The 144,179-nt window shown below is 35.5% G+C and overlaps 7 protein-coding genes and 1 long non-coding RNA gene across 13 annotated transcripts; 4 read left to right on the top strand and 4 right to left on the bottom strand.

The window, feature by feature from the left end:
• Nucleotides 1-5,675: 5,675 nt before the first annotated feature.
• LOC140787112 (23 kDa jasmonate-induced protein-like) lies at nt 5,676-7,920 on the bottom strand. Its single transcript, XM_073135882.1, has 3 exons — nt 7,905-7,920; nt 6,747-7,221; nt 5,676-5,983 (listed from the first exon to the last, which is right to left on the bottom strand). The coding sequence occupies exons 2-3, from the start codon at nt 7,200-7,202 to the stop codon at nt 5,786-5,788; spliced, it is 654 nt and encodes a 217-aa protein (XP_072991983.1). The 5' UTR covers nt 7,203-7,221; nt 7,905-7,920; the 3' UTR covers nt 5,676-5,785.
• A 7,912-nt stretch (nt 7,921-15,832) lies between these two features.
• On the bottom strand, nt 15,833-21,957 carry LOC140787621 (uncharacterized). Its single transcript, XM_073136634.1, has 4 exons — nt 21,048-21,957; nt 20,904-20,972; nt 17,206-17,398; nt 15,833-16,521 (listed from the first exon to the last, which is right to left on the bottom strand). The coding sequence occupies exons 1-4, from the start codon at nt 21,636-21,638 to the stop codon at nt 16,118-16,120; spliced, it is 1,257 nt and encodes a 418-aa protein (XP_072992735.1). The 5' UTR covers nt 21,639-21,957; the 3' UTR covers nt 15,833-16,117.
• Nucleotides 21,958-38,949: 16,992 nt separating this feature from the next.
• Nucleotides 38,950-43,562, top strand: LOC140786494 (guanine nucleotide-binding protein subunit gamma 2-like). 3 transcript variants are annotated; one of them, XM_073134973.1, is made up of 5 exons: nt 38,950-39,106; nt 39,206-39,372; nt 42,748-42,800; nt 42,894-42,938; nt 43,062-43,562. In XM_073134973.1, exons 2-5 carry the CDS (start codon nt 39,223-39,225, stop codon nt 43,162-43,164), a joined length of 351 nt encoding a protein of 116 aa, XP_072991074.1. In that variant the 5' UTR covers nt 38,950-39,106; nt 39,206-39,222; the 3' UTR covers nt 43,165-43,562. The 3 variants fall into 3 exon arrangements, with proteins under 3 accessions (XP_072991074.1, XP_072991073.1, XP_072991072.1); XM_073134972.1 differs by having other exon boundaries at nt 38,959-39,372; XM_073134971.1 differs by having other exon boundaries at nt 38,992-39,372; nt 43,068-43,562.
• Nucleotides 43,563-43,916: 354 nt separating this feature from the next.
• LOC140786493 (zinc finger CCCH domain-containing protein 46) lies at nt 43,917-55,150 on the bottom strand. Of its 2 annotated transcripts, none has more exons than XM_073134970.1 (10): nt 54,833-55,150; nt 53,445-53,652; nt 50,309-50,406; nt 50,096-50,191; nt 49,790-49,883; nt 49,149-49,366; nt 48,884-48,987; nt 47,496-47,682; nt 46,034-46,097; nt 43,917-44,775 (listed from the first exon to the last, which is right to left on the bottom strand). In XM_073134970.1, exons 1-10 carry the CDS (start codon nt 54,874-54,876, stop codon nt 44,740-44,742), a joined length of 1,149 nt encoding a protein of 382 aa, XP_072991071.1. In that variant the 5' UTR covers nt 54,877-55,150; the 3' UTR covers nt 43,917-44,739. The 2 variants fall into 2 exon arrangements, 1 of the variants encoding a protein (XP_072991071.1); XR_012108645.1 differs by having other exon boundaries at nt 44,122-44,775; nt 47,496-47,689.
• A 2,292-nt stretch (nt 55,151-57,442) lies between these two features.
• LOC140785982 (vacuolar cation/proton exchanger 5-like) lies at nt 57,443-63,074 on the top strand (the record flags this gene model as incomplete). The annotated part of the gene is made up of 11 exons (XM_073134143.1): nt 57,443-57,576; nt 58,019-58,114; nt 58,392-58,649; nt 58,772-58,839; nt 58,949-58,977; nt 59,399-59,595; nt 59,706-59,918; nt 60,699-60,833; nt 62,322-62,438; nt 62,522-62,575; nt 62,958-63,074. Coding segments are annotated over exons 2-11 (1,242 nt in total), but the record flags the coding sequence as incomplete, so codon positions are not given.
• Nucleotides 63,075-63,133: 59 nt separating this feature from the next.
• On the top strand, nt 63,134-64,501 carry LOC140786923 (uncharacterized). Of its 2 annotated transcripts, XR_012108717.1 has the most exons (3): nt 63,141-63,389; nt 63,869-64,075; nt 64,168-64,501. It is a non-coding gene; the product is annotated as an uncharacterized lncRNA (long non-coding RNA). The 2 variants fall into 2 exon arrangements; XR_012108716.1 differs by having other exon boundaries at nt 63,134-63,389; nt 63,869-64,184.
• Nucleotides 64,502-71,256: 6,755 nt separating this feature from the next.
• Nucleotides 71,257-75,544, top strand: LOC140785635 (organic cation/carnitine transporter 7-like). The gene is made up of 6 exons (XM_073133579.1): nt 71,257-71,399; nt 71,487-71,755; nt 72,164-72,401; nt 72,995-73,526; nt 73,637-73,839; nt 75,215-75,544. The coding sequence occupies exons 2-6, from the start codon at nt 71,487-71,489 to the stop codon at nt 75,443-75,445; spliced, it is 1,473 nt and encodes a 490-aa protein (XP_072989680.1). The 5' UTR covers nt 71,257-71,399; the 3' UTR covers nt 75,446-75,544.
• Nucleotides 75,545-78,048: 2,504 nt separating this feature from the next.
• LOC140786575 (uncharacterized) lies at nt 78,049-135,508 on the bottom strand. Of its 2 annotated transcripts, XM_073135093.1 has the most exons (25): nt 135,371-135,508; nt 135,143-135,275; nt 134,964-135,035; nt 132,757-132,858; nt 132,501-132,669; nt 132,307-132,405; nt 124,651-124,800; nt 123,403-123,442; nt 120,578-120,635; nt 116,320-116,408; nt 115,252-115,350; nt 115,047-115,162; nt 114,837-114,955; nt 108,881-108,951; nt 107,297-107,399; nt 106,825-106,964; nt 106,469-106,627; nt 106,294-106,397; nt 96,278-96,450; nt 95,862-96,051; nt 95,006-95,105; nt 83,154-83,322; nt 79,994-80,076; nt 79,841-79,917; nt 78,049-78,658 (listed from the first exon to the last, which is right to left on the bottom strand). In XM_073135093.1, exons 1-25 carry the CDS (start codon nt 135,437-135,439, stop codon nt 78,487-78,489), a joined length of 2,856 nt encoding a protein of 951 aa, XP_072991194.1. In that variant the 5' UTR covers nt 135,440-135,508; the 3' UTR covers nt 78,049-78,486. The 2 variants fall into 2 exon arrangements, with proteins under 2 accessions (XP_072991194.1, XP_072991196.1); XM_073135095.1 differs by lacking the exons at nt 135,143-135,275; nt 135,371-135,508 and having other exon boundaries at nt 134,968-135,017.
• Between the last annotated feature and the right edge of the window lie 8,671 nt (nt 135,509-144,179).

Here is a 144,179-nt window from a genome sequence, read left to right as displayed (position 1 = left end):
CTCCTTCCCTCTCCCCCACCTCTCGTAGTTAGTTGCGAGAGGTGCGAGAGAAGGGCGCCGGAGTGGAGTTAACGCCACTCCATTGCCCTCTCCACCTCTTCTCTATTTAATCTCCACCCATTTTCCCCCTCGAGTTCCTTCTTTTCGGAATCTTCTCTTCTTCGCTTTTCCCTACTCTCTTTTCTCTCCCGAGCCGCCGAAGTTTTCGTCACGGGCAGCGAGTCACCAGAGCGTCGGCAGCCAACCAAAACCCCTCACCTCGATCGTCAGGTTAGCCTTCATCCCCTCTTTATTTCAATTTGAAAATAGCCTAGTTAAGCATGCGTAATTAGGATTTTATTTTCGTCTGCTTTCACCGGAGAAATACGCCGACCGGCAACCTCGGGTCTACCACCCACCGGTTCGAGAAGTTTCCCTATTTTTTCCCCTTGCTGTAGGTACCCAAATTGGGTACCCACGGGACGCGAGGGAGGCGATGCCATGTCGCCTCCCACCGTCGGGTTTCTTTAGAACCAGCGGCCACCACCAGTGGTGGTGGCCTCACTCGTCAACCTCGGCCGACCCACCTCTTCACTTGAAAGAGGTGGGTACCCGAGAAGAGGGCTTCGAGCCCACCTAGCTCTAAGTTGAAAACTCCATGGCCGCCGGCCATAGAGTTCCTCAACTCTTACCCTCCAGCCGCACTAGCCAGAGGTTCTATCCACTCCTGCGCCCAAGTCGAACTAGTCAACTTGGGGAGAAGTTGCTGGAGCCGGGGGGGGCTGCCGGTGACGAGGATCACCGGCAGCAACACCCCTCTCCTCTGTTTCTCCTTCTTTGTCAAGGAGACGAGGAGAGGGTGGAGATTGGGTCCCCACCGCTCTCTCTCTGTGGGTTGTGGCGTGGGCTGCGTTGCAGCCCAAGTCCACAGTCCCCTTTTTATTCTCTAAGGTCTCGGTGGACTGGGCTCTAGAGCCCAGTCCACCCCTTGGTTTCTGGTGGGCTGCGGGAGGCCCCACAGCCCACCTCCTTATTTGTTGTCAGACTGGGCTCTGGAGCCCAGTCCACCATCTCATCCTGCTAGACTGGGCTCTTGAGCCCAGTCCATCATCTCACCCTGCTAGACTGGGCTCTTGAGCCCAATCCATTACCTATGGTCCAGTGGGCTGCAGGTAGGTCTGCAGCCCACTCTCTCTCTCTCACTCTCACTTAATTTGCTGGGCCTTAAACTCAGCCCAATCTTTAACATTTTTTTAACCCTAGTCTAATTAATTTTAAGTCTGTTATTTTTCTTAAATTCTGTTAGCTACCTAAATTGTAATTATTATAATTTTTCTCAACCATGTTATTAATAAAATTAGGGACTATACAAAATCAAAATAGTATTTGAATTTATTAGTCTTCTCAATTATCTTCACATTTACAATGTGAACGGCTCTAATGACCATTATTATTTTAATTAGGACAAATAATATCTCGGACCTAGAGAATCAAACTTAAATATACACAACAAGATGGTTAGTTTATAAGTCCATTAATTTTATATCTATTTTATTTATAAATTATTAGATTCAGCATTATGCGGGAAGGATCTTGAAATTCAAGAAGAGCCGACTGATTAGGAGAGTAAGACGGATTCCAGAAATACCCCAGGCGAGTAGAATTTTATAATAGTCTTTAAAAATGCATGCTTATGTCATATCTTACCTGTGATAGTTAAATGTCGTTTTCTTACGAAACTTATATGACATCTCATATTTGCATTTAATTACATGTCAGTTCTTACTTGCATTATTTATCACTTAATGCACATGTATGATAGACTCTATGTTTGTTTATAATATCTGTTATTGTGATAATTATGTTAAATAAATAATATAAGTCATGGCACCACGTGCACGTATCACTATTAGTCAAGTCCCAGTTAGGCAGTGCCCTTTTACCTACTCAACCCGGGGTTAGGGGTAGAGTGTATATTATATAGCATCATATTAGCGGCCTACACCTGAGGTCGGTAGCAGGTGGAGCATTCAGGTGATTACACTGCCCTAGTTGGAGACTTGACTAGTATGATATTATAAAAGATGATTGAGAGGAAGGGATTGTAGTTCTAGCGGTACCCGAGGACGCAGGGTCAGGGCGTCTATTGAGCTGTGTGCTCTTACCAGCCGTATGTGATGATTTCGCTCTGTGCGGTGTTGATGGGCCTACGACTGGGGTCCTTAGTCTGATGGCCACAGACAACCAGTCATATGCAGCGTCGCCAGGCATGTATGGGTGATAATACCGCTAGTCGACTAGTCCCCCTCGATTTTTATGATGCTATGTGAGATATATTATTGTGACTCTACTCCTGTATGGATTTCTATGTAAAATAAGCTATAATGATGAAAACTATTAAAAGTCATAATGTACATTTTTCCTTGACATGTTATGAGTTGCATTTTTACTTATCATGTAATATTCCTAGATTATTATTAGATTTTACTTGCTGGGCCCCGTGCTCACCGTCATTTTTGGTGGAAATATTTCAGAGATGATTACAGAGGATGCGGACATCGAGGAGTAGCAAATTCATTCCTTATTTTTAGCATTTGTTTATTCTATCATTTCAGTTGGACTTAGCCCTGCGAGGGTATTTATGTTTTAGCAAATTTGTGATGGACTTGTATTCCTAGAGGCTTGTTGAGGCCTGTGATATTATAATTCAGGATTATTTGTTGGATTATTATGGTATTTCTTGACTTATTCAGATACTTGGTGAGATTATTTCACTGACTGATTACGTGGAAATCACGTGGACATGCTCCACGTGAAGAATACGTGAATTTTTTGGAAGTGGGTGTTTCATATAGAAAAGAGATATGCCCCTTACCAAAATAATCTTTAAGCACAAAAATAAATTTCTATTTATTATTATATAAGTATATTTTATGATAATAAATTTGATAATATTTTTGTGTTTTACCCAATATTATTTTTAAATACCAATATTACCTTTGCAAATCTTTTGAGAATATCTCTATACATTAAATGCTTGGAGATCTCAAAACCTTCTTGAAATATGAGGTAAAAATAAATAATATTTTGTAGTGCTCTTATTGAAAATATTACAAAAATTTTGAAAAAAATATTTCTTTTCAACCCAGAATTGATGAAAAAATATATCAACAATTGGAAAAACAAAAGATATCATCTGAAAGCATATCAACAAAATTTTATCTTAGACTATCTCCATGCTTATATATTTAATTGTAAATAAATAGATAATTTTTTAATATATGTTGATTTCAAACATTAACAAAATATTCTCATCCTTAATAATGCTAACTTCAAGTCTAGCATGGTGAAATTCTTTCAAATGCTTATCTAATATTATAGCATCCTCCATATGGAAAATAATTGTGGCATACCAGTGTAGAGTTCTGAAAGTAATACCTAGTGAGATTTCCATTTGAGTGGTGAGGGAAAAAATTTATTAGAGAATAATGCAAAAGAAGAAGAAATATTAGAGTTTTTCTTGCTAGAATGAAAAAGAAGAAAAAAAATGTAGAAGTTGTTATATTGCTGAAGGAAAAAAGAATGTATTTTGTCAATTTATATACTTGCACTATCATTTCCCAAAAGGACATATCTTATTTACTAGAAAAAGGTACATAAAAAAATGACAAAAATCAAAGCTGCAGTTAGGCGATCATTGTAAAGAAGACTAGGGATGTAGGGCTGATCTTGTGGTGTGAGGAAGGGAAGGCTAGTGAATGAGGTGGAGAACGGCCAAGGGTTTGGATGGAAGTGGATGGATGGATGGATGGATTAGGGTATAGGGAAGGTTGCTAGGTTGCAAGAGAAGGATAGAGAGGAAGGTGCACTGCTCCTTCGGGTCAAGAGGTACAACCAGTCGAGGAGATGGTCAGCAATGGTGGATCATAGGAAGATCTAGGTCAACCAAGCTTGGAGGAAGGAGAAGAGAAAGAAGAAGAAGAGTCCAAGTTCCTTTGATTAATTAATAATGAAAAGAAGCTACCTTTCCACATATTTAGAGGCTAGCCAATCATTCAAAATCCTAGAAAAATCTTATTACGACGGTGGTCCGAAAGAGGAGGCTCACCAGCGTTAGTAGCACGGTGGTGGTCCGAAGTGGCCGGCGTCAGCATACCGAGAGAGAGAGAGAGAGAGAGAGAGAGAGAGAGAGAGAGAGAGGAGAGGGAGAGAGAGAGAGGAGAGGGAGAGATAGATAGAGAGAGAGGCGGTGGCGGAAAAGGGCAGCGACGGTGGGGGGCCTCACCTATACAAAGCCACTAAAGAAGAAGAAGAGTCCAAGTTCCTTTGATTAATTAATAATGAAAAGAAGCTACCTTTCCACATATTTAGAGGCTAGACAATCATTCAAAATCCTAGAAAAATCTTATTATGACGGTGGTCCGAAGGAGGAGGCTCACTAGCGTTAGTAGCACGGTGGTGGTCCGAAGTGGCCGGCGTCAGCATACCAAGAGAGAGAGAGAGAGAGAGAGAGAGAGAGAAAGAGAGAGAGAGAGAGACAGAGAGAGACAGAGAGACAGAGAGACAGAGACAGAGACAGAGAGACAGAGACAGAGACAGAGACAGAGAGAGAGAGAGAGAGACAGAGACAGAGAGAGAGGCGGTGGCAGAAAAGGGCATCGACGGTGGGGGGCCTCGCCTATACAAAGCCACTAACTCAGACTCCATAATAGAATGAGTTATACAAGTATGTTTATTAGATCCCCAACAAATAAAAGCACCACCAAAAGTAAAAATCCACCCACTTGTAGATTTAAAATCATTATCAACATAGTTTCACTTTGCGTCACTATACCCTTCAATAACGCATGTATTTCCTCTATAGTATAGTGCAAACGATTTAGTTTCTTCCAAATATCCTAATACAATGGATATTGATTTCCAATGTTTAAAATTAGGAATAACTAGTGCATCTACTTAATTTGCTTACGACATAAGCAATGTCGAGACGTGCAATACATTTCATACATTAGACTCCCAACAACCCTTGAGTAAAGTTATGATACATATCGATTTTTATCAAGCTTCAAGATTGAATTATAAGGAACTCTTGAAATCTTATTATATAATTGAGACTTTTTTAAAGTATTTTTTTTTATATAATGACTTTGTGACAATACAGGAGAGTTTCTATCTTTGTATATTTACATACGAAGAATAGTCGTTGCAATATCTAAATCTTTCGTATCAAAATGGGATGATAAAAAAATTTGTAGTTATTTTACTGCATAAATCACTCTTGCTACAAATAAATATATCATCCATGTATAAGCATATTGTCACAATATCATTATCAATCATCTTATAATAGATGCATTTGTCTGTCTCATTTGATCGAAATTCATTAGAAATGATAGCATTGTCAAACCTCTCATGTCATATAATGATTTAATTAATTTACATACTTTATTTTTCTTGACCTTGCAAAATGAAACCTTCTCGTTGATTTATATAATCTTCTTCATCCAAATAACTATGCAAAAATATCATTTTCACGTTCATTTGATAGATTTTGAAGTTATATATTGATGCCAATAAAAATTAAGATTCTAATCAAAAATATCCTAGCCACATAGGCATAGGTATCAAAATAATCAATGTGCTTAGATTGTTTAAACTATTTCTTTACCAATCTAGCCCTATACTTGTCAATGACTTAATTAGACTTGTCTTAATAGCTTACATCATGATTTAAATAAAAGATAAATAAACTCGATCCATTGAGTCCAATATCATGATGATGTGACTCGACCCAACCCGGTTCGTATTAGGGAGCAAATTTGGCAACATCTTGTAGCGTCATTATTCCCTCGTATACGGTGGTGATGTCATCACCGATCGACACACCTGACCAACACCCGTTCCAGACATCTTCGCAATGGATGCCAGATCTCTCCATCTTATCACTGATTACACCCCAAACGGTGTTGTCGAAGTGGTTAGGTTCACGGATCTCGGTGTACGCCTGCAACATGCATGAACAATTAATAGATCATTTGTTTTGTAAATGGTTTTGCTCACTCGGCCCTTGATTGTATTGTATTGCATGCCTTAATAGTTATAAAATATTAGAGTAGACATGATCAAATGGCCCAGCCCGCCCGTGCCCGGCCCGACCCGGCCCGGTTTGGACCGGGCTAAGCCCGGCCCGGACCCGGTTTAGGCCCAGCCCGGCCCGAGCCTGAACTACCCATGGGCGGCACGGGCTAGCTCTTTGCCCGCCCGACCCGGCCCGAAAGCCCGCCCGTTTGGCCCGCAACTAAGCCCGCCCGTCTACTACAGTACTTTGCCCTTCTGCTACAATAATTTACCACTGCTACAGTAAAAATATTTTGGTATTATACCATTTTGCATTATTTTAAGCACACATTTAAAAAAAATTAATTTTTTTTAAATGGAGGAATAATAAATATATATTTTTTAAAATAAGCTAATAGTTAAAAAATTCTAAAAATAGCTAAAATATGGGTTGGGCCAAGTGATTGGTGGGTCAGGCCGGCCCGGCCCGACCGATTAGCCCGATCTCTCACGGGCCAACGGGCGGTAACGGGCTAGACTATTCTAGCCCGGCCCGAACCCGGCCCGGCCCGAGTGATTGGTGGGTTAGGCCATGGACAAATACTTAAGCCCAGTTGGCCCGAAGAGCTCGGCCCGAACTCGGCCCGGCCCGCCCGATGATCATGTCTATATTAGAGTTTGGCCTCTTCATGAGTACCAATAGTACTTACCTTGCATGAATAAATGATTCTATTCCACGGGTTGTCCCAAGCGAGCATCCAGTCACAATAATCCCCTGCTTGGTTCATGCCGCGGTACACTACAGCTGCATTTGAGCCAGATGTTGCTCCGGCAACTTTACCGTGTAGAAACGCACCCCACTGGCCATTCTCTATCTTGTATGGGTATGGGGAGTACCAAATGTGGCCAAAATAATCATGGCTCGTGATATACGTTAGAGGGTCCCCAGTGGCATTGTAAATAACACATAGCGTAGCGACCCCATTGCCATACCTCTCTTTTAGCTGCTCCACAAATTGACGAGCATTCACATCCTTACTCTCTGCATTTTTCATATCGAGAGCAATTTTAGCCCTGTCTTTGCGTGTTATTGTCTTTCCAATGTACTCGCTCATTCTTTCCAATGTTTTAGTGGTGACAGGGGTTCCAAATACGTTGTATGCCATCGATTCTATAGATCAATTCCTACAAACGCAAATAAATATGAGTGTTGATTATAAGTTATTATTGTTACGTAACATCGCTAAAGCTGACCAACTATATAACTTTACATAATTGTTTGAAACCGAATAATTTAGCCCCGAATGTATTGCCGATCTTCTTTCCTTCTTCTATTTCCAGATTTCATCGTACAACATAATACAAATAACTATCAAATTTGTCATTACTTTCTTTTGTCCTGCGCTACTATTTTCTTTTAGTAAGAGAATATATATATATATATATATATGCCTATATTACACAACAATATATGTTTCTAATTATTAGATGAAAGAAGCACTCATATATAATAATCTAAAGGCCATACAAAAGCTAATAGATATTGCACCTCATCATAAACAGTGCGCGTTTATAAAAGTTATATGGATTACTTCGTTGCAAGAAATGACATTCCCTCGTAGGGGGCATTGCAGAGAGAAGGAGAAGCAAATAATAATATCTATATAACTTTTATATACGATGAAAATTAATAATAAACGGTAGGATAATTAAACATAACATGGCAGAAGAAAAGGTGGAAGACTATATATAACAGGAAGAGATCAAATGGAAAAAGAAAGAAGTGAAAAATAAAATCAAAGAGATATGATAGGAGAAAATAGAAAGAGATATGTAGCAAATATTGCTCTAAGGAGATAGAACAATACCTCACAAGAGTTCTCAATTTTTCACACAAGCAGGCTTTGCTAACACATCTATATATAGAACATTTCCAGACTCAAAGAGCGGACAATAGCTATTAGGAAAATTTGTATTTTATACTTTTTTTTAACGAATTTATAGTTCACACTCTATAATTTAATTATTTATAATTTGAGATATATATTTTAGCCAATAGGTATAAAAGTAAGTTGATAGAATATTAGAAAGACTATGACAATATCCTTGGTAATCACGTTTTTGCCCTAAGAGAGGAGAGTGCAAGAGAGAAGAAAAGTGGAAAACTAAGTGTATTTTAGTTTTTTTTTTCAAAAAATATTTAATATTGACGGAAAGACGAGATGGAGAGTGGAAGAGAGAAGAAAGGTGGGAAACTAAGTTTATTTTAGTTATTTTTTTAAAAAATATTTAACATTGAGGAAAAGACTGGATGGAAAGGACTTTATAACTACTATATAAAAAGATTATCCACACAGTTTGTAGACTTCATTCGCATGCTGCAATTACTAGATGGAAAGGACCACCCACCTCTAGAATTAATAAATAGTATTATATGTTGAAAATATTGTAACACCAGATATACTGATTTACATCCCCTCTCTCTCTCTATATATATATTATTTATTTATTTATTTATTTATTTATGAACATGCTGAACCTTAGCGATCTTATCAATCGAGATAAAATAAAAAATATTAGCATTTATATAGATATTCATTTTTGAACGCATTAAACGCATGTGACCTTATAAATAAAGACAAAATAATAATAGTGGTGTTTATATATATATATATATATTTATTTATTTATTTATTTATTTGTGAACACACTATACCCGAGCAATTTTATTGATCGAGAAAAAAAAACACTAGTGTTTATGTAGACATTCATTTGTGAACGCACACTAAACTCGAGTGACTTATCAGTCAAGATAAAATAAAAATATTGATTTTGATGCAGACAATCTTTGGTGAACACACTAAACCCGAATGACCTTATTAGTCAAGATAAAATAAAAAAATTGGTTTTTATGCAGATATTCATTTGTAAACACACTAAACCCGAGCGACTTTATCAATCAAAATAAAATAAAAACACTAGTGTTGATGCATACATCCATTTGTGAACACACTAAACTTGAATGACTTTATCAAAAGTCAAAAAAAAATATAGAATTTATGATTGAAGATATGATTTGTTGAAAGTTCATGACATCACATACCCAACCTAAGTGACCTTATCAATTAAGATAAAATAAAACACCACCATAGATAGGTGAAGGCATTGATAAAGTCCATCGACTCGTTGAGAGAATTGATAATTTTTTTCTATGCATGGCTTGATGCACCACCATATATTATCTCTGCTTATAAATAGCCATGAGTTGTTATTCTCAACGATGGCCAACTTCGCAAGCTTGCTCTTATTATTTACCGCACAGAAGAAGATGCCATATACTCCATCAAATTTGGGTCCAAAAACAAGCTCACTAAGTACCTCGCGAGCAGTAGATCTTACTATGAAGGATGCTGGCTCTGAAGTGAAACGCAAGTATCAGGATGACAAAGTTAAGGCCTGTAATTAATTTGTTTCCTATTTTTTTAACTCTTTACCATTTTTTCAACTCTTTACCCTTTTAAGTGGGGTCTAAATATTAAATATTAAAATTTATTTCTTAAATGGGTCCATGGGAAAGTTACGTAGTTGGTTTGGTCAATCTATCAAGTGGGATCATCAACGCAATCATTTAACTATTTAATCACAGGTTGGAAATTTTTATGTGGATTGAAGTCTTTATTTAAATTATTGCAATCAGTTTTTATTTAATCTTATGACTATTAATTTTTGTATGATCATATATTTATCTTGAGAAAATTACATAAAAATTAGTTTAAAATTTTACCCCTATTATTGTTAATATTTTGTTTCCTTAATTGAATGGTAGGGTACGTAGAAATTTATGGTAATAAAACACATATTTTCAAAAACGTAACGACAAGGCAAGGCAATAATACAGCGCTTTATGAAAAAAAGAAGAAAAAAAACGTTGGGACAACTTTAAGTTTTAGTGGAATTTTATGGCGATGAGAATTATTTTTATCATTCTAACAAGAGCATTGAGTAGATCATGGAGCTTAGATATGATCATTAGGTGGGACGGGCTGGATTCAAGTTGGGCTTTTCGGGCCAATCGGGCTTAAATATTTTTCACAGTCAGACCCATCAATCACTTGGGCTAAGTCGGGCTAGAATATTCTAGCTCGTTATCGTCTACTAGCCTATTAGATATTAAGTTTGGGTTAGATATATTAGGTCTAACATAATGGGTTAAATATAAAAAATATTATATCTTATTGGACCGAGTTTGATGGGCTTATATGAAGACATTTTAGTTATCTTTCATGAAAACATACTTATATATTAAAATATAGTTTACTAAATATTCAATATGAGATTAAAAAAATTATAGAAATATACATGAGTCAGGCCATTAACTAAATATAAGAGGTAAAATATATTTTCTGCAAATATAGTACAGTGATTCACACGTATCAAACGAATTATTTAATGTTTAAGAGGCTAGAATTACGTTCTATACTCATCATGATTTCAAATATTAAATTATGAATATGATGTTTGAATGGTGCACGAATTGTCCAGTTACCAGGTAGAGATGGGATTGAAAGGAGCGTTTGAGGAGCTGGAAGATGTACAAAAGCTAAAGGTAATGAGTGATATGATTGAGGATTAATGTCTTGCATAATTTTGTTGATCACCTCATTTTCATCTCTATGCATTAAAAAAATGAGGTAGATAATTTGAGTTTACCGGTTGTTAGTTGTTATCTCAACAATGTTACTTTAAAAGCTTAAGCTTACATGTCTAGAATGGTGATTTTGGATTATTTACGCTCTTAATACTTCTGGCTCATATTTGAGGTAAATGAGCGACCTCGAGTGAGCTGGGCCTAGCTGATCAACTCTCCTCAACTCCATTAGGATTTTTTCTGAGCTCAATTTTAGCTTGAGCTGAAAATGAGCTAGGTAAGATTGGCTCGAGTCTGCTCCTCTCAAGCTCAAGAAAGGTCTATTTATTGAACTTGGTTCAATAGCTCAATATAGAAAGATCATACGGTCTTCTGAGGGAAGTCGTGGATGAGGTCCTTGTGGACATTGGAAGAGACGCAATGGAAAGTAACGGAGTGGATATAGAAGCGATTGGGCTGGGTAAAGATAGGAACAGAGGTGAAGTTGTTATTTTAAGAATATTAAGGTAGGTCGAATTCTTATTAGATTAGGACGCTCCTAAATGATTATCTCTTATAGATCATTTTCACAGACTCTCTTAGAGATAAGATAAATATTTCTTTCAAAGATTCTTTATAGATTTTCTTAGAGATAATGTACGTATCTCTTAAAGATAAGGCCAAAAGATCTCCAAATGGATTTCACAAAATATTTTTTGAAGACCTATCATCCCGTTCGAACCTCGTTTAGCATGGATCAACCTATGAGCCTAATTGACCTTAGATTTACTATTCCGGTGTATACCTAGTCCAACCAGTGCTTGCCCAGTCATCATATTTGGGAGCTAGCGCCTCAAAAGGGCCTAGCCAGTTCCACCTAGTGCAACCAATTCGCTAGGGTCAAAGTGATTCATCTCCCGACTATTTCTAATTATCACAACCCCATCCTCTTTAGCACCAATGCTGCTGGTAGGGTAGGTGAAGGCATTTTCACATGGAGAATTGGGGGGTTATCCTTCACATGGAGAATTGGGGGGTTATCCTTCATCCCATTCTATAAGGACTCCTAGGAGAGCTCATATAATCCTCAAGCCTTCTCTCACAGAACTCACTACCCACCCATGGCATTAAGGATTGGTCTTACCAGCAGGCAAGAATCCCCGTGTCAAGCACAAGGCAGTTGTGGATGAGATTTTAGATCTCCAGTCCCATTCTTAGCTGAATAGATTCAAGAGTTCTTGATTTTACTTCAAACACATCTTCACTAGTTCTAACTTCTAAGGCACTTCAGTCCTTAGGATCTGTTGTCAAGATCACAACTCTCTTGTCGCTACTCCTATTGAGGAGGAGATCTGCATAGTCTTCAACAGCATGGGTTCGGACTGATCCTTAGGTCCGGATGGCATAAACGCATGTTTCTTGCAAAAACTCTGACCTATACTGAGGACTTCTATATGCATTGCGGTGCAAGCCTTCACAACGAGCATCATGGATGCTACCTTAACTATTCAACAATCATGCTCATCCCAGAAAAGGAAGTTCTCGCAGACATCACTGACTATATGTCAATCAACCTATGTATCACTATCTATAAGATCATAGCCAAAGGCTTTTGCTTTTGATATCTTCTATGTTTTAAATCTGTTGCACTATATCCATATGCCTTGATAGATAACTTGGCGCCCATGCTTGATGGGGTTTCTCTTGCACGTCAAATTGCATATGAAGACAATCCTCCAAAACCTTATATAGTAAGGTTTTTGATGCGAACTCGATCAGGTCGGATCACATCATAAGGATATTGAGTCTATTTATCTTTTAATTAATTGATTATGATGTAAGCCTATAAGATAAATCCAATTAAGTTAAATAAGCCCTTAAGACAAGTCTAGTTAAATCAAGTAAATCTTTAAGGCAATCCTAATTTGAATCGTTTAAGCTTTTAGAACTATTCTTAGTATGACTCATTGTAGGCAACCTTTATCTATAGAGGAGTTGGGCTCTTTTGTTTAATCAGCCAAATATCCAATGAAGAATAAATAATTATGTTTTAGCCTTAGACCATTATAGGAGTAAGAGTAATATAATCTAAGAGCAGAAGTAAATTATTTATAGCCATTTATTTTTCAAAGAGTAGATCTAACTTAGAACCCTAATTCTATTTCTAAATTCTAGCCACCATCTTTCTCACCACCCTCCAACAATCATCGTCAAATAATTACCAATTTGTCCTGTCTGAATAAATGCTATTAAAGTTAATGATGGTAAATATATGAGCTACCGTGATTTGGTAATGTGCTCATCATATATGTAAATGATAAGAGATAAACATCCTACATTGTGATTATATTACAAGTGAAATCGGCTCTTTTTATGGTTTACTAATGGGAAAATTATATTTTATCCTTTTAAAGTTTGGCTAAAATCTGACATAAATCTTTGAATTATATTTGTCACTTAATCTGTATGTCGTTATAATTTTTTTTGAAATATTTGTAATTTTAAAAGATAAATTAAGAAAAATGAGACGAGAGAAGCATAAGAGAAAAGGATTTTTTAAAAAAAAAAAAGGAATAATTTTCTAAGCAGTTGTTATAAAACAAAACTTGCTTAAACCTGCCCAAGTGAATAGTTTATGTAAAAAATTTGATTGCAACTTCCACCAGTGATAAGGGAATATGAGTAAGAACAAGAAGTATAGTTACAAATTTACCCCTCTACACTTTTCAAAGCAACGAATATCTTTACAAAATAATAAGTATAATATCTCACTATAAACAAATAAATAATATTATAAAATATGACTAAAAAAACTAGGTATAGTAAAGTGATATGCCCCTTACCAAAATAATCTTTAAGCACAAAAATAATTTTCTATTTATTATTATATAAGTATACATTATGATAATAAATTTGTTAATATTTTTGTGTTTTACCCAATATTATTTTTAAATACCATTATTACTCTTGCACCACTTTTGAGAATATCTCTATACATTAAATGCTTGGAGATTGGATAAAACCTTCTTGCCATATGAGATAAAAATAAATAATATTTTATAGTGCTCTTACTGAAAATGTTACAAAATTTTTGAAAAAAATGTTTCTTTTCATCTGAGAATTAATGAAAAAAATATATCAACGACATAAAAAAAAATATTATCTCAAAGCATATCAACAAAATATTATCTTAGTCTATCTCCATGCTTGTATATTTAATTCCAAATAAATAGATAAATTTTTAATATAGGTAGATTTTAAATATTAACAAAATATTTTCATCCTTAATAATGCTAACTTTAAATCTAGCATGGTGAAATTCTTTCTAATGCTAATCTAATATTATAGCATCCTCTGTATGGAAAATAATTGTGGCATACTAGTGTAGAGGTCTGAAAGTATTACCTATTGAGGTTTTCATTTAAAAGGTGAGGGAGAAAATTTATTAGAGAATAATGCAAGAGAAGAGGAAATATTAGAGTTGTTGCTAGAATGAAGAAGAAGAAGAAAAAATTTAGAATTTGTTATATTGCTTAAAGAAAAAGAATGTATTTTGTCAATTTATATACTTCACTATCATTTTCCAAAAGGAGATATCTTATTTACTTGAAAAAGGTACATAAAAAATTGACAAAAATCAAAGCTGCAGTTAGGTAATCATGCCTTTGTGTCCTTATAAATAAATATAAAGATCTTTTGGTCATTTTATATCTAGAATAGTTGAAACCGTAAGGAATAATCAAAACATATAGAGGTTCCAAAAGGAAAATGATATTGGTTCTTATTGCTAATCGCCCTATAGAATATTCACCATCTAATATATGGTGCTACTCACATGGAAAGTACCCACGTGATTCTCATGTGACATATTATCAACATTCCCACATAGTACCTAACTAATAAGCTAATTTTACTTAGAAAAACTTTAACACCTAGGCATTTTCCAAAATATTGCTTAATGTAAACAATAATTTATAATAATAAATAAAATTAAGTAAAGACGAACACCAAGATTTTTACGTAGAAAGCCCCCAAATCAAATAAAAAATTATGAATCCAAATTCGAACCACTAGTAGTTACAAGATTGATTTATAGACTATTGTCAATACTCACAACTCTATCTGAATAATCTTGCTCTTGCTCGATCCCATGATTTGCTGCTTCTTTTAAAAAGTTTCTAATCTCAATGACCTTTGAGATCGATATATTATATGTCTATATTTGTAACTCTTAAAACGAAAAATCTTTAATTAACGATGAAGTTGAGAACCTCCATCGAAGGAAGTCATTCTTTCTTCAATAAAGTCTCTTCAAATTAATCATCAATGGCACTTAGGGTTAGGGCACACTAACCCTTATATACTTCTTCAAGATAAGTCTAAATAGATATACAAAAAGATCTCATAGAGTAGCATATTTTGTGAAGATTCTTGATACCGTTTGAATGCAAAGATGTCTGTTCGAACGATTTGACTACTACAGAACTATCTCTGTAACTTTGAATGATTGCAAGACCATGTTCGAATGCTTGAAAATCTCCTTTGTAAATTCAAACAGTTGTTAAGGTGTATTCGAACAACCTTTTTTATGTCGTTATAAATTTGAACGCTTGCTATGATGTGGCACCCATGCCCTGACGGAGTCACTCTTGCACGTCAAATTGCTCGTAAAGACAATCCTCCGATCGAGTTAGCTAGATAAATTAGCTTTCGTCTACATGCCCTGAAAATTAATGATGGTATATGAGTGTGATTCGATGACAAATGTAATGTACGTGTGGTGTGTTTATGTATCCAATAAGGTAAATGTTCTCCTAATTAAACCTGGTTAGCTACTGTCTATACTTAAACTTAATGAAGTAGTTTAAATCAGTTTAAGAAAATATAATATTTAGTTGTAAACTGATTTAGTGAAAGGACGAAGAAAGGAGAGAGAGAATGAGAATGATTAAAATAATATAATATTTTTTAAACATAAAAAATAATAATTAAATTGTGTTAATAAATGTAAAGTTATAGACGGAAGAGAAAAGAATGAATTTAAGTACCTTATCCCAAACCATTTTATCTTAAATTTGTGTTTGCAAACTAAAACTAAACCACATTCAAACACCAATATGCATGCAGCTATTATCATGAGAAGAAAAAGACACTATAGCCAAAAACAAGTGTGGGTCACTGATAAATAAATATCCTTATCCATGTGGAATAGATATAGTTTCATATTATAATATCAATTGAAGGCCCGAATATGGAGATTGACAATTTCCAGTCAAAACCTACATAAAAGATGCCTCATGCAAGAAAGCATATAATGAATCAGCAATGGGGGCGTGCACACCTCCGATGTCTTCCTTTGCAGATACGTCCCTCTAAACCATCTAGCAATGGTGGTTTGCACACCTCGGATGCCCTTTAGGCCTTTATAAATAAAGAAAGGTCCTCTTATGGCCTTTAGGCCTTCTGGAGAACTCTAAGCTTTGCGCTTCTACACCTGCGATTCAGCTTCTCTTCCTCCTCTGAAGGAGTAATCGGTCTTTTTGTGAGAATAGTACCACTGCTTCCTCGCACTCTATTCTTAGCCCACGTTTCTCCTTCACCGTCAGTCTCATTCTGCTGCTTACTTTCACACCTCTCACCATCGACATCTATTTCACCCCTCTTAATGATGTTAAGGTATGTTTGCTTCACAATTCTGTCCTCTAGACTGTGGAAAGAGATAACGGCAAGACGACCACCGGAGGATAGACAATCAAAGCAAGCATAGAGAGCATCTTCAAGAATCTGGAGTTCATCATTAACTGCTATTCTAAGTGCTTGAAACACCCTTGTTGCAGTCTTGATCCAACCTTGTCTTCCTGCAAGTAAAGTGAACCATCAGATACTTAATCAAGGCACAGGCATGATAACCTGAATTCCTCAGGTTGAGATAGCCATTTATATTGCATTTCATGTCAACTGAATGCATAAAGTACCTCTATACTTAAAGAATTTCATAAGTGAAATAAGTTGCACTAAATCAAGTCCAGACTGTTCTTTGGCACTTAATATTTTCATGGATAAAGAAGACTGGAATCAAATGTTTATCATGAACATTACCTAACTATTCTCTCATCAAATATTGGCAACTGCAGAATAAAATTAAATTAAGATATATCCAGGAAGAGAAACGAGCAAATCTTACAACTGGCTATTGATATGGTATCAAAAGTGAATCCCATATATACCGGTGCAAACTTTCTGGCTAAAGGAAAGTTGTGCAACAAGGGACCTGGCTGAAATCTTCAAGCTCATCAGCATCCATGAAGCACTACCTGACTGAAAATTAGGCTAATGCAAGTATGCAACCACAAACAACTCTCTAATCCCAATGTTATGATAAGGGTCTCCATGAAAGTAAAATGATGAATTTTGACATATGGATTTATATTCATCTCTGTGGCACATGTACATCAAAGATCTAAAGCAAGTGCAATGTAAAAGTCCCCGAGTGGGAAAATTGATACCAATTAATTGTAACAAACCAAGTGCTCACTGCTCACCTCCTGACTTGCTAGATGTTCTTCGAACAAGCTCTACTAATTCACGAGTAGAATGCAACCCACCACTTGCACGAGCATTTACTATTTTTTTCTGAAGGAATTGCCAGTTGCTTTCCTCTCCATATTCACGTAAGATACGACCTACTTCAAGTTCAGGCCATGAATTCAAGATATCTTCTGCTTTCAGACTTGCCTGTCATAACCCTGTTAAATCAGTCAAGTATCACAAAATTTTGTACTGTAACCGGAAACTTAAGAAAAAGATACCAATGAATTGAAAAACTTGAGATTACTACAGAATTTGAATTAACTAAGATGATTACAGCATTTGAATATAAATGACAATAGAGATGCAAAATGTATTTAACCAACTAATTGATTAATATCTTGATATTGCAGCTAACTGGTGGAATAAAACATTATAAATGAAAATTAAACTAGTTTGCAAGAAAGGGTAAGGACTAGAATTATGATACGCCTAGTGCTACTTTTGATTCTGCAAGATTGGTTTCATTAAGCACTCCAGATTCTTTCATTTCCATGTAAAGATCATTTCCTTCATAAGGACATTTCCCTACTCTGCCAAATACGATGCGCCTCCATGAGCTTTGGCAATGTTATTGATCAATTAGATGATAAGTACTATTTACCAACTCCAGCTCCTCCAAGTAGTCTGATTTTTCCTCCACTGCAATAAGGAGCTAATACCTGTTTCAAGCATATCTAACTGCATAAAGGCGGGAGCAGATTTATGAATTGGAGATGTTCTGCGATTATCTATAGGGCCTAAATTATCAAAAAGGCTCCCCAAGAACATTAACAAGTCGTCCGAGAGGAGCTCCTGTGTCAATCACTTCCATTCCTCTCATCAGACCATCTGTGTACTCATAACTACAGCTCTAACTTGATTATTTCCTAATAACTTTTGTACCTCACATGGAAAAGAAGTTGGCAAAACAAATGAGGAATATTTACAGATTTGCAGCAAGTGTTTCTTGAAAACAAATAGAAAATATTTCATTATTAAATATCTACCAAACAAGCAAGACAAGATGAAAAAAAAAATGAAGTAGATCACACAAGGAAGAAGAGGCTTAATCGATTCACACTCTCCACTAGAGTTCACAACTCCACTAGCTTGTTTGCCACTATCAGAGTTAAGCACGGGTAGCTCAACCAGACCCTCGTATTAACTGCTCTAGTGCAAGCCCTTCCATCCTCTTCCCATTACATGACTGTAAGCTGGCTATCTCCTCTGTTTTGGTAGTGTTGCTCTATTAATAGAGCTCCTTCTCTCCTTGGCATCTACTCAGTACAAATAATGGGTCCAAGAAAGCTAATGAAAGAAAGGAAGATGACGGATGTTGGGTTTGATAGGGGTGTTAGGTATTATTTTGTAATTGGCCATTCGTGAACGAAAACTATTCTTATGTATCTAGATCTATTTTATAGGAGCATGATACAAGTAAATCTAAGAAGTCGTCATTGGCACAATAGTTAATGCTGGCACAGTAAGTGCGTCCGAACAGCCCCCAAAGGCATTTATATGGATTTTTTGAAGAAACAGTATAAATTAGATTAAAATGGATTTTCCAGTATGTATGCATCCTACAAAGGTTTGAACGAGACTAGAATGAAATTACTGGTATGTGAGCATCCTAAAGGTGTTCCAACACATCAACATTCATGTCGAGCATTCGAATGGCTTATCGGGCATTCCACCCAAGCAGATTTTTCTTTTCTAAACTTGATCTGGAAAGGAGTTTTTAGTTCGAGCAGTTTTGGCAAACCCAAATCAGATGTGGAAAGGGTTTTGTAGAGTGATTATCTCATATCTGAAAGACCTATTCCTATTGAAAGAATGGTTTTTAATTCTTATTCCTATTGGAAGGAGATTCTGGAAGACCAAGTTCTATTGAGAGAAGGTTCTTCACCTATATAAGGAGGACAAAGTAATTGTGTACCTCACCTCTTGTCCAATATCTACTTCATTATTGGAGCTACAACGTGAAGATCTTAGAGGTTTTACACTTGTTCATCTATATATCAGCATCTCGATAGAGCTGAGCATTTCAACTTCTAGCGGAGTTGGCCAATTATTGCATCGGCAATAATTTATTGCAGAGTCTAGCAAGCAACAAGGACTTTATCCACTAGCCATGGGCGTCGAGTAGTAAGTTATTTTGTATCATTCTATTTATAGTGCAACAGTTTTGATCCATAAAGATGATCCAACCCAACCCCAATTCATCTCTCTCCTCTCCTCTCATTTCCATCATCAAACCCTAACCCATATTTCCTCTCCTCTACTCTATTCTCCTCTAATTATAAACACTTATTTACTAAATACGTCATTATGAAATTTAACTAACCAAACATGTGTTTAACAAATATAGCGTTATGAAATAAAATCAACCAAATAAGTCATTTGTTTCTCTAGATACATCTAGAAAAATATGTATCTCAATACACATGTATTTTAAATATAAGAAACCAAACAATCCATTATTGTATTGGGCAAAGCAATGAACAACAATGCAGCATAATCATGATAAACAATTAAATTGACCTATATTCAATGGATTTAATAATGAACAAATGACAATTAATCCACCCAAATGAAATGGCAAGTTTCAAACTCCTATCAATGGGCTCGGATTTGCAGCAAATAGTGAAATCCATTATCTTACTTGAAGTTCTTCATCTCAGCTTCTCTTTTGAAGTCTGCAGGAATTTGGATGTTTTCTAATTGATTGCATATAACTAAACACAAACAATTATACTCTCTTTCTCACATACCAAAAGCATTTGAGATAGATAACTCTACTCACAACAAGAATAATACTTCTGCGCAGATTTCACCATGTAAATAGTAAAGAGATAGCGCTCAAATGTTGACAACTTTTTAAATAAGAAAGTAATATGTTATTTTTCAGTATAATCTGACTAGATATTTCAGCCTTACTGCCTGTTCCCTTATTCCAGGGTAAGTGTGTTTGTCAACCTAACTTATCAGATTTTGTTGCCAACATGCCATAACTGAAAAGGTCCAACATTAACACAGCTGAAAAAGTGAAAACGAACTTTTTTTTCAATTGAGATATTTCCAAACGTAGGAAGAAAGGATTAAAGAACATATAAGAGTTCAAAAATGTTGGTACTTAACAAAAGATTTATTAAATATAACAACTACCTTGGACTTAATCCCTAAATTTCTGATATAGGACCTAGAATATTTCCTAACAGAAATAGGACAAAAGAACAAAGGAAGGAAAAAAAATCCCCGTAGCATGAAAGCTGTATAGAGAACGAAAATAAGGATTATTGTAGCAATATCAGAATAATCCTCTATCAGTCCGAAGATCCTCAAATACATGATTATAACTTGCAAATAAACCATAAAGCACAATATAGTAGCAACTACATAATAAGGAACTATTTTCTAAATTTCCAGCTTTCCTCTTCCCCTCCTTTCTTCTCTTCCTCCACTTACTCATCTTTTTGTAATATGTAATAATACTTCTACAGACGTGTACTTAACACCATTATATCTCTTATATCTCTTCAGGAGTATCCAATAAGGTAAAAGGTAGACTAGATGCAAACCAGCACCATTGCCATCCGTGTGGTTATCACGATAAACGTACTAGCTGCAGAACTAGTCCTAGAAAGATAAGGAAGTACGAACCTAAACATACCTGCGGGCTCATTCGCATATCAAGAGGCCCGTCGCACAAAACACTGAACCCTCTTTCCGACTGATCCACCTGTGACAATTCATCAAATAAGTGATGAGCAAAACCACCAACCTGCACAACTAGTTTAACAAGAAAATATCCAACCTGCATAGAAGACAATCCAAGGTCCATCAAGATCCCATCAACTCCAGAATTGAGAATATTCTCATCAACACCAGTAAGCACAGATTTTATATACTTAAAATTCCTAACATGGGTGTAAGCTCTCAACCGTCCACCGCAAGAATTCGCGTCCATAGCGGCCTCGATACGAACACGAGCCATGTCATGTGCTTTAGGATCCACATCCATTCCGACGAATAGCTCCATCTCTCCATGGGCTTCTATTAAGGCGGAGGAGTGGCCACCGGCGCCGAGGGTGCAGTCGACGAAGGAGTTAAGCTCGCAGCCGTAGAACGCCTGGAGGACCTCGTTGAGCATGACCGGCACGTGGCAGTCAACGTGGCGGCGGTAGAGGTCAAAGTCGAACTCCGTCGCAGAGCGAGTACGCCGCTTGAGGCGATCCAACGCCGTTGCCGGTGTTGGTGGTGGTGGTGGCGGTGGTAATGGTTCCTTCTTCTTCTTGTTCTTAAATCTTGTGACGGTGGCGAGAGTTCGGAGTTGGGGTTGTCGTCGAGGGAAGGGGGCAGCGTGGAGATGAGGAAGACGGGGGAGGAAGAGACGATGGGTAAGCATGCTGGAAGACGAGGTGTTTGCGTTATTGCATCAAAGAAGAAGGAGCACGAGGCAAAGGCATCACTTTGCCGCAGCGGGAGGAACAAAGTGGAGATTGGAGTTGGTTTGCTTTGTTTGGATGAGTCATTCGGACATAGAGCTCTAGCGGAGGTTTTACATTATCCGACTTTGTTGCTCATACGGAGTAACAAAGTTTGCCAGATATTCTCATAATAAGCTTCTGCCTGACGAATAGAGAAACCTCAGTTACGAAGATAGAATGCCACTTCAAAATTAATTAATTGGGAATGCTTTACATCATGCTATGATGTCTAGTATCATCGATTTCTTTATGATCGGCTAAATTATAATTTTACACCCTCTACAGCAGATACCAACAGGGATTAGGCCAGATTTGATACAGGCCAACCTCATGTCGCTTGGTCCGGATGATGGTTGAATATATCTCAATCGCCCTTATCTAATGGCTCTAGTTGTGCACGTTCCAATCCTACTGGCTTTCCTTCGGATGTGATCGATACATTAGCTCGCATTAAATAATGTGCTCCAATAGACATCCACAAATTTATTTTATTAAATTAGTTTGTAAGTAGTTTTCTTTTTTGACAAATAATTCAATAAGAACTATTAATTTTTCTCCTAATCAAATTATTGAGATTAAATAATACTAAATAAAATTAACTAGAAGTACTGGTCACTTTTTTGAATCGTAACGGTAAATTAGTCGTATTCTATTTCTCTCTTTTAGCTATCAATTTTCTTATAAAAGATAAAAATAATAATAAATTAGTAAAAGTTGTCGCTCCTATTATTAAGGAAACGGTTATAAGGATAAGCAATAAAAAAATACTTAAATTATAATTTACTTATTAGTTAATCTAGTCATATATGTAAAATGTCTTATATACCTTTTAATTTATCTACAGATGAAAATTATTTTTAATTACTAATTAGTTAGTATCGAGTCATTGCTCTTTTTTGGGTTAAAATCAACTGCATTACTCAAAAACCTCAAGTGCAAAAAGAGTCACTAACATCAACGATAACAAAGGAGATAATAGGGTCAAGGATAACTCTTTCCCACATACAACCAAAACCTAAAGACAAACCTGTATTTGTTAGCCAATTCATTGAAAGATTGGCTTCACGGTATACATGACTAATCGAGAAAGAGCAAAAAGAGGCTAGAAGAGCAACACAGTCCTCAACGATCGGAGCAATAGTTCAAGGAGCAAGAATACCGCGGCATTAGAGAGTGAGCTTCGGCAACAAAAATGGAGGCAAAGTGGCCGCCGGCCAAGATTAGGGAACTAAACAGAGTGCGCAAGATAAAGCCCCACCCCCCTCCATTTGTTAGGGCCCAAAAATAAACTATTCGTGTTGAGCTTGAGTAAACCAAGCGAAGGAGGTTCCTAGCAAATGAGGTGGTTTCCATGGGATAGGGTGCGGATTTGGTGCTCTGAAACTCTACATACTCACACGTAATGACAACAATCCGCTCCCAGGTGTTGGGGACGGGTTCCCTAGTGTTGTTTAAGGCAGTCATTACAGTGAAGCTAGATATGCCAGAGGAGCAAAACAATCATAGAATGAAGAATGGCTCTTTAGGAGAAAGAAGGCCCCCATCCCTCTAAGAGTTAGTATCCATTCTCCCAAGTTGGTAGCTCTGGAACAAGATTCCAACATGCCAAAACACAAGCCTAGATGGCCATGGCAAAACTACACTGGGAGAATAAATGTTCAGTGGACTCGTTGAATAGCCCACATATTGGAGCTCAACCCAACCCGATATGATATAGAGTGAGCCGAGTCGAGAGCTTATTCCAATAGAGCTTCCAAAGGAAGATCTTGATTTTGGTAGGCACTAGAATTCCCTAGATAGTTTTCTATCTTGCCCAACACTGGGGAGCAGAATAATCAAGATGGAGCAAGAATTGATAGAAACTCTTGGCAATAGCTTAACCTTAGACGTGGGGCCTCCAAAGCCATCTTTCCCCCTCTTAGGGGGAGGATGATATCAGAGACTCTCTCCGCAAGGCAGAGGGCAAACATATTCGCAATATTTGCTTCAACCCAAGCGTGCCGACGGATCAACTCAAACGTCTTATGAACCCTATCAACAGGGTCCATATTCAAAAAGGTAGGCCACCGAGAAAGCGATAGAAAGGAGATCCATGAATCGTCTAGAAAAGAGATAGAAGTTCAATCCCGAATTAGTTTGAATAACGCTTAAGAACTCAAGGATCAGCTGCCAATTATATGCCACCTTACTATTGGAGTTCTTATGCCAAAGGTGTGGGAGCTTATACTTAGCTTGAACCAGCCTAGCCTAAGCCTTCTAGTCCTTGTTAAGAACATTGAGAATGTTTTAGAGACAAGGGTCATCCTTGCTAGTCGCAACTCCCTAATGGACATAGTCCACCCTCAATTTTTGGTCGAGTTGTCTCCCACCCAATGAGGTGCAAACTAGGATGGGCTTGCCTAGGGATCCATAGAAATTGGCGGGCGAGCTTAAAGATCCAATTGACAAATAGCAGTCATTACCAAGACCAAGGAGCACTAGAAGTTCACAAAAGCAGCTTTAATCAAAACTGAGTCCTCAATAGAGGGTGAATCAACAAAATCCAAACTCTTAATACAACTACTATTAGCCAAATTTTAACAGTCAAATGGAAGAATGTAGAATTATCATCCCCATCACGAAGCTATTAAGAGTAATCTGCTTAAGTAAGGCCACATAGCAACAATTCAAACTGCCCAAAGCATGGCTCTCCAACACCCCAAGGGATGCAAGCAACTCTTTAGCCTCTAAATCTAAAATGGTGGCCTTAACATTAGCAAGATTAACTTCAAGTCTATCGAAGTAAGACTGGTTCTAATGGAATACCGTGCAAGCGACCAGCGACAAATTTGAATAATAGTCTATAAGGGCCGAATAACGAGTAGGCGAGAATTACCTATTCGAAACAAAATTCACCAAAGCCTTAACCTCCTTGTGTACTATCCAAAAGCACTCAAACCTGAACAAGGGTCTACCCGACCGTTGCACTTTACCTAGGTAAATCAAGAGCAGAGTATGACCAAAAGCAATTCATGTGAGATCGTCAACAAAAACATCAGCACAAGAATCCAAGAAAGCCGCATTAATAAAAATCCGATCAAGCCTAACTAGAACCCTCAAATTATCATGCATGTTATTACACAAAGTAAAAGGACAGTCCTTAAACCATGAGTCAATAAGCGTAGTGGAGGACAAAAATAAATGAAAAGCTTGAGTAGAATAACTAAGCTAAAAAGCTTTCCCCCAAAATTTGTCCTTGGGATTTCAATACAATTGAAATCACCTAAGTCTATCCAAAGAGTTCACTAATATTGAACAAACTTAATTTATGCCATACCAGAGTTACATTGAAGAGCAATAGCACTAGCATAGATTGCATAAATGAGCTAAAGTATTTTACTTGACTCAAAGATCACCATATGAATGACCTGGGGGGAGGTATGAATAATTGAGGATTGAAAGGACGCCACACGCCATTCAACCATGATGCCACTGGTGGCACCCGTTCTAGCCACGAAGTGCCCTATCCAAATCGAGGCTAGTCTACACAAAGAAGTCACAGAATTAAGGTGATTAAGATGGGATTTGAGGAGAATAAAAATATTTGGAACATGAGTAAAAATGTGATGAAAGGAGGACCGCCCCTCTCTTTTGGTAATGCCCCTATAATTCCAACATATCAACTTCATACGCAAATAGTGGAGGAGGTTTTGTCTGACTCGATAGAGTCCTATATCGCCATATTAGTAGCTCGCAGCTCGGACATATTAGGCTCGGCCAACTATTCAGCCCCAAGCATGTGCTTTAATCTTGTTGAGTAGGCTCTCGGGCAAAGAGTAACAAGGCCACTTTATCAAGGATGAAGGCTTGTCTAACTTCCTCTACCTCTAACATGTCAACATCCTCTTGCAATGTTTGAGCATTGGCTCGCTCCAAGGTCATGGTGGCCTGAGTAACAACGTCCAAATGCTCAAGTGAGGGAGAAGAAATTTGAGACTAGCTAGGAGAGAATATAAAGACATTGGGAAGAATATGTTGCTAGTGAGCAGACCTAGGTGAGCCTGAAAAGGGTGGCTTATGAGGCATAATCAGGGCAATAAGAAGTGAGAGTGATTCGATCTAGTTGAGACCAGATGGCGCACTAAGGGCTTGATCAAGGTGCATAGGCATGGTAGCATAGCTGGCCTTACTAGGCTTAATTGAATTATAGTGGGATCAACAACAAGAGGCGTCGTACGGGATTGGGATGGTCTGACACTAGAATTTGCTAAAGCGAGCCTAGTTAGACTATATTCCTGCTGCTTGGCTCATTGGCCCTCCCTTAGGCCCCCACCGCTTAGCTTTAGCGGTATGCACCTTGGCATGTGTGGCCCGTAATTTGCTGCTGTGAGGTACATAGGCAACATGGACATGTTTGGCCCACTATGAGTCATCCAAAGATGCAGGCAGCCTACATATTGGCTTCTATTGGATCAAAGGGTGGGGGTCGGGCTAGAGTGGCGCACAAGGTGGCCAGGAGATGTGTTGCTCCTAGCTACTGGTTGCTAGCATCGTGGCGGATACCGATAGGATGGCGCACTCTATGCTTTGCTTACATTCCATTAGAACCATCGGTCACCGGAGAAGGCTGAGACATCTGAGGAACATTTTTATTCCCCTTTGTAAGGATGTTCTCATAGGCTATCAAGTGAAAGAATTTAGTGATCCGGAGGGCCTTGTTTAAGGGAATCAATAGATTCAATTCAGCGAAGATACGTGCAGACCCTACCGCAGATTCTCACTTAGGTGTGGGCATCAACCTTGAGCAGGCGGTTGAAGTCGGAGTTGACCTCCATTAGGATGTCAATCAGTCAATAATCAAAAGAAAGTCCAAGAAATTGATCCCATATTAACATCATTTTTATCTCTCCCAATAGGGGTTGGAAGTCCGACCACTAAGGTATCACAATGACGAGAACACCGCAAAATGTCCACGGGCCTTCATGAGCACCTTAGCATATCCTCCTCGTCCGAGAATTTGAAGGTGAAAAATCCGACATGTCGATGACTCGAACACCGCACAACATCTCTTGGCCTCTTTGGACAGATTAAGTAGTGATGGTTGCTAGCCAAGGAAATGCTCGATCAAGCTATGCCTCCTTTCAGCCTAGTTGGCTTGGAGTCTCTCAAAGGGGATGGTGACAAAACTAGATAAGGCGCTTTTGGCATGGGCGAGTAGGGAGCCTGTGGACAGATAGGCATCTTTTAGGGTTGTCGTGGCTCTATTAGTTCAAAATAGTTGAGCCTAAGAGACAGGATGCATTGGGACTGCAGGAGGCTGGACAAGGGCAATCATAGGCTAGGTCCCATCAACCTCGATAATGAGGTTGGTCCCAAGAGCCTCAAGAGTAGTAACAACAGGGCAAGCATATGAGAGGTAATCAAGGGGAGGTGTAGTCACAATTACGACACCACCCATTGTAGGCTCAAAGGAGACTACAGAGTGGAGAATATTAGAATCCAATGGAAGCTCCGGTGGGAGAAGAATAGGCTGCATTGCCGGAATTGCCATAGAGTTGCTCATTTACTTAGAACTCATAGGGTCCACCGTACTATGTATGCAAGTAATTATATAGTTGCATACTAGGAAGAGGAATAAAGCATATGCCACAAGTACTATACAAATATTATATACAATATGGCATCATTACATACCGATGGAGTTGTGAAGTGGAAAGAAAAACTATTAAGGTTAATAAGTTGACACGTCATTTTGTATGTAGAATATTTGTATAGTATTTGTAAACATAAAGCATTATTAATCCCAAACTTTTAGCCATAATATCATACATGCAACCCCTAAAAATTGAGATACTGTTAGCTGACGAGCCATGAAAGAATTTTATATGATAAAAACCAACAAAGAGCTAATAACTAATATTTCCTATTAGGCTTAGTCAACCTCACATGGAAGTTGAATTCATTTTCTTGTGATGATAGATTATAAATGTACTGTGATTGAAGTTAGCCAATTACAGTCTATGAGGTTTTATAATTGATAATGTGATCAAAATACGCCAAGTTTAAAAGAATCTAGGTTTCATGTATAACAATATAATTATTATTACAAGTGTGGAGAGAAATCGGTAAGATAATAAAAGATAATGATAGATTCAAGATGTGGAGTGATTAGAACTCATGTGGCAAATATTTTCATAATTGCCAGGCATTCTTATAAGGTTCCAATGGATTAAGATCAAATCTCAGATTTTTTTTTTATCATTAGGGTGCATTTCCAATACACCTATTTTATATAATTTAAGAATAAAATAACTATCTAACAGTAATTCATAGCTATTTTATATAATTTAAGTATGAAATATGTAATTTAAGTACAAAATACATAATAATAGTTCATATATATCCTTCTATTTATTTGTCCCAAATAATTGTATAGCTTAGCAGAATAATAGTAAAAAATTATACATCACTAAAACATTATAATCATCGATGATATCAACAAATATATTATAATTGTTCGAACGGAATAACTACTTTAAATCAATTCAATAGTCACTTGGAGAGATTTGCATTAGTTGTAAAAACTTGGACTTCATCTCTAACAAAGTATATTATCTGCTTATATGTCTGTAAATGATACTAACGTTCTCGTAGTGCAAAACTATCTTTTCTTGTATAAAACAAGGGTATCAAGAAGATAAAAGAGAATTTTCACATTACAATCAGATGATTGTTTTATTCTTAAAACTATAATGAAAAATAGCAGAAGAATATGAAGAAAAAGAATGGAGATAATAAAAGACCTAAAAGGGAGGGAGATACGGGAGAAGAAGAAGAAGAAGAAGAGAAGAGAGAGAGATGGAAGAATAAGCAAATGAAGATATTATAGTAACCAACCGTAGTTAATGTATGTAATACATAATTATGTAGTCACCTAGAGAATTCTCTTTCACCTTAATGATGCAACATTGTTCTGGCTGACAACAATGGTATTCTTCACATATGTACTTTATTAGAGCTAACATCTTAGTTCTCTCTACTAATGCAAATCTCTCCATATGACTATGAAACTGATTTAAAGTAATCATTCAGTTTGGAAAACCATGATATATTTTTCTCGGTATCATTGATGACAACGATGTCTTGGCAATGTATGATCTTTCACCATTATTTTGCCAAGCTATATAATTATTTGAGATGAAAAACCAAATATTATTATGTATTCTATTCTTAAATTACATAAAATTTTCTCTTGGAGCCATATTAGATCCTCTTCAATTCAGAGGAATTTTATTTTATAAATTAGGATTTGAAATCTTGTACAATAAAAGTAAAATCGAAGAAAGTATATGATTAGATTATAAAACTTTATTTAATGTCTCATGTACGTAACTTTGTGGAGATATGTATTGAACAAAATGCAAATTAGGCATGTGCAAATACCTAACTTATACGCGGTTGGATTTTTATTTCTCACTTGTACTCATAGGGGACATGAGTGCATGAATATAAGAAAAAAAAAACATACACACAAAAAGGCCTCATTTACTTTAGAAATAAAGTCAATTATAGAATAGATTTTTATTTTTGTTATTCCCAAAATTAGATATTTTCATATTAGCACATATGGGCTCCTCTATTTTTGAATTGCATTTTTGGGCCCCTTTTACTCATAATACTTAATTTAACCATTTTCTAACCCAACATAACCATTTAATTAAAACTCTACCTACTCAAAACCCCTTCTCCTTCTTTTAGTTTTTTTCTCTCATCATTATCAATCCCAACTTTCTCTCTCATGCATCAAGCTATTCTTCCTCTCTTTCTCTTCTTTTTTAATATTGTCCTTCCATTCTCACACATCAAACCCTAACATATACATTTAATTTTTTTTTCTTGTTCAATCCTTATTATCTTATTTTCTTCTCCTCTTCTTCACCATTTTCCACCACTTTTGTTTGACCTTATGGCTCCTCGGTAATGGCACAAGACAAATCCTTCAGTGATTTAGCATGATGATTAGTACTATTTATTTGTCTCTACAACTTTAGAGTCATCATTATTATACATTTATACTGATCTAAAAATATGAGTAAAAACATGGCTAGTAATCATATTGCTTTTGTAATTGACGCTAAAAAATGATAATTAGAGTTGACTAATTTAGAGCCGAATATATAATAGAGTTTTCTAAATGTACAAGATAAATGTAATAGAGTTTTATTTGCCATAAAAAAAATTAGCATAATACTTCTCTAAAATATTTGGTGGTTATATATACTTTTTTAGAGGCATATAATATCAAATAACTCAATGTCTCTATTAGAGTACTGATGGAATTTAGTGTACATGTGTCAAATGAAGTCAATTCAACAATTGGAGTGCAAGCAAGTCCAAAATGTGTATAAAAAATAATAAATATTTTTTTACTTAGTGATAAATACATAAAAGATGTCAAACTATATGGTAACTTACTAAGTAACCTTATTTATGGCTGTTAAAATTTAGTAAGTATATTTATTTGTGCACACACATATTATAAATGATCATCTTAATAATTAGTACAAAGAGATATACAACCGAAGTAGAGTTGCTAAAAAAGACAACTTAAATATAATTTCTTCTGTAAATATCCCACAATAATAAGGAGTGTATGTATTTTATTTGTTTTAATTCATGTTATTCTAAGTTCTTATTATTTATTATTATAAACTTATTAGTTATATCACCTTACATGGGAAGACAATATTGTAGCTTATTTGTCTTACAATATGTGGTTTTATTTTTGAAATCTCAATGCGTACCTTGATTAAAATTAGAGCATCAGTTTGCATAAATGATGCATACATATTACATATGTGATGTGTGATATTTTTTTTAAAATTTCGATGCCTACCTTGATTAAAATTATAACATATAATTTGCATAGCTGATGCGTACATATTACATATACGATGTGTGACGTTTTTCTAGAAATGTCGATGTGTATTTTGGTTAAAATTGGAATGTATATTTTGGATAGATGATGTGAACATATTAAATTAGAGATGCGTGATATATTTTTAGAAATTTCGATGTGTACTTTAGTTAAAATTAAAGTATACAATTTGCATTGGCGATATGTATATATTACATAAGCGATACGTATCATTTTTTTAAAAAATCTTGATACGTACCTTGGTTGATGCTTATATTTTGCATAAGCAATGCGTACATAAGCGATGTGTGATATTTTTTAAGAAATCTCAATGCATACCTTAATTAAAATTGGAGTGTATATTTTGCATAGGTTATTCATATATATTACATAAACGATGTGTGTCATTTTTTTAAAAACCTCGATGCATATCTTATTTAAAATTGGACTGTACATTTTTCATATGCGATGTGTACATATTATATAGGCGATGCATAACATTTTTAATTTCTTGGTAAAAAAACTAACAAATTAGATTTTAATGCTTACCTTGGCTAAAAAATTTGCCCATATTTTCTATACTTTTTAATTATACCTTACATAGATGATGTGCATGATTTTTTTACTATGTTTACTAATGTGATAATGTAAGATCCTAAAATATATGTAATCTCCTACTATTGTCTTATCTCCTTAGTATTTTTGCAAAGAAGGGATGATATTTTTATTTTAAATTTTATTTTCTTAACATTTGGTATTTATATACAACTATATATTTTAATACCTGAAAGATTTTTACTAGTTTACATAGGTGATGAATAATTTTTTATTATTATTATAAATACGTACATTGTTTAATTTTGAAGCACATATTTTGTATAAATAGTATGCATAATTTACATAGGTAATGATGGGTAAAACTTTTTCACAATTACGATGCATACCTTGCCTAATATTGAAGCGCATTTTTTGTTGAAGCCATGCACAAAATTTACATAAGTAATATATAAGATTTCTACACGAATTTTAATTAAAGACACCTTTGCAAAATTAGAATAGTGAAAAATATTGTCAAAATGATATACAAACATTGACAATATTTATATGGTCACCAAAATATTAACTTCATATTTTGAGCAAGATAGTCACCAAAATATTAACTTAATTAATAATACTTCAATCACCGAACAAAATGAGGAAAATGAATAGTGAACAAGATAAGATGTTGACTGGAGGAACTATCTCTAGAATTGCTAAATGAGACTATTTTAGAAGAGAAAGAGTATTTGAATTGTTATTGATGAAAATAAAAGATGGCAGAAAAATAAGAGAAAAAGAATGAGAGGAAGATCAAAGGAAGTATGTATTTAGGAATCACGCTAATACATTTAGTTAGGATCTTTTTATTGCATTAGTTATTTATTTTTATTAAAATAAAATTTATGTAAGTCGCGTTCGAACATAGGAGGGGCCACGTTCGAACGCCCTTGCGAACGCTTGCATTAGGTTCGCAAATACAAAGAACGTAAAATACACGTTCGAACACGGTCGGGCACATTCGAATGCCGCGTTGAACACTTGCATCGCATTCACACATACAGAGAACGCCTTTTGTGCGTTCGAACGCAATCGGGCGTGTTCGAACGCAATCGGCGGGAATCCTCTAGAATTAGGGTTACTTATTGTTATTAGGACTTATTGGCTAGCATCTGTAAATATGTGGATGGCAGCCAAATTCGCTATTGGATTATTGGTTTTTTGCCTCTCTATCTTCTCTCTACCCAAATCTCCCTCCTCCCTCTTCACCAACCTACCACCTCTACCGTTGGCAAGGTCTCTCCTAACTTCTAATCTCCCTCTTCTTTCAAGTCCTCTCCCTTCTTTGGGATCTCGACCACTTTTTCATTTTTATCCTTTAAACAACACCACCCATCCACCCTCATCTCCATTATCATCAATAACCCTAACTTTCACTCCACCCATCTCTACCACCATCATCTGTAATATATCATATTTTCGTCCCAATTTTAGTTCGAATATGTGAAGGGCGTAAATACAAAAACTATAGATCAGAGAGTTACGGATTGATGCCATTTTGTTTCGTAATTTTATGACTATGAGAGAATATTTGGTGAATATTTTCTCTTGGTTGTGCGTATTGCTTCTTAGAATAAATTCAGATCTTGAAGAAATTATTTCGTAGCCTATCATTGATATCAGAGCCAGGCGAACCTCAGACCTCCATTAATGGTGGAAACAAGGAAGATGACATCAACAAGAAAACCAATGGAGAGCACACCGACAATGAAAGACTCAATCCACGATAACCTTAACCGTGAGGCCGATTCTTTTAGAGTGCCTACGATAGGACTGAGTCAATCAACGTCCATGGGTGTAAATAGGGGCTTGGCGGATGAACTTAGGGGCATGTTCCAAATATTGCTCCATAGAGTTGACGCAATGCAGAATGATCATAATGCTTTAAAAGAATATGTCATGAACCGATCAACTTCATCATCTCCTCGACGAAAATCGGTGCCTCAAGAAGGACCAGAGGTGGGACCATACCGAACCGATACCCTGCAGGTCCAGGTGCGACATTTTAGTGTCAATGATCCCCTCTTATCTATGCCTACACATCATCCCCTACCTTCGATACAAAACTCAAGACCAGCAGTGGTGGAACCCAAGAGGCGTGTGGCACCGGTGCGCTTCGTCGATAAGGAGGATTGGCACTTTGAGGATGTGGTTGGTCCCTTCGGAGATGGTGATAGATGTGATCGAGGATTTTGAGAAGAAGATCAACATGCACAAAGGTTCAGACTTGAACCAAGGATCTTTCGCGAACCCGACAATGCTATTCGGGGAGGAACCGCACGCTTGGACTTTTCAAAATTCCAAGGCGGTGATTCAACGGATTGGGTATTTTAAGTTGAATAATACTTTGATTGTCAAGGGACAGCGGAGGATGCAAAGATCCAAATGGCAAGCTTTCACCTCCAAGGAACAGCATTGCATTAGTACAGATCAGTTATTCGTGGTGTAGGATTTATCGGTTGGGCTAATTTTTGTATGAGGATTACACGCAGATTTGGGATAGCGGCATATGAAGATTTTACTACCACATTAAGTAAGATGGTCCACAGGAAGACCGTATTAGAGTACTAAGCAGAATTTGAAAGAGTTAGTAGTCGTTGCGAGCCACCTTGGCCCAAACTGGCACTGATGAGCACATTCATTTCAGGGCTGTGAGATGAGATACAGGCGAATGTTCGTGCTCTATGTCCTACCACTCTTAAGGAGGCCTTTGAGAAGGCCGTGAGGATAGAGCAAAAGCATAAAGCTCTCAAGATGGCAGCGAAAATAAGTTGGCGCAACCAAGATGGGCGGTTAACTCCTAGAATGCCGGTTGGAAATTCTGCGGATTCAAAGACAACGGCTGCTAGTACTAAACCACGACTACCTTTGAGACCTTCTTTCGATATTAGAGGAGGCACAAGACCTCCCATTCAAACTCTCAAACCTGCCCAAGTGGTGGAGCGAAGAGCAAAGGGTCTTTGCTTTTGATGCGATGAATATTTCACCCCCGGTCATCGGTGTTCCAAACCGATCGGGAGTGTGATGCTCATCGACGGTCTCGAGGAGAATGATGAGATTGTTGGTGATGGAGAGTGTTTAGAGGAGGTCCATTAAGAGGTCGTTGAGAAGGGCGCGAAGGAAGATATCTAAGCTAAAATATCGATGCATGCATATTCGGGTACTTCCACGCCGAGGACATTGTGGGTAGATGGACTCGTTAGAAAGCATTATGTGCATATCCTAATCAATTCGGGAAGTACACACAACTTTTTAGACAAGAGGTTAGTGAGGAGATTGGGCTTAGATGCTGAATCGACCACGGGGTTTGACGTTTCTATTGGAGACGGCACGAAGATTCGAGCAGAGAGCTTGTGTCGTCGGGTCGGTATACGGGTGCAAGGACACGACATCATTATGGACTTGTATCCATTGGCGCTGCGAAGACCGGACATTATACTTGGCACTGAGTGGTTACAAAGCTTGGGACCCGTCACTTTTAATTTCATAGCATATGGATGAAATTTAAGCAAGGAACCAAAGATGTGCGACTTGATGGCATTCGGTCTTCGCCAATTCCAGTGATGCAGCTGATGGTGGGGCTGTCTTGTGCGTATGATTTGGCCTATCTTCTTCAGTTAAGACTAGTAGGAGATAAGCCTCAAATGAGTTCAGGTACTATAATTGAATTATTTAATTTATTATATTACTTTTTTGGACTATTTGAGGAGCCACAAGAGTTGCCACCGAGGCGAATGGCAGACCATCGCATAGAGATTGTACCCGGGGCTGCACCAGCAAACGTGAGGCCATATCGGTATCCACATGTGCAAAAAGAAATTACTTCCAAGATGGTAGCCGAGATGTTGGAGCAAGGCTTCATACAACCAAGTCATAGCTCTTACTCATCGCCCGTGCTATTGGTGTGAAAGAAGGACAGGACATGACATTTTTGTGTCGACTATTAGGCACTAAACGCTATTACCATCAAGGAACGGTCTCCCATTCCGGTTATAAAAGAGTTGCTGGACGAGCTTACAGGGTGAACTATATTCAGCAAGCTTGACTTAAGGGTCAGGTATCATCAAATTAGAGTTCACCCGGTGGATGTGCACAAAACTATATTTCGGACTCCGGACGGGCATTACGAGTTTCGATTGACCCTTTTGGTCTCACCAATGCTCTAGCTACCTTTCAAGGCCTCATGAATGATATATTTTGACCTCTATTGCAAAGATATATCTTGATATTTTCTTATGACATTTTGGTGTATAGCAAGACTGAATTTGAGTATTGGTGGCATTTGGAGGATGTGCCTGAATTTGTTGAAGCAAAACCAATTGAAGATCAAAAAGTCCAAGTGCCTGTGGGGAGTGCCACAAGTGGAGTATTTAGGCTACATCATCTAAGCGAAAGGTGTACCGGTGGATCCTCAAAAGGTAGCATGCATGACCGCTTGGCCTATTCCTACTACCATCACAGGATTGCGAGGATTTTTGGGGCTGATCGGATATTATCGCCGCTTCATCGCGGGGTATGGCAAGATCGCTGCTCCTCTCACTTCTTTATTGAAGAAAGACTTTTTAAGATGGACAGATGAAGCCACTACAACCTTTGAAACACTAAAAATAGCAATGACAACGGCGCCCGTTCTGGCGCTACCGAACTTCACCAAAGAGTTCATTGTGGAATGTGATGCATCGGGTGTTGGCATAGGAGTTGTACTAATGTAGAGAGAACGTCTCATTGTCTATCTTAGCAAGGCTTTATTACAAAAATCTCAGCATTTATCTACTTATGAGAGAGAGATTTCTGCATGCGGTGACTAAGTGGATGCCTTAGGCGATTCATTATCCAAACCAATTAAAGGAGCCTTCCATACTTTATGAGACAGCGTATACACACTTCGGCACAGCAAAGATGGGTCACAAAATTGCTAGGATATGATTATGAAATATAATACAAGAAGGGAACGGAAAATAGAGCGGCGAATGCACTACCGCGCCAACCCAATACCGTCGAGCTTGCAGCCTATTATTCTCCTACCATTCCCTTCCTTGACGAGCTGAGGTATGCATGTACATCTAACCCAGATGTTTTTAGATTATTGTAGGAGGTGTTGGATGATCCGGAGCACTATCTAGAGTTGGAGAATTGAGGCGGTTTGCTCCTGGACTGCGGATGCATTCGGGTGCCCGCAAATGAAGGATTGCGGCAGAAATTATTAGAGCACTTCCACCAAACTCTAAAGGCTGGTCATGAGGGTGTCTTGAGGACTTATATGAGGATATCTTAGAGTTGCACGTGGCCAGGATTGAGACGGGATGTGAGGAGCTTTATCCGTGCTTGCGAAGTCTATCAAAGGGCTAAGGCAACCACATTGAAACTGACCGGATTACTTTAGCCTTTACTTATATCGGACCGTGTTTGGGAAGATATTTCTATCAATTTCATATAGGGTCTTCCGCTGGTACATGGTTATTCCGTTATTTTTGTAGTGGTTGACAGATTGAGCAAGAATGCATACTTTTCAGTATTGTCACATCCATTTTGAGCCAAGTTCATGGTTGAAATTTTTGTGAGAGATGTTGCTCGGTTATATGGCATGCCACGTGCAATTGTCTCATATCGTGATTGTGTATTTATAAGCAAGTTTTGGACGGAGTTTTTCATATTGCAAGGGACTCGATTGAACTTTAGTTCGGCCTACCATCCACGAATGGACAGTCAAACCGAGGTGGTCTCAGATCGTGATTGTGTATTTATAAGCGAATTTTGGATAGAGTTTTTCAGATTACAAGGGACTCGATTGATTTTCAGTTCGGCCTACCATCCAAAGATGGACAGCCAAACCGAGGTGGTCAATCGAGACATTGAGCAGTACTTGAGGTGCTTTGTTGGAGAGATGCCGAGACGATGGTTGGAGTTTTTACCGTGGGTGAAGTGGTCTTACAACACCACCTACCACAGCAGTACTGACATGACTCCATTTGAGGCAATGTATAGATGCACAGCTCCAACATTACACGCTTATGATCCAGTGGCATCTGTAGATTAGACGAAGGTGGACTTAGCCTTGATGGATAGGGACGCCACATTGAGAAGGTTGCGTGCCCATCTTAAACTTGCTCAAAATCATATGAAGCAAGTTTATGATCGTAGCCATCGGGAGCAGGAGTTCGACATCAGCAGTTGGGTGTTTGTGAGGGTACAACCGTATCGACAGGTGACCTTGCATCCGATGCATAACCAAAAGTTAGCACATCGCTACTTTGGTCCATTTCGGGTGTTAGAGCATATCGGTCCGGTTGCATATCGTTTGGAGCTCCCTCCGGGGTCGAGAGTGCATCCTGTCTTCCATGTTTCATTACTGAGGGAGCGCATTAGAGATCATGAGGTCATTGGATCAACTCTACTGGAGCCATTGGAGAAGACAGAGATCATAGAGCTAGTTCGAATACTTGCTAGGCGCTAACGACGTCATGGTACCAAATTAGAGATGGAGATTCTAGTCGAATGGCTTGGCAAATCATCCGATGAGGTGACATGGGAGCTAGAGACTGACATTTTGGAGCGTTTCTCCGACTTTTCACCTTGAGGGGAAGATGGGGGAAGCGTGGTGGTCTGATACATTTAGTTAGGATCTTTTCTTATTGCATTAGTTAATTATTTTTATTAAAATAAAATTCATGTAGGTCGCGTTCGAATACAGGAGGGGTCGTGTTCGAACACCCTTGCGAACGCTTGCATCAGGTTCGCAAATACAAAGAACGCGAAATACACATTCAAATGCGGTCGAGCGCGTTCAAACGCCGTGTTTGAACGCCTGCATTGCATTCACACATATAGAGAACACTTTTTGTACGTTCGAACGCGATCGGTGGGAATCCTCTAGAATTAAGGTTACTTATTGTTATTATGATTTATTGGCTAGCATCTATAAATATGTGGATGGCAGCTAAATTCATTATGCTATTGGATTATTGGTTTCTTGTCTCTTTATCTTCTCTCTATCCTAATCTCCCTCCTCCCTCTTCACCAACCTACCACATCTACCGTTGGCAAGGTTTCTCCTAACTTCTAATCTCCTTTATCTATCGAGTCCTCCCCCTTCTTTGGGATCTCGACCACTTCTTCTCCTTCGTCTTTATCCCTTAAAAAACACCACCCATCCACCCTCATCTCCATTATCATTCATAACCCTAACTTCCACTCCGCCTGTCTCCACCACTATCATCCGCAATATATCATATTTTCGTCCCAGTTTCAGTTCGAATTTGCGAATGGCGTAAATACGAAAAACATAGATCAAGGAGTTATTTATCGATTCCACTTAGTTTCGTAATTTTTTAACTACTGAAAAATATTTTATGAATATTTTTACTCAGTTGCGCGGACTGTTTCTTATAATAAATTTAGATCTTGAAGGAATTGTTTGGTAGCCTATCACACGCTAAAGAGAAAAACGCATCTTTATTTTAGTTTGTTAGGTCGAAATTAATAAAGGAGGTAATGATGTAAGCAGTTTGAGGACACGACAGTCTTTTTAAATTTTATTAGAGTTAAATTAGTAAAAATATTCAAAATTATAATCGGATAATTGAGAGGCCTATTATTGCCTATTCAATAATTGAGGAGCTTGCTGCAAATTGCCTTTGCAGAGATCACCCAAAAGAAATTAATTAATTGTAGTTAAAAACAAAAAAGGAGTAGTTCTTTGTCCTCCTCTAATAAGTAATAACTGATGAGAATGCTCTAACTACGGTAAATCTTGTACGAACAAGCCATAGCCTTTGACCGGTCTATCGCTCGAAAATCCCTTCTTCTCCTTCTTCGATGCTCCTGCTGCTGCTGTCCTTTCTTTCCATCCTTTCTCCACTTGACCCTTAGTCACAAAAGGAAAAGAGAAAAAAGGTTAGAATGATCACTCTACTATGATCAACAAAATAAAATATATATATATCTATATATATAAAAAGAATCACCAACTAAATAGAAAAAAGATCCGAGTAGGGAAGAGGGCGTTTGAGATGACGACGAGGGCTGAAGAGCCGAGAGAAGGAGGGGGAGGAGGTGATGGTGGTGGTGGTGGAGTGCTACCGAGGTCGGTGGGTTTTCTTGGGAAGCATCGGTTGACCGCCGCCATTTCCCGCCTTGAGCAAGAGATCCAAGCCCTTCAGGTCTCTCTCTCTCTCCCTTTCTGTCTTGGCAAGTTTCCCATAAATTTTGTTGATTGCAAGATAAAAAGGAGTAAAAAAATCCGACTTGCCCTGTTTGTTCGAAGTTTTATTTTATTTTATTGTCTTTTCTAATAAGGCGGATTTGGATACTGGGACGTGATTGCGATCTGCGACATTTGAAATTCTGAAAAAGAATATCATATTTATTGAATTTCTCCTACTGATGATTCTATTCATCAAGGAAATGCCGAATTGGTTGATTTTTTCCCTCAATCTTTTATATGATCAATGACTTGGAAGCATTTATTGGCCTCGAGGCCAAATACGTTTTTTATAGATCTGCTGCTCTGCAGGTTGCTTGTTAAGCTTCTTGCAGCTCTCTAGATGGCTGTTTGAAGCCACATAAGTGATGCCTTCTTGGCCATGTATGCCTAAGCATTTTAAGCAGGTTGAAGTTAGATTATTTGTGAAGTGGGTTACGGTGTTTGAATTCTTCGGTGGGAAGAATATGGGTCTTTGATTTCTTATCATCTTTGATGTTTTTTGACTAAGGGAAATGCTTCACGTACCCAAAAGCATTATCTCAAGCTATGCTAATGCACTATCATCTGATGTAACCGAATTGAAAAAGGTAAATGTGCCCCCATTGTATTAATTGTTTACACAAATTCTGTAGTAGTGCTCTTGAAGTAATTAAATGAAACACTGAAGTGCTTTCATCTACTTGGAATTAAGATGTTATACAAATTTAATTAGAACTCATGAATAATGTAATACGATTTGTTTATGTAATCTCATTTCTGCGTAAATGTTTGTTGTCGTGCTTGTGAACTTCAATAGCCTCCCAAATGATTAGCTAAATGCGTGTGATTTAATTTTAATTTGGTTTTTCTTACATTGAAGTTGTGATCGAGTTATTAGTCATTTATTTATTAACTTTATCATTTGAGTAGTGCACTGGATCTACTGACGAATCTATCTTTTGGTGATACATAATGGACTTCACAAACATATGAATTTTGGTTTATGGCAATTCGCTAGATGCTATTTTCTAACGTGAAAACTTATAGTTCCTACTTATTAGCAGAGGTGACAGGTTTTAAATTTTCTTTACACATGGGTCAAAAATTATCCTCCTTATTTGCTTTTTAAATATTAACTTCCCATTGTAATATGTACTCCTTCCTCTTTTACAACTTCATGGATATATATATACATAAAATGTACTCATGCCCATATCTTACCATGTTCCTTGTGCACTGGTATGGCCACAACACCAATCCCTTCAACTTGTATTTTCCTGTAAAGAGAGTGGACAGTAGACATCGATTTATATTTTCTTTTTTTGTTGTGATCCCAATAATAGTGTTGTGATTCCATTGTAGCTGGTTATTTTTATTTATGCCAACAATTGTATATGTCATGTGAGAATGTAATTGGAGCTCTCTGCATAGGGACCGGTTTAGATAAATCTTGGAGGATTATCTGTAATTGAAATTATACTTTTGGTTTTTTATCCCCACTACATGGAGTTAGCTATATTGATAATCCTCTATTAGTTACTAGTTAGACAAGGTTTTGCATCAAAGCAAGTGCTGTCATTCTTTGCTTACTAATTTTCTCCCACATATCATTTGGTTTTTCTTTTCCCCTATAAGGAACACTTTACTTGAATGAATTCACTCTTTATTGTTGCATTATCTATTCTCCATTAGACATGATGGAACCATTTTAATTGATTTTCATGCAACTTATCCTCTAAGGGTGCTACTCTTAACTTCTGTTTGATATTATAATTACTTTTTCTCTTAGAACAACTCAACTTATTCGCCTTAACATTGTCATCTTGGAGGCACAATATTTAAATATGTTATTTTCTAGTTGCCCAATATTCTGATCTTTAAAGTGATGTTGAAATATTAGCTATCCTATAATTCTCAGTTTAAGGAGTATAAGACAATTAAGAATACAAAATAGAGACCCTTTCCATTTCAATTAGCAATTTAACTTATGATCCTTTTTCCATCTTGATTCCTTTATAAATTGAGTCCATATACTTGATCTTGGCCTACTAAAATTCTTCTTAGTAAAGAATCCTACTTTAGATTCATCAATTAAGACATCATCATCAACAAATAACACATCTCATGTATTCCTGTGTTAAACAGTTTTACTTATTCTATAAACAATGCTACCAAGCAAGGACTTTACGCTGAATCCTGATACAACATTAGGTACCCTTTTGAGCTTTATTTGATTTAAGTTTGATATAATGCAAGGTTTACAAACTCAAGCTTGAATTAGATTGATTCAAGCCAAATTCATGCTTAAATTTGAGCTTGGACAGGCTTGTTTTTTAAGTTTGATTTGAATTTTCCAACTATCGTTATAAGTGGATTGTGTTTGGACTCACTTGAAAGAGGGTCAAAATTAAGCTCTAACTGAAATAGCAGTTAGCCTCGAACTGACATCAAACATGCCAAGGTTGATCATCAATCATTAATTCCATTCTTCTCTTCATCGTGAATTCTTTTAACTTCTCCTTTCCAATCAGTTTTTAGGTTATCATTTCGTAGAGCATTACGTATAACACCATTAGCATATGTTGTGCAGTTGCACCCCTTTACAATATAGCGTTACTTTACATTACATGTTACTTTATCTACTATTCTAGTATGAAAAAGATGTATTTGACTAGGTGTCTTTTGGACTATACACTAACATAGATGAGCTCATACACAAGCACACAACATGCATTTTTATATAGAAAAACTGAAATTTCCTATATACATTGAGAACTGTAATGGGTCCTGAGAATTTCATTGTTCATCAGTATATTCTCTATGTTTGTTATAACTGTGTCAGTTTTGATCAAGCCTAATTTCTTATTTAGATTGTGTCTTCAAGAGTGGTTGAAGCTGGAAGGATAAGTTGCATACCTGTATGCAAACAAAGTCCACAACTAGTTTACATCTAGTTGGTTTTTGACCTGCCTACCATGTTTCAAATGGAAACTCTCAGCCATAGTTCATCCTTATCATTCTAAACTGTCTACTAAGTACTAACCAAAATCAAGGTACTTCAAGAATTTTATAGTATCAGCTCTCTGCTGCAAGTTGAACTTTTCTTTGTTTTACTTTAACTGTTAAGGAGATTTATGTGCAAAACATAATATATATTGGTGAGTGCATTGTAAAATAAAAATGGGAATTCACTCCACATATAGTAAGTTTGAAAAAGGTGGATCAAATAATCCTTTTTCTTTCTATAACTTTTAGAATGTGGGAGTTGGTGCACTCTTTTTTCAACTATATTTTTATCATGTAGTCGGCCATGATCCCTTGACAAAAGTATGCTCTTTTGCTTTCCTTGTAGGGCGAGCTAAATGAACTAGAAACAATGGAACCTTCTTCAGCAGCATGCAAGGAGTAAGTTAACCTTATGTTCTGTCTGGGTCTTTGTATTGCATAATTTAGAACCACAATCAGGTAATACCTATTTATCATTGTTTGAATCTGCAGAGTTCTCTTAGGTATGGAAGGCAAACCTGATGCTCTTCTTCCTGTGTGAGTACTCGGCTCGACCCATTTGTTATGTGAATTGTTGATTTTTAGCAGCTTGCTGTAATCTTTTCTTCACCTTTACAATATTGGTGATGCTTTTGCATATCTCTATTGATATTTTGGCAGCTGCAGCGGCCCGGAAGATGCTTCTTGGGACAGGTGGTTCCGGCGTGTTCGTAGCTCTCATAGCCGCAAATGGTGGACGAACAAAAGTTCTGATTTTTCCTGATGTTGGTCTCTGGAAAACAGTTGATAGAAACTATGCAAAATGTACAGGTGACTAGTTGATGCTGGTTAAGGTTATTACTCTACTCGGATGTCTCTGTAACAGATTATTTCTACAACTGGATCACTTTTCTCGGTACAGAATTACTCAGGAGCCTGTTGTTGTTATTACAGGATATGTGTATGTGAAAATTCCACTCTTATTAGGTCTTTGGTTGGGAAAAAAAAATGGTGTTGTTTTGTGGAGAATCATTGTAACATGTTTTAATCTACAGTTCATTAATTCTCATGATACTGAAGAACTGCTGATGCAACTTCTACCCAATTGTTTCTTTGGACAGCATGCATATTTTGTTTGATATGAAGGAATGGAACTTCTACCCAGTTATTTGGGGTCTGTCAGATCTGCGTACATTGTACAGAGAGGAGCTAGCTTCATGTAGCTTTTTGTGATTGGTTATTGTTTAGTGTTCAAATATTATCTCATAAAGAAATCGTTGTACTCGATCAAATAAATGAGGTGAACTCTTCGTCATCGGATTGCAAGATATATCTCAGATCAAGACTGAAGTCTGATTTGTTTTTCTTAAATGATTAATAGAAAAAGTCTTTATGGAAACAAATGTTTTAGGCTTAAGGCAGACTAGGTTGGATTCCAAGGTGACGGATGTATCTTATTCAATATCAATCAGGAGAGATTAGAACAAATATTTAATATGTAGAATTAATCAAAGAACACGAGCAAGCAGCAGAACATTAAGGAACAAAGAATGATTTAAGTTTCCTAGTGTCAGAAGAGTGCAAAAAAGCAATTTAAGTTTCCAACATGCTTTTTCTCACGAAACGATGGAGAAAACAACCAACGGTGACTCTTCGTGCAAGGTACATTGAGCACAAGATGGCTTTTCAACTATTCTCACTCTCTTAATATGCACCAGCACTATAGAAAGTGGGCTAAATATGAAAACCTTGAAGCTTCAATGTTTAATGTGTAAACAAACACTAACATCCGAACCTTTCAGAAAGAATGCCACCGAGGAAATGCTCGTTTTACAGGAAGAGGTGCACAGGATTCTGCAGCCATAGGCCAATCCATTTTCTGCAGAAATTCACAAGGCCTCAACATGCAACAACAGGGTTCTGCATACTTGTTTGTTTTCTAAGGTTAAAGAACTACCAAAATGCTCCTTTCCCTCACCCTTTTCTTTTAAAGGGAATGGATAATCGCCGGTTGATCTGACTCTCAACACTGTATTCCTTGCATGTTGTGATGCTTGCTGAATTCAGTCAATTCATTCTCTGATTGCTCACTGGAGAGCAGACCTCGAATGTTTTTGCTCCTAGAGCCTGCAACCTATGGAAGTCTTCTCAAGAGAGCTAAAGAGCCCAATATTTCCATTTTCCAAAGCTACTGAATCTCCACTTCTGAAATTAAAATCTTTTGAATGAAGGTAGAAATTCAACTCAGGAAAACATCTCATAAGACAATAATTGGAAGATTGTGCAATGAGCAAGCTTTCCAACAATGTCTATGTAAGGAGATGTCACTTCTTCTTCAACTAGAGCATTGGTGAATTCTTTAACAGTATCTCATGGGTGGTTCTCGTTCAGGTATCTGAAAATTTGGTCCATATTTCACCAAGTGTTAAGACAATTTTAATGGCATATAAAAATCTAAAGATGATAATATAGTTATCAATGACAATCCACATGGACTAAAAAGGAGCAAAGGAATGGTCCATGAAAACATGAGCGTTATATGACCATCTCCATAGATTGGTGAATATTTAGAACTGGTTGCAATGATCTTATGATCTTTGTATTATTAGCAAACTGATGGAGTCAACCATATATAATAAACACAAGCTGAATACCAAAAGTTCACTTATTTCTAATATTAACTCACAAGTACCATGGCCTATTTAACCTGCATGACAGAGAAACACAATTTGAGCAGCCCAACATCTTTTATGACGAGAATCTATTAGAAAGACATTAATTGGTCCTTGATTGACAATTAAACTTAGGATATAAATTATTGCTATTAGAAATTTTTCTAATAATTTACTTTCATGCACTTCATAACTCTTAACACTTAGGCTTGATTTAACAGTGAGGTTATATATTTTGAGTTAACTAATTAATAGTTAAGCTTTTAGGATAACTATGTGGATAAGGTCTTTCTTAACCTATGCAATTGAGAGTTCTCAACTTCTCATTCACACCTTATTAGTAAAGAAAAGATGGGACTCATGGGAGGCTATGAAATATGGAAATGGATATGCATGATACAGTTAGATATGCTAAGGATACAGCATACAAATATACTTATACTTGTGTATGTTTACATATAAGCCTCTCTATATAAAATATATATTTGTGTATTCATGTATTTTATTGGGTATTTTGCAGACATTCCTTGCAAAATTTCTTATTTGCATGTATACCACTCAAAATATATGGTTTTTGCATGTAACCTTTTTAAAATCCTTTCTCGATATGATGTGGCTAAACTATAGACATATCCATGTTTCAAAAGTGTTTCACTTAGTGTGACGATAAGGCATGCCCCTTGCATATAAGAGGTCACAGGTTCAAGCCATGGAAACAACCCAAAAGTATTTAATGCCAACATATATTCCCTTTCCTAAGGCTTCGCACTTTAACCTTTGTATAAATACCTCTCTAATGAATACATGGTTTTAGCATTTAAGAGGTGAAGAGAAAAGAAGCTCTCTTCTGTCACATGATGGGTCAAAGGCCATGAGGCCTTTCAGAGCAAGTCCAAGTACTAATCCTTCTTCTTCTTTCTTATCCTAATGCATTGACAGGTCCATTCCAAACTCAAAGCCCTAACAGGAAATAATTCATACCTCTCCAATTGCCCATTCTTCCTTTAACCAGATACTGTCATCTTGACCTTCCTCTTGCTGCTCCCTGTTGCAGAAATAGGTAAGCAGAAACTAACAACATAAAGTAAAATTTCCCAACTATGGTCAGTACATGATATTCAAAACAAAACAAAAAGAAAATCAGTACATGATTGATTACTGTCCAGAGAAAATAAACGAGGAAGAAGGAAATTTCAAAATGTGTAAGAAGAAATAATGAAATATTGAAGCATTTCTGAGACTTGATCATGCTAATGTGATAATTACTTTCTTTCATTTGCAGATCAAAGAACACTGATAATTGATTGACAGAATCTCATTCAATAATTAGTTAAAATTAGGAAGCCAATGTTTTGAAAAGCAGTCAAACCTTTTCTTGTTACAAACATCTGGATTGGAGGGATAGGCAAAGTATTGATGTTTCTGCTTAGAAAAAAGCAGCCAAATCTCAGTTTCTGTTTCGCTCCCCACAAAAATATTGATGTTTCAGCTATTTAGGCAGTTTCAGGGCTGGTTTCAACTTTCAACAGTTTCTATTTTGATATTTTCTTAACAAAAGAAATATGAAAAAAACACAAAACAAAAACAAAAACAAATGAATAGATCCCATAGTTCTAAGTGGAAATTGTTGTGTAATTTTTCATCAACTGTTATGCAAAATACTGATCCAACTAAATATTGTTAATATTATTAATCAAAGGGCCCATAACCCAAAACATGGCCCTTCATAAATAGTAAAACTCAAATATGGACCTAAAGTTATTTTATGGCCCTTGCTAATCCCAATATATATTTAAATAGAAACTATAGTACACTTACATTTGATACAACCCCAACTTCTCATGTTGTCTCTGGGTAGAAACATGTGTTAAGAACACTCAATAGAACTATGCTATTCTTCATTCTGACATTGATACTCGCAACGTAGCCAACCGAAGGCTGACTGGCATGGTTTATTGTTGTATGAAACATTTAAAACAACTATAAACAGAAGTTGTCTTACTAGAAGTCTTCTCCTTACACATCAGGTGGATAAGAATATCAGACATGTAATAATTCAACATATCATCTTGCTAAAACACATGCTCTAGAAGCACCACCATTCTGTGAATTTTGTTCTTACATGAGTAATTCAACATATTCGTGCAGACCATGTGTTCTGATTTCATTGGATATCCCATCATACATATTACAACAATAGCAATATAGGTTTTAAAGGATGTTGAAGGTAAATGACCAGGAAAAAGCCCCAAATGTCAGCATTTAATGTCTCATATTCAGCATTTATAAGTTGGTTGATGGAATACTGAAGCATTTTCTTATATCTGAGCATCCAAACTTGTGCATCAAAAGTCTTTCTGCTTGTTATTAAGTTAAATTTCTATGCAGATAAAAATGCACAAATTTGAGAATTTAAAACCTCAAGAGCAGTGCAGAAACTTACCCGCTAAATGCCTGATGAACTGTACTTGAAACTATCGGCTTGTCAAGAAAGCTCGATGATTGATTAAATTGTGTTGGGCCGAGAGAGAAAGGAAGCTGGTCATTTCCAGTAGCCTTGGCACTGTTATTAAAGTTGTAGCCTGGTAAACCTCCAGATGGCTGGTTTGGCATCGGCTGACCAAATGTGCCTGCAATCTACATAACTCAGCAATAACTCCAGAGAAAATATGCGATGAAGGAAAAAAAGAATTGCTTGTTAATTCAGGATAGAAGCAAAGCATATAGGATCTTAAATGATGTACTCGTTCTCCCTTATGAAACTTTAAATAAGATGGATGCAATAAGAACATAGAGTAATAAAATATCATATACCCATTAGCAGATTAAATTGAAATGCTAATGCCCCTTTGGCACTTTCTAAGAAACAATCCTAATAATCCAACAGAAGTCATTTTTCTGGTTAGACTAATTGATCATAATATTAAGTAGCCATAAAGTGAAGCACAGATACTTAGCTTGGTGGTTCATTTTCTTCTCACCACAAACTTCTTCCTACAGAAGGGGCAATATTTTCTTCTCACCACAATAGTTTCAGATATAGGTATTCAGGAGATGTCACTGATGAATAAGCCCCAAATTCAAGACATTAAGTTCTTGGACAGTGGATTAACAGATGAAGCTCCAACTAATAAGTATCAATATTCTTGAAGCTAACTGTGATGGTCAGACATTTTGGTGAGAGAACAGAGATATCATGGAATAATGCTTCCAATAGGTCTATAGGAAAGAAATGACTGCTCCAATCATAGCGGTAAGTAGTTAGCATAACCTTGCAACTTAGTAAAAAAAATATCTGGCAAGAACATCAAAAGAAATCCCATAGTCCATGGATTTCTCCAGTCCAGGTAACATTTACCTGCCAGTTAACACATCAATTGCTCTAAAAACTTAACTTGTTAGAAAATAGTGATTTTTATATTTTTATATTTAACACTTCCCTTCACTTTGGGGCTGAGATTTTTTTATAAGCCAAAGAAATAGACTCAATTTAAATGAGTAGATATTTTATATTTAAATGACCAATAGACCTGGCAAGATTCGAACTCCAGAATTTTGTTCTGTTCTGATCCCATTATAACATACTAACTACTCTAAAAACTTAAATTATTTAATAACAATGATTTTTATATTTTATATTTAACACCGCCAAATCACAAGCTGGCTTGCACGATAAGAGATCAATAATGGATTCCATGTCTCAGACAATGTGATGGTAATGACGCATCATTAAGTTAAATTGATAAGGACAGGAACAGCAGTGGCACAAACCAAACTATGAAGAAACAGGGAAAATTGCAGGTATGTGGACAGCTATCAACAATATCATACCTGGTGTCCCGAATTTCATCTCCGATCCACCAGGAGTTTGGCTGGTTTTCTGAAAAAAGCTTGGCTGACCAAAAGTGGTATCAGGTGTTCCTTGTGCAGGGGTCCTGAAAAAAGAAAAATACTATTTGAAAGAATGATGAAAAATGAATTCAGAGAATACAACCAACATATCTGCATTATGGCTTCTATATTTCTACATTGAACACAAAATATTTGAGAAAGACTAGTACTTATTTCTTTTTCTGGAAGTAGGAACAGAACTTGCCTTAAGCCAGATCCAAGATTAGTTGCAGCTGCAATTTGACTAAAACTTGAAAATGAAGGTGGTGTACTACTTTGAGAACCCCCTATCGATGTGGTGCTCTTGGCTCCAGGAAATAGGCTGGTCCCAGAAAGTTTAGAACTTTGCGATACAGAGGGATTGCGGAGCAAATTATCAAATTCAACCAACTTAGAATTCAGTAGGTTTCTCTCTCTTTCGACCTGTACAAGAAAAACCAAGCACATTAGATTGTATAGCAATACATTAATACTTATTCAGTAGTATGTTGATTTGAATTAACATAACATAATCTGCAATGCCAACTTTAATTCTTTAATCCTTCCTCAATTAGACATAAGTACCTCACCAATGCAAGCTTTTCACATATTATTATAAAGCATATGGAAGTTTGTCGAAAATCCATGTAAACTAAACACCATTAAGTTTTCGACAATCTAAGGAGGTGCAGTCAGCAAATTAAACAGCTTGATTAGATATATGTCTAGTATGAAAGCACATTACTAGTATAGATCTAATTTCAATATAGCCATTCTATATTCTAAGTCAAATGTTACTGAGAAGGAAATATTTCCTTCCGAATATAAAAGGGAAAGAAAAGGAGGGAAGCAGATTAGTCATCTCACAATGGACTGAAAACTGAGCCCTTTCCTAGCATCTTCGTACGCAAGTGCTCGAAGTTCCTCAAAGCTGACATCACCAACAATGTCACATGGACCACTGGAATTAAAAATAAATATCTCAGCTGGGAGAATAGCGTTCATTAGATAAATGGGACCACAAATATGGAATTTTTAAGTAGTAAAATAGTCCTGATTATGATTCTTTGTATTGTACAACAGAGAAAAATATCAGGATATATAGAGGTTGCAGTATTAATCATAGCATTCATTACGAGTATCAAAAGCCACTTATTAAAATTCGTTGGTTACCTTTTCCTATGGCCATAACAAGTAAGTTTCCAAAGGGGTGCCTCATTCTTATAATCTTCAGCAATTTGACGCTTGCAGGATTCAGGATCAGTGCATCTAAAAGATAGAAAGGATTTCTTTAGGTTAACTATTCAATAGTCTGTTCAAGAGATATAAAGGAAGCATAATGACAAAAGAGATATTTAATGACTACATTATCAAATAGAAACTCACATATGGACAGCTGCTTGAAGCTGTGCATCAGTTTGTTTCGAAGAAGTTGCATTTGCCGAGGCTAAAGAGGACGATCGAGTCCATTTATTTTCAAAAGGCTGATCCAGGAAATTGCAAATACCAGTTATTTAGAAATAAGATGAACAGGAAATATATAGAGTGTGGAAACTAAATTAACACAAGAAAAATCCCAGTAGACTTGATACTATAAATTAATGCCAGATACCAATGGGCCTAGATAGTTCTAATAATATGTCTCAACCTGCACAAAAAGCTGTTAATTCATAGAACACCAGTTGTTTGAAAATTACTCTAACTCCAAATTGGCTTGCCCTGTGTGTGTAATCAGATGCTCTTTATTTTAAAAAAGAAAAAGAAAAAAAGATGCTCTTTGAGATGGTCATTTGCCTCTTCTACGAGTAACATAAACAAAATTTGGGCATATTACAGTACTAACTAAATCACAGTCTGCATGCACACGATTCTGTCAAGAGCAATTCCAATCAGAAACTTCACCGATTCACTGGCTGTAGTCCCACAATTATGATGGGAATTAGATTTTTCATTTATTTTTTATTGTGGATGTATTTTTATCTAAAATGTTAGGTTTGATTTTAAAGTGTACAATTTTATTAAAACTCCTAAAAATCTAGAAGATATTATTATTAGTTTGTTGTAAGGTAAGTTTGTTAGGATTTAATTGTTATTTAAGTAAAAAGAGTCACATTTTAGTTATATACTAGATTAAAAGAAATCTGAATAAGATCAAATTATAAAATTCGATATAATTTCTTCATCTCTACATATGGATGGAAATTTGAAATAATATCTTTGTGAAGGATCCGACATTTATTCTTCCTCCCCTTCTCCTCCCTCTTCTCTTCTCCTACCTCATTTGTCTCTCTTTTTGTGGTGGATTCCAGACTTTCTTTGTCCCCACAATATATGTAAGTTTAATTTTTTTTCTCCTTAAGCTTGGTGGGTTATATTATATTCAAGGTTCGAAAAATTGAGATCCGAATCGGACTTCCGAAAAAACGATACATATCAGCCGGACTAGCCAAATCAGCCGTATCGGTTACCTGAATCGGATCGAACTTTTTTTAATTACATGAAATTCCAAATATTATTTAAAAAACAGAATTTTTTAAAAAATTTAAAAAACATGACAAAAAAATAATAATTAAACACATATGAGCCCTAAAAATTAAAAAAAATGTACTAACTTACTCAAAAATCAAAACTTCGATGAATACCGAACTGACTCTCGTAATTCTCTGTGGTCGTCATCATCATAATCACCATAAATTTATAAATAATGATGTTTAGAATCTCGTGCTCCAAAAAAGTGATTGTATTATATTATTTAATAATCAATATATGGATCTTGTGTCTAAGAATACTAAGAACGATATTGAAGATATTGAGAAGAATAATAACCAACATATGAATCATGTGATGGTTACAAATAATGAATATTTGATGAACAATAGTTCATTGGAGTTCGCCGAAGTTCGACGGAGTTCGTTAGAGCTAGATCTCTCCATTGAAAAATAAGAGTGAGAAGAAAAGGAGAAAGGAGTTAGAGAGAGAAAGAGAGAGAGTGAGAAGAAAAGAGTAAAGAGAGAAAAGGAAAGAACTTGGGGACATCAATTAAAACTAGGTTAGATCCAGATCAGATCCATAATGGATTTGGCCCGATTTAATTAAAACCGGTCGATCCCGATCTTGGTCGATCCCAGTCATTTGACTGGGATTGGGCATGGATTGTGATCGGGTCTGGCTGATCCGACAAACCTTGATTATATTTTTTTCCTAATATGAAAATAGTACTTAGAGGCAAATAAAGAGATTCATGGCCCTATCTTTCTTAGTAGATCTAGGTATCTCTTTATCTTTTTTTCATATCAGCATGTTGTTTCATCCTTAGGCCACATCAAATTAATATTTGGAATTAAAGCCTTTGCCCAAGAGTATTTTGTAGCAAGGCCTAGGCCACCAACACAAATAAAGGTAGAGTGCGAGCCTCGAGTAGACTCAGCCCAACTGATCCAACATAAATAAAATTGGGACTCCCCATTTGAATGCAAACACAATCTGATTGACCTGACTGCAATATACTGAGATAGCTTTAGGTCAACTAGAGTCTGTAGGTATTCCGAATGCTCTTGAGAGGTAAACCATTACTGACAAATCAAGTCCGGCCTCCAACATAAGTCATCTCAGGCCAACAAAGCTCACAATAAAATTCTTAGGCCAACTATCCTCAAGTAGGTGGTGTCTAAGGCCACGACCGATCAGTAGTTAGACATGATCTATTATATTTCTTCATTTCTGGATGTCTAAGTTAGCATACTTGTCTCATGTAACAAAAAACTGTTACAACTTGTTAGCTTCCCAAACAAAATGGATGTACTAATCAATCACCAAACTGCTTCATAAACATGCTCATATTCTAAGCAAAAAGATATCAAAGCTCACAAAATGAAAATAAATCCTTACCCATATGTGCTCCTCAATCACATTTCTGATTACTAGATTAAAGAGACTGTAAACTAGAATACATCAACTAACCACTGAAGTAATTTCAAGTTCTGAAACCAATAAAGGTGATCAAAGCCACACACCTCAATATCAGCAAGTATCAATTTGCATTAAAGGTACCAGTTAAACATCACCAAAAACCACCCAAGTGAAGTCAACAAAAGCTCGATTAGGGTTCACAACGACCAATAACGTCTACTCACTCCGACTCCCATGATAGTATAAGAGTAATATGATCAAAAGAGAGATGCACAAGGATTCACAAATGATGAAAAAAGAGGTGCTCCACTGCATATGGTTCCTACCAATGCAAGATCTAAAGAAGGCAGCATGTACAGTTACAGCATCTTGCCCTTCTGCTAGAGGCCAATTTTGTGATTCAAAGTTTCAAACCCATGACCGCATGGCTCATAGTGGAAAATCTTATTAACCAATTAAGTGGCACCCTCTGTTAGAAACATGCTTCTATTAGTTCTAAAATAAAATAAATTACCTTTATAACGAAACACCAGTATATAACACCTATCCATAATAACCAATATCATTCACAATACCGCAGCTAACAGAGAGAATGGAACTGAAAGATCACTACCTTAGCTGGACTCTGATATTTAGCACCATAATTTGATTCACCTTTCAACTGGGAGTTGTTTTGCACCCCAAATCCAAAAGGATTAGGCTTTTGTTGTTGACTTGTCTGTGCAAAAGGCGAGGATCCTTGGGAACCAAATCCAAACACATTTGGCCTCGACTGCTGTTGAGACACATGTGCAAATTTGCATTGTGCTCCATATTTACAGCTGGAAAGCAAAACGTAAAAATAATTTGTTATTGTTTGGATAAGAAAGATAGGGCCACCTAAATTGAGCAAATCCAGAGTTACAAAAGCATAAAATGACCAATGAATTATGCAAAAATAAATGCCAAGATTGTACTAAGTTACTGACAATATGAATCAACTGTTGCAAACAACATAGTAAGTGGTGTGATGTTTACAGAATGATGATTAATAGAGCACAACTACTTCACAGAGAAGTGATCAACAAGACAATACCTACTATTTCTTGTCTATCCTCAAACACAATCAAGACTTTCTCATTGCGGCCTCACTATATTTAGATGCAAATTCAGACATTCGCCAATGACAGTATATTCTACCTTTAAATCATAATATAAGCTTATACAAACATAATTCCATTCTGCATTTACGTTTGATTTCATTAAATCACTTTATCATAGCTAAGTAGTCTTATGACAGTCATTAAGAGGGAAAAGGTCCTTGAAACAGATAAGCTTTCAAGATCTTTGCACCGCATCGGCCGCAATATGAAATTTGCATTCAGATTTTCTTCATCCAGGGATGTTTTCCTATTTCCCATAAAAGGTCACTTTCCATGATGTGTTTCCGTACTAACTCATTTCCCTACCTAAGTATTTCAGCTATCCTATCCTCCGCAATTTCTTGTCCTCCTCTTGTTATTTTCCGTGATCATCTTTAACAAAGAGGAGGAGGAGAACAACAGTGAACACATTAGAAATCTCAACCTCCGCCCTCCATCTCTATTCTAGTGCATGATTCGACGAAAGGTTTCTCCTCTTGTTATTTTCCGTGATCATCTTTAACAAAGAGGAGGAGGAGAACAACAGTGAACACATTAGAAATCTCAACCTCCGCCCTCCATCTCTATTCTAGTGCATGATTCGACGAAAGGTTTCTCCTCTTGTTATTTTCCGTGATCATCTTTAACAAAGAGGAGGAGGAGAACAACAGTGAACACATTAGAAATCTCAACCTCCGCCCTCCATCTCTATTCTAGTGCATGATTCGACGAAAGGTTTCTCCTTTTCCACTCATCTAGTGCGGTATCATCAAATCGAAGCAAGATGAACGACTAAATCAAAGAAGAGCCAGAAGAAAGAAGAAGAATTAGATAAAAGAAAATGGAAGAGAACAAACATTTAAACGCAAACGTTACCAACCTGCCGCGCAGAAAGTTTCTACAGGGCTCCTGCCTTCGATTCATAACCCCACTCCCCTTGCTCCAAAATCCCAAAAAAAAAAAAAGTAACAAAGATATGGATCACAACTAAAGGAGAGAGATGCCTCGGCTGGGAGCAAACTGAAGCCCGAGGGTGACTGTAACTTGGATAGGTTTTTGATGTTATAACACTTTATTCCGATTCTGAATAGCGAATAGTGGGCGTAGGTGAAGAATAAGTGATAGATATCCTAAATTATTATTCCCTTACTCCAAGCAAGCTCGGGAATCCTGTTATTTATATTGGATCCCCTCTTTCTGGTCTAGGGCTAAAGGAGTGGTTTTCTTTGGAGATAAAATAAATAATTAATTACACTCAGATCCTTCAATTGTTGCACATTTTCATATATGGCCTTATTTATTTTTTATGATATATGTCACCCTAACTATAAGAACACCTTTAAAGTATCTATTTTCTTAGTTAGCCGTTAGATATTTCTTTTAAAAAAATTTAGACTATCTAGGAATTAGTTTACCCTCATTTTAGAGGAGAATAAAAATTGAAGACAAAATGATTATTTTAAATTTTTTTTGTTAACATTGTCAGGGGTGAGGGGGAACATGTCTAAATAGGTAAATAGTTCAAGGAATATTAGTGTAATTTAAAAAAAAAATTGTTAGTAAAAAGACAGAAAAATTAAGAAATTTGCATATGACACTCTGCTTTTTAACGAAATTATAATTTTTATCATATATTTTTATTATTTATAAATTGAGCTTTATGAATTAATAAATATGTGTAGAAAATACCTTGAGTTAGATTTAAATTAACACCATAAGAATATTTTATTAAGTAGAGATATTTTATTTCTAAAATTACTAAAATGTTATCATTTATAAAATAATTAAAATACTCTTAGTATGACTTGGTTGAGGTTATTTTCCTAATATTTTTAATATTGTTAAATTAAATTAAATGTTTGGTTAAGTTTAACTATTAGATCTAATAACTTAGTATTTTCTGCACATATTTACTAAATTATAAAATTTGATTTATAAATAATAAAAATATAAGATATAAACTATAATTTTATTAAAAAAATAGGATGTTATATGCAAATTTCCATGATTGTGAGCTCTGAAGCTATAATATTTCCATGGAAGAAAGAGAGGAGGGTCATAGCATTGGGTTATTTGTATTCCCGTTGCAGTATTGATGCATTAATATCCGGTTTGATGCAAAGTCTGGGTTTTTGGAGGCCCTCTTAACTATACAGAGGAAAAACCTTGTTCATTTGGAGAAAATGTAAATGATTATTATGGTATAGCAAGTAAACAATCACTTAGATTTATATCGATAAGTAATATATTTATTTCTCCTCTTCTCTCCTATCTAATAATTTATAAATATATATAAATATATATATATATATATATATATATATTAGTTACTATTTAATTCTTAAAAAGACATTACTTCAATCGATAATTATTTTAATCACTCTCTTTCTTTTCTCCTATTCCATCTATTATAAATAGTATTTTAGTTATTTGTTAAATTATTATTTTAACTTTATGTTATATTAAGTATAATTATTATACACTATAAACATACAATCAAAAATAATAATTGCTTACATCGGTATAAGTTTTCTTATGCTAGTATTAGAAATAAGAACAATTATACTACTATTAATTTTATTCCACAAGTGAACGAAGTTATTGTGATAAGTTAGATATTATTCTAGAATAAAAAGAATTTATTCTTAAAATGAATGAGACTTAATTTATACTGTGTTCACTGTAGAACATTACTTGTCGTGTTAAATAATTAGAAAGATCATCTTATTCTAGATTGAACACTCCACAGTCTAAATGGAATAGAAATTGGAGAAAGCAATTACTACAATGTGAAACCAATACCAGATACCAGATGACTTCTCCCCTCCTTTTCTTCTCCATTAATTATAATTCACTAAATAACTCAAGATGTCCTCGTTTCTTGTGGGGGTGGGAGGGTAGATACATTTATACACAATTACTGTGAACATAAATCACTTTATCTTCATGTAACCTTGCTAAATATATATCTTATGCTTTGTGATAATTCTTTTTTTCTTTTTTAAATTAGTAGTACTTTCTAAGAAAATAATAATAATAATAATAATAATAAAAGGACACGAACTGCATTACTTAGAGTTAATTTTCATCAAAAGTACAAAAGGTAAAATTGATTGAAACTCTCGTTCTTTCTTTCTGTCTCTTAGTTAGTTGTCATCCACGCCATCTAGTTAGGAGGGAATAGTGCAGAGCATGTTCTTGAACGGCATTTATTAATAATGTTGAAGGTCATTGCTTTGTTGTGGAAATGGATATAATAATAGACATGCATGGGAGGTGGAAGAGTCACGTCCGAAGAAAAGGGTGGCGATCGACCCAAATTAGGGGCTACGAGAAACGTCACTCGTGCGCGACCGTTAAAACGATTAAAAAGAAAGCACGAAATAGGTACACCAAAGCCTAACCATCTCTTTCTTTCTTTCTTTCTTTCTTTCTTTCTTTCAATATTGCCCGTTTACTTTCTTCCTTCAATCTTGCCCCCTCTGCAATTTTTACAAAGAAATCTCTCCTCTTTCCCTTTATTTTTCCCTTCTTCTTCTCTTAATATTATCACTACTGCCTTCCTCTCTTGCCATTTGGGAAGCTCTACGACATTCCTCCTCCAATTCGGAACCTTTGCGATAGGTATGATCATCTACAAATCGAATAGTAAAGATTAAGTATTATTATAGAATAATAAACATAGTTCATTATCAAGTTTGGCTTTTGATTTTTTCAGACATGAACAGGGTGTTATGGTTTGGGTTTAGACATTCCAATTGGTGTGATTGTACAAAAAATCTGAATCAAATGTTCCCTGGCTTTGTAGAACTTGTGTTCCTATTGCATTGTATAGTGGAAATTCAAGTAGGAGAATTTTTAACCTGAAAATGCGTGCCCCTTGATTCAACTATTTGTCTATGAATGCCAATCAAGTCTATTATTTTATATTTTAAAGCTGCCACTCTTCTTCAATTGTTTTTATGTATCTACTTATTATATACAATTAACTTTTTTCCATAACTTCTGAGAATTTCTGTCAATTATTATAGCTAGCTACAAGATTTATGATTCTTTTCTTTTGAAGATGCTCGCACTTGGAGTGGACTTTTGCCTGTTGTTTTAGTAGATGGGGAAGATCGATCAAAAGCTGCAGATGAACGCAGAAAATTATGATCTTGATGTGAGTGTTATCTATGCTTATCTGTATCAGATTGCTGATAGCCTGATAGTGGTTTATTTTAGGTCTGTGTTAAGTGCACCTTCGTTCTTATCTTTCTAACTTAGCATATGATGTAGTAACTAGTAAATAATCACCTTGTTTAATCTGACAATAATAGTAATGAAACTAAGGAGATCTTTGTCACTGTGCTAATGTTTAGACTACTTTCAAGTTTTCTTTTTTTCTCTTGAAATCTATTTACTGCTTCTGGTTTTGTGCCAATTGCTATATAGAACAGATTGGTTCACCAGATGGTAGACCGGATGAATTTGAGGATGAAAGCCTTGTTAGCCCGGTGGCAGCCGCCAGGAAGGCATTTGGTGTGGAAGGAAGTCAGCATAATTCCTTTTCAGATGACGAACAACGATGCAGAATCAAATATTTAAGGAGTCAAATTATCAGAAGCTGTAAGATTGTAATACTGGAATCAAAGATTAACCTATTGATGCCTTGTGGTCCAGTAGCAGTCCTGACCAATTACATGACTGGTAATCATGTAAGTCTACTCACCTACATGTATTATGTCTCATATGATTTTACAGAATAGAATTATATAAAAGCTTATATTCTATACCATAATTTTGGTACCAATTACATTGTATTTTGATGCTTATATAGGGTTGGGTATTTCTACTGAGCCTATTGGGCATTATTCCTTTAGCCGAACGGTTGGGATTTGCTACTGAGTAAGGAGTCCTGTTACTCTTATATTTCTTCATGGCATTATCTGATTTTTCAGGTAGTATTTCTTCGAACTCTACTACATAATTTAATATATTTTGTCATTTGTTGTAGGCAGCTAGCACTCTTTACAGGCCCAACAGGTTTGTTGCCTCTCTTTTCCTTTTTTTTTTCCTTTTGGCAAATAATTTAGATTCAGTACCAACCATCATATAAGCCCTGATTAATGATAAACTCTAGATACAAATGATGTTGATCTGAAATAATATCTAAAAGTGATTTGTTTTAATAAGGGACAAAAGCATATTAAAACTTAAAATTTGTCATTATGATCAGTATGGTTAGCATTCTGACTCCTTTTATCTTCTCCAACCATTCATAAGTTTGCTGTTCTTGCTCCACCTCCTGTTCAGGATGTGGATTCTTTTCGAGTCAGTAATGATAATTTATCTTCAGTAGCTATAGTTTATTCTTGGGAAATATGTCACTATGAAACTTCATTAGTAATTTTATGTGGTTGAATTGGTGTTCATCTTAAGTAATAGTGGCATTGTCCTCATACAGTGGGTGGTCTTTTAAATGCTACCTTTGGAAATGCGACGGAATTGATAATATCAGTTCATGCTCTGAGAATTGGAATGTTGAGAGTTGTTCAACAATCACTACTAGGATCTATCTTGTCAAACATGCTGCTGGTTCTTGGTTGTGCATTCTTCAGTGGAGGAATTGTGTTTATTAAAAAGGATCAAGTGTTCAATAAGGTATTTAAATCTTGATTTCAATATTCAGTGATACTTATGAAGAGCAGAAATTTTTAACTGGCAGCATATGGTTTTTGTAAACATCAGAATCCTTGTTTTGTAAACCACAGGCAGCAGCTGTTGTGAACTCTGGATTGCTTTTAATGGCTGTCATGGGCTTGCTTTTTCCTGCCGTTCTCCACTATACTCATACCGAAGTTCAATTTGGCAAGTCAGAATTGGCCCTTTCAAGATTTAGCAGCTGCATTATGCTTGTGGCTTATGCTTCCTATCTCGTTTTCCAGTTGAAAAGCCATGCGAGTCTATATGATTTACCAAATGAGGTTGGTCCAGCGTACAACTTTGCAAAGAAATTTGATTATATAGATGATACTTCTCATGCTAGTTTCAGCATAACCTTTTCATCGTAAGTTGCACTATAAGTTTACTTTCCCTTTTGAAATAGTTGCAATTGAGCTGTATTACAGTTTCTATTATTGGTACTTTATCTGTGCTAATCATAACTTGCTTCATGTCTACTCAGATGAAGAAAGCCAATTAGTCCATCAGATGAGATTTATCTTTTGGTTCCTTTACAATCTGAGACCAATCTATTGGTGGCAACTAGTAAATTCTCCATAACAATTGAACTAACTGATTGGATATGTAGGACCAATAGATGCATAGGGTTGTTGGGGGATTTGTTACCAGCGTCAAGGTGTATGTAGTGATAGAGTGCTTGTCACATATATAATGTTCCATCACTGAGTTATATTTGCAGTTTCAACAAAAAAAGAAATTTTGACTTGTATAATGGTGATAAAGTCCTACATGAGCTAGTAAGTGCTCAAGGTCTCCTTTAGTAGGCCTTTCTTCTGGTGCTATGACACTATACTGCCAGTCAACATATTGAATGCAGATCAAAAGATTAATACACATCTACTCCATGTAAAGATTTTATATCTAAATTTAAAGGATTTGAAATGTTGTACAAATTCTTGTTTGCTTCCTCGCATTTACAAAAATAATAACTTTTAGCTCTTCCATCATAACTGTCTTTGTTTGTATTCTTGTTCTCATGGCTTCGGTTTAGATGATGTTTTCAAATCTTTGTGTGATTCAAGGTAGGAAGTCAGGATACTGGGAGCTTAGATGAAGAGGAGAGTGCTGAGATTTCACAATGGGAAGCAATCATCTGGCTTGCAATTATGACTGCATGCATTTCAGTCCTCTCTGATTATTTGGTTGATGCTATAGAGGTAGTGCTTCTTAGTTCTTACATTATTTGTAAAAATTTACTTTGATCCTCTATATACTTGCTCTACTCCAAAGTTATGATATCACAAGAATAATGTAAATTAACCACTCATCATCTTCTGACTTCTGGGCCTAGTAAACTATCAGAAACATTGTTGATCACAGAGCAATAAGTATTTGAATCAGTAAGGATCAGTAGAAAATACAGCCACCTTCTTGGCTGGCAATTTAGACGAGAAGTGCAAAGAATCCAGATGAGGGGAAAGCCAATGGCTTAAATATGTCAAGCTATGTTCAACTCTACCAAAGATAGCAGAAAAACTAATGGAAGGAATATTATTCTGTGATAAGAAAGCTTTAGTCTCAAGTCATTCATATTTCATACAGTTATACAGGCATATGTATTCTCACACAGACCAACAGAAACACATATATGCACGCACAAGCACACACGCTCAAGCATATTAACACACTGACATGCACATACACACGCACATGGATTGCTATGTTGGGCATGCCGACTGGCGCAGGTCAGAACATACTGAAATTATGCCTTAGCGCCATTGATACAAGGGAGTTTCTTGGTACTCACTGTTCTGTCTCGTGTCACGACCCCATGCTAATCCATATTGATCTGTGATCATAGATAAAGCATTTTCCTCTGTTACTACAACATAATTACTATTTTTTTGTTATTTAGTTGCTGTTGTACATGTTCATGTGAAGTGACCGACAGAAAAGAGTCCCTGATAATGCTTTTTTTTCCTTCTATTATTCCAAGAATTGTACTTTGAGTTAATATAGTTGTCTGACTTGTCTCTACTTCTGCTAAACTATTTTAAGTTATACTTTAATTCTTCTAACACTGTTCATCCTTCATTAAGTAATTAAACCTCCTAAGATTATCTTAAAAGCTAATGTTATAGGGTTAACTTGACGTTCTTGTAAAAATATATGTTGTTGTGTTCAGATTTGTGACCAGAGAGGCATACTTTATTTTAAATCCTATCTCATCTACTTCATTAATGCAGCATAGGAATGTAGAGCACTCTATCTTATCATACGGTAGTTTGATAAAGAATTTTAAAGGACAACATTTTATGAGTTTATCCTTTACTATCTTCAACCTTCTGTTCTAGTATTGTCTTACAACTATTTTTATGATCAACCTTTTATTTACTTTGGGATTTGTTCATGAAAAATCAGTAAACCTCGACAGCATGATGCTTGCCCACAAATGTGAGTTCTCATGGCCAGCAAGGTCGTTCAATTTTATGTGTGTGTATGTCATCTGTAGTTGCAGTTAACATGCTTCCATGTCTATTTGTTACTAAATGAATGATGACTGTTCTGATAGTCTGACGTATTGATAAGATTGCTATTCTTTTAGCTTCTTTCATCTGTTGTTTAATGTTTTTTTTGTTGTTGGTCCAATTCCTTGTTGTGCCATTAACATTAGTTCATGGATTACTTTTTTGTAAATTTTACAGGGGGCTTCAACCGCATGGAATATACCAATTGCTTTTATAAGTGTTATTTTGCTTCCCATTGTTGGGAACGCTGCTGAGCATGCAAGTGCCGTAATGTTTGCCATGAAGGACAAACTTGTAAGTTTCTTTGGTTTTTCGGAGTCTAATTTCTTCTGGAATTAGACATTTAAACTCAACTAATCTACTTGGGTATTCATTAGGACATTTCGCTTGGAGTTGCAATTGGATCATCAACACAAATATCTATGTTTGCGGTAAGTAAATATATCCGAATATTTTGCTCCAACAGTAGCAATTTTCTTGTCTCAGTTGATGATTGCTTCTGCTTATTATAGTGCATTTATAGCTTAGCTTACAAGTATTGTTTTAGGACTGATCTGGATTCAAGTAAATGAAATGAGTATCCTCTTTTGCTCTGAAAACACTAAAATGGTAGAATATATGATCTTCTCGCAGTCTAGTGAGAAGCATCATTAGTTACTTGTTAATTAATTATTGTTTAACGATTAGTTATTTTGCTAACCTTCTTGTATGTTTGCATGTAGAAGTATCAGTAAGTTTCTTTTGATCTACTTATAATAGTAAGATTTTTTTTCGCTTACATCTCTCTCTCTTGTATTATATTTGCTCCTTCAGATTCCCTTTTGTGTGATAATTGGGTGGATGATGGGGCAACCTATGGACTTAAATTTTCAACTTTTTGAGACAGCAACTCTCTTCATAACTGTACTAGTTGTGGCTGTCATGCTACAGGTATTTCACCTCAGCTATTATAATCTTACTGCTTGCATCCAAACTATGATAGAGATGGCATTGACAACTTCATTTTCAGTATCCTTGTCCAACCACCAGTTCCTATTTCTTTTGCAGAAGTTTCAACTTCTGCAATAATATCCATTCTAGCGATTTCAAAGATTAATTCTGGCATCCATGTTTGCAGTAATTATCCATAATTTGTTACTTTATTTCAGGAGGGAACTTCTAACTATTTCAAAGGGTTAATGCTCATACTTTGCTATCTGATAGTAGCTGCCAGTTTTTATGTACATGTCGATCCTACTTCTGCTGGTGAGTTTCTCATTCTTGGAATTCCTGTAACTATTTTATTATGATTTTTGAGAATCAAATTCAATGATACAATTATATTTTCCTTAGAGAAATACATGATTTATTTCCTAGTTTTCTCTCCATCTTTACGAAGTCTCTAGGACATGAGCTTGAGAGTTTTCTCCTTTGACCAAACAAGAATTTTACATATTTCCTCGTCTTAGTCCCATGGGTATGTTTCAGGCAGTAGGTTTAGCAGAACCATTGCTTTTTTCCTTTTTCTTTTAAATAGAAGTATTAGTATAACTATGAAACTGGAAGGAGACCAACCTGTAACTTTTCATTTCCACAGGTTGCACTACAAGAAGCTGTAATGTTTGCGAACAGTTAATGATAGCTTTGGCTTATAGATAATTAACTCATCAATGATAATGTCTAGATCATCTGAATTTGATTTCAACAATGACTAATGCAATGGTACACTCTGTTTGGTTATGCAGAAGATAAACCTCCGGAGAACTAGGAAATACTAATTCATCTTTTCTGAAAGACTTGCAAGATACCACCACTTTTGCTCCTGCAGTGCATCATTTACAGCAAGGTTGTGCAAAACTGCTGGATTTTGCTGCCATTTGGCGTGTTGCTGGGACTTTCAGCTGAATTGTGCAGGCTAAGATGTATATGTATTAGAAATCCCATTTATTCTTGTATGAATGTCTAGATTTTGGCTCTGGTTTTCTCAGAAAAAAGTAATTATCTTGAAAAGTTGGTAATTGAATATATTTTATTCTACTTGAAGGAGAAATTTTATACAAAGAGCACAGGTTCTCGGAGATCTACCAGTCCTATATGCCCTTGGATATTGCAGGAAGTAGAAGCACAATTGTCTGTTTATTTGTTAAGAGAAACCATCCCAGCTAATATTTTGCAAAAGAAAAATACTGTGAAGTGCAAAGCTTCTAATGTGTGCTGGAATAATATCTTATAAACTTGTCTCTAGCTCTATGAGCATTAGTTTTCAAGTGTATTAAGATTTTGCTCTGTAAAATAGGCTTTGGAAAATCACTTTTAGTGCGTTCGAACCACTTTTTAGTGTATTTGAATTCTCTTCCAGAGAAACACGTTCTAAGTCATTTTGTTTTCAAAGTTATTAAAGTTATTTGATTTATCTATTTAGATATACGGTGACTTTGTATAAATAGGGCTAATGCTCCTTTATCATTCAATGAGAAATATATTCACTAAAATCTTCTCCTTTTCTCCTTTATCTTCTCTCTAAATTTATTCTAGATTTGGATCTTCTATGATTACAAAAATAGTTAGAACTACTTTTCCTACAACTGTGCACCAATATGTCTCGAACTTTATGATTAGGATCACTTTCTGGGTACTTAGAATTATTGCATCAAAACTTCAAATTTACTTCTTTTCTTTCTTTACAATCAAATGCAAGAAGAAAAAGGGAAAAAAGAAGAAGACGAAATATTAGGCAGTAAGAAGAAAGGTCTTACATTCTTTGGTTTGGTGAAATTATAACTTATCATCTATCTAAACAATGAATTGGTAGACCAAAGTACACTACAAGGTCAATCAAGCTGCATTACTTGGATTATTTACTGGAGGAACATTCAATAGTATCATTTGTTTGAGCAAAAGGAGTCCTCGACCGAAGCGAGTCAATAAGAAAACTCCCCATGAGAGGAAAGTAAAATTGAGGGGTAACATATTTTAGGTTTGGCAGTTTGAGTGATAAACCCTAGTGGTGCCTGATATTCAGGGCCTAAGTTATAGTTATACTAAGAATCAAACTAGCTCATATAAGGGATAAAAGACCAACTTGTTCCAATTAACTTGTTGATTGGTTAGATTAAACTATTTATCTAACCAGAGTTAAGCACATCACAATTGAAGGAATTCACTTTAGTTACAATTAAGAATCATTAGTGAACATCATATGACATAATTTGCAATTAGCAAAAATAGTAAAGACTTCAATATCCTCATCATCCATTTAGTGTTCAACAAATCAGATAATACTTTAGCACACATAATAAATGAATATGGGAATATGGGGTGTTCCTGTCTAAGGCCACACGATTCTTTCATCCTATGGGGCATCATATCATTTACAATAAAAGCAAAAGGTAAGAAATCAATACAAGTTTTAATCTAAGAAATTTAAACATTCAAAAAACTCGTCAGCTAGCCTCAAGGACACATCCAAACTAAGCCTATCATAGACTTTTTTTTTTCTCATATCTTCTAATAATAACATGTGGATTGTCTCTATTACCACACTGCATAAAACTGATGATTCTTGAGCCAAAATGGTGTTGTCTATTATGAATCAAGCTGCCATGAAGGCGAACTACTCAGCAGTTATTAAGTTTGGAAGAAGAGGTTCATGTGGTTGGCCAAGGTTTTAGTAAGAAGCCGATCAAAGACATTACACAAGGAGATGGGACGAAAATCATACACTGTGGATGGGTTAGGAACCGTAAGGATTAAAGTAATATGAGTTTTATCCTCATCAGCAAGCAAGCAGTCGAATATTTAGAATTCAACATGATAATGAATCCCCTAAATTAGAATACCCTAAAATGTCTTAATACTTATAAAAAAAATTCAACATGATAACTATCAGACTCGAGGCCTTATCTTTAGGCATAGCAAAAGGGGTATCACTAGTTTTCTCAATTGAAAAAGGCTTGATGAAATCATCATTATACGGCGGCTCAAGACTCACAAAGACGACCAATCCAACATAGTGTGGCATCTAAGAGACATGTTCTAAATATTGGCATAAAAATTATAAAACAAAGCCACAATATCATCCAAGTTTAAGTCTAATATTGAAATATCTCCAATACACCGTGTGCTTCTCATGTAAGGTTTCCCTCATATACATCATCACCAAATAAAATTAAAATAGTAGAAACAACCATAAAACTAGCAAGCCACAATATGTTTATCAATAGTATTTAAGCGAATAGAGTGCTTGAATATAAGGTATGTGCTGAAATTAACTATAACAAATGTAAAAAATATAACACAACAAATAAGAGAGGCATATTGCCCTATTAAATCAGCTACTATAGAAGCTCCTACCGTGACTACAATTAATCTGTATCATATATCAAATATAGATAAACCTAGTGCTCAGCAAATAACACCATCACTAACATAATTATGCATAAAAAATTTTATAGTATGACAAAGTTTAAGCATTTACGCCCAATATGATAAGTATATAAATAGCAAAGGATGACATATAGTCAAACAATCTCAGACTCATCACCATGCGATATGTATACTCATGTTAAAGGTCAATCCAACACATAAATGAATGATGTACTTATCCTCAATCATCTCTCTATATGTTATAAGACAAATATCAAGCCATATTAATTAACATAGCTTGGCTCTTATACATGCTACTTTTACTATATTCATCAACCCACCTGACTATCCTGCTTTTCAATCACCAGCTTAATACCCCTAAGGTGTTTTAGCCTCAGTCAATTAATGGTATAATTGCTCATCACTCGATGAACAATAGCTTGATTGTTTGGGATCCACAGACTGAGACCTCATGCGTAAATCCTACCATATAATATTATATTATAATTTCTCCTCTCCTTACCTAGATCTAGGAGGTGCCCGGTATTGTCAAGATAAATAAGTCACACTCCTTAAGATAGTGCATATATGGATGCGGCATGCTATCATATAAGTCAAATATCAAACGTCAATAAGCATAATTGAGAATATCATCATCATAGAAAAATTAGGTGTTATATTGTATACATGCTATATAAGCAAATTACTAATACTTCGAACAATAAGTACAAAAGAAAAAAATAATCATGTTAAATCAATATATGCAACTATTAATGTAAAGCTACTTGTCATATGTAAACTATTCTAGAATACAACCTAATGTATCGTAACAATTCACAATAGCAAGGGAATATAGTCTACTTGCCTAAATACGCTAATTTCCCTATGATAATGCCTCTAGTATATAAACCTGACCTATCTCGAATTTGAGCTAATCTTAGGAAGGTCTATGATAAATAATATTTTACTACCAAATTCACAAAATAACTAATGAAAGCTAAATGACTTAATGGGAGAAACATGGCTAAATATGGCCTAGATCACTCGAGCCGAGCAAGCCTAACCAAACTCTCATGGGCTTGGACTCGGGCCAAGAAAGCACAACCTAGCACATTCAACCTTGCGCTAAGCCAAAATAGCCTAAGCAACTCGAGCTGGAGTCGGCCTCGTCTAAACAAAAGGGCTCCTCCCTTTTCTTTCCCATATCACTCTCATCCAAGCATCCATTGAGAGATAGAGGTGATTATCGGGCAAGTCAAGCCGAGTTTGGGCGAAGCTTTCGGGTCGACTAGGCTTAAATATTTATTCACAGCCTGAATCACCAATCAATCGAACCAGACTAGGTTCAAGCCAGGATAAAATACTATTACCTATTACCGCCTGCTAGCTCATTAGATATCAGACCTACACCAAGCATAACAGGCCTAGTGTAATGGGCCAAATTTAAAAAATATTATATCTTATCGAGCGGAGCATAATAGGGCTCCATAAAGATATTTTAGTTATCTTTTATAAGAATATACTTATATATTGATATTCAGTTTACTTAATATCCAATGTGAAATTAAAAGATAATGTGAATAGACATGCATAACAAGCTAAGCCATAGGTAGATGTAATAGGTTGGACGAACAAGGATTTAGCCCATGCTACCCATCACTATCTCCGGCTCGGGTTGGGCTTTGCCCAGTTAAATTTGGGTGAGTTTGGGTTGGTCGGGCCCTATGATCACCTCTGGTGAGAAAGGAAGGTCGACGACGATCTATGGCTGATTGGCTAAGATAAACTAGAGGGAAAATAGGAAAATCATCGAGGGACACAATCACATCGGGACAAGGCCCCACACTAATGACAACGGAGGCAAAGAAGACTAAAGAGGAGATTGAGATGGTCTGACATAATAGTGGGACAAGGCAACACTGTTAAGCTATGGGCCAAAATGAAGGCGGCTAGGAGGGTGATTGACAATTGATCATATTCTAAAATGGATGGCAATAGCAGTTCATGTTGGTCAAAATGGGGCAAAAAAGAGCACCACCAGTAGGCCTACCCGGCCATTGTTGACTATAGGAAGGTGGCTCATATCAGAATAGCTCACCTAAGTAAACTGTCTAACCTTGAAAGTTTTCGACCCGAAGCACGCCGGCCAGCCAAATCCACTTCTCAATCTGGCGATGAGGAGCAAGACAGAACACCAATCAAGATGGCAAACCACAATCTAATAGGAAGGAGAAGAGGAGGTCTCATTGATGGCTATAACATTGGTATTGCCGCTGAACTTCATCCATGGCGGTAGAACGGAGGAGAGGAGAGCGTTTAAGGTGGGGGTGGGTGAAAGATACGCCTGACTGTGAGGGAGGGGGAAAAGGGAAAAGAGAATAAGAGAGAGAGAGAAAGAGAGAGGTGGCATGCTATGCTCAACTCGAGGTAGTTGCATGCCAATGGTGCATGCTATAGAGCAGGCTAGAAGCGAGGGCCAAGGTGGCAAAGAGGAGAGTGTTGTGCAAATACCCAAATAGGTGAGAGAAGCAGAAGCAAAACCCTTCACCCTCAAACAAATCCAAATGGAATAACAATAATTTTGGGCAAACCAAATATTAACAAAGCTAATATCAATATCAATATAAGAAATCCAAATACAAGATGTTAGTTATAGAGCACTTCAAATACCCAAGGTAATCACAAATATGAACACCAAATAGATGCAAACCATAAAGAGAAAAGAGGGAGAGACATGGTTTACGTGGTTCGGCAATATGCCTATATCCACGGGCGGAGCAATCTTCAATTTACTATGCAAATCACTAAATACAAAGAGTTTACAAATTTAATCTCACTCCAAACAATGGTGGCTCTCTCCTATAAGTTTTTCTCTCTTGCAAAATGCCCACACCAAGCCCTAAAACCCAACATTTCTATTTATAGGGATAGTTCAAATTGGGGATTTCCGCGGGGCATTCGAACGCGCCTAATGCAAATGTAGACTGGCGTTCGAACGCCAAGGCCCTGTTCGAATGCCTGCATCAAATTTGCTCTTGGGTTCAGATTCGCGTTCGAACGCGGCTGGGCCATTCAAACGCCTGCATCACCCAATCTCTATTTGGAAATTGCCTTTGAACGCCCCAGGGCCCTTTCGAACGCATTGGCACATCAAGTCTGCAAAATGTAGAAATCTAAATTTGAGCTAAAAATCAACAGAGAGTGCATGACCCACTTGAATTTTTTTTGAGGTGTTACAATTGTACTTGTCATAAATAAAATTTCAACTCAAAATTTTCTTACTTGCCTACAACCATTAAATCGAAGGTGGTGCCAAACCTGCAACCCATCCTCGCTCGCAAGAGGCCACCTCCATATGGTTCCTCTAAGAGCAACTCCAACCAGGCTCCAAATTCCAAATTTGGAGCCCGGTTGAACTCTAATGGGGCTTTAAATGAGCTCCAAATTTGGATCCCCACCATGAAAATGGAGCCGGACTCCATTTGTCATATCAACTTTTTAAAAATACCAAAATTGCCCAATAATTGTTATATTCAATTATTTTAATTCCATTTGTATCCTTTGTTAAATAATTTAGTTAGTTAAACTGAGTATATAATTAGTTTTACTAATCATTTTTTAACAAAAATAATACCATTGAAAAGGTCTCATCGAGACCTTTAAAATGAGTCTAATATTAAATTATTTTTGAGTTAATTTTAATTTTAATTTTTTTTTATTTATAAAAATGAGTCTAATAAATTATGTATCCTAAAATATAATTACTCAAAATTATCCCCAATGTAAATATTAAAAATTAAAATATATTAGATATGAAATACATTAAAAATGAAATACATCAAATAAAAATTATATTAAAATTTATATTCCTTCATTTCCGTGCCTTTTCCATAAGCAATATTCATTTTCATTTTCAAGTCGGAGGTTCATCGCAAGAAGGTGAACACAGTCAAGAAAGAGAAGGTGGCTACGGAATTGGAACCGGTGGCTACGGAAATGACTTACCAGAATATTAAACATCTATTGCTTTTATTATGTTTGATTAATTTCTGCTTATTTTAGGTAATGTAATTTTGATATTTTTAGTTAATGACATGTAATGCTTATTTCGATATTTATTTCGTGTAATGTAATTTCGATACGTTTGATTAAAAAATTAGTAATTTAAAATTACTTCTAAAACTATTGAATATTAATCTTATTTTAAAGATCTCGATGAGAGTTTTCTAACCATATATTTTTTAATAAAAAATAATAACGCTAAAATAATTTATTAAGTAATTTAAAATAGCTAATATAATAATATATATTATATTATTATTATAATATATATGTAGCACCGTGCATTGGAGTGCACCGGACTCTGGGCTCCAAATATGAAGCAAGTAAGTACTAAATCATGTTAATAGAGGTACGATAGTAGCCCTCAAAGTCCACTCTTTCTAACAAGCATATGCTTTGATTGCTTCTCTCATATTGCACGACCCATTCAGTTTTACTTCACGGGACGGGTCAAACAAGTAATGTGATCTTATGTCATGTCCAGGGAGACGTTAGCAATTTTTACCTAACAACAGGGGGTAAATTATAGAATTTCCACTTCATATTTATCAGTACGTTATCAACTTTCCGACTTTCCGCCGAAAAAACATCGAATCATACGATTCGACCTGCATTGAATTTCTCGGTCTTCTGAAGGGCGTTTTGCTACTTTTTCAAGCGACGTAAGTCCCGTGAAACGGTTAAACTTATCAATCATCCCGTTCCTATTAGCCTTTTTGATCTCTCGGACTGCGAATGAAGCAAATATAGTAGTTTTATATGCAATCAGAGGGGTTGCAAATGCCAAAAGGAGGAGGGAGCTTTTTAGATCATTAGATCTTATCCGGCAAAGTAGACAGGAGGAGAAAAGTAAAATTCTGAAGAATATTGTCATGCAATTTGCAATTTGCCTTGGTTACTGATGCTTTACTGTTGCAATTTGACTGGAATTTGCAGATGGGGGATGAGAAAGAGAGTTATACAGTGGATGATGCACTCATGTCCATGGGGTTTGGGAGATTCCAAGCCCTAGTTCTTGTTTATTCCGGCATGGGTTGGGTTTCAGAAGCTATGGAAATGATGCTACTTTCGTTTGTTGGCCCGGCTGTTCACGCAGAGTGGAAGCTTTCTTCTCATGAAGAGTCTCTGATCACAAGTGTTGTTTTTGTTGGCATGCTAGTAGGGGCATACTCTTGGGGCGTAGTTTCAGATAACTACGGGAGGAGGTAAATTTTTTCTTTCTTTTGGGTACATAGGACTTCATAGATATTCTTGTGATCAAATAATTGTTATGACTTCCTTCTTTTTAATTAATTCCTCTTGTTTCTCATTGAATAATACACTTCTAACGATTTTCTAACAAAAAACCCATATCTCTGGTGAAATTATTGGAAACGAGAGAGCCAGAATTAGGGTCATATATGCTGGATTTTAATTGGTAAATTTAGTAACTTCCTTACCAATAATATGGATATCATGCTGAAAACACAATTGACTGCGGAATAAGCTTCAAAAAGCCTATTCTTTAAAAAAAGTTCAGGCTAAGATGTCGTTAGATTGACCTATTTCCGATAATAACTAAAGATTTTGCGGAGATGTCTTACACCTTCAAAGGTATTATTACTCTTTTTCAGGACAGGGTTCCTCTTTACGGCACTAGTTACCAGTGGAGCTGGTTTCCTCAGTGCCTTTTCACCTAATTATCTCTGCTTAATCGTCCTCCGTTTTATTGTTGGTGTGGGATTGGGTGGTGGGCATGTCCTTTCTTCTTGGTTTTTGGAGTTCATTCCTGCTCCAAACAGAGGTACTTGGATGATTGTTTTTTCCTCTTTTTGGACTATTGGCACAATCTTGGAGGCTTCACTTGCATGGGTATGGTTGCTTTTCATTCTATTGGTTCGCTTTCATCTAGTTGTATAAGAAATGTCTCTTGACACATTCTTTGTTGTGAATCCTATATTTTTTTTATTTTATTTCATATGAGTCAATATTTGATGCTCTATGTACTGATATTCCTATATGTTAGCAGTCCCCCTCATAACGTTAAACATTTCAAATGGAACATAACAAGCATTTTTATGTTCTGTCCTGTTCCTTTTCCTGATCTAGCCTTTTTCTACAGGCATCTGTTTTGATTTTTTTTTGCACCTTAAACCACGACAGTGGTTGGTTTTTGTCTTCACAACAAGGACAAAATTCTAGAACGTTCTGAATGCATTTTCTAGCTGGTTCTCCAGATATGATCTTTCTTCATTCAAAAGATAGACTACCTCTTCGCATTGTTATATATCATCTCTGATGCCAAAATTTATTACTTATTAACTGTTTTTATGGTGAAGTTGTTTAAATCCACTTACAGTCCTTGTTGAAAGTTGTTTTTTCTCCAACTCAACCAATTAAAATTTTCTGGTTTAGAATACTCTCATGCCATATTCCCCCTTTACCAATATGTTCCAATTTTTCAGGCTATCATGCCAATATCAAATTGGAGGTGGTTACTAGCTGTATCCTCCCTACCATCCTTCCTTTTGCTAATTTTCTATGGTGTTGCACCCGAGTCACCAAGATATCTCTGCATGAGAGGCAGAACACAAGATGCAGTGCATGTTTTGGAAACAATGGCTAGAATGAATAGCTCACTTCTCCCTTCTGGTATTCTTACTTCTGCTAAGAGAACAGAGGTTGATGATATCCTTAATTCTTCAGAGGCCATGCATCTTATTACACTTGAAAAGCATGAGTCCATAACTGATGAGGATAAGATCTTGAAAATCACAGGCATCAGTGCATTATGTCAGCTTTTGTCACCTAAGTTAATCAGATCGACTCTTCTTCTCTGGATCGTTTTCTTTGGGAATGCTTTTGGATATTATGGCATCGTCTTGCTAACCTCCAAACTGAGTGATGAGAATAGGAGCTGCAGAAAAAATGAAATGCACTCAAACCACCTTCAGGATACCAACTTTTACATGGATGTATTCATAACTAGCTTTGCAGGTATGGTTTTCTTAACTATATTCTTTGTTCTCCCTAATAGTAAAGATTTAAGCAATTTTCTATTTAGTAAAGTCTAACTATGTAACATCTGAAATTTTTTCTTGCATCAGAGATTCCTGGGTTGCTTGTTTCAGCTGCATTAGTGGACAGGGTTGGTCGCAAAATTTCAATGTGGGCAATGCTTTTCATAAGTTGTGCTTTTCTAGTTCCACTGTTATTTCATCAGAAAGAAGCAATAACAACTACTCTTCTATTTGGTGCTCGGACATGCGTCACTGGAAGCTTTAATATTATTTATATATTTGCTCCAGAGGTAGCATGCTTCACTGTGTTTGATATTATATTTGTGAAAGTTATATTTTACAATTCAGGATGATTGATTGTTGAATAAATGGGTAAAGTAACATACATAGAAATTATTTTCATTTATGAACTACTACATGGAGGACAATTCAATGTATGGATAACATACTTAGTGTAATACTATTTTTGCATACATATGTGGCATGTGTAGTATATATAGGATGGGGCTAAGAGCCAGCCATAAGGCACATTCTCCTTAAGCTCATACCGCAATACAGAAAGTCAAATTTATCTGTTAGTGCATGATATCTTCACATTCCAAGTAAAATAGACTTGAATTTCTGTTCACTTCAACTATTTGTATCAAATAAAGAATATGATCTACTTCGAATATGAAATAGAATTATCTAATATTGATATATCTGGTCCAGAGATTGTGAGATAGATTTGCAGATTTTCTTCTCTATAAGCTCATTGTCAAACTACAGAAACATGTTAAAGCTGATGGCTCATCTTGTTGCATGGACACTGATATGTTTGGCATAATGGCATGTGACTATAATTTCTCTTTCTAATTATTTTACCACAATAATCTGCAACTGGCACAAACACAGCATTCATTCTACACCTAGGACCTAACTTTCTATCAGCAGTCTCTATGTGAGATTGGCCCGGTCGTCATGTATCTATATTATGTAGCATCATCTACATAACTGTACCTGTGTTGATAATACATATATTCATGTATTTTACCTTGATTTCTATACTTGCAACCTTTTTTTTTTGTTTTCTGGTATGTGCATATGTGATCCTTTTCAGCAGCTGTGTACTTGTTAGGATAACTCAAGATTTCGGTAGACTGGATCTTTTGTAGTTGTAAGTTATCTTTTGCACCCTGCCTGTGGTGAACTAGAATTAGAAGTGGTACTTTCCACTAATAAAAGATCCTGCAAGGGAATATAGTGAAAGGGTTTATATATAAAGAAAGGATGAAGAAAACAATGTATCTTTAATATTTAATGAACTTTAGTTGGCAAAGTGATCTCTTTATGCAGGATTTCATTAAAGTTTGATGAAAAATTATGGCTTACTTACTGCTTTCTCCAGCATATATGGATGACCAGCAGTTGATTATTATTTGAGTCATTTCACAATGCAAATTGCAGACTTATTTGGTGCGAAAAGTTTTTATTTTATTTTACTTTATCTTACCTGTAATTTTCTCATGATGCAGTGGTCTAAATTTGTGCTTAGTGGGCAATAGCTCTATGACTGCTTAGATATGCTTTTATTGAATCAAGTGTTCAAATTTCTCCTACTTGAGGAAATTTAATGTGACTTATAAAACCTTTGATCTCAATCAAGTTCTTTTGTCTTCTTTGTAGACATATCCAACATCAGTCCGCTCAACTGGTCTTGGAATTGCAAGTTCCGTGGGGAGACTTGGAGGGGTTGTTAGTCCACTTGTGGCTGTTAATTTGATAGAGAGCTGCCATCAAATGGAATCAATTCTTCTATTTGAATTCATACTCTTTCTTGCAGGATTGGCAGTAACTCTCTTCCCTTTTGAGACAATGGGCCACGATCTAAGTGATTCTGTAAGCAGTTCCAACTAGTTGGCGTGTTTTCTTATGCATTATATGTCTATATATATGTGCATAAGAACAGGAAATATTTTATTCTTTACAAAGAAACTGATTTGTGGACCTTCAGAATGTTTAGTCTTGCATGGCTGTCTCCATTGGCGACTTCGCAATTGAATTTAAAATACAACTGAGGGGGGTTCGGTTGAGAATTGCTTCACAATAGATCCAATAAAATAAGCCTTAATATTATGATGTCCTCCTTGAAACTCCAATAAAATAAGCCTTAAGATTATGATGTCCAACAAAACTCAGTGATAATGAAGAAGGAAAAAAAAGCTAACTGGGTGAGCAATCTTTGGTACCCATAGTAAAATATATATTGCTGTGTAAACTACCGAATGATATATTCAACGATTAATATACATTTATCATTTTCATGTACCTAAAATTGCTCATAAATATGGCGATTCCTATTAAATAAAATTGCTAACTCAAACAATAATTTATATATATATAAATAATTTTATGTGGATAAGAAGTCGCATGGTCCCGTAAATAAGTTTAGAACTTATTCTCTTAAATACAACCAATGTTTGGTGAGTAACTAAGAAACCTTACGACATTGTTGGAAGGCCTATAGAATGATGGAAGTGGCACGCCCTTGTCAAGTATGCGAGAGGTTGGAAACTTGGAATAGAGCCAACTCTCCAGTACTGGTTGGTATTAATAAATGGGTTTCTTTCTTCCATGCTACTTCATGAACTAGTGATATGCTATTTGGGTTCTATGATGCCTGAGGGTAGCCGGTGGATAATTCATTGAGATACAAAGAAACTAGTTTGAGAATTTGGAATAAAAAATAGGGTCACTAAAGTCTGGAGGTACTCATGTTAATTGGATGAAAGATTTTTTTTTTCTTCTTTAAATTAAAAGAGCTATTTAGTAATTGGAACAGTATATATATATATATATATATCAAATTGTCACCAAGATAATGCTTTTAGATGTCCTTTGTTTATGATGATTTTGTAGCATAAAAATTAAGGGATCATTCACTTGTCTAATAACTTTCATGTTAGCTTAGCTATGCTCATTTTTCAAACTTTCATGAGAGAGCTAGTACTAATTTTGGCTACTATGATGTTTGATTATAAGCCAGTTTATTAGTATATTATTACACTTGATGACATACGAACAGTAGAGATATTTTGGTTAAATGACTAAAATATCTTTGTAGTGGATGAATGAGGAGAGGATCCAGAGAAGAGAAGAGAGGAGAGGAGAGATGAGAAATAGGAAAGATACTGAGGAATGATCCAAATGATAGTCGAGAAAGAGCAAAATCACTAAATCTGATAATAATTTTTAAATATAAGTTATTTTTTAGTTCAGTGACTTGTGTGAAAATTTGAAAGTTGCTAAATAAACAACTAACTTTAGGAGAGAAATTTTCATATAAATTGTTGAACCGAAACATAACTTATATTTAAAAGTCTTTTTCTTGTTCAACTTATATGAAAACTTATTTTCCTTAAATTTAGCAGCTTATTTAGTGACTTTTAAAATTTTAGATAATTGGACTCACATAATCTGGCATCTAAGTTTTGAAATGTATATTAGATGCATAAAAAGAATATTAAGAGGGCTAGTTTGGTAAAAATAAAAAACTCAAGCTTTGAGTATAATAAAATTGGGTCATTGTCAAGCTACAAATCATTTTGAGCATGAGCAGTGTTCTCGCTGAACGTGAATATGTGGCTAAATCACTGTTTAAGGTGAAATGTATATATTAGTCAAGACAAATGCATGAGACCATTCATTCATACAATCCATCTTTTGTTTTAAAGATAATTTTTTGCTCGTTGTCAGGCATACAAATATGGTGATAGTTGCATCTCTAAGTTATTATTAAGTTTGGTAAAAATTTAGAAAAGAAGAGGATTTGTTGGTGATTTTAATAGAAATAAAAAGCCAAAATTGAAATTTCAAACTTCCAAAACTTCCCCGTAACCTTTTTTTATTTTTTTTTTAAAAGCAACAGAGACATGCTTTTGCCTTTTATTTTTAATCTTTGAGAAGAATCATTGAATGATCCATTGAACAAACTTACGTGAATTCTGTAGTAGTGACAAAATTCTACCTGTCCCTTGCCAACAATGATCTCCTCGTGCGACTTGAAATTTGACGTGCGGAATTCATAGCATTCCAATATTCTTGTAGTGATTCATCAGGCGAAAAACAAATATGGGGTGGGATAGATTTCAAGAGGCACCATATCCATAGACATTCTAATACTAAAAATGATATGAAATATGGTGGAGAGAATGAGGTGGCAGCGAAAATAAGAAAATAGAGGAGTGAGATTTAACACCTCCAGCCTTAAAAATAGTTTTCGCACCAATTTCACTAAAGAGAGCAATAAAAAATCTATATTAACCTCAGGAAAACACAAGTCTGTACATAGATCTACAATGATAATAAGCTAAAGACACTTTAGACAAATAAAAAATACAAAACCTCTAAATATCCCATAATAAATAAAATGATATTATCTCTCGATCAAAATCAAATCGCCACCTTTTCCAATATAATTGCAAAACAACACTTTTTCATACAAATAGAGTATCAGTAAGTTTGTTAAACCACTTGCAAATTGCTTTAAAGATGTGAGATATTGGATGTCAACAAGTTTAGCATGTCAGTTCGTTGTAACCTAACTCTTGAAGCTATACTGGTAATATAGTTTCATGCCATACACAATAATTTATCTATTGCTCTCTCTAAAAATAAACATTTAATCTATCTGAATGAGAAAAAGAAAACAACTCAGAAACAGCAATAATTTAGCCAAGGAATATCACTTTACTGACAACATCTTAATGTTCAATTAGAGGCATCTCATTAGCTAACTTATACCACTGTTTCTTAGCTTCTATTCAATGATCGCTGATAGTATTACTATACTCACTCCAGCTAGGGAACATGGTGTGCAGAGGGAGGAAATATTTGTCGCCCGATTCATCCTGATCCGAGGATTTACAATTCGCTCTATTTGCAGCACGTAAGATCCTTCAATTAATCTTAGGCTTTGGACGCCTTGGTTTGAGGACAAACCAAAGTATTGCAAAGACGACGAGAAAAGCTGGAATGGTTGTCAAGTCTAACTCAATGTCAACTTTCCTTTCACGGGTACAATGGATTGGATGCAATGTAGAAATGGTGGAATTAACAGCATTGGCAAACCTGCAAAAGCAGCGGTGTAAACACAGTCAGTGATAAATCAACCTTTTTTTAGCATTCGAAGCCACAACTTCTTACAAAATTGGGTCAGCGTCAACTGAAAGCAATTTGGTTCAGCAAAGACTCCAACCCTTGGTTGGGCATGAACATTAATATGGACTCTTATCTTATTTACATATGTCTAAAGCAAGGTTATGCATGCCACGAATATAGACATCTCTGCTAGAGGCGATCTGGCACTGAGAACTGCCTCCTAGAGGAGGTCCATAATGGCAATCCTCAAACGATCTGCTGCAATGAATCACTGAAGATATTTGCTGGCAGTAATCTCCTCTCAAAGATAATCTAATATTGAGAAGCACCTATAACAGAGTCTTATGTCTCTTCTCTGAAACAACGACAATTGCAGAATAGTGTGGTGACTGCAGCATAGGCAAGTGATCACCACGACAAGGTAGGAGGTGTAAAGTGACATTGATAACACAACTGAGTTATTGTGCCAAAAAATGTGTCACAGCAAAAGACATGCCATGCGACACTTACAACCTTGGTTTTTGTTAAAAAGACACATCAACTAAATAAATCATATATCACGTAATTAGCTCCAAACCTCAAAAGGAATGCCATCAAGTTTCATTTTGTTTGAAGAATTGTCAACCTCATAAATTAATCTTCTAATAGATTTATAACTTAAAGTACATGTCTGATTCTAATGACAATTCTGGATGTATTTTTTGCAATTTCCATCAAATAAAGTGTGAAAATAAAGACCTACCTATCATCTTTGCTTCCTTCACATTTTTGTCCTTACTAACATACCTAAGTTCTTACTCTTTCCTTCTAAAGCTTGAGCAAACTTGAATATCATTTTATCCATTGTTTAAACTTAACTTGGAATTGAGTTTGCCCTAGGAAAAATAGACATGATCCTACAAAAGACATGCAACAGTTGATAAAATCTCCTAAGATAAAAAAAAGAAAATAAACCTGCTTATAGCTAGAGGAGTAAAGTTAGATATACGTCAGATCAACAGCACAGTTACCAAATGATCCACAAAACCATTCTGCTCAGGTTCATACAATTAGAAATACTACATAAAATGTAAACTTGAAACTCTAAGAAAACAATAAGACATTTCAAATATCAAATGCGCCAAATGTGGTGAAAACATTTAAATGACTGACCCTTGCGAAGCATCCTCAAGCAACAATAGAAGTTTGACCGCGTCGCCAAAACGCAACCCACCAGAGATATGAGAAATCTGCAGAAACAAAAATAAGCAAATAAGACTAACAAGAATGGTGCATGATCAATACAGTATTATGATATGTGCTTACTCTTCTCCACAAACTAACAACTGAATTGTACTTTTCAACCATCACCCGCTCGTGAGTCTTGAATAGCTTGAAACCTTGTGCAGCTATATTTTGTTAAGTTCTCAACATATCATGATTATCATCACAAATCCCAGGAGAAATTGGATGTGATCTTAGATATGGCAGATTCAAACCATGAAAATGCAGGTAATTGCGAATGATAATGTCATTAATTACATGGTATATGCAACTAAGAATCCAAGGAGGAGGTTGATCTACTACATGCCATGTAGTCTGAACTACAAGTGAGATATAAGTTTATAGGATCATGGAAGTTGTTGATGCATCTTCAAAACAACCAGAGGTAAAAAAGAAAGATGATAACTGCCTCTTGTAAATTGAATCACCTGTTGCTTTTTCAGCATATTCATTCAGAAAATATACTGAGCAAGCAATAGATGGTTCCCTTGTTTGTCTCATTAGATTGCACCGACCATTTTAGAAGCTTATAGAAGAGCACATTTGGACAGGAAAAACAAGCTATAAGCATCACTGTTGTGATACTTGAATGCGATCACCATCACTAAGGAACTATAGCGTCAAGCTTAGGATCAGTTCATCTAACAAGAAATTAAAGGAATAAAAATAGTCGGTAGATCTTCAAAATCAGTACAATAATCGAGTGCTGTAATCAGATATTTTCCACACAAAAAAACATTAATTTGATGATAGTTTTTTCTATGTGCACCTCAAGATCGAAGACAGGTTTGCACTTTAGTTATGGTGAAAGCATACTCATTGAAGTGTGCAGCATAAACACTAAATGGCTTCTTTCCTGTCACACCTTAATGAGTGAAATAAATCTCGCTGCAGCATGCTAGAATTCCAAGAGAACCAGAAAAAGGAACCTACAGTAGATATTTGTTAAGCAATAGAATAGAGTAAATAGTGGATCTAAATCAATGCTCACAAGTAAATAGGGTGTACGTCCAAATAGTACTATTGCTCTTTTCATAAATCTAAGGTGACTACAACTACATATCTATGTATCTGTTGGCAAATAAAAAATAGGATAATTCTCCTTTCACCCTCTGAACTATTACTAATTTTCACAATAATTCCATAACTTTTTTTGATACACACTGACCATCTGAACTATTGTAAATATCTCAATTGACCAATTCCGTTAGTTTCGTCTATAAGTTACCATGTGCTAGTCACGTGACAACTAAATGACCAGAATACCCTTATATGCATGTGACAACTTAAAATAAATTTTATAATGACTAAAATACCCTTAAAGAATACCACTGATCTCATCTTCCTCCTCCCTCCCTGTCTCCTCCGGCACCGACCACTACGCGTCTCCTGTCTCGCTCCTCCTCCGCGTTTTTCCCTCGCCTCTCCTCCTTCTGTTACTATCAATTCCTTCAATTTCTTGTGAGAATCCATAATCCACTGCCATTACTACCTATTCCAATCTTATTCCTGCTGCAAATCCAATAATAAAAACCAAAATAGATACAGGCAAAACAACCATCATAGAGGTGAAGTTTTTCCCCCTAAAAAATCTCAAAGATTTTGTCCTAATTTCAACCCAACCCACCTTCTTATGACTCCAAATTCATGAAAAAGAGGTAAAGGTGGAGTCATGGAGATCTAGAGACCCATCCCGACGTGGCCAAGAAGAGAAGAGAAAGAATCTCCCAACTTGACGCCGCATGATAAGCCAATTGGTGGCGAGGTTGCAAGGCGAGATGGAGCACATAGGCAGGTGTGGAAGATAGGTTGCCATCACCTATTGCCCCGGCATTGCCGTCGCCCTCCTCTTCAAGCCTTTATCACCATCAACCTCCTCTCCGAGCCTATCATCGCCCTCTTCTCTCTCTCTCCAAATGCCTCAAGTTTGGGTAGTAAAACAATGAGGGGGGAGGAAGATGAGAGAAATGGTTAGAAGGAGAAATAGGGATCATGGGCAATGAAAAAATTTAAAAAAAATTAAAATATTTTATATTAGCTAAGCCACTTAACTATTATGTCATTATAAATGGGGGTCAATGTATACCAAAATTTTTTTATCAGGGAGTCATTGTGGAAATCGGTGATAATTTAGGGGTGAAAAAGAAATTATTTTATAAAAAATTCAAGCCATCTCTAGAAAGTACCAACCATAATTATCAGAAATGGACAAGATGCTTACCCAGTTAGAGGTTGAGTCACTAGAAACTATTGGTCCAACAAATGGGTTGCTTGGTCAGGCCGCCGATTTATTTATTTTACATATTTGAATAATATATATAATTCTAACTAATTTTAAAAACTATAAAAGTAATATTGTAATATAATTATAGTTCTTCTATTAGTTAGATATTTTTAAAATTAATATTCACATTTAAGTATATCAAATTATATGACTTCTACAAAATCATATCTTACTTATACTTCTAAATTTATAAAAAAAATATTAACTTTCACTTTACGACTAAAGTACTCTTAAGGAAAATAATACAATAACTTAGAATTAAGATATGATTACTAGGTAATTTTGGAAAAACTGAGCAACCCAATCGTTTCCGGAAAACTCGTCTTGATTGCACGGTTCACTCATTGAACCATCGGGTCAACTGGTTTTTAACAGGCCAATTGTTTTTTTTCAGTCCTTTAATAAAACCAAACTAAACGTTCATTGGTTTACCGGTTTGATCCGATTTTGATAACTATGGTTCTAACTTCTAACAAAGATTCAGAGAAGTGACAAAAAGAGTATAACTTATACATTAAGCAGATCAGATCGCTTATGGGGTATCAATTCATCTATTGTGATCCTAACAGCTACCGAGCACTTCACTCTTGCATATGCTTTCCATGAAGAGTGACCTGATGATGACCAAGAAAGAGGAAAAAAATAAAACAACGAGAACAAATTCCCATTTTCAAACTCGTCTAGGAGTTTTCACATCCAATGCAATTGATAGAATTCTAGAGAAATAGTCAATCATGAGTCTATCATATAGAATGATCACATCCTATGGATCACTTCTCAATATAATGAACAATTTGCACATGTATCCTTCCAAACGAAGACAATGAAAACATTATGAAATTTTATATCATTAAGAATACTCAATAAATAATGCTCTAACTAGCTTAACAAATTTATGTTGTACCAAGATAAGGATACTAGTTTTCTCCATTATCAGCCGGTGAATTGCTGCATTGACTACTTGAAGAGATTCCTCAATGGCAGTAGTTATATAGCTCCGAGCAATCACATCTGATTGAAACCGCGAAAGTTGCCAACCTTGAGAAGTAATTGACATTGGATTGCAACCTACAGACCATGTCCAATCCTAAAATTGACATAATATTTAAGTCTAAGATCAAATCATCAAATTGATTGACAGATAAAATTACAAGTTATCAGAACAGAAGTTAGTAGAAAGAAAAATAGAAGAATGTAAATGAACACATCATAAAAGTTCAAGAACCTGAAATCAGGGAACAAATGAATAAATAAATAAATAAGCATATACTAGTCCTAAAAAGTGTGATGGCATGGCTTGCCCCTTGGCAAATGGTCCTTGGTTGGAGTGGAAGAAATTTGAAAACAACCTCTTCAGTAATAAGGGTAAGGCTATATACATCTCACATTCTATCCTTGCATTGGCAAACGCCTCATGCACTGAACATAGTATTAAGAGGCAACAAAGACCGCACACCGCCCCGCTAATTGAGAAGGCTGCGGAAGAAGGCGGGCTGGACACTTTGACACCACGGCTGGGTAATCTTCTTCGCCCCCAAGTTCACATGCGGTCCAACTCTTCTTCGCCGTCCTCTTCAATCTCCTCGATCTCCTCTTCTTCTTTCCTCCTCGCTAGAGTCATCAATTCCGAGAAGGCAGCACCTGCACTAAACCCGCAAACCCCTCTCTACCGCACTACTTCTCGATCCTATTTTCTTTCCTTAATGTAGTAGTTTAGAAGGAGGTGAATATAGTAGTATAGGAGGAGACTGGACTGCTTTGTAAAAGCAGGGTTTGGGAATCGCACCATGTAATAAGTGCTGCACGAGATAATGGCAGCATACGTGCTAATAAATGATACAATCTTGATTGAGTTAGAATCCGAGCCTGAGTTAGCCTGAGCCAATGGGCTAATTGAGATGGTTGAGTCGAGTCATTTGTTTATTATGTTTGGTTTAATCATTTACTTATTTAATTAACTTGAGTTTATGTAGGGTTCAGTCAGAACCAATTTACAATTTGTTTTAGTTGGGTCTTAACAAAGTCAGCTAGTCAAGCCAAGTCGGTTAGTCGGATTAAGTGGAGGCAGCCCTTATTGAGTTATCCATCAATTGATTTAGGTCTAGTCTAGTCTTTCTTCTTCTCCTTCGCCTCTAAATTTTCCTCCCTGTCTCTCTTTGCCCAAGCCATCCCTACTTCCCTCATGGCATTTGTCCTTGCCACCGCTACCGCCTGTCAATCATAACCCTTAGTCACCTTCTGCATCCGTAAGCCAACACCACCATCATTTGCCGAGCCACTACCACTATCTTACTCGGCTACCCTACCACCTTCACCACCAACAACAAGGTTAGCCTTCACCATAGCCGAACATCACCTTCTGCCCTCCACCACACCACCACCACCACCATCAAGCTGCCGCAGCCACCAAGCAGCTGCCAACTTTTCCCGGTTCACTGATCCTTCCCAATCTCCTAATAGTCATTTTCCTTGCTCCACCAAAGCCAACTCTCTAGCATAGATCTCTCCTACCAAGATTAGCCACGTCCCTACCTTGGACACACCAAGGTTGATGAAACCCTAGTCAGCCCAAGGCCCAACTGTGTAGGCTATTGTGGGCCAGCTAGGGCTTTCAACCATTAAGTCTGTCCATGACCCAAGCCCTATCTAAACCCTAGCCCATCTCTAGTTAATAAGCCCGAAGCTTCCTTCCATAGCAAATTTCAGCCCAAGATTCCACCTGTAAGGGCCCAAACCAGCCCAAAATCATTGCTTAACCTGGCAAACTTGCGTCACCCCCATCAAATTCCAGCTATGAAGCACGAACACTTCAAATAACATGCTGTGTCCGTGTCCAACACTTGTCAAACACATATTAGACATGTGTCAGATACATCTACAACGTATCCAATATCTAAGAAATTATGAAATAAATTCAAATACTTCTTAGACAGTCATGGACAATTCTGAGACATTATTTTTAGGCATAAGATTTATCATATGCTATAAAAGTTTATAATAAAAATTATCTATTGCAGGAATTCCTATTAATGCTATAGAAATATAATGTAGCAATCATAAGTTATTGGCTTAGTGCATCCAAGAAAATTAATTTGAATGTAAATTATTGTAAAATCACAAATTCACTATGCCATCCATTGTAGTTACCTAATGAGAGTTAGTTATGTATTATCATAATATTGAATTGTATTATTATGTATTAGCATTATCATTTTTGACTTTGTGGTATTGTGTAGATTTAATTTTTCTCTCATGAATAATTTATGCATGCCTGTGTATTTATATTATAAGTTCAAAAAAATATTTCTTTAGACATATCAATAATATATATAATTATTTTATTTATTTATTTTGCCGTGTCCTAAACGTATCATGTCATATTTTTTCAAAATTTATCATCTCCCCATGTTAGTATCGTGTCATATCCGTGTCTCGTGTCTATGCTCATGCTTCTTAGTTCTCAACCCACTCCATAGCCCTGTCTCAGTAAGACCTAAACTCATTCTCTAGTCAAGTGAAAAACTCATATTTGTACCAAAAAGGGGATCGAACAATCAAAAGCCCTATCCGGCTAGATCTAGTCCAGCCAACCAGCCTATTATGAGACGAGGCTTTCTTTATGTCAAAATCCTAAATCTCATATCTCTTGAGCCATGCCTTGCCTAAACCTTTCCTAGAATTGTCTCACATTGCCTTAATCATTCGGGGCTCACGGATTCACCACCTATAGAGTGAGACGCGCCCTTAGCCTGAATCAACCTTGTGCGCACAACTAGGCCAAATAAGATACCTTCAACTTTGGGCTATCCTAGCATTTGGTTGAGAGTACATATGAATGAGCTTACAATAACCTAGGGAAGGGAGACTTTACTATATGATGTAGTGCAATCCAAAGATCAATTTGCTAAGGGTCTCTTCTAAGATAATGAATATATACCAAAAAGTTCAGACTAGAATGAGCCGATCCTTTTGATGAATCCCCTAAATGGGATGGGGAAAGGGAGTGAGCAAGTAACAGCCCAATTCATGTAAAGTCAGATGATCCCAAACCTTTGGTCTGCAATAAAAAATAAAAGCACATACTTCTCTTTATACCCATAATCAAGGTTCCCAGTTTCGACCGATCCCGATCCTGGTTGAAACCAGCCGGTTGGGCTAGTTTTCGCTATGGGGTATATGCCGTTTCGGCCAATCCCGCCCAAAACGGATAGGGAATGGGTGGGATCCGACCTGGACCCCACCCCCCACCTGCCTCTCTCTCTTTTCTTTCTTTCTCTATTCTTTCTCACCTCTTCCATCAGCGACCGAGTAGATCTCCGGCGATCAAAACCTTCGGTGACATTCTTCGACGACTTCAAATGAGTTTTTCTATTAGTTTTTTTTCAGTTTTTAATTCTTCTTTCTTTCTCTTTCTTGTATCGAGTAGATCCGACGACCTCTACTATTGCTGCTATGGTGAAGCAGCAGCAGCAGTTGTTGAGAGCCGAGAGAGAGAGAGAGAGAGAGAGAGAGAGAGAGAGAGAGAGAGAGAGAGAGGAAAGTAAAAAAAATAGGAATCTTGTCTATGAGTATTTTTTTTAAATTTTGAGCGGAGAGGAGAGAGAGAGAGCTCGATATTCATCAAAATTTTAAATTTTCAGTAACTTAATATATTTTTTAAGTTTTTAGGCTTTATATGTGAGTAAATATTATTTTTCTTATTTTTCTCTCATTTTCTCTATATTTTTAGAAATTTCTACATTTTTAAATAATATTTAGAATTATATAATTAAAAAATAGTTTGATCCGATACGAGCAGCTTTTTTCGGACAACTGATACTAATCCCAAAGGTTATTGAGTATACTAAAGGTCAAAGATAATAAACTCAGATTAGCAATTTGTTTGAAGCCAACCTCTACCATGCTGTCCTCACAAAATATATAGGCACCACACACAGCCAACAAATTTGTGAAACTACATCCACATCAACAAGGCCTGATGAACGAATGGGATTTGGGAAATAGAGAACATAGACTCAATTGAACAAAAGTGGCACCTCCATGAATAGCCCACTTGTTTTGGGCAAGAATGAATGAGACTCATTGACTCAAGTTGCCAAACAACCACCAATCTCCACTAGACTTTTGTGGGAAACCCAAAGAGCTACCAAAGGAAAGCAATGCAGTTTCTCCCTTGGACAAAGGAGAGGACAAAGCAGGGAAGAGAAGTCCTCGCAAGTTTATTCGCTTCCTGTGCAGTCTTAGCTCTTCAACCAAGGAGGAATGAAGGATTTAAAGCCGAACCACTACATAAAGCATAAGCAAGCACTTGGCTTGGAATTTGACTGTCATTATGTCCTTTGGTCCTTCCAATAGAGCTTATTTAGTTTGTACTTCATACCAGTGATGGCCGTGCCAGTGGCACGTGCCGTGCTGTGCCACCATCGACACAGCACGTGCCGGTCGGCACGGGGCGTGTCGAGTGGCACGCCCCCCGTGCCAGTTGCACACATTTATAATGTTTTTAATAAATTTTTTAGGATATTTAAAGATATTTTTTGGTCTTTGATATGTCAATATTTGATTTTTTGTCTAAATATATGTATTAAAATTTAAAATCTACATTACAATATTTTATCTTTAGATTATTTTTATAAATAACCTATTTTATTAAAGATAAAACAACAATTGAATATAAATATTATTCAACACATAATATGATTAAATACATTCATTAAAATTAATATTAATGATTAAACACTCCATAATATGATTGAATACTCCATAATATAATTGAACACATAATAACATTCAATACATAATAGATAATTCAATATATAATTGATAATAGTTCAATAATTAAAACTAATATCTAGTTGAACGTAGAATGACGAGGAGGATCAAAGACCTCGTTTGCTGGCATAAAAATAACACCGAAATGTTGCGTTAAATATTGTCAATATTCTTCAAAACTCATCCACTGATAATATTGCTCGTTATAACCAAGGTTCCAAAAATCAGTATCGGGATCGGGATCGACCGTCCGGAAAAACGATACGTATCGGCTGTATTGGCCGTCTGTATCGGATTGGACTATTTTAATTAAATAAAATTTTAAATATTATTAAAAATGTTGAGAAATTTCTAAAAATTTTAAAAAAATTATAAGAAAATAAGAAATAATAATTACTGACATATAAAGCCTACAAAGTAAAAATCTCTTTTCCTTCCTCTCTTCTTTCCTATCCCTCTAACTGTTAGTCTAAAGTATCTATTCTCTCCCACACTCCTTTTTTTCTATCTTTTTCTCTTTCTCACCCTCTTTTTTTTTTATCTTTCCCTCTCCCTCACTCTCTCTTCCTTTTTCCCTCTCTCTCTCTCATACCCTTTTTTTTTTTTAATCTTTCCCTCTCCTTCACTCTCTCTTCCTTTTTCCCTCTCTCTCCTTTTCTCTCCCTCACTCTCTTCCTCTTTCTCTCTCTGTCTCTCCCTCTTTCTCTCGCTCTCTCTCTCTAGCTGCTACTGACAACAGCAACTGCAGCCGCTTGCAGCAGCAGCTGTCTGCTGCTGCTAGCCACCTGTACAGGTTTCGGCCTAGATCGGGATCGGCTATAGCCAATCCCGATCCATTTCAGCCGATCCCACTCGGGATCGGCCGAAACTGGAATCCTTGGTTATAACATCTCACATAGTCTTCATACAAATAAAAATTTTATAATTCTTCGATGATATGATATGAATATTGAATATGCACAGGAACGACCGGTATCGGCACAGGCACAGACACACCATAAGCATATACAGATTGTGGATATGGAGTATAATAAAGGTGTTGCGGCTTTGGTAGGTGTGATTGATATGATGGTAATGATGATGAACTCATATCATTCTGTGGGCGCACCTCTCCTGATGTCCTGCTACCTATAGACTCAAGTCCTTCCCTCATCTGACTGTAATCATATTGAGTTTGAGATGGTCCCTTTTTTTATTCTGTCTCTGATAAATTCGATTTTGTAGTTGTCTAGGTCTGGCAAATGAGTTATCATTCTAATTTAAAAAAATGACAAATAAGTTGTCATTTCAAAAATGACAAATGACAAGTTAATTGATGGAAATAAGAAAAAATAAAAAAAATAAGTTTCACATGTCATATCATGGTTGTTTAAAAAATAAGTAAAGTTGATTTGATAAAAATTGATGGAAATAGAAAAATTTTAAAAAAAATGTCTCTACATTGGCACAAAGGCGGTCTGCCGTATTGGCGGGCCACCTGAGCGCCAAAAATTAAGATTATAGATTAAGATTACCCTGTTTCTTATTTCTTAATTCCTCTAATTAATTCAGAAATTAAGATTATAGATTAAGATTTAACAGTGAGTTAACTTTTAGTATTAATCTGTTTCTAACATTTCTCTTGAATTAGTGAATTACTGGATTAAGTTATTAAGTATTAACTAAAGAGTAAATTAGTAATCAATAATTAGTAAATATCTTACTAGAGAAGGTAAAACAATAATTAATTACTATTTTAAAATCTGAAATGTGAATTATGAATTATCAATCATATTTTTTTTTTGCCCAATTTCATTACAGAATACAGGTAGTCAAATATGACCACTAATTCCTCTCAAACACCGTCTATGGTTGGGTCAACTTTATCTGAATTTTTTGTACCTGTTGGCTCCAATGATCCAGGGTGGCAATATGGATACCATCCAAATAAAATTGATGCCAACACGGTGAAATGTAGATTTTGTGGGAAGGTTACTAAGAGAGGAATTAGTAGATTCAAGAAGGATACTGCTCATGTTAGAGATGATGTTGAGCCTTGTCCAAAAGCTACAGATGAGGCAAAAAAAGTTATTAAAGAGAATATAGAGGGGAACAAAAGAAGAAAGGAGGATAAATCAAAATAGAAAGCAGAATTGAGAGTAAAAGTAAATATATTTGGAGAAAATGAAGATCCAGAAATTTTAGAAGTTGGAAGTAAAAGGCCAAGAAGTAGAGTTCCTTTAGACAAATACACATCTATTGATCCAGAAGTTTTAATTAGAGAGCGGGGGAAGATGGTACAGACAAGTATAAAAGATACTTTTGCAAAAGAACAAAGAGATAGAGTGCTAATGTACTTAACTCATTGGGTTTATAAGTGTGGCATTCCCTTTAATGCTGTTACTGATAAATTATTTCATGTTTTGATGGATGCAGTTGGTCAGTATGGTCCGGGGTTCAAGCCAGCAACTATGCATGAGTTACATGAGCCACTTTTGAAGAAGCAAGTGGCTAAAACAAATGATGATTTGGAGAACCATAAAGCTACATGGAAGAAAAATGGCTGCTTCATTTTAACTGATGCTTGGACAGATCAAAAAGGAAGAAGCATTATGAATTTATGTGTCAATTGTGAGCTGGGGGTTAGTTTTCTACGTTCAGTTGATTGTTCTAAAAATTCACATACAGGTGAATACATTCACAATATTGTTGTTGAGGGTATCAAGAAAGTGGGAGAGGAAAATGTACTTTAAGTTGTGACTGATAATGCTGCTGCTAATTTAGCAGCTGCACGATTGCTAAAGCAAAATTATCCTCGTATATATTGGACATCTTGTGCTGCCCACTATATAGATTTGATGTTAGAGATGATATCAAAGGAATGAAAGATTAAGGGTTCAATTGAACGTGGAAGGGAAATCACTGTGTTCATTTATGGACATCACAAAACATTGAGTTTGATGCGTCAATTTACACAAAAAAGGGAGATCGTGAGACCCGGGGTTACAAGATTTGCCACTTCATTTCTCACATTACAGAGTCTTTCGGAGAAGAAAGAAAAATTAAGGCTTATGTTTACTTCCGATGAATTTTTAAGTTGCAAATGGTCAAAAACTGCGAAAGGAAAGAGGGTTTATTCTACTATCCTCAATAACCAATTTTGGAGGCAAGTGTCATTAGCAGTTAAAGTATTCACTCCTTTAGTGAAGTTGCTACGAGTTGTTAATGGTGAAAGAAAGCCACCAATGGAATTCATATATGGTGGATTGAAAGATGTCAAAAAAAAAAATAAAGAATATTTTCAATAATAATGAGACATCTTCCAAGCCTTTTCTAGATGCAATTGATCACTGCACAAATGGAAAGCTTGATACACATCTCCACGCTGTTGCATATTACTTAAATCCATACTATTTTTATAGAGATTTGGATGAGATGGAGACTAACTTTAATGTAATGGATGGTGTTCTTAGTTGTATTGAGAACTTTTATCCAAATCAAACCATTCAAGTCCACATTTCAAATGTGGAGATGAAAGCATATAAGGATGCCACTGGGATATTTGGAAGATCGCTAGCAAGATTAACAAGAGAAGTTAACAATGATGAATTCAACCCAGGTAATAATTATTAATTAGCATATGTTGTAAAAGTGTAAAACATGTCTTTTACAGTTTTATTCTTTATATGTTACTAAGTTACTTTTTAATTTTTATGGTTATAGCTCATTGGTGGAGTATATATGGAACCAGTGCCTCCTACTTGAAATGTATGGCGGTTAAGATTCTTAATTTAACATGTAGCTCCTCAGAATGTGAAAGAAATTAGAGCTCCTTTGAATGGGTAATATATCATTAATCATTGTATTGACTAAGCTAAATTGATGAATTTTATTATCAAATTGATTTAGTATTTGATTTAATGATTTCAGATTCATTCAAAGAAGAGAAATAGATTGGAAGTAAAGAGGCTAAATGATCTTGTTTATATACAATTTAATGCAAGAATAAAGGATTGAAAGATAGCGAAAGAGAAGGATCCAGTTGTTTCAAAAGAAAAAAATAGTGCAAGGGAATGGTTGGATAATGATCATGTAGAGCAAGAGGTCTTTCCAGGTGAAGGGTTAACTTGGGAGATGGTGATAGAAGCATCAGGAGCCGAAGAATATTTAAGATCAAGGAGGAGTACTAGATCTACTCAAGCTACTACTAGTAGCACTCCTTCCACTTCTCTAGATGAGCAATTAATTGAGTCGGATGAAGAAACAGATGATGAGGATGATGTTGAGCTAGAATTTGATGATGATTCCGATGATAATCTTTTGATAGATGAAGTTCCTCCCATAGATTGTGAAGAAGATTAGAAGATAGTCTTTATGTTATAATTGTGAACTTGTTATGAACTTGATAATTTTGAATTTTTGATTATATGTTATTTGTTATGGACCTTATGATTTTGATATGTTTTATCATATTATTTCTTATGATTGTGAACTTGTTGCTAGGAACTTATGGTTGTGAAAATTTTAAAAATTAATCTAAAACGTAGGAAAAATCCTAAAAAATTAGAAAAGAATAATAGGAAATAAATAAAAAATCACCCATCCCTCTCTAATCTCTCCCCATTCTCTCTCTCTAATATTGTAGCAGCAAAGGAAGAGGGGAGGAGCAAAAAGAGAGATGGAATAAAAGAAAGAAAAGAAAACACTAAGCAAAGAAAAAAGAAAGAAAAACTTCTCACCTGACCGAAGAATTACTCGTTGGAGGTCAACAACACCGGAAAAGAACATGGTTTGCTGTTTGTCGTCGCCGGATCAAGAGGGATGCATCAAGGGAGATTGCAGGAGAGAGAGAGAGAGAGAGAGAGAGAGAGAGAGAGAGAGAGAGATGAAAATGAGAAAGAGGAAGAGAAAGGTAAAGTTGTTATGACTTATTAAATTGGTTTCGATCTGGGGTCATGTCCAGACCCATTTAAGGATTAAATGCACCCATTTCGGCGAAAGCAACTCCAAAACTGGTCTGATTTGGCCGAATAACACTGATTCTAACTTAAAACCAGTAAAATTACTGGTTTCAAGTATAGATTAGGAACGGCTATAGCCGATCCATTCTGGCTGATCCGGACTAGGATCAGGTGAAACTGAGAACTTTGGTTCTAATAACTTTCAGAAAGAAAAGGATGTGATGAGTATTGATATGGGGTAGGAAGCACAAATACTTGTATACACTATCCATATCATGTCAGATACCTAATCAAATATGATAGGCTAATGCATTCACTTAGCTTTGTAACCTAGCTCAATTGATACGTGACCGATACATGGAAGATATTTTACATATCCAAATTTTTCAAAAAAAGTTTAACTGTAAAAGCCCATATTTTCCAAAATTTAAGGAAAAGAGAGGTTATTTTTATAGAAGTTCAAAGGTAAGTCAAGTTAAAATTCCCCTTTATGAAAGAAAGGTTATTTTTGTAATAAAAGTTTATCCTAAATGTTAAGCTATTGGGCATGTTCTAGAATTAAAGCAGACCCATACAAGTATTTCATGCCACAATCAGCTCATGATTTATAGGTCAGATATCCTTCCTTGATCTTGATACTAGTAAAAATTAACGACTTGCCATATATGCTCAGCTTTGCTAATACGTTGGAGTTTTGCTAACTGCTAAGGTACTTATTCTGAGATATTATGGCAATAATCATAACCAAATGAAATACAAGTATATGTGTGTGTATATATACATATATATATATGACTTGTCCTTAACTTATGATAGTTGTTTTTCAAGATATATCGTATTAGTGTATCCATATAGTGTCATGTCCTTGTTTATTTACACTAAATCCTAAAAAGAGGTCTAATGCATGGGGCCTCCAAACTAACACTAAGGAGAAAATAAAAAGAATTGATCTCAGACAAGATTTCATGTTTGTCCGGCTCCTATATTAATTTTCATGAATTGAGAAAATCGAAGAATAGGATAAATGTCATACTTTTTGCCCGCTCTTCAATGAAAAGATGTGAATAAATATAGCAGCAATATCAATATCAAAGCTTCTTGTGACAGTTCTCAGGGCTTTAATAATTTATGAGTATCAAGATATACATAGGTATCACCAATCCAAGCTCTTAGAAGCATCACATATTGTGCTCATTAGCACTTATAAAAAAAAATGGATTTCCATTTTTACATAGCTTACTCTAGATACAACTTCTTTTACCTAGGTTACCCTAGATACAACTTCATCACAGCAGATTGTTTCTAAAACCAAGCAAATATAGACGACCAACTTTCAGTTGTGGAACCTGAAAATACATTAGATATCATGATAAGGGTATAATCTAGAAGAAGATAGCTAAATGAGAACCCTCTAGAACAAATGCAGCTAAGTAATTCGTCCATACTTTGCTACTAATAAAAATAGCGTTTTGATTTTCTCTAGATTTATATCATGTAAAGTCTAAACTCTAAACCATGGATGGCTGTGCCATGGCACAGCACGTGCCACAAGAAAGGGAGATTAATAGCGCTTTGTCGTCGTCGCTGCCGCCGACCTTGCCCATTGTGCCCGAGGTTGCCAATCGCGACACGGATGCCCTAGCTTTTGCTGACTTGAGGAAGAAGATGACCCGAGTGGGTCAAGTCGATTTCGAATAAAAACTTAAGTTGCGGATCTAGTCGACGACCCGACCCACTCAAGTCGTCTTCTTCCTAGAGCTAGTATAGGTTGCGGCATCTGCATTGCGATCGGTGACCTCGGGCATGACGGCCCGACGGTGAGCGACGACAATAGTAACGACCAAAAGTCTTCAGTGAAGTGCTGCTAGGAAGGGTGCCGTACGGCACCCCTCGTGCCACATGCCGGTACGCCGCCGGCACGGCATACGCCAGTCGACACAACCATCATTGCTCTAAACCAAGTTCAAGTTCATATGATTGTAAATTGCATATATATCTTAAATATTAGCCAACCATGCCAAATAGATGAATAAGAGAGACATGGGACAATTCACAAACCTCGATTGCCGATTCATGAGCTTGACTATAAACAAGGTGAAAAGGAAGCAAACCAGCTAGATGTTCAGCAGTAGCAGAAATGGCAGCTTTAATAGGTTTTCTGTGGGAAAAGTTAACAGGTATCAATGCTGCCGATAATATTGAGATGCATCAAAATTTAACAAATAAAACACTAACTAGTGGTAACAGTTACAAAACTGACAGGTGTTCACAGAAATTTTACAAAAGGCTAACAAATTACACTCCCATAATGTAGTAAGATCTTTCCCATAATTGAATTAAACAAATTCTTTTTGTTCCGATTGGCAGAAAGTTACTGACTTTGCCATACTTGTTAAGTTTACTGCCAAAACACATAAAATTGCATAAAAATGCAATGTCTTGCAAACTAGTGATAAAGTTAACAATATTTAGATGGCTTCTTTCATGTCTCTTCTAGCATTTAGTTAATACATATTTGCTGTTGAAATATGAAATCTTTTGTAGATGAACAAAAGAGAGATGTTTGCTTGGTTCTTTACTATCACAAGTTATAAATATGGTTCTCAAGCAAATGAAATATATTTATGTATATAAGTTCATAAGTATGTAGCTTAAAATTGATTGCTTTGCAATACTCATATGGTGACTATGTTTCTATCTCTTTATGCGCCGATGTTTGACATGTGCTAGCCAATTAAATAGAACAGATGCATTAATAAAGTGATTAGCTACATTAACCCACTACAAGCATATATGAGAAAATGGTATCATGGCATAAAACTTTTAGAATAGATAGTCTGGATTCTCAGAAAGATGCAGATAGTGATCCACAAAATAGCTAGACATTTCTAGAGACATCTCAGAATGTCCTGACCTCAAGTCCCATAAAAGCGACTTTCCATTGCACTGCAAGTGGCTTTCCCATGATGATACCTCAGACTGAACAACTATAACCATGTCAGAAAGTGCTTTTGCTTGATAATGTTTGTCAACCAATAGTGGATCACTGTGTATAAACCAAAATATCGGAACTTCCAGTGTTGACCTAGTATTTGAATGTGCTCCTACATAAGATGAAATTGAGCAAATAAGACAAAGCTACAACAATGTGCTCCAAAGACAGAAAATAGCTTGTCTGCTACACAGAGATGGTAAGAGATACATCAATTTGAAGTTGCTTAGCTATGGACAGGACAGACAAAACCTACTTCAATGAACTTCCTGGACCAGAATAAAGTTGAAGATGCCAAAACAAATATCATGATGTAACCATTTAGGCTGAAAGAATACCTTTAATAGCGTGATCACCTAGCCTCTGCAATTGATGTTGGAGAATGGAGGAATCAAGATAGGCACGAACAGTTGACCTATATGTGCCGTTCACTAACAAAAGTGGAACAGCTGCCGCACGCCGAGCCACTGAGAAGGCCATTGTCAAAGCAGGATCCTCTGAGAGCGAAAGCCTGATAAATAGTCAACATTAGTGTGACCAGATGTGTAAGTTATACGCTTCTAATTATTATGTTTGAATTTCCTTTTTATAAGCAGAGCTTCAATTCTAACATAGGATCATTACAGATAATATAAGAATAATCAAATACATTTAATTCTTAGACGCCCTTCCTTCACTCAAATTGTCACACCCCCTATTACTAACTCTATAATAGAAGGGCATGACTGGCTGCAATCAGACTATACCCAATAGAGTGTTAGGCCCATTAAATTCTTGCCACGATATTATATGTGGTAAGGGTCTCTACATTTTACCAACATAAAAATAAGTTTTGTCCTCAAATTGAGTGAATATCATTAGAGATCATGTTAATATTCATTCATTTTCGGTTCATGGATATCACATTCTGCCATCATTAAAAAAAGGTGTGCCCTTGAAACTGAGAGAGAGCATTTATTTAACTTAAAGGTCTCACAGTCTACAATCATTAAAATAATAATGGTATTCAGAATAATTCTCATAAATTCAATAGTCTAGCTTTAAAAAAAGTCATGTCAAACAATTGTGCGGCTAGGGCTTACTAATCAAATGCAATAAGAAAGACATCACCATGTCAACAGTCACTTAAATTTCTATCATATTATAATGCACATAACCAACATCTAACTTACAAGAATCCAAATCCAATAATTGAATAACACAACAAATACATGTTTGTGAAATGACAAGATGTGCCCTGGCAGATCTATCAAGTAATACCACAACAGCTTTAATGGATGTAAAGAGAAGAAACCAACAAACCCTAGCCCCCTGATAGACTTGAGAGAGAAGAAATAGAAAAGAAAATACTCTATTGCTTGCCAAACTCAAGTAAATAGTCTATAAATGATCTCTCAATCCGACTAATCACTTAAAAATTAAAATAGACTCCTAAACTAAACAAACTCTTGAAAATAAACCCTAATTTTGCATCTCAAACATTCGAACAGCGGGGAGGGTGTTCAAATACATTGGCAAACTTTGCTCTCGGTCTGGAGCATCATGAAATTGTTCAAACAGTTCAACTGACATATGGAAGGGTGCTTGAACGCCCATTGAATCTTCATGGTCTTCTTTTCTAACTCATGTCCATCATATCATTCCCCTCTCCTTGAAGACGAACTTTGCCCTCAAGGTTCAGATGCAGAAACTGCAATTTCAGCTCCTCAAAACCTTCCCACATAACATCCTTCAATGGCAATCCTTTCCATCTCTCGGCAGCGCTCTGCAATGTCTGAACCGCCTGACCCTGACCCTATAGGTTATGAACGGCTGTTGGCAGCTTGATTGGAGTCAGTCATCATCATCAATAGTGCCCCCATTCTTGGCCCCATTCTGTGACTTATCATCTGCTGCATCACGCCTCTTTTCCTATCCAAAAACTCACTTCTACATCCCTCTGCAATCAATATTTCTTCCATGTCGTCTCCCACTCCATTGTTAAACTTTCGTAGTCAAAGATGATTATTCCCAAACATAGCAGCAACTATACCTCCAAGACGATATCAGAGCCTTCTAATCCAAAGGGATACATATCGATGAAGGCAATAGTCCTACAATCGGACCTCTACGTCGCGACAAATCTCCTTACACTCAAACTTATTTCCGTTAGCCACCAATACAAAAGAGGTGTGGCAAGCTCTATCTTACACTTAAGCTTCTGAATGATCGACTTGCTCACGAAGTTATGTGTTTCCACAGTCAATCAACAATAATATTGGCCTTTCTTTCAAAGATCCAGCAATCTATAGAGTTCGCGACATCACACACCCATTATGTCATCGAAGTCTGATTCGCCTACAAGGGCGAATAGTTCTCCCTAGCATTGGTGTTTGCAAATAAACTTCCTGTCAAAGTTGAAGCACATACCATTTTCTCATCGTTCTCGTATCTGTACATAAGTCAAAGGCTCAAAATCATTACTTAGCAGAGCGATGGATTGTACCGCACCTATTGACCGAGCCCCCGTGGGCATTGACCCAAGGTTTCTAATGATTGCAGCCAACAAATGAGTCGGCCTTGAAGTTGGCATGGGCAGAAGCCCTAGCTATCCCTACATCTGCCTCCCTTGCCAGTCGATCCTCGTGCATTCATACCAAGTCCATGACATAAGCTATCGTCTAAGGTTTGAATGGTTTCACTTTCAGTTGTATCACCTTTCGTAGGCCTTCAATAAAGCAACCCAGTAATGCCAACACTAGCCATCCGTAGACTTCCGAGACCAAGTTCTCGAAGTCATTCTAACAATCTATATCTACTATAGCTTCTTTAAGTCTTCATCAAAATTATCATATTCAGACAGCTCAAACCTCGACTTAACCCTCTAGTAAACTTCAATCAATCAACTATCAGGTTCACTTTTTCAAATCATTGGAACCATTGCAGGGCCTCATCATGTAGATGGAACGTGACAAATCTAACCCACTTCACTGGCTATGTTCCTTGGTAGGCAAAAAATCATTTCGCCTTAAATATCCAACCTAGATCTCTCGAGAACTTCAGATAGTCCAAACACATGATTTTGGGTTAAACTCCCCCAATCTAGGGGCCCTTAACTGCCCTAGCAAGTGCAACAGCTAGCCTTGCCTCCAATTAGTCTAGCATCTCCGTGATGTGCAGCATCTGCTCCTTTATCTCACCAATGCTATTGCTCATTATTAGTATGGTTTCCTCGTATTTTGATTGCGTCCGCGCTTGTTGATGGGGACTTTCTTCCACTGGATCGAGGCAATCCTCGACTGTCGTAGCCCGTGTCTTTGATATCCTCCACGACCTTGCAGTGACTTGAATAAAAAATTTTGGTCTACCAAACACAAAAGCTTTAATACCAATTGATAAAATCTGAACCGACTGATCTATTAAGTAATACCACAACAGATTTAATAAATAAAAAGGCAAAAAATCAACAAATCCTAGTCCCCTAGCAAGACTTATAAAATACTCTAGTGCTTGCCGAACTAGAGTAAAACAACTTATAAATAATCTCTGAATCGAACCAATCACTTAACAAAAGAAAACATACGAGTTTTGACCAAACTACCCCTCATTTATATTTTATTTACCTAAATAGACCACCACCTCAAATTGAATACCAAAATGAGTTTGTGACACTGTAACCCTAGGTAAAATGCTAATAAGTTCAACATTTTACCTTTAGATAGAAATGCTGAAAAGTTTATTTTATAAAACACTCAACTATTCTGTGTTGTATGTTTAGAAAACGGTGAAGAGTTGAACATTTTATCAGATAAAACAGAAAAAAAATCAAAGTAAAATTTGGAGGAGCTATAGTCCCTTTTTGCGATTTTGAGCACAGTTTGGTTGCAAGGAATAACTACGTGATTCCAACTTAGAGACTTTTTAATATTTTCACGATAACACATTTGATGACTAAAATAGAAAACCAAGCACAAAGTTATGGCATTACAAACTATTTCTTTATATTTATACCTCTATTTTTCATGTTTAGTGCTTTTACCAATAAAACACTTAACCTTGCAGCATTTAATGTGTATCATCTTTTTCTAGTAAATTGTTGAATTTTCAGCAATTTTTCTTTCAATGAAAACACTATACTTGAAAAACAAATACTGATTTAATTAGCGTTTTACTTTTGGCAGGGTAAAACACTTAACAGTTTAGCATTTTATTTAACACTACAGTGAAATAAATAAAATTAAAAACAAGTATAGTTTGGCCAAAAACTCAAAATAGACACATTAACATGGTTTCCAATTTCGACTGATCCCGAGTAGGATTGACCAAAACGGATTAGGATCGGGCCTAGGGGACAGATTGGATCCAACCCAAGGGACATCATTATTGATGTCCCTACTATCTCAGCCTTCTCACTCTCTCCCTTTCTCTCCCTTTTCCCTCTTCTTTCTCTCTTTTCTCTTCTTTCTCATGGTTCCACCACCAACGATTGAGTAGATCTCCGGCTACCTCAATCTCCAACAACGTTTTCTGTCTAAAATCTAATGACCTCGACCTTCGGCAACCTTGAGTGAGTTTTTTTCTTTTAGTTTTTCTTTCTTCTCTCTCATTCCTTCTCTCCCAAAGGAAAAAAATCAGAAAAAAAATAGAGGGTTTTATTTTTAAAATGTTTTAATTAGTTTGATTTTTGTTTTTATGTTTACTTATGGTGAAAATTTGAAATGGCTCCAAAAGAAAAGTCATATAATATTGACATCAGGTGACAACATTGCAGCACTATTGGACAAGATAAAAAACGTACCAAATACAACTGGTGTGAAAATAAAATGAGTGAGAGTGTTAGCCATTTGAAAGAACCTTTAGCTAGAAGGTAACAAAATATAGCAAATTACACTCAACTGGCCATGGAAGTTAAAAACTAGATGTTGACTCATCCAATAGACAAAAAGGATAAACAATCTACACAATAGAAAAAGTTAATAGTTCGTGAAAAATTAATGCATAACCTTGTACACATTGATAATGATAACAATGAGCAGAGATGGGGAGGATGTTGAGGAGAGAAATAAAAGAGGGTAGAAATATGCAGAGGAAGAAACAGTAGTGGTAATTTTTAGAAATCTAAATCAGTCTATATATAAGGAGAGAGAATATGAAGGCAGCTATTTTACCCCTAAAACTCTTGGTGTTACAGCGGAGCCTATAAATATTGAATCTTATACATATCGATGATGATAACAGTAAGTAGAGTATGGAGGATGATGAGAAAAGAGAACTAAGAAGGGCAATAAAAAAAGAGTAGAAATATGCAGAGGAAGAGATAAGAAGAACCAGTGATGGTAATTTTTAGAAATCTAGATCAGTTTATATAAAAAAAAAATAGAATATGAAGGAAGCTGTTTTACTCTAGAACTCTTGATGTTATAGCAGAGTCTAAAAATATTGAGCCAATGAATACATATCTTCAGAGAAAAGTGGTCACATACAGACTTCTATTAAGATAGCTCTCAAAAGAATTAAAATACAAATAAACACATTGGTAGAGTATCTCTAAATTTTTTTTCTACTACCATATTTCTTTCAATGTAGTTGATAGTCCTTATTATTACACTATGATAAATATTACATAATCAGTAGGGCCTGATGTTTAGTCTCCTAGTTTAAAATAATATTGCTACTAAATATTTTAAGTCAGAGATAGATGAGTTTTATAATTATATTGAGACATTCAAATAGTATTGGATGAATTTAATTGTACACAGATGTGTGATGGGTGAAGTACAAAAAATAGAAGAAATATAATTATTTTCTTAGTGTATTTGAGTACAATAGGTGGAGTACACAAACAACTTATAAATTAATTTCTTAAGTAATTAAGCAGATGATTGGTGGTACTAAGATCATCAGACCCGGCTTTACTAGCATTGGAGACCATTATGCACTACAAGAATGATATTATATGAATGTTTACATCACAGGAATGAACTATAAAAAATATAAAATATAAATCTATAGATAAAACTTTAGGTGAAAACTTAAAAAATATAGTTCTTGAGAGTGCATAATTTGAGATAGTATTACAATTATCACAGTAGTATTTGAGCCTCGTCAAGGCATTAAGACCTGTAGACAGTGATGACAAGTCTGAGATGGATTTCTTATATAAGGCAAAACATAGCAAGAAAATCAATAAAAAAAAAATCAAGTGTCTTGAATGGCATTTTTGGCGGCCGCCATGGCGACCACCTTGCCATCTCGATTGGCACGCTGGAAGGTGTTTACCCAACTCTATAAACTGCCTAGGCACTAAGCGAGCCAATTTTGCAAGCTAGCGATTCGACCGCCAAATCTTAAAATTAATGGAAGTGGGTCCGGTCAAAAGCAAAAATGGATAGGTTGCATATATATTTAAAAAAAACTCTTCTCTTTCAATCTTCTCTCGCCCCATTGCTCGATCCCTTGACTAGTAAACCCTAAACCCCTTTTTTAACTCTTCCTTCCACGGCCAACAGCAACGAAGGCCTCTCCAAATCTTTCTCTTTCGAGCAACTAGAGTGAAGGTCAGCATTATGTGAAGTCGTGGAGGTCATGGCCATGAGGTGGCATAAACAATGTGGAGATTAGCCTCGTGTGGCAGTGTGGAGCGAACATGGTAAAGATTGGAGTGTTCTCCTCTTCTCTTGAGTGCAGTGATGGGCATGTGACTGCTGGACAAATGTCTGAGTGGAATGTGATAGATGGAGGCTTTTTTTAAGAAGCAGTTATGTTTTCATTAATGTTTTATGTTCTATTTTACTACTAAATTGTATTATCTCATAGTTTTAACTTCTAAGAATGATTATAAACCATTGCTAATGTATTTTGGTATAATAGACCATCAAAAAGGATATATATATATATTATATATCATGTATAATAATTATTTTTTATATTAAAAATGCTAAACCGCCTTGGTACTCACCTTCCACTTAGGCGCTAGGTGATGGGATGACTGCTCGCCATCGATAGCCACCTTTCAATATACTAAAAAAATATCGGTAAAAGTTATACAAAGTGATAGAAGAAGATTGATTCTATGTTGAACAAACAACTACATAAAGATATACACGCTACTGGTAAGTATGATTTTATTTTATTTATTTACTTTATTTATAAATATTTAAAAATTTAAATATTACAAATTTTAAATTTCTACAAAGTATTTTTCGTAATCTAAGATTTCAATTCTCTACAAATGTTAATAGTAATACTGAAGTCTTATTGGGAGTTAGGAAAGTAATCAGTAGGTTTGAGCCCGACATCCATAAACACATCATTTACAATAAAAAAGTAAGTTATGATTCAATTAAATAATTTTCTTATTATTTGTTTCAATTTTTAACTTTCTATATAATCAATCCAGGCTTGAGCCCAACATTCATAAACAAATCATTTGCAATAAAGAAATGAATTATGATTCCATTCAATAATTTTATTATTATTGGTTTCAAGTTTTAACTTTCAATATAATAAATGCATTCATAAACAAATCATTTGCGATAAAAAAGTAAATTATGACTTCGTTAAATCATTTTATTATTATTTGTTTCAAGTTTTAACTTTCGATATAATTAGTTCTTATTAAAAGTATACAATAAAATATTTCTGATTTTAAATGAAAAGATAGATTTAGAGCTAGGCAATCCAGTGTTGCTAAAGTTGCTGTAACTATATCTTATAATACTTAAACTAAATGGTGGTTTATTTATAGATAAGAGGAGACATCAAATTTGATATCAATAGCGAAAAAATTTCAAGTCAAACTGTCTTCATCATAGTGTGAAATAATTTAGAGTACTTCTTAATCCACACCAAAACATGCAACCGATTAATAATAAAAAAATTAAAAAAGTCAATTTTCTATTATTATAATATAAGATTGAAGAAGAGAAATCTAAGAAGGCAAAAAATGAATAACTGATTAATTTAAATTATGTTTTTGATGAAAAAGATCCAGGACAAATTATTAGATGATAAAGATAACACATGGTTAGATAAGATACTGAGGGAGACCACAATGAGGGCAAAGACTAGTAACGGATCGTTCAGCAATAAGAGATAGTACACCTATTTGTACCGATAATAATCCTAATGATCTTATACATCTGGTGATGAGATCATCTCATCTACATTTGCTGAGAAAAATCAAGAAGATATAAAAATTAAAAACAGAGAAACTAAGGATGTACATACATATCAATAACGTCGTTATGAGAATATTGCTCCCTATGATTATAGTACATTGAATATCTATTATTTGGAGTCGTCACAAGATTGATATACTACTTATTATCCTTATTATCATCAAACACAAGATCCATATGGTGATTATTATCTTCCTCAAACAAAAGTCACACAACAAGATCTATATGATATGATTAGTATAATGGAATCATTTTTTAAAACATCAGATCCTTGGCATCATTATTTACTAACTTATGATAATTATAATGATGAAGACTACAGAAATTTACGAGACAGCTCGATATTCATCAAAGTTTTGAATTTTAAGTAAGTTAATATTTTTTTTTAAGTTTTTAGGCTTCATATGTGAGTAATTTTTATTTTCTTATTATTTTTCTAAAATTTTGAAAAAATTTCTATATTTTTAAATAATATTTAAAAATTTACATAACTAAAAAATAATCTGATTCGATATAGCCAATCTTTATCTTTTTTTCGAATGGCCGATCCCGATCTCGATCCTTATCTCAATACTAATACTCAGAACATTGCTCCTAAACCAAACTAACTCTTGAAAATAAACCCCTAAACCCTAATTTTGCATCATCAAGTGTTCGACCGACTAGGAGGGCATTCAAACACATCGATGAACTTTGCTCTCAATCTAAAGCGTCATGAAGTCATTCAAAAAGTTCAAGTGAAAAGACGAAAGCGTTTTCGAATGGTGCCTAGCAATCAATCTTCACCTATCTCCTTCTCTAGTCGCACATCCATTCCTATTAGAATATAACTCCAATATCTCAAATTAATTATTCTAGATCATATATATGATGGTTTATTCATCATATTCAATTTCAAGAAAAAAAACACTAACTAATGCATGATATCATTTGTTCACCAACTAGTATATGTTTAGTAATCAGAAAATAAAATGTCCTTTCATGGTTCTATTTGCTCAAAATTTATAGGACCCCAAGTATTTAGTATCACAAGGTTCAATTGACAACAAAAAATAATAGCCATATTTTCTTCAAAATAAACTATAAAAAACAAGTATTCACAATTAATGATAAAATGCTCAATAATGGTTATGCCGCAATTGTGTTGCACCATTCTGCTCTATGGGAAATGTAAACCATATTACATCATATGATGCACCTCATATATATATCCATAGAAAATATAGAGTGACATATACTAACATAATCTTTTCAATTATCCTCAGTTCTGAAAACAAATCTTTCATAACATCATCTTGATGGAAAATAAATCACTCAAAACCAAAATCATTAGTTGCACCAAGTTAAGTAATAATAAAAATTCACAGATCAATTAACCATAATACCATAACTTATGAAACCCGCTTCACTTCCATTGTATCATTCTAATGAATATAAAGATACAAAAAAATAGATAATCTTGATATACCTAATGAAATCTAGCTTGAGGATCACATTAAAAAAAATAGTATCACATACACAAGCAAGCAATTAGCCAACAAAAGTTTCAAAAGAGTATTCTAGCAATAACAAAACTAGTTATCCTCTCAAATAACCGTAATGAGACTCTCTATCACTTCACAACTTTCTCATTCTAACGAAACCTAAACAATACTAGAATCAAATGCTTTGACACCTCTTTTGTCATACCCCTTACTACTAAAACAATCATAGAAGGTTAGACTAGCCGCATCTAGCCACATCCTACTGAGTACTGAGACAATGCCCGATAGAATCTCAGTCCTACAAAACACTTGCCACAATATGCTGTGTGTTAAGGGTCTCTACATTCTACTAACATAAAAATAAGTTCCCTCCTCAAAATTATCATTACAGATCATGTTAGCATTTATTTTTGGTTCATAAATATCACACAAATTAACCTAAATTAGAGTTAAAAGGTTATAAACAGTTGACATAATTGGACTTGATATGGACAAGTCCAGTACCTCATGTTAACCCAAATTAATAATTGGTCAACCAATCAATCAATTAAACAGAAATTAACTTAAATAAATCAAAACTGAGCTCAAATACAACAATAGAACGCAAATTGAAATAAATTGAAATGTAAATGAAGTCAATTAACATCAATGTATTAACTCAAGGTATAACATCCAATAGGTAAAGTAAATCTTGAAATATAAATCACATACAGGTGTTGGCTGAACGCAACCTTCTGAGAAGGTATCAGCAAAGAAGTAAGGCTGTCTGTCAGTGACATTAGGTTTACTGGTAACTGTTTGATGTTCCTGACTTTCTGCAGAATAGCAAATATATGAAGACATGGCCATAACAAATATTATCGGACACCAGCTGCTAATACATTACCTCCTGTGTGATGAAATACAACTGAAATGATATCTTCTCGTAGTAATGATACGCTCCATCAGAAACCGAAGGAGCAATTATATGCCTCATAGAACCCCACAAAGTTGACCCAAGGTGAGCAAGAAATGAATCACGAGCAACTGTGTAACTCTGATGTTCCTGCACAAAGTAGCTTGCAAAATAATGATTCAGCTTAAGGACCATTGGACAAAAGAGCAAGGAAAGATTCCACCAGCTATTCTCATTCATCAAGTTCCTAGAAGAGAAATATATCACAATTCATAACAAAAGACCTTCCAGTACTATAAGCAGATCCAGTTGTTGCCATCTAACATAGAAACTGGGCGAAAGCTAACCTCAGAAGTATCACTAAATAAATTCCAGCTCTCCATTCGTCTTAATGCATCCAGAGCCTTTTTCTTGTGGCTTTCATCATACTCTTCACTGTTGTACCCCTCAAGTTCACTTTTCAAGTCATGCATCCTTTCATCAAGTTCTGTAAAAAAGGACATAATGTAAGCATGATGGAGCTAAAGCAGAAAAAATAAGAAGTAAAACTGAGGATAAAGTTTCTTTCTACAAGATTTTAGCTAAGAAATGATGTGCAACATGATCAACTTTCTTTTACATATGCACCAGCTTCTATGTTCTCCCCATAGCTTATGATCAACTGACAAAGTTGATGTGGAAAAACCTTAAATGTTCAGCATTCTTAACATAAATCACTAGCACTCATTTATTACGGAATACAGGTTAAAAGTTCAGATATTACAAGACCGATCATCGCATGCAATAATAGCCAGATAGAATGAAAATTTGAATGGGCACCTTCGCAGAGAGCAAGTTTCACCCTTCTTCCTTTGCAATGTTTGAATGCAAAGAGTTCATAAATATCAATTTCTGCTAAAAGGATATCAATGGCCTGGTGATCCTGCAGCCAAAGTTAACATGATATATAATTGGATTTTTTAAAAGATAAAGATCTAAAACATGATTTAAACATGATATTAAATAATAGTCAAAATAAATATGCAAAAAGATAAACAAACAATTAACATACACACGCATCAAAAAAATTAGAAATACAAATTAAACCAACATGTGCTAATGAAATATCTATTGCTGTTTCAAACCCAAATTGAAATGTTAGTTCATCCTAGTATCCGTCATATCCTACTGAAGAGGAAAGAACTTATTGCAGTGATATAATTGTTGCTCCTGGAACTGCATTCCAATCTTCCAATCTAGCACTATGCATAAAGTAAATCGTTTCAGGTAATTAATAGCTATGCCCTCCATATTATCAAATTTGGAAGAGAAATATAATGAGCATACATTCTATAAATATAATGAGCATATATGTTATACTATACATAAGACAATGCGATTAATTAAACCAACTCTTCGAGTATTATAAGAAAGTATAAGGAACCCCTGGATATTTAAGCAATTCTTTAATCTACTTTGAGAAAGTATAAGGACATGATCTTTGTTCTAATATTACCAAGGTAGCAAATCCAAAATTCTGGCCGCTATAAGATCAGATGAAGGATTTCATTTCTGTTTGCATGCACGAGGCAGGGAGCCTGCTCAAGATAGCCCCCATATTGTATTGAACTTAATTGAGCAATCTTAAGAAAAAACTTGATCAATTGGATTTTAATTGTGGTAAAATCCAATAGATCTACCGCATATGGGTTAATTTTGACCCAAATTCTGCAATTACTAATTGAAGATTCAGCAATAAAATGAAAATTTTGGTTTCCCCAAAATTTTATGATTTGATTTCAAGAACTTCCAACAAAAAGTAGTGAAAATATCAAATCAGAGTCAAATTGTAGTAGAATCTAAATTGATCTACACATCAGTTGCAATCAACTAATTTTTTGAAATTTCATCCATAATTAGACTATTGGATTTTATTTGGGGTTTACCACATTTATTGACTAATTTGAAAATTCTGAAAAACAATTTGGGAAAAATTTTAAATTAGAGTGGTGCATGATACAAGTAGCCCTACCTTCTGGGTGCTACCATAATTTGTCCTCCAATTTGAACTAAAACTTATGCAACTTTTAGCTTCAACTCTTCAAGACATTTTTACCCCATGATAATGATTCATATTCCTATCTGGACAAAGTAGCTATGACTCCCAAGAATGAAGCCCAGAAACCTAATTTGGTATATGTAATTCATCAAGTTGACCACAAAGAATTGGTGTTGTTGGTCCTGAGTTACAGCTCCATTTAATGGGAGAGAGAGGCCAAAGCCTGAGGCACGAAGTTTTCAGGAATAAAAACATGACACTTTAATTCTAGAAGTCTTGGGCTTGAGTAGTACCAAATGATAGTGCTTAACGGTAAACCATAAATCACAAAATAACCATAAAAAGATACAATGTAAGGTACATACATCGCCAAAGGATGAAAATCTTTCTCTGATTGCATCTTGCAATTTATCTTCTGCTTCATCTTCGGTAATTTCTGCATAGATATAAAGTGATTACCAACTTACCATACAAAGAGATATCAGAATGGTAGGAAATATGTCATGAAAGATCCTATCATGGAATATTACTTTGCTATAACAACTTGTTCTGCATTGAACACCTAAAAAATAACCTAAAGTATAGAGGATGAAACTTCACTCTAAAACATCTTGAGATAGGCTCCAAAGCATATAATTTTGAGACACAGGCCTTTTATTTTGAATATATGGCCTCTATGCTTGACTCTCATGATAGGCATAGCTCCCTAGTTTACACCTTAATGCATATTATAACACTATATACACATACATAGTAGCATTCCAGCGATCTAGTAAAATTAGAGTCATGAAAGGAAGATTTCAATCAAGATGCAACAAAACAACATAATATGAATGAATAAAAGTGTTTCCCTAACAAAAATGAAAGAAAAAGCATAGAGATATGACATAAAATATCAAAAAGATCACATAGAAGAAGAGACCAATGAAATATTGACATATTGAGGATATGACAAGGATAAAAAGGAAGAAAATGAGGATACATGATATTCAATTTTCTTTTTCCCATGTATTTTCTTTCCATTTTAATATTTGAAACAATGTATTCAAAAGCGGAAAAGGCGGCCGCCCCGTCATTCCGGCGGGCGCTCGTGCAAGGAGCTAGGTGGGCCGCATGGCCCGATAAAGCGGGCTAGTGGTTCGGCCAGCCCACCCGTCTTATAGGGTTAGATGAAAACTTAACCATATATAAAACGGGTCAAATTATCCACTAAAGACAATTAACCATTATATAAAAATTCTCCTCTCTCTCTCTCTCACTGCTCACTCCCCTCTCTCTCACTGCTCTCCTCTCTCACTAATAGTAAAACAATAAATCCTTAATCCCTTTTCGATCGTTCTCTCTAGCTCTCCCTTCCACAGCCGGCAACTTGCGGCAATGCGATGAAGCGAACGACGATCCACGGCAAAGGTATGGTGTCCACTGTCCTCTTTCCCTCTCTTTCTCTCTCATTTAGTCATTCTCTCACAATCTCACCCTCTTTCACTCTCCCTCTCTCTCTCACTCCCTCTCTCATAGTCTCACTCTTAGTCTCTCACACCGAGAAGTACTTTTATTTTCAGTTCTGTCTTAATCAATTAATCTATTAGATCTTAACTTCTTATTTCTTAATTTCTTATTATTTAAAATGTTATGCTAGGCAGTTAGAGAAATCAAAATTTAATTGAAGTACTTACTTGTCATTCTGTTAAAGAAATTAATTGAAGTAAATCAGTAATTATCTACAAATTTGTTGAATTGTTTTAATCTATTAATCACCTAGTTTGTTAATTTGTTAATTTGTTAATCAGTAATCACTTACATATAAGTATATAATGTATATTATATAACTGTATTATATATGTTTATTTTTTTTAATTTTTTTATATTAAAAATGCTAGACTGTTTTATCACCCGTCTTGTCGCCCGCCTTCCGCCTAGCTACTAGGCAGTAGGGTGACCACCCGCCATCAGCAGCCGCCTTTCAAAACATTGATCCCGAGCTAGTGGCTGTGCTACCATCTACATGACCATTGTTATAATAGTGATTCTTCCGTACCGCAGAGCTAATTATTTATCAATAAGCTTGATGAAGATCTAATGGTTAAGATCCTCAAGGGTATAATAGGAATGAAAAAAATTAAAAAATATTATCGATTCAATAGGTAATTATTTATTTTAAAAAAATATTACCTTGCACATTATTTTTTTGACAATTATATTATCTTAATAAGTTATCAAATAAAAGACATATATCTTTAACTAAGAGTAATGTATATATCATAATAAGAGTATTGATGTCTTTTTATAATTAACTTGATGAAAGTTTAATTAATTTTATTTCTTCGATTTTTTTTAACTATTACATATATCTCTCATTAATTTAAGATTAATTAAAACTAAAATTTAATAATAGATGAGACAGAGAATCATATTTAAATTGACGTCTATCTCTAAAGAATCAAATTTAAGTTATTTAGTATCAAATGATATTTTCTATAACTAAGGCATAATCATATCTATCACAATTATATCTGAGAGAGAAATCTTAATGAAAAAAAAGAAACGTATAACACGAAGTTAGGCACACGTAATATAATCTTTTTGACTAATATGCCCTTGTTTACATAATTTGGTTTTGGAACTGGTATCGAGTATGAAAACTAGCTATTATAATCGTTAGATTAAGATTATAAATTTTAGAGGAGTATTGAAGTATTTGCCTTGTTGTAATATTTCTAGACTATTGTTATATCTTAATGAATATATTCAATCGTATTATGTATTGAAATAATTTTTAGACTATTACTATATCTTTAATAAAATATATTATTTACAAAAAAAACTAAAGATAAAAACTTTACTATAGGCTTTAATATATATCTTCGATGTGCTGAAGACCCAAATATATCTTTAAATATCTTAAAGCAATATTAAAAATGTGTCAAAGGTGTGCCAATACATGTCGGTTGTCACACCCATCGTTGGTATGAAGGTTATGAGAAAAGAAAAGTCCGCAAAGTTAGCAATCAATGGAAGAATGATTCTTTTGAGTTTAGTTTGAGGCATTCTTCCCTTTATTATTGCAAATGTTGAGTATTTAAACTTTACGCAGTTGAATATGACATTATAGGGCATTTACAGGCTTGACATTCCATTCTAGAAGCGTGCTACTAATTTCAACAATTGACAATTCCTGGCCCTTCAATTTGGAGTCAATGAGTCATTCATTATGGCTTGAAAAATCAATGGTGATCGAGGTTGAAACGGCTCGATTTTGACTAAAGAAGGTCCGAAACTAGGCTCAAAACAAATAACCAGCTTTCGGCTAGTATTCAGTTGTTTCAAGTTTGTTTTGGCCCATTTTTCCCAAAATAAGTCAAAACAACGGCAGTAATGGTAGAAAACAAGTGATGATGATCAATCTTGTGAAAGCAGCCATGCTATGCAGGCAGTGAAGCCATAGCATATTAAAATTAACTTGAATATATTTTACATATAATCATATATTGTGCATTAAATATTTTATCATAATAGATAGGAAAAATTGCAATATGTTTAATGGAGAATTATCTTCATAGAATCCTATGCACTTCTATATTATTTCTCAACAAATATTTCTAAGTATATAAGTTGATGACTATCATCAACAAAGTCAATCAAAAAGAAAATTATTATGAAGCACAAGAGATGTCTCATCCAACTTACCGTTATCATATACATATGCAAAGCACATATGCAATCGTTGGTGGTCAATATATAGGCACTTATGTGTATGGGGTCTGCATGTAGCCCATAAGCAGTCGAAGTTAATAAAAAAAAAACAATGAGAAGTGGCCAGCTTGGAACTGCCCTAGAGTGCATCTCTAAGCGTGGAAAGAAAAGGAGACTCTGCAGAGGCCAAGAAGTATGTAAAGGAAGGCATAGGTGGAGAAGAGATTGTGGCAATGTTCCCTTCTGTTGCATGGAACTATTTCTCAAAGTTTTTTCTACATTTAAAAAATTGATAGCTACCGTTTGATTGACATCAGATGGTTTTGCAGGATCAAGATGTGGTAGAAATAACTGTCATGTCTCAATCATCTAACAGTTCAGATACGCGACAGCTAATGCTTAGATGTGATCATGTAAGTTACTAACTCGTGATACGTCAACTTATCCTGAAATAAACAAGACAAGAGGATAAAAGCAGCACTATAGTGTAAGGAAATTAATGGCATCATAAAGTAGATAATTGTACTCCATCAATAAACTTTAGTCATGTACTGCATATTAGCTTGATTATAATTTAAAAGAAGCCTATTTTGTTTAATTGTATTCTATTTTACATACTTCCTTGTCTTGTTAAAATTAACACAAATAGAACCTGAAACTTCTGAAACCAGGCCTGAACAAAAACTGACTGAAATTCCTAAATATCTTTCTCAGAAATAAAACTAAAGCTAACCACAATTTCCAACCTTGTAAGTGATGACACATTTGGTAACAGCATTCTTAAATGTTACCTAAGTTCAATCTAGTTGGCAACCTTTATGTGAACTGTGATCATCTTCTTTAAACAATATCATAAGAAGATAACAAATCTAGATATTTCCTTATGGGCATTTATGTACTAATTGCAAACATAAATTTCACTTTTATCTATGTACAGAATCAACTGAGTCTTATTTCAACTAATGTATCAGAAATAATATAGAATAGACTATGAGCATATGAGCCATTTTTACATCATAATGAGAAGCATCTAAAGCCTATCATTTCCATTTTACTATCTGGACTACAACTATTTTATTTTTATCAAAAAACCATATATTTGAATATTGTCTGCCAATCGCATTAATCAAGCTTTGAAGTCCCACTAGCATAGAGTGTGACCCCAACAATCAATAGAGTATGTGTTACATGGGCATAATAACACAAAAACCTACTCATACTGCCATAACCTGGTGTACCTTGTGTCATGCTAAGCTGTGTTGACAATCCAATACCATGATAGTGCACAATCAGATCCTAGTGTTAATAACATTTGTTTGAAACCAATGCAAACAAGTGTGTACTTGTATAAATGACATGTCCCAATCTCCAGGTTTTTGACAGATCACATATCAAAACCACATAGACTTGGCACTTATACCAAGAGGCTAGTTAACACCAAGGGCTTATTTGGTTTCTTGATAAGGAAAAACATGATAAGAAAATTTCTCTTATCACTAGATGCATTCTTATGATTGTTTTGCATCGATCATTTTGCAAAGCTTTATTTTAAGTCTAAAATTGTACTGGAATCCCTTGTTGAGTAGGTGTGATAAAGTGGTGAGACAACTTGGCAACTTGCAATAAGTTACTTTTGTGTATCAAATCCCATTATAGTCCTTGTTAAAATAGAATGGTGAAACAGGCAAGTGAATCATTGTCTCTTGTAGGCTTATCCTTATACCATTCCAAATGTGGGATATGAAAGCAGCATAAGTGAAGTTTTTTATCACTTACTCCACCCCCTATATCAACAAATCAAAAGGGCCCTTGATACTGTTCTGCATGGTGTTGAAACTGAGTGCAGACATCTCATCTCAACTGAGCCATACATTAATATATATTATTTGGTGGGATAACTCAAAATGAAGAATAAGCAAACCTTGCTTCAAATCTAGAGGAATTAAACTGTCATTAAACTATCAGTAAAAAATCAATTTTAAATATGACGGTAACATAACAATGCAAATACCAGAAAATCACTCATCTAAATGAGAAATGCGAAGAGAAAATAACTACAGTAGGGATAAAAAGAAAGAAAGCAAGCATTGTCTTGTTCAGGAGTCAAGCTCATATTGATGTCTTATTTTCCATCAAAGTAAAGCATAGATACAACAACAAGAAGCTGCTAGTCCAAACAATCTGGTGTCATCTCTACAGATTACTTTCTTCCATTCAGCTCTATTTAACATAGGATTCTTCATCGACCTAAGTGCTATCGTAACATCATGTCTTTTCTTACAACTTCCTCCAACTTTTGGTCTTTCCACAAAAGATGACCTTCCCCTCCCTTCCAGTATATCAAGAAATCACTCCTTATTTGTGCATTATCTGGTCTCCTTCGTATATATTTAAGCTCTAAACCATCTCAAGCTAACTAAAACAAGGACAGAAAAGAGTACCAATACAACAAACTGCTCCTACAACCACGAAAAAGTTGTTATAGAGAAAAAAGTAACAGATTTTCACAAAGGCATATATCAACGATGTCAAAGCAAAACAGGCTAATGAAGTATTGTTCTGAATATCACCAACCATCAACTTAGAAAAACAGGCTAGGAAAAAGCACAGAACACCTGAAAATCGTACCTGCAATAGCACCAATTGTTTTCCCTACATTTGGTAAACTAAGTTCAGTACGAACACCTTCTCCACCAACAGCTGGACCCCAAGAAAATGGCCCTGCACTCAAATCAATGAAAGCCCACCTGAAACAGGAAATAATGATCAAACAATATAATAAAAGATCATTAAAAACATATTTGAACTGCATACTGTGATAGTAGAGAGCATACTGACCTCTCACTGCCTATCCATGTATCTGTAAGACAGTCAGGGTGGAGACCTTTTAAATCCCCAGATCTGAGCTCTTTCTCAACAAGAAAGTTAATGTCACCCTTTTTTCCATGCAACATCTATTAAAGGTAGACAGAAGTATTTTTAAGTGGCATTGTCTACTTTGGGAAGCAGTTACCTATAAAGTTTTTACTGATGTCAAGAGTACCTGGACAGCTTTCTCATAGAAAATCTCAATATCATCCTTTCCTTCATTTAATTTCTCCACGTTAGTCAACGCTTCTATACACTGTTTCGACCACTCTAACTGATCAAAACACAACACAATATAAATTGTCAGTTACCCTTAAAAATGAAAATTATAAGCCATCTCACTAGTTGGTCTCATCTTTAGGGGAATGTTTTGCTACCTGAGTTATTCAACTATGCAGCAAATATCGAGTTTTTGACCAAACTAGCCCTTCCAGAAAACATTTGTGGGTCTAGCACATTTCAAAACTTATATACAAAACTATAAGCATTTTGAAATCACTATCTTCGTCAGCAATTTCCAAAGCAACTTAAGGGAATTTCCAAATTACTCAAAAATTTTGGGACAAAAAAAATTTTCCATATAAATCGCTTTTCCAATCAGCGATCTTATATGGAATTTTTTTACCATACTTAGGTAATTTTCCGAGTGATTTTTATGAAAATCGCTATCTGGGTTACGATTCAAAACGCACCAAATTTTATATATAAGTTTTAAAGTGTACTAAACCCATAAAAAAATTGAGCAGACTTAAATTAGTCAAAAACATGCAAATATCAACAAAATGCCCAAATCAATAATTCATATACTTATGAATCCAAGTTATTCACTTGGTTCAACTAGCACATTGATTTAATTTCTCCACGTTAGTCAATTTGTTGACTAGTCTAAAATATAGATCAATCACCACAACATAAGCACGCAATGATTAAATTCATAAATTATTAGATCAAGCCTTAAACAGTGAACACGATAGGCATCTTTTCTTAAGCTCAAATACCAGAAGACAAAACAATGATTTATTTAAATACTTTGAATAGTTTCATAGACTAGCCTTTCAAATGCCTATTAAGACTTTTGAAGATGTCAATCTCTGCAGAAGAAATTTCAGGACAGAAAATTTTCTGGTCTAAGTAGGAAGGAAAATGTATGATGGTCAAGCACATATAAATTGGAAGTATAGCATTTATGCTTTGATCCTATGCATTCAATCATTTAATTAGACAATATAGGAAGGCAACTTACAGTATCAAAATCTTCAGTTGTTGTCCATGCGAAAGTTGATGTAGGGCGATTTCCGTACAGAGGTCTTGAATTCTTGCCCTTATCAACTTCTGAATTAACAAAAAATGGTAGATCACGCTTACATAAAATGCTGTATTGAGAAGAAAACTAAATGCTTCTATCCTTTGATTGTGATAACAGCTAAACTTTTCAGTTAAATATACAACTAAAATAGAAAAGGTGCTACGATCAAAACTATAACAGATTGTTGTAGATCAAGCTACAAGAGAACCTGATATCATAAGTTATTCTGAGAAAGAAATGCATAAATGGATGTACACCTACACACAAGAAACACTGCGCATGTAAAGAGTATCACACATGAACAAAGAGAAAAAGGAAATGCAAGCAAAATTATATGGAAGGCATGCAAAATCTTGATTGTGTGTTTAATTGTTACAAGTACAATATTATTGTTAGTCAATTACTTAACAATTTATGCATTTAGGTTAACTATTATCTAACATGGTACTAGAGATAGCCTTTCAGGAGGTCATGAGTTCAAACCTCGTCAACCCACATTTAAGTTGCGGATCCGGATCCAAATCCGCAACTTAAGTTTTTAACCGATAACTCTCACACACAATCTCTCTTCCTCCTCCCTCGGGCTAGGGCGCATGATGCGAGATCGGGTGACGACGGCGGCGAGTGGCAGAACTATTACGAAGGGTGCCATGCGGCACCCCTCGTGCCACGTGCAGGTACGCCACCAGCATAGCACGGCCATCCATGCTACAAACTTTATTTCATAGTTTTGTTTTTTTATAGTTATACATAAATTCCAATTGGGTCTCAGTTCTTCTTAACAGGGACACCTCTTCATAAAGCCATCTGAGTTAACACACATTGGAGAAAAACACAAAATGCACACTCCGAAGCAACCAAACAGATGGGTAAAATGCCCAGCGTAAGAACAAATAGAAGTAATGCTCTCATGTACATATCAAATGGAATATATCACATGCTGACATCTATAAGGGAGAAGCATGGGCCTGCATGTTAAGGACATCTTGCACTGTACTGCTGCAGTCATAAACGACTGCATGAAATATATACTGCAATGCCTTCATGGAGAAAAAATGCAATCCTCTATGTTTTATATTTTCTGAATTCAACTAGCAAGGGTCTGGGTTAAAATGACCTTGGAAAACATACATTCCGTATGATTATAAGTCTATAACCATGGATTAAAAATATGCACACACTGACCATAGCATAATTGCATAATTTTTATCTGGAACAGAGATGGTGGTGCCGATCAACACTTACCATGCTGATGAAGGCACATGCTGACTGACATGGGTTGTCGTGATACCCAAAATCAAATAACCCATTAAAGGTAGTCAAAGAGACAATTGTTTGGCAGCCACTTTACTAAAATAAGAAGTGAAAATGAGAGAAGGTTAAAGAGAGACAGAGGAAACTAAGAAAGAATTCAGTATTTCATCAAAAGGTTTTTTTTCCATTCTCTCAAGTTTTATTTTTATTTTTTTTACACGTTAAAAACAAATTTGGAGTGTACAAAACTACAAATACTTTAATTTTGCTAGATCTATCATTTGTAATGGCCTTTCTACATGGATCTACCATTTGGGCATTAGAACTATCAAAAAAATTAGATTTCCCCCAAATCATTCCCCAAATTTTAAAAAATGAAAAATTAATATATCAAATACATTGAAATTGGGTTAGGTATAGGAACATGTTAAAGTCAAAGTTCCCAATTCGGCCGATCTAGAGTGGGATCGGCCGATACCCGAAACGGACGAGCACGGATAGGATTCGACCCAGGCCCCACTCCCTACCTGCCTCTCTTTCTCTATGTTCTCTCTCTTTTCTCTCTTTCTCTTTTTCTCTTCTTTCTCACCTCTTCCACGGGCAACTAAATAGATTTTCGACAACCTCAACCTCCGGCAAGGTTCTCCGACAAAGATCCAACGACCTCAACTTCCGGTGACCTCAGATGAGTTTTTTTATTATTTTTTTCAGTTTTTAATTCCTCTCCCTTTCTCTTCCTGCACTGAGTAGATCCGACAACCTCTACTACTGCAGTATCTGCAACAGCTGGTGACAACAGCAACTAGTGAGAGCCCGAGAGAGAGAGAGAGAGAGAGAGGGAGAGAGAGAAGAGAGAGAAAAAAAGGAGAGAGGGGAAAAAAGTAAAGAAAAAATATAAACCTTGTTTATGTGAGTAAATTTTGAGTAAGTTTTGAATTTTGAGTTTCAAATTTTGAGGGGGGGAGGGGGGGAGGAAGGGAGAGAGCTCGGTATTTATCAAAGTTTTGAATTTTAAGTAAGTTAATATATTTTCTAAGTTTTTAGGCTTCATATGTGAATAATTTTTATTTTCTTATTTTCCTCTCATTTTTTCTAAATTTAAAAAAAATTATATTTTTAAAATATATTTAGAATTTTACGTAATTAAAAAATAGTCTAATCCAATACGAGTGGCCGATACAGTCGATATGTATTATTTTTCTAGACAACCAATACTAATCCCAATCCCAATACTAGGAACCTTTGTTAAAGCAACTTGTATGAGTTGATTTTAAATCCAATTTTATAATTTTTTGCTAAAATTTCATCTCAAAAAATTCAAAATTAATATGCCAAATTCATTGAAATTGGGTCACATTAGCATAGGAAAATGTTAAATTCAGTCCATGAGTTTATTTGAACACAAATTTTATAATTTTCAGCTAAAATTTTTGCATAATTAGAACTTATTGTTTTTCTCCACAAAATTAACTCACCAAATATTGCCAATTGAGTCAAAATTGACAAATGAAGTCTTTAATCCTCCTCGCCATTTTACTTTCAACTAGATTTTGGTTTAAACTTTTATTATTGAACTATTATTAATTATGAACGTATTTAAACAAATTATATGTTGAATAATGTTTCTACTTGACTATTGCTATCTTTATAATAAAAAAATTCATTTACAAAAATAATCTGAGGATAAAAGACTTTAAAGTTAGTTTAATATATATATACATATATATATATATAAACAACAAAAATCTCTAAATATCTTAATAATCACATTAGAGGTGTGTCAAAGGTGTGCCAAAGGTGTGCCAATATATGTCTATAGAACACAGGGGCAAGCTGACTGGCAAGCCCTGTGCTGACCGAGGATCATGACATGTGCCTTCGACATGGCAATACTTGATCTCGAAATTAATCAAGAAAGATGACAATTAATAAAAGACAAGTGGCCAACCACAACAGCATCCACATAATGCAAACAATAGCATTTGAGAGAAAGATGTGCATTTATTGGTTTTCCTTCATTTTTCCTATAGCTATTGTAGCTATTCAGCAATCTCCAAGTGGATTTAGCAGCGGTTCATTATGATCAACTCACTTAACATGTTGAGGGAAATCCCAAGACAATTGAGATCAGAATGACTTTTGTGTATAGTTCCTAGGGCCATTTTGGATCCAGCACTATCAAAAGTCAAACTACATCTATATTCTATGGAGATGAATATCTAGCCTATCCATATGGCTCGCTTTCAGCTTGAGTTATCGAATGAGGACATAACCAACAGAAATGCAACCTCATTCTATTAGACATATGAGATTGTGATTGTGAGCAACCTATCTAGTAGAGCTTGACAAAATATAAAACCCAAACCTAATTCATGTGCAAGATTACATAGTAAAAGAAATAAGTGCCATAGTAAATGAGGATACTACCAACACAAGGTCTGGGAAAGGAAGAAAGCACCCAGCCTTACCTAATTCATAAAGAGGAACATTCCATGAATTGAACCCATGGCCACCTAGATGCAAGGGGCAAGCCTTACCGTCACACTAAGTAATTCCCTCTAGAAGAATACACAATATTGATTACAAAACAAAATCCTAACAAATGCAAGATATACAAATCAAAAGTTGATAGGCAAAGACGGAAATGTTTTTCAGAAGACGTGATTCTCATTTTCAGACTCTGATGTTAACTTGTCCTAACAGGTAATGCATTGTCAAGGATTAAATTCCCTTAAGACTCCCAACATCTTTATCGCCATCAGGCCAAACCAGCTTGGGTCTGTATAATAAGGTTGTGATTATGGAAGCTTGACAGCATGCAATATTCTTAAAGACCTTGGCTTAGAGTAATAGTCATTGAAACTTAAATGTGCTTGAATGTGCATAAATATATTAATGGTCAACAAACAAAATCATGAACAGCAAAGAATATGTTACTTACCAAGGAATATCTTACTGTCAAGTTTTGATTGGAGAATTCTGGCTTGCAGGGTTTTGTTCTGAAAAAGCAATCTTTGATATGTCATATACTGGATAAGATAGGATTACATAGAAGAAAGCAAGAAAAATTCAAATATCAAGGAAGAAAACCAGTCAGCAAGGATATATATATATATATAGCAAACATATATGATGACATAAAACTGATATAGAAGAAAGTACTCACTGACATATATGCATGGTGTTTGTGTGCATAAGTGAGTAGGAAGACCACAATTATAATGGAAATCTTGATACTAGAAAGAATAAGATCATCATAGGAGACCATATATTTTGACTAAATTACAAATAAACCCCCTCTTTTTATTATTTACAAATATAGCCATGCATTTGTAAAAAGTATCAAGTCATACCCTACCTTCTAATAGACATAAACATTATAACCCAACTATTAGGTTAACCATAGTTCCAAATCGACTTTTCAAAATAGCCTAGAAAGTAGAAACAAATCGAAGCACCAAATTCCGATGGAACAAAACCATATTAAACCTACAAAACAAAATGTCATTAACATCTCTTGCTACTTTGCATTAAGAGGGCTATATACAAACTGAGAGACCACAAAAGATTATGTATGCTAAGGTCTAAGGTTTAAAAATTTGGGATCGGGATCGGGGTCGGCCTTCCGAAAAAACGATACATATCGGCCGTATTGGTCGCTTGGATCGGATCGGACTTTTTAATTACATAAAATTCTAAATATTATTTAAAAATTTAGAAAACATGACAAAAAAAATAAGAAAATAATAATTATTCACATATGAGCCCTAAAAATTAAACAAAAGTACTAACTTACTGAAAAGTCAAAACTCTGATAAATACTGAACTGGCTACCGTAAATCTCTGTGGTCATCGTCATCATAATCATCATAAATTTGAAAATAATAATGCCTATAGTTGGTGCTCTAAAGAGTTATTATATCATATCATTCATGTCAAATAAATCTTGTTGTCTTTGAGAAGGATAATAATCAATATATGAATCTTGTGTCTGAAGATACCGAGGAGGATACTGAAGATACTGAGGAGGATAATAACTAGCACATGGATCATGTGATGGTTCTAAACACTGAATACTTGATGAACCATTGTTCGTTAGAGTTCGTTGAAGTGAGATTTACATCGCAAAAGTTCGTTGGAGTTCGTTGGAGCTAGATCTCTCCATTTGAAAGTGAGTGAAAACAAAAAGAGAGAAAAAAAATGAGAAAAAAAAGAGTAAAGAGAGAAAGAGAAAGAGTTTTGGGACATCAATAATTGATGTCCTTGGGTTGGATCTGGATCGGCCGATCCGACAAACCTTGCTAAGGTCTTTCATGTTGAATAAGTTGTGACAATGAGATTGAAGACCAGGAATCAATGGATTCGGATAAAATTGCATCCAAACACCGAATTTCATAGGTCAACAAATTTAAAACTATCACTATTTAATATCAAATATCATATTAGAAAAAAGATAGAGTAATTTAGAAATTATATATTCCACCTTTTAATCCATCTCATTAGATGCTTGTTAAATTTAACTCAAGGTGTGACTTGGTTGTTTTTTTTTAACAAGATCAGAGCTTAATTTGTAAATAATGAAAAGGGAGGACTTTATTCGTAGTATAGTCAAAATATAGGTATTATGTGTAATTTTCTCATCGAACAAAAACAAAGAAAAACCACTTCATCAACCCAAATAAATTGCATATGCAAATACTACTAACAATGCAAGAAATTGTAATGAACTCAAAAGAAAGCTTCCCAGACCATCAACCTTGTCCTAACGTTGTCTACAACCACTGCCCAGTTACAGCCAATTTAAATATCATATTAAAATCTCATTATCTTGCAATTTAATGAATACTTCCTCTCCTGTCATACCTTTAACGGCGGACTTCATCAAAGTAGGACACAAAATTGTCTACACCACCCATGTATATCCATCCTTATTGAACAATTTAGGGATCTAGCAGTCATACAGTGTTCTAAATTCTATCTAAATTCTAAAATCACACAAATTATTTTGGACCAATATCATGACAATTAGATTCCTCGTTGTTAATACAACATTATTCTCAACCTGCTTATAGAGACCACTAAAAAGTGGACTAATGTTGACTAGCAAGAGACTGGAAATCTGAATTGAATTTACAATAATTTTCTGCACAAGCATCTTTAAGACATGAAGCAAAGAAGTTACTAGGAAGAATAAATTAATATGCACTTGCTTTCCCTTGATTCATCTCTCTTCTCTCCCTTACTCGTTCATGTTCCCATTCTTTCAGTACAGGAGAGTTCATATACCACAGAATATATTACTCTTTTCTGCCAACTCCAAAGAGAAATCTTCATGACAACATCCCACTACTATGTAGCAGCTGACAGAAAAACCATATTTCAAGTAGGAGAAGCACTTACCTTCACAACTCCATTCTTTCCTAACTTGGGAAGCTTTTTTCAAAAAATGAACTTTAACTAGTCTAGAGATGCATTTGGAAGTTGGAACAGTGTTGAAACAATCGAACTTCTTGGTACAGGACTCATATGAATAATGATCTCAACACAAGGAGTAAGTCACCTTATGGAATAGAAAGAGTGTTTGCAAGAAAATTAGGATGATGAAAAAAGAAGATATCTTTAACTATTGAATAAGAACGTAGCTACCAGCTGTCCCGCATCTAATAGCAAAGATGCCAAACAAACATACTTCCAAGAAAAATCGCAAGCTTGGCTTAGAATTGGAATACAGGATATAAACAGGATGTGCAAAGTAATTCACCATACCTCCTTGAGTAAGCTGATCTCCAACTCAGAGAAGCCTCTCCTAAAAAGTAAAATAATCAAATTACTAATGTTTCTCTAAAATTCTATAAACTAGGAGCAGGCAAGCAGTAAATTAAGATGATAAGCCAGGATGTACCATCTGTGAAGGAAATGTGGAAGACATATATAATGCAACAGATAGAACCTCTATTTAAATCATAAAAAGTAGGACTAATCAACATAGTTATCAGCCCCCAATACATCTATTATGTCCTTATGTCAATAACTTATAGAATAAGCATTGAACAAAAGCAAGTACTTGAAAAAACCAAAAGCCAAAAGGAGAAAGCTCCATATTTTCAACTTTAGAAGTTTCACATGCTTTCCTGCCATGATTATTACAAATTATGTCTGTATTTTCCATTATTTGCATTTTACAATCAGTCCTCAGTATCTGTGCGTGGTCCCAAATATTCAAGTTTATGCTGCACTGACAAAGGAATACTTCATAGCCTCAGCAGACTAAGAGAGAAAACCCTAATAATAAACAACCATAGCAGAATCATTTTGAAGAATAAAAAAGATGGAACATGAAACAAGATCATTCAGAGGCCGATCTGATGGCAAAATCATCTATTGAGTGTCCACAATAAAATCATACAAAAGTTTAAAAAAAAAAAAAAGATCTGATCCACCAGTCCTAATCTAAAGATTGACCTGATGCCTGTATGTCAATATCGAGTCAGTTTAGACAACTGCTCCAAGTAGGCTAAGTATTAGTTAGCTACTCCAACTACTAATTAAACCAAATTTTGCCGGGTATGAGGAGTAGAGCACATAGTTCAGTGAGACCTGCTTATTTCAGATAATATAAATAATAATCCAGTGTGCAAGATCGGAACAATGTTAGACGGCATTCCAATATGGGTTAGTAAATCCAGTGCCCTAGCATAACAAGATCATCATGTATCAGGTATCAAGGAAGGATGAAGATGTAGCATAAAGCAAATCAAATCTAATATTTGAAAAAAGAATTGAGTTTAGTCTCAATGAGGAAAGTTGTAGTGATAAAAATAAAGATGGCAAGTTGCTAATATTGCAAAAACAATACTCTAAAGTTCTTTTACTGTAATCCCAAGCTGCAATGACTAGGAGAAGTAGATTATATGTATACACAGATGTGCATTCTCAAAAGAACATCAAGAAAATGAATTCCAACACAATAAATTGTGTTCTAAGAAAATTAGAATATAAGCCTCACATACTCACCGATAACCATACTGAACCCTCTTATCGTTGCGCTTGGGATTCAGGATGAAAATGTTGTATGCATTCTCAATCTGAAGGTATTCAACAAGAGTAGAGAAAATATATTGCATCCGATCAATGTCCACTTGCCAAAGAACATCTTCCTTCTCACTGTCAAAGAAGCAGAAAATGAGAACCAGGTTCAGGACTAAGCCAATAAACCATGGTATATAGATATTCATTTTCACTTATCATATGTAACAAGATATCAAAGACATTTTAATAAACTGATACTCCAGCCCTTTAATCACAACTAATGGAAGGTTATGTGCTTTCAAGCAGACAAACCAGTTGACTGGTAACATGCTAAGAGTTACTGATGCAGATAACTAGGGAATCATTCAAATCAACCACAAGACAAAAACGAGCCAATTGTACTACTGGGGCCTGTTTGGATAGCTATAACTTCCCACAGGAATCGGTGAGAATTTGGCTTTCCTTTGGAAAATCTGGAGGGATATAAATTTCCCCCTATAACAATGTTTAGATGATATTTTCAAAGGAAAATTTTCTAAAATATGTTTTTTTTTCTCCTTTTCCTAAGGAGAAAAAAAACAGAGGGTTGGCTAAAATACGCCTAGACCCCATGAACTATGAATCTATATTGCATATATCCTCTAAAGAAAGAAAAATGTAAAACTAAAACCCCTTGAACTATCATAATTTCTATTAAAAGTTATGCCATTGACAAAAAAAATCAATTTTACGAAATTACCCTCTATCATTATACATATTTGGGCTATAGAAGAAGGAAGGGAGGTTAATAGAAATTGAGAGATAGAGAGATTGGGAGAGATTGACAGGAAGAAAAGAAATTCAAAGCAATATCACTATAGAACCTGGCATTGGGTTGGTTTTGAGAGGGAAATGTAGGGAAGGGAAGATGGGAAAAAAGTTCAGAAAGATTAAGAGTTCTAGGAAGAATAGTTTGTAGAAATTATAGAGGTTGCTATTAGGAGAGGGAAATGTTGAAAGATACAGATGGTAGGCTAAATAGAAGGATCATTTTCAAAATTTTGAAAAATTCAACGGGTCTTCTTAGTGTAACCTGTTTTTTCGTTAAAAGTACAACTGATCTTGGATTATAGTTCAGGAGGTGTAACTGTAATTTAGCATAAAATAAAATGAAGTCAGACTTTTTTTCCTTTTTCTTCTTTTGCCTACAATTTCTCTCTCTCTCTCTCTCTCTCTCTCTCTCTCTCTCTCTCCCCCTCTCCCTCTCCCTCTCTCTCTCTCTCTCTCTCTCCCCCTCTCCCTCTCCCTCTCCCTCTCCTATCACCACTCTCTTCTCCTCTTCTCATCCTTCTCCATCAACCACCACCACCTCCTCCACCCACCATCACCTCCTCCTTTCACCACCACCACCATCTCCTCCTCCTCCTTTCACAACCACCACCATCTCCTCCTCCTCCATCCACCAACACTACCTCCTCCTTCACCACTCTCTTCTCCCCCACTCCATCTTCCTCCATTTACACCACCACTACCTCCTCTTTCCCCTCCACCCACCACCACCTCCTCCTCCTCCTCCCATTTCTCTTCTTTCTATTTTTTTTCTTTTTCCTCCAAAATTTCCTAAATTATCCAAAGAAGATAAATTAAATTAATCCAATGGGAAAAAAAAATAGGATCTTTTAGCCCTTTTTCATTCCTACATGTCGAAATTCCTATAGAAAATTTTCCTAATTTACCCAAACAGACCCTTAATGATAGTTTTACTGAAGAAAAGCATTATGAGGATAATCAAGATGAAAAAGGTGTGACTCATGTGACATAAGGAGGAAGATATTTCTCCGGTGTTCCCAAATTTCTTTTTCTTTCCACTAAGCAAGATCCTCTTAGAGCAGAAGCAATGAAGCATAATATTTTCAAGTAAAGGTGCAATGTCAACTGGTGGATTTGTGGCATCATCAATTCATCATTGATAGGAATAATAGCGAAGCTCACAACTTATGATTGATAAATGAAATCTACCTACTCAAGATTATAGAATGGATCATAAGGCTTTGGGGTGAATGGTGAGGCAAAAGTGAGAAACAATGTCTGTCACTTTCTTTATCAACCAGGTGTACAATGACCAGGTGAGAACACCTTTACACATGTTCCTTGGTCACCAGTGGAGATATTCATGAGGGTCATGAAAATATCTTTACATTCTCGGGCAAGGGTAAAAGTTATCCTCATCCTTAAGAAAAGGGAGGATGCACATGATTCAGATCCATGACGGGAAACTCTCTTCTCCTAGTCAATACCATGGATAATGAGTCAAAAAAAGTAGGGACATCTCTCACTTCATTGTGTATGAAATGATCTAATATTCTAATGTCAAAAATTCTCCACACCTAATGGTTGAGGTAATTCCTTGATTCAATGAATTATATAACCTAATGATAAAATGCCTCCCAGTGGTTTACCTAATGAGCAAGACAAATAGCATCATGTTGACATTATCTCTAGCACAAGCTTATAGAATCCACCATAAAACCACATGAGCACGAACAAATTTAATATCCTATTAGGCTGAAAGAAGGATTTATTTTGTAAGTGCTTAACTTCAATATTTTAAAAGGCAACTGCAGGTGGCAGGTGATCATCCCACTGCCTAGCGTCTCGACTAAATGCGAGTGACAAGACAGTTTAGCATTTTTAATATATAAAATAATAAATATATATATACAAATATATAATATACATTATACACTTATATGCAAGTTGTAACAAATATAGGAAATAACATAAATACAAAAACAAAGATCCAAAAAGAAAAGATAATATTCCTCATTCTAGAACTCGAATTTAAATAAGGTGAAGGAGTATTTGTAAGGAAACTATGCTTTTTATTTATAATATGGTCCTAATGCACTACAGTCTACGGTCTACAAAGCATTATTTATAATGTTCTCTTTTCAAAAAGTGGCAAATTTACAATAACCCCCTATATAATATAAATCACTAAAACAAACTACAACTAATAGCACTTTTTAACGCTCAAAGCACTGAAGTGAGCAGCGAAAGCATTCTTCCCCAACGGCGCTAAGAATGTTCAGCACCCCTTCTTCAGCGGCTTTTGGCACCCCTCCTTCCACTCCTCCCTTCGAGGCAACCCCTTCGACGCTGGCTTTCGAAACTCCTTCTCCAGCTCCACATTTTGGTACCCCTTCCTTGGCGCCGGCTTTCAAACCCCTTCCTTGGCGCCGGCTTTCAAACCCCTTCCTCGGCACCAGCTTTTGGAACCTCTTTCTCAACACTGGCTTTTGGAAACCCTTTGACTCCATACTTCTCTATCCCTCCACTTTCCTCTCCTCCTCCCATTTCCCTTTCTTCTCCCAGCAACCATAATAACTATCCCATTCATTAGGGTTTCAGCCTTCTTCCTTCTTTTGCAATGCCTAGATCACTACGCAGATGTGGCCCCCGATCGCCCCTCCCGCTCTCCCTCACTGATCACAACATCCAAGTACTCAATTATTGGTTCTAGTAGCATCCAAGGCAGTTGGCTACCTTTCACCGACGCCGATTGGCTTAGCGAGGCTGCCAATGTGCTAACCTTGCCATGGCAGCCACCAAATGCACCATTAAAAATTGCTTAATTCACATCTACATGAACATGTATTACCATCATAACCTTATCGAAGTCCCAGAAAGATAGAAATTGACAAATGTAGGTGGATAGTTTCGACATCAACAACACCACCATTTAGTACCCATTCTTAATTTCAAGTTTAGAAGACATGCTCGATATGCTCTAGAATGAAACATCTTGAACTTTATCTTAGAGGTTGGCGTCACCAGATATGTGTTTGGCCAAATCTTGCCGCTTTCAATCAAAGATTTGTCAACAACTTGAGCATTACAACTGCATATCAGCACCATGTGTTGAAAGTTTACAAAGAAGGTGACTTAATGATGCACATCCCGAAGAAAATAAGTCTTAACAAGAAACTACAAGAAGTTGAATCCCATATGATGACTAAGGGTGGCAAAAATTAACCTGACGTGATAACTCGGCTCTTAATCGAATTTGGGTTTAGTATAATCGGGTTCGGGTCGTAAACGTGTCAACCCGCCTAACCCAATTAATAATCGAATCATACTCAGGTTTTACCACTGACCTGTTTAAACATACGAGCCAGGTCGGATCATGTCAAGTCAACCTATCAACTCAATATATATATATATATATATATATATATATATATATATATATATATATAATCCTAACCTAACCTCACTCATCACACTCTCCCTCAAACTAGCCACCTCACTCATCTCCCACATCTTTGAAAGCTTACCACCTCCGTCTCCAATAGCCGCCTCCACCTCCTACTATTCGCATGCTCGTGCCATCGCACGAAGTAGATCGTGTCCGATGTAAATTGCCAGCCCCGTCGGCGTCGCGCCCTCTGCCTCTTCTTCCACAACGACTTCTTTGGTAAAGCGACACCTTCGTCCTCATCTCCTCCAACCACTTCAACTGCATTAAGCGCGACACCGATTATTAATAGTGATGGAACCGTCTAAAACCCTACCAACCAGGTGCGACCCATAATGGGAGAACCACCAGCTATACACTAATCACTCTCCTCCTCCCAAAGATCTGGTTTTTAATCTCCTCTTCTCCTCTTTCTTCCTTTGCTTTAGGAGAGTGGAGAGAGTAATCTAGTAATTCTAATCTAACTACTTGAGAATCCAAGGTGATTGGCTTTGAAGTTTGAATCCTTGTTTATTTGTTTTATAGTTGTCACTTTCTTTGGTTGGTCTTGTTGGTATTCGATGCAAAATCCCTCCTTTCTTGGTGTAGATTTTAGTCAAAGTTCTTGTGATTAATCTTGCTTTATGATTCTTTTTGCTGTTAGACTTGGACGTACGAAGAGAAAGATTTGGGTTTACGAATTCTTTTTGAAGAATTCGATATCCGGGCACTCTGAGGAAGACATTTATAGGCTATAAAAATATGTTTTGCAAGGATGTTTTACTGCATTCAATTGTTCCTATTGGTCAATATAAACCCTATTTCAAGTCCCAAAAGACATTTGAAGGATCTACACCTCAATGCTAGCATTTACAGGAAATACTAACTATCTCAAATTGCTAATAGGCATTATAACTTTCTCAATCTTCTTGTTCTAGCTTGGCATCAAAGAACTATTTGACTTTTCACATGGTAGGCCTTGCAATCTCTAGCCTATTTATTAACTGTACAATTGCTTCAGAGAGTCTTAATTGAAAGCAAGAAAGTCTTATAATGCTCACCCATTGGTTCAAGAAACTAGCCATCAATTAATATAAGACCATTGTCACTTTTAGATGTTATTTCCTTCTCCTATTGACTAAGATTCTTGTTCACATGATCTTTAAATTGTAAAGTTCTTTCCACCATCCTTCCATGTTCCTACACACATTAATGATCTCTTATTCTTGCTTGGAAAACATGAGTAGTTTTATCATCATCGGTAATTAATGATACTAAGTTTTATGTCTTCTTGATCTTGTGGAAGTATGCTGCAATGTAATAGTGTGTGTGTATATATATATATATATGAATTGATAAGAAATATATATTTCTATATATTTCTCACTATTTATATCTTATATATATAATATGATGTTTGGTATGAGAAGATAGCTTTCTCTTTCTCTCTATCTTCATAACCTTAACTATTTACATTCTCTCTTGTTCTTTTGGTATGGTCATGATCCTTGGATAATAAAACAAAAGGTTCAACATTATTATTTGCTTATTTCAAACTATTTGTAATTTGTAATATATTATGAACTTAATGTTGGATGATGGATGTTGGTAGTTATATTGACTTAAAACAATGTTAGATTTATTGTAATTGTCATGAGATTATTAGATTTGAAAGTTGAAACTTAGAATTGAAACTAATATTTAAACTTATTTACTCAATGTTAGTTGTTGGTGGTTGAATTGGTGTATGGATTTGGCTTAAATTTAATTTATGGTTGAATTTAGAATTGTTACTTTTGTGTTGTATAAGTTTTGAGTTTAAAAGAGACCATTTTATTTGTATAATAGACCATTTATATAGGTAAATCAGTAAATATAGATTTTTATATATGGTAAGTCTTATTCATATCGTGTTATCATGTTGTGTTAAAAAAGGTTATTCATGTCGTGTTAAACAGCTTAACATCTCATGTCATTATGTCAAACTAATATCATGTCGTGTCAATGGGTCGTGTTAACATGACCCGTTTCTTAAACGGGTTATACGTGTCGTGTCGTATTACTTTTTTAATAAACGAATCATGCTCATGTCTACCAAATGCAATTTGTTTAATAATCGGGTCATGTTCGTGCTAAGGTGAATCTGATCCAACTCGAATCTAACTCGACTCGAACCCACTTAAAACGACTTGAGTGCCACCCCTAACAGTGACCCATGCTAAATTGATTAAAATACTTACATAATCAATCTTCCCAATAATTATAAAGTTCAAAGACATTACTTGTAGAAGACTTGTTTGAATACTATCATTTAGAAGCAAGTTTATTATTGCTCTATAGAACGAGTACTCCCCAAACAGAGGGAATTGATGCAGTATCAAGTCCAAATTCCAATTGATTTCCTAGTTGATGGATCAGCTTCTTAATTTCGGAACTTTTATAATTGTGGAATTGCTTTTCTAATTCTCACTCACATATTTCCAAGTATTCTCACTCACATATTTCCAAGTTGTGGGGCCACTTTCCAAATTCTTAAGGATTCTTGCTTGTGGGATTGCTTCCTAATGCCTTACCAATTCCTATCAGTAGTGTTACTTCCTAATTTTTCAGAAAATTTCCGATTTGAGAATTTCATCTTTCCAATTGCATAATGTTTATCAACTTTTCCTACTTTTTCCTATTAGTTATTAGTTTCCTATTTGGTTGGTTTCCTAGATACTTTAGATCCTTCATTTTTCATCCTCTCTCTCTCTCTCTCTAACTTAAAGCATTCTTCCGGTTGGCTTTATTTATTCTAATTTTCTCTTTTGCGACTTTAATCACAATTATTTATTTTATTCTTCTTGCATTGCATCAAACATCTCCAAAATGAGACAGAAAATCTCTAAACTATCTAAAATTTTCTCAGATTTTCTCGAGTCTCTTTGTAAACTTCATTTCCTTCCTCCTTTACACCTTCATAAGTAGAGTAGAAGAGCATTTGATTAATCCACCCATCTTGCAATGACTGATTCAACTTTATAGTTTATACCTGTATCATTTCATGGATCTGCACGTTGCTAAACAACCTATGATAATAAAAGTCCATAAAAGAGCACGCAATTAACAAGATGACAATATTGCACTAACCAGTGTTCAGTAAACAATGCACCATTGAGCAAGAGAATTTGCTAGAAGAACAAAGCACATGAACCTTAGAACCACAAACCGAATAAAAAGAGGATCACTTTCCCTAACCCATATATGAGGAGAGCAGAAATAATAACTGCTTTCTCTAGATAAAAGGTATATAGAGAAATATTAGAAACTATATATGTTTCCTACTGGATGGCTCTACCATGTCATTTTGTGATGCATAACATAGCTCAACATATTCAGTAGTTAATTCATAATGCATAGATGCATAAAGTTTCAAAATGTGTTACCTAGAGCCCGATACATCCTCTTTACGTGATAAAGCTTTTATAGCATACTCAAAAACAGAGGTAACTTTTTCTCCCATATGTATCGCATGGACGGAAAAGCTGCACCATATGAAGTCAATAAAAGAATACAGCATCATGCAAGTGGGTGATGGATATGAATAGTCATAGATACACAAGTATCAGAGAATAAATACTTGTTGTTTATGTGACTGACTAGAGGAAGATGATGCCGTTGAACTTTCTCAATGCTAATCTTATAAAAGGGGCTAAGAACCTCTCCTACTAGAGGAATCCGTGTATGTTGGAAAATGTGATCGATTTTGGTAAACCACCGCTCCAGTTCTTCTGGACCAAGTTTAAACTCTAAACAAAATCCCAAGTACAATTATCAGGAAAGTGAATTGAAATAAATGTTGACTTAATTGCATATGAAGAGAATCAATACTATACCATGATTTCCTTTTCCTTCAAATCCAATGAAGATGAAGTTCACCGGGACAGGAAGGTATATAGAATCTACTATTGAAAGCTTCATATAATTTGCCATATTACCTGGAGGTAACATAAGAATTAAAAAAAAATATGCATACAGTACAAAATTTTAGTCTGGTCACTATCTCATGCTAGAAAAACTGAAAAAGCATTTTATGCTGCAAAAAGAGTTCACTCACAAAATTCCACTAATTAAACAAACAGCATAAAAAATATATGCTTGCAGCCTATGATATTTCTTTTTCAGAAGGCTGCTTACTTTGAACATAATAGTCATGTTATCAATTAGTACCTCTTTTCTTTGTGTTTGCGAAGCACTATTAAGCATTAGCACTCTATTTTATCTTCATAGTTCATATTACCAAGAAGACCTCTTCTCTTAGCAAGCAACTGTCACAAAGATCCTACCGCATTAGGAGGTTACTAGAAGACCTAAGGCTAAAAGTTCATACAATATGTAGTCAATTACATGCCAACAGGAATCGAAAGGTGTTTCCCCCTTCAATTTGATAAGGTCTTTGTTTTATTGAAATTGTAAACGCAAATCAAGTTCAACCATGGAATAGATGGATCTCATCCCAACTATATTTCTGGATGCTGGATGTTGGCGTCAGGTCTATGTTATGGCGAACGGAAATGCAGATTAGCATGTGTGCTTGACTCAAAAAAGAGGGGTTGGGACTTGCTAGCCCACGAGGAATTGCCAAAACATTTGACTATTGACTCATTCCATACTATTATGCAATCATGCCAATTAACCCCGAAGTAACTCATCGAGTTAAAAGTTGACCAATTAGGTCTTAAAAATAATGGGAGCCTGTTATTCACTTATTTTCAAATGAAAAATGCACCTAGCCACCTATCCAATTAAGCAAAAACAGCAACAATTTAGTAATTTACCAAGGTCTTAGATGAAGACCTAAGGGTTTCAAAATCAAGGTTCCAAAAATCGGTATCAGGATCGGGATCGGCTGTCCAGAAAAACGATACGTATCGGCCGTATCGGCCGCCTGTATCGGATCGGACTATTTTAATTAAATAAAATTCTAAATATTATTAAAAATGTTGAGAAATTTCTAAAAATTTAGAAAAAATTATAAGAAAATAAGAAACAATAATTACTTACATATAAAGCCTAAAAAATAAAAATCTCTCTTCCTCCCTCTCTTCTTTCTTATTCCTCTAACTGTTAGTCTGAAATATTCATTCTCTCCCATACTTTTTTTTCATTTCTCTCTCTCTCTCTCTCTCTCTCTCTCTCTCTCTCTCTCTCTCTCTTTCTCACTCTCTTTTTTTTTTTAATCTTTCCCTCTCCCTCACTCTCTCTTCATTTTTTTTCTCTCTCTCACCCTCTTTTTTTTTTAATCTCTCTCTCTCTGTGTGTGTGTGTGTGTGTGTGTGTGTGATAGCTGCTGCAGCTGTCACAACAGCTAACAGCTGCCTGCTGCAGCCGCCTGCAGCAGGCAGTTGTCTGCTGCATGCCGAAACCAGCCGATCCCACTCGGGATCGGCCGAAACTAGAATCCTTGTTCAAAATAACTGGATTAGCATTTTCTAGTATCACCCCTGCATGTTTTGGAGTTATAGAATCAGGCCATTTTTTGCTAGAAGAATAAGTTCAAATATGCTCCACCAAAATATGTCATATATTTCTAATTTAGCTCAGACTAAGAAACATGAGTAAAACAAAGTCTATTCTAAGATAGACTAACAAGTTAAACAAAAATAAAGCCTAAAGTAACCGGTATTAAGGTACTAATTAGAGGTAACCCCAAATAGTTGGGATGAATAGCTTCTTAATGTAAGGTACTAACTAGGGAACCTCTAGCCACTAGTGCAATTCTAAGAAAAAACTCATTTTAGAGTAAAAGACCAAGTTGTATGAAGTTGCACTAGGTGGTGTTTGCAACACATCGAGGAAGATGGTAAAATACTAGCATTTCCGTTTCTTGATCAAACACTAACAAACTTGTCCTCTATACATTCAGGATAGTATGAGTGCATAGGAACATACAAACTACTTAAGATGCACCACTTTTTCCGAACTTGATAAAAAGAAAAAAATGTATCTTTGGCATCCATTCGGCTTAAGAATAATTGATATGCTTGAAATGATCGCATATTTGCTTGTTCATAACACAATACATACAGAATGAAACAATTACCTGCCTTCGTGTAGTTAAACACCGCCATTCTACCAGACTCAGAAGACACTGAACCTTCTAAATCATCAAAATCTGAAAATATTCATTTACACCATGTAATTTATAGAGCACATCACAGACTAAAAATCCTATCAAAGAATTAAAGAACAGAAAATTCGAGGTTATTGACTGTAACTTACCACCACGAATGACGGACTCACTCCAGAATTTGCTCTTGGATTTCAGATTAAACAGCGAAAACACCGAAGACTTGCCAGTCCTACGTAGTCCAGGAGAGGAAGCGGCGTTCACATCTATGCTCTGGATCAAGAACTACAAGCAGCATCCGAAGCAAGAGAGATCATAATTAGGATGAGAGACGGCCTAGAAAACGTTATTAGGGTTGAGCTCGGTCTGAGTTCGCTTACCAGTACAAGTAGGAACAAGATCGAAAGCAAAGAAGAGGAAATGGATTTGGAGGCGAGATCGATCGCCATCGAAGTACGAGGAATGGGGACGGAACGATCGAAGCAAGAAGAAGAAATAGAAGAAGAAATGGGAATTTTTTTACCAATTAGCACTGCTTTAAATTTTATTTACTAAATAGTCTGCCCCTGGTCTAGGGCACGGTCTAGCCTAGGGGTCGCAAAACTTGACCCGACCTCACCCAATAACCCAGCTGTTAATCGGGTTTGGGTTTAGGTTAATCGGGTTCAAGTTATAAACGGGTCAACCCGCCTAACTCGATTATTAATCAGATCGTGTTCAGGTTTATACCTCTAACCTGCTTGACCCGTTTAAGTAAACGGATCGGGTCGGGTCAACCCGCCACACACACACACACACACACACACACACACACATATATATATATATATATATATATATTCTAATTTCTAACCCTAATACCCCTAATACCCCAAGACCCAAACTCAACTCCTCACACCAAAAAAGAGGCGTTGCCGCCCCTTTCTTTACCCATGCCCACAGACTTTGTCGTCGCCCCTTCCCTCACTCTTCACACCGAGTAACATCGCCTCCTCATGCTGCTAGCACTTCTCGCTCATACCGCTCAGCGCCTGAGCTTCTCACAATGCCCGAGATTCTCATGTTGCTCGAGGTCCTCATGCTGGATCTCCCCCCTCATTCATGCCCGAGCTTCTCATGTCGGATCTCACCTCTCACTCGCGCCGTTGGGTCCTCACGCCGCCCATCCCCTTCACTGATGTCGCCAATCCCCCCTTACTCCATTGGGTCCTCATGCCGCCGATCCCCTTCATTCACGCCGCCGATCCCCCTAACTCACGCCGTTGGGTCCTCATGCCGCCCATCCCCTTCACTCACGTCGTTGATCCCCCTCACTTACGTCGTCGAGTCCTCACGCCATCGAGTCTCCTCACGCCGCCAGATACCCGAGCTCTTCGCCATGGTCGTCGTCTTTTGAAAAAGGGGAAGGCAAAGGAGGAAGAAGAGCAAGTATTTTATTATTATTATTATTTTGAAATTTAGGAAGAAGAGCAAGCAAAGGAAATGGATTAATACTTCGGTGGGACATGTGACACATGTTTGGCCTGATGAGATGAATATATATGTATTAGAATTGTAATTTTAATTATGTATGAGTTCTGAGTGGTAATAATTTATTTTGTATGTATAATATATTATTTATATAGGATAAATAAAAAAATATTGAATTTTATATATGATTTATATTAAACGGTAGACGGGTCGAGTTAATGTGTCGGGTTAACACGACCTGTTTAAGTATATGGGTTAGACGGGTCGTGTTAGTGTGTCGTGTTAATCCGACCCGTTTATTAAATGGATTAGGCGGGTCGGGTCGTGTTACCCGTTTATTAATCGGGTCGTGTTCGTGTTTACCAAATGTAACCCATTTACTAATCAGGTCGTGTTCGTGTCAAGATAAAGTTGACCCGACCCGAACCCGCTTAACCCAACCTAGTTGCCACCCCTAGTCTAGCCCTACGTAAAATGCTAAACAATTCAATAGAAACGCTAGCTATATGTTTTGGCATAAAGTTAAAACACCGGAGTTTATCTTAATTATTTGACATACTTACACAACTTTACACAATTTAATAGTAAAATGTTGAAACATTAAGCCCCGTTCACTTGTAGAATAAGCTTATTCTAGAATAAGCCTCATTATTCTGGTATAGTAACTAAACAATATTTTATCTTATTCTAGTATAGTAATTTATCATTCACTTTCGTCTTATTCCATACAACTTTAAAAAAAAACAATAACCTATAATTACTATTTTGCCTCTAGATTATATAATATTTAATTACAAATTACCTAAGCTATAGTTGAGATTCTCTCTCTTTCCACTATTTCTTCTATTAAATATCGGTCATCTCAACTACAACTTATTTTTTTCACTCATTTATCTCTTTTTTTTTTTTATTTCAAACATCTAACCTACAGTTGAGAATTTTTTTTTGAACTAATAAATTCTACAAAAATAAAAATAAAAAATATTAAGCCCGCACACTTTATCCGTAGTGCGGGGTTATAACCTCGCATTACACCGCAGTGCAGACTTATAACCTCACATTATACCGCCAGTGCGGGCTTATAACCTTGTATTAATTAGCAGTGTTTATTCATTTATTCTAGTGTATAGTTATTTTATATAGAGTGCAGGCTTATAACCCTACATTACCTCGTAGTTTCTATTTATATCCTCTAATATATTATTATTTTAGTGCAGGCTTATAACCCAGCAATACCTTAGCCTCTTTATTTAGTGCATGATTATTTTATATAAAGAGTGCAAGGTTATTTTTGCAGTGCGAACTTATAACCCCGCATTACCACGTAGTGCATAGTTATTTATTCATAATGTGGGTATATAGATTATTTTAAGTCCACAGTTTTAATAAAAAATAATATTATTTTAGAAAAATACTATTTACTACTATTTTTTTAAAATATAGTCAAGGGTATTTTCATCATTGAGTTTAAAACATCACCAATTCCAAATACAATTATCTTATTTTAATACCATATATATTTATCACATGAAATGTAATTATTATACCTTATACTAGTATTGAACTAAATATTATAATAACTCTAGTCAATTCATCAATAATAACTTACTAAGTAGTAGTTGCCCCTCTCTATAATATTTCATACAACCAAAGAATTAAAATTACATTTAAGCGCACGTGCCTTGAATCTGCACTACCTTCTTTTTTCCCCCTTCTCTCTTTTTCTTTCCTCCTTCACCTCCCAGCCCCATCTCCCCGTTTTTTTCTCATCGTGTTATAGCTTCGTTGAAGCACGCCCTCACTATAGAATAGTTCGCTAGTGAGTCCTCTACTTCTCTAGTAAATTAATTTTAGTTTAATAGCCTAGTTAATTATTTTTCCCTTCACCCCCTCTTGTTTTGATCTCATTGTCAATCGATTGTCCAGCCGACGACCTCGTATTGATAGTGTGCTAGTCCAAGGAGCTTCCCCTTATTATCTTCTCTTGTTGGGTACCCTTCATGGGTACTATAGGCTCTTAATGGAGGCTAAATCTTGTAGCCTCTTGTCGCTAGCTTCTTGGCTTTTTTTTCTTTCCATTTCGATAGTGTCTCCCCTCTCTTTCTGGTTAAGAACTCTCCCTCATCATGACAAATCACTCGATGGCATCCTTATGTGCCCCCACGGTAGGGTTCGCTGGGCGACCCATCTCCTTAGCCACTAACCATGATTGAGAACATAATCGCCGTTAGCCGCCTTAGCTAGCCGCGCGTCACCTCATGTGGCATGTGTGCATTGTATGGGAGTTTATTGCGTGGTCAACTAGGATCATTGATGGCTAAGAACATTGAAAATGTTCCCTCTCGTTTTCGAGGTTCCTCCCACGAGATAGATTCCCTGCTCCATCTTTGGCCAAGTTCACACTTCGAGTGTCATCTCTACTATGGATGCCGATCTGCGTGCCTTCCTCGACCGCTAGCGGCGGTGTACACTAGTAGCCACCTCTTTTCTTTCTTGGTGGGTCTACTATTGAGAGAAAGGAATGAGAGGTGAGGTGACTTGTGCTTGAGTTAGGTTGGCCCCAACCAATGTGACTTGGCTATGTGTGGCGCAACCTAAGGTTGTGAACTTAGGTTGGGATGAGCAGAGCCCAAGTTGGCTTGGGCTAGATATTGTCCAATCCAAGGTGTAGTGGATTGGGTTGCAGCTCAACCCATGTTACAATCTAGGTTGATTTGGGCTTTGGACCTAACTTTAATGTGTTTGTATTCTAGTCTTTCAATTAATTGCAACCCAATGTATTGACTTGAGCTAGAATAAGCCAAATAGATTAGTTGCTTTTCAATTTATTTTACTTTACTTTAGTAATTTTATTTATTTATCCTTGTCATCTTGAGCCTTAATTATAAATCATCTTTAGAATTATAATATTTGTTATAAATCCATATTAATAAATTAGATTCTAACGTCTGGGAGTATTATTACTAATTGTTCCTAATAAGAAATAATCTCTAATTAGATATTGGTAATCATTTTTAAGCATGCTTTCATATTTAACAAAGTAAGTTAATTAAATATTGCCTAACTTATTTATTTTAAATTGATAATAATTAGTGGAATGATAAATTTAAGGTTAATTGGATTAATTACTTTTAATAACATGTTTGACCATTTTTACTTCTATACTAACTCTACTTGTTAATAAATGTAAGAATCCTTAGATAAACCAACTCAAACCTATAGCAATTTTTCATGAATTATTTAATTAATATTTTAGATCTTATGCTTATATTTAATACTTTTATTATTAAGATAGATTCGGTACCATGCAAGGATGATTTTGTGCCACAGTTGAAGTTAGGAAAATTAGAAATTGATATCGAGCAAATAACTCATTCATAATCTAGGAGTAGTGTAAAGACTTAAATGTATGAATTTACTAGATGATATGAGAGTAAAATTAGTTTTAAAATTACTCATTATATGGATATAATTGAATGGAAAGAATAATAATGAGATGAACCATATATGGTGACGGTAATTTATTAAGTTGATAGCATCATAATATATCTGGTATGAAAATAAAAATGTATTTTGATTACCAGTTTGGTTTTGACATTAATCTAGAGGATAAAAATTTTAAAGCAAGTTAGATTGCATGATTTGGGTGATGTTGGATCTTAGTTATAAATATGCAAACTTATTTTTATTTATGATTATTATATGGTATTTATGATGTTATAGAATAATTCTAATGATACAATGAGATTGAATGATTAAGTATATTTGGTGGACTTTGTTTGGAAGATGTGATAAAACATTAAGTTGAAACTTTTGAGGAGCTATCACGTTTAGGTAGTCATGTCAACTAAACTATTTGGAAGTTGGATCCATTGCTTAATATGACAGTAACAAAAAGAATGTAAATGACTATTATCATTTACATAAAGTGTAATAAGAGATAGTTATTATACTGCTATATGATCAATATAAAGTAATTATATTAGTATTTATATAACCATTAACTTATGTTTTAAATTATTACTAAACGTTATTGAGCAAGTCTTTTAGGATTATGATGTAAAACTTTGATCTCTTAATAAATTGCAAAGTTAAGAATGTGAGTCGATCTAAAGTAAAAGAGAAGATATACCGGTAAGGTTATAATTCATATTTTTTAATGTCCTTTGATCTATATGAATGAATAGTTTCAATAACGTTATTGGCATATCATAATAGCATAACTAATTCAGGAGATTGATCTTAATAGCTTTATAGTTTATGTACAATACTTTTATAGATTTATCTAAGTTATGTTTAGGTATTCTTAAAGATCAATAGATTAGTAAATAATTGTGTGGCAATGTATTAGTATTATGAATTGAGTTTTATATTTGTCGAAATATTAAAGAGACTATTGGATTACTTGGTAAAACTCAGTAGATAGTCTTTGTATTTGAACATCGTAATCATTAACTAATATTTTGGTGAATATACTAGTAGCGCTAGTAATTAAGTAGGTAATGAACTATGTGGATCGATGAATGAATAGTTTGGACATAAAAAACTATTGGTAGAAAGATCATCAGAAATATTTATTCTATATATTGCTAGAGGTAATTTGAATTTAATCATCCAAGTATTGCAGGTAATGATGGAGTAAATTAAATTATAGAAAAGTTATATACAGTTATTTGGTGTTGTAATATGATTAATATTGATAGGTTGGATCTAACGAAGTGCTTGCTATTTTGGAGAGTTATTGTAAATATAAACTTTGATTTAGTAGTTTTATATGGATTGGGTGATATCTTATATTGATTTGGTTAGTAAATTGCTATAATAGTTAACTATATAAGCAATGTATATAATAATAAAAGTTATACTAATGTTTAGGATCAGAATAATTTTCTAGCTCCATGATAATAACATAATAGCTATGAATGTAAATCAGGATCAGCGAAAAATGCATTTAGAAAAAGAAAGAGAAATTTAGTATGACGAGTATTTAGATCTACTGGTCTACCTTAGATTAGTGATAGTATTGAGGGATGATCTATTAAGCATGTTTAGGTATTAGAGTATACATTTAGTAGATCTTGGAGATAACTGATTAAATAAATTATATTATATTATCATAGATAATTATGGTATTACGCTGTTACATGGCTGTAGTTAACCTAAGAAGTGATATTAAGTTCGGGCATTTTGGACTAAAATATGATACACTTGAAGTATGACATACTTTCATATTATATAATCAGTATACCCGATTACTATGTAACAGTGATTCTTTCTTATGAGTCAGTATTATTATAAATATCTTTTTAGGATTGATTTTCATATAAGAATAGTATGACTACCTGACTAACCTAGATTTATGTATTTGATTCTTATGGTGGACAATTTATGGTTGCGTAAGGTCAGGAGTTAATTAGTAAACAATAGTCAACGAGATAAGAAGTAAGAATCTAAAATAGTTATATCAGACAACTATCAATTTGACTAAAAGGTTAGGAAACTAGAAATGCTACTTCTAGAGTACTAGTATGATCTAAATTTCAAGGTCAAAAATTTTATAAGGAGAAAGAAAATTGTAATAACCCAAACTTAATAATAAAATAAAACGATAACAAAATAAATAAATAAATAATTACAATAACAATAATATATGATAATAAATTAAAATCTAAAATTTAAAAGAAAATTTCAAAAAAATTTATTATATGACATGACGTGGCCCGCCTCGTGTCATTCAATGGCAAGGGCGCTAAGGGCGTCACACGACCACCACCCTTGTGCCAACCGGGTCAAGCCAGGTGAGTGCGGTGGGCCCCACCATCGTTGTCACCGTACTCCCTCACCGCCTCACTCTCTCTTTATCTCTCTCTTTCTCTTTCAGTCTCTCTCCCCCCTCTTTCTTTCAGCTCTCTCCAATTCTCTATCATTCTATCTCTCCTTATTAGTATACCAACACCAACCACCTTTTACTGTCGTCGTTGCCTCCTTTGTCATCGCCAAACCGTTGATGAGCCACCTCACTCCTCCATCCTCTTCTTCTCTCTTATTTTCTCTCTTTCTCATTCTATTTCGGCTCGGCTTCACTGGAATCGGGCAGCCAGCAAGAGGTCGGTCGTTGGCTAGCCAAGCCCCTCCCCTCCAATCCAAATCCCCTCCTTTACCTTATCTTCTCACTTATCTTATCTAGGGCTATCAAAAAAAATCCATGGGCTTGTGAGGCTTGCGCACTAGTCTTGGTAAGAGCCTGGCTTAAGCTCTAAATGAGCTGAGTGAAGCCCAAAGTTCAAGCTCGAAAGAATTATCGAGTAGAATTTGATGACTTTTTAAGGTCTACTAGTACCAAGACATATTAAATCAATGTAACAACCTATCCTTACAAAAAAAAAACCTAAGTTCTGTTATGGGCACGACGTGGCCGGCCATAGTGTGGCCGGCCTCGTGCCCATGCAATTGGGTGCATCGTGGGGGTGCCATGCACCCCCTAGCGTCGCCGCAGCCATCCGACTGCGGCCAGCTGGCCGCGGCAAGCCCCAGCGTCGCAGCAGCCGCCACAAAACCTCCTCCCCCCCATCGCCTCTCTTTCTCCCTCTATATCTCTCTTTCTCTCGCTCTTGCTCTCTCTCTCTCTCTCTCTCTCTCTCTCTTCCTCCTTAGCTTAGGTTCGCCAGAACTGAGCCACCAGAGCCCTCCCACCAGCCCGGGTCCGCGCCCTCCTTCCTTCTCTTTCTCCTTCTCTTCTTCTTCTTCTTCTTTCTTCTTTATTTCTTTCTCTTCTTCTTCCTTTCTTCTTCTTCTGCATTCTCGGTCCCTCCTCCTTCTCTTGCTGCAACAGTGCTGGGCTCGATCTAGCACTGTATCAAAGAGGACTATTGTTTTTTTTTTGTTATATATATATATATATAATTATTTTCTAATGTTAGGTAACATAGTCTATTAGGTAATTAATTATTTTGATAAATTATACTCACTAATATAATTTTACTAAGTATTTTAGTATAATAATTTATTAATTACAATTATAAATACTGCCTATAAATTTATTTATAGTTAGTTATTATTTATTAGTTAATGCATGTAGTCTTATTGATAATAATCTTATATTTATGTTTAATTTATATTTTATATGCCTATTTTTAGTATATTAGTATTGTATAATAGTTTGTATAAAATGGAATACTAGACTTGCAGATTATTTTTGTATAATAGGATAATGATTATTTTACGTATAATTTAGGATTAGTTAAATAAGAGTAAGTATTCCAAAATAATTATTAGTAATATTATTTTATAATTATATTTTTTATTAAATCATATATATATAGTCGTCTTGATTATTTATAAAAAGGAGATAAATTACTATATACTTATATTCTATAATTAGCAAATTAGGATTTTATTAAATAAATATAAATAGCATATTAATATTGTCACAATTAGGTTTATCCTATAAATCTAATCAATGTTAAACCTAATAAAATATCATATTTTACTCGAACGAATTATAATCAGATAAACAACTAACTTTATGTTACTTAAACATTTTCAGACTCTGAACCCCCTTATTCGAGCCCCCGAAGATCTCACCAGCGACGAGTGGCGGTTGATTGATGGACCTGAGAGATACATGTGTTGAGTCTTCTGATAAGAAGTGAGTAGTCTTATCTCCTAGATACCTTTCTCAAATTAGGTTATATTATATATTATGTACATGCATGTTTT

This window comes from Typha latifolia, chromosome 4 (genome assembly GCF_019914945.1).
Source record: "Typha latifolia isolate L0001 chromosome 4, TyphaL0001v2, whole genome shotgun sequence".
Classification (NCBI taxonomy): Eukaryota; Viridiplantae; Streptophyta; class Magnoliopsida; order Poales; family Typhaceae; genus Typha; species Typha latifolia.
The sequence above is the reverse complement of the archived record's forward strand: the minus strand, read 5'-3'. Positions and strand labels throughout refer to the sequence as shown.

Coding starts and splice junctions, on each gene's coding strand:
- LOC140787112 (XM_073135882.1), bottom strand. CDS start 7,202: ATGGCATACAACGTATTTGGAACCCCTGTCACCACTAAAACATTGGAA. Junction 5,984..6,746: donor GAATCATTTATTCATGCAAG/GTAAGTACTATT, acceptor TGCATGTTGCAG/GCGTACACCGAGATCCGTGA.
- LOC140787621 (XM_073136634.1), bottom strand. CDS start 21,638: ATGCTTACCCATCGTCTCTTCCTCCCCCGTCTTCCTCATCTCCACGCT. Junction 20,973..21,047: donor TTGGATTGTCTTCTATGCAG/GTTGGATATTTT, acceptor GAATTGTCACAG/GTGGATCAGTCGGAAAGAGG. Junction 17,399..20,903: donor ATATGCGAATGAGCCCGCAG/GTATGTTTAGGT, acceptor GGGTTATGACAG/GCAAGTCTGAAAGCAGAAGA.
- LOC140786494 (XM_073134972.1), top strand. CDS start 39,127: ATGATCAACAAAATAAAATATATATATATCTATATATATAAAAAGAAT. Junction 42,801..42,893: donor TCTTCAGCAGCATGCAAGGA/GTAAGTTAACCT, acceptor TTGAATCTGCAG/AGTTCTCTTAGGTATGGAAG. Junction 42,939..43,061: donor CCTGATGCTCTTCTTCCTGT/GTGAGTACTCGG, acceptor ATATTTTGGCAG/CTGCAGCGGCCCGGAAGATG.
- LOC140786493 (XM_073134970.1), bottom strand. CDS start 54,876: ATGAATCGAAGGCAGGAGCCCTGTAGAAACTTTCTGCGCGGCAG. Junction 50,407..53,444: donor AATATCAGAGTCCAGCTAAG/GTAGTGATCTTT, acceptor TTCCTGGATCAG/CCTTTTGAAAATAAATGGAC. Junction 44,776..46,033: donor AAGAATGGGCAATTGGAGAG/GTATGAATTATT, acceptor CCAAATTTTCAG/ATACCTGAACGAGAACCACC.
- LOC140785635 (XM_073133579.1), top strand. CDS start 71,487: ATGGGGGATGAGAAAGAGAGTTATACAGTGGATGATGCACTCATGTCC. Junction 71,756..72,163: donor TCAGATAACTACGGGAGGAG/GTAAATTTTTTC, acceptor ACTCTTTTTCAG/GACAGGGTTCCTCTTTACGG. Junction 73,840..75,214: donor TTTATATATTTGCTCCAGAG/GTAGCATGCTTC, acceptor TCTTCTTTGTAG/ACATATCCAACATCAGTCCG.
- LOC140786575 (XM_073135093.1), bottom strand. CDS start 135,439: ATGGCGATCGATCTCGCCTCCAAATCCATTTCCTCTTCTTTGCTTTCG. Junction 123,443..124,650: donor AGGGTTCAGTATGGTTATCG/GTGAGTATGTGA, acceptor TTTACTTTTTAG/GAGAGGCTTCTCTGAGTTGG. Junction 108,952..114,836: donor AACAATTGGTGCTATTGCAG/GTACGATTTTCA, acceptor ATATCTATGCAG/AAATTACCGAAGATGAAGCA.